This window comes from Coptis chinensis, chromosome 4 (genome assembly GCF_015680905.1).
Source record: "Coptis chinensis isolate HL-2020 chromosome 4, ASM1568090v1, whole genome shotgun sequence".
NCBI classification, from domain to species: Eukaryota; Viridiplantae; Streptophyta; class Magnoliopsida; order Ranunculales; family Ranunculaceae; genus Coptis; species Coptis chinensis.
In genome coordinates, this window is record NC_141459.1 from 90,562,402 (window position 1) to 90,684,297 (window position 121,896).

The 121,896-nt window shown below is 37.0% G+C and overlaps 8 protein-coding genes, 3 long non-coding RNA genes and 1 pseudogene across 17 annotated transcripts; 2 read left to right on the forward strand and 10 right to left on the reverse strand.

The window, feature by feature from the left end:
• Window positions 1-22,987: 22,987 nt before the first annotated feature.
• On the reverse strand, window positions 22,988-23,378 carry LOC147505574 (uncharacterized). The gene is made up of 2 exons (XR_015220630.1): window positions 23,278-23,378; window positions 22,988-23,183 (listed from the first exon to the last, which is right to left on the reverse strand). It is a non-coding gene; the product is annotated as an uncharacterized LOC147505574 (long non-coding RNA).
• Window positions 23,379-23,984: 606 nt separating this feature from the next.
• On the reverse strand, window positions 23,985-25,970 carry LOC147505575 (sister chromatid cohesion protein SCC2-like). Its single transcript, XM_086604159.1, has 4 exons — window positions 25,181-25,970; window positions 24,553-24,763; window positions 24,411-24,461; window positions 23,985-24,180 (listed from the first exon to the last, which is right to left on the reverse strand). The coding sequence occupies exons 1-4, from the start codon at window positions 25,198-25,200 to the stop codon at window positions 24,055-24,057; spliced, it is 408 nt and encodes a 135-aa protein (XP_086460285.1). The 5' UTR covers window positions 25,201-25,970; the 3' UTR covers window positions 23,985-24,054.
• An 893-nt stretch (window positions 25,971-26,863) lies between these two features.
• Window positions 26,864-27,652, reverse strand: LOC147505576 (uncharacterized). The gene is made up of 3 exons (XR_015220631.1): window positions 27,592-27,652; window positions 27,453-27,497; window positions 26,864-26,977 (listed from the first exon to the last, which is right to left on the reverse strand). It is a non-coding gene; the product is annotated as an uncharacterized LOC147505576 (long non-coding RNA).
• A 5,939-nt stretch (window positions 27,653-33,591) lies between these two features.
• On the forward strand, window positions 33,592-37,889 carry LOC147505577 (TPR repeat-containing thioredoxin TTL1-like). Its single transcript, XM_086558065.1, has 7 exons — window positions 33,592-34,864; window positions 35,614-35,809; window positions 35,909-36,093; window positions 36,177-36,510; window positions 36,628-36,832; window positions 36,956-37,062; window positions 37,164-37,889. Exons 1-7 carry the CDS (start codon window positions 33,951-33,953, stop codon window positions 37,314-37,316), a joined length of 2,094 nt encoding a protein of 697 aa, XP_086414191.1. The 5' UTR covers window positions 33,592-33,950; the 3' UTR covers window positions 37,317-37,889.
• A 25,310-nt stretch (window positions 37,890-63,199) lies between these two features.
• On the reverse strand, window positions 63,200-64,096 carry LOC147505578 (uncharacterized). The gene is made up of 2 exons (XR_015220632.1): window positions 63,579-64,096; window positions 63,200-63,490 (listed from the first exon to the last, which is right to left on the reverse strand). It is a non-coding gene; the product is annotated as an uncharacterized LOC147505578 (long non-coding RNA).
• Window positions 64,097-67,603: 3,507 nt separating this feature from the next.
• Window positions 67,604-68,373, reverse strand: LOC147505579 (uncharacterized). Its single transcript, XM_086558066.1, has one exon. It carries the CDS (start codon window positions 68,290-68,292, stop codon window positions 67,882-67,884), a length of 411 nt encoding a protein of 136 aa, XP_086414192.1. The 5' UTR covers window positions 68,293-68,373; the 3' UTR covers window positions 67,604-67,881.
• A 1,889-nt stretch (window positions 68,374-70,262) lies between these two features.
• On the reverse strand, window positions 70,263-74,967 carry LOC147505580 (ubiquitin-conjugating enzyme E2 36-like). Of its 3 annotated transcripts, none has more exons than XM_086558067.1 (8): window positions 74,801-74,967; window positions 74,650-74,677; window positions 74,492-74,578; window positions 73,880-73,938; window positions 71,521-71,562; window positions 71,363-71,436; window positions 70,759-70,856; window positions 70,263-70,540 (listed from the first exon to the last, which is right to left on the reverse strand). In XM_086558067.1, exons 1-8 carry the CDS (start codon window positions 74,834-74,836, stop codon window positions 70,503-70,505), a joined length of 462 nt encoding a protein of 153 aa, XP_086414193.1. In that variant the 5' UTR covers window positions 74,837-74,967; the 3' UTR covers window positions 70,263-70,502. The 3 variants fall into 3 exon arrangements, with proteins under 3 accessions (XP_086414193.1, XP_086414194.1, XP_086414195.1); XM_086558068.1 differs by having other exon boundaries at window positions 70,263-70,535; window positions 74,801-74,933; XM_086558069.1 differs by lacking the exon at window positions 71,521-71,562 and having other exon boundaries at window positions 74,801-74,933.
• Window positions 74,968-81,901: 6,934 nt separating this feature from the next.
• Window positions 81,902-85,256, forward strand: LOC147505581 (uncharacterized). The gene is made up of 6 exons (XM_086604160.1): window positions 81,902-82,614; window positions 83,793-83,940; window positions 84,057-84,341; window positions 84,411-84,579; window positions 84,718-84,796; window positions 84,888-85,256. Exons 1-6 carry the CDS (start codon window positions 82,052-82,054, stop codon window positions 85,087-85,089), a joined length of 1,446 nt encoding a protein of 481 aa, XP_086460286.1. The 5' UTR covers window positions 81,902-82,051; the 3' UTR covers window positions 85,090-85,256.
• A 229-nt stretch (window positions 85,257-85,485) lies between these two features.
• LOC147505582 (Hydrolase-like protein family) lies at window positions 85,486-89,060 on the reverse strand. The gene is made up of 11 exons (XM_086558070.1): window positions 88,921-89,060; window positions 88,708-88,831; window positions 88,241-88,308; window positions 87,935-88,024; window positions 87,548-87,816; window positions 86,770-86,933; window positions 86,613-86,668; window positions 86,453-86,505; window positions 85,961-86,129; window positions 85,770-85,867; window positions 85,486-85,681 (listed from the first exon to the last, which is right to left on the reverse strand). The coding sequence occupies exons 4-11, from the start codon at window positions 87,936-87,938 to the stop codon at window positions 85,577-85,579; spliced, it is 918 nt and encodes a 305-aa protein (XP_086414196.1). The 5' UTR covers window positions 87,939-88,024; window positions 88,241-88,308; window positions 88,708-88,831; window positions 88,921-89,060; the 3' UTR covers window positions 85,486-85,576.
• A 2,098-nt stretch (window positions 89,061-91,158) lies between these two features.
• LOC147505583 (disease resistance protein At4g27190-like) lies at window positions 91,159-96,455 on the reverse strand. 4 transcript variants are annotated; one of them, XM_086558074.1, is made up of 3 exons: window positions 95,833-96,455; window positions 95,234-95,290; window positions 91,159-94,371 (listed from the first exon to the last, which is right to left on the reverse strand). In XM_086558074.1, exon 3 carries the CDS (start codon window positions 94,367-94,369, stop codon window positions 91,331-91,333), a length of 3,039 nt encoding a protein of 1,012 aa, XP_086414200.1. In that variant the 5' UTR covers window positions 94,370-94,371; window positions 95,234-95,290; window positions 95,833-96,455; the 3' UTR covers window positions 91,159-91,330. The 4 variants fall into 4 exon arrangements, with proteins under 4 accessions (XP_086414200.1, XP_086414199.1, XP_086414197.1 ...); XM_086558073.1 differs by lacking the exon at window positions 95,234-95,290; XM_086558071.1 differs by lacking the exon at window positions 95,234-95,290 and having other exon boundaries at window positions 91,159-94,374.
• Window positions 96,456-96,597: 142 nt separating this feature from the next.
• Window positions 96,598-103,004, reverse strand: LOC147505584 (phosphoenolpyruvate carboxylase 2). The gene is made up of 10 exons (XM_086558075.1): window positions 102,508-103,004; window positions 101,813-102,201; window positions 101,537-101,621; window positions 100,488-100,710; window positions 99,888-99,991; window positions 99,663-99,750; window positions 99,289-99,443; window positions 97,648-98,646; window positions 97,173-97,559; window positions 96,598-97,086 (listed from the first exon to the last, which is right to left on the reverse strand). Exons 1-10 carry the CDS (start codon window positions 102,670-102,672, stop codon window positions 96,790-96,792), a joined length of 2,892 nt encoding a protein of 963 aa, XP_086414201.1. The 5' UTR covers window positions 102,673-103,004; the 3' UTR covers window positions 96,598-96,789.
• Window positions 103,005-109,257: 6,253 nt separating this feature from the next.
• LOC147505585 (uncharacterized) lies at window positions 109,258-119,302 on the reverse strand (annotated as a pseudogene). The gene is made up of 7 exons (XR_015193359.1): window positions 116,045-119,302; window positions 115,046-115,623; window positions 113,546-114,324; window positions 113,232-113,462; window positions 112,754-112,819; window positions 111,658-111,741; window positions 109,258-109,561 (listed from the first exon to the last, which is right to left on the reverse strand). The product of XR_015193359.1 is annotated as an uncharacterized LOC147505585 (transcript).
• Between the last annotated feature and the right edge of the window lie 2,594 nt (window positions 119,303-121,896).

Genomic DNA, 121,896 nt, shown 5'->3' on the forward strand with positions numbered 1-121,896 from the left:
CGAGTCAACATTACCTGCCATGTCTGCATCAATGTAGCCTTCAAGTAAGGGCTTACTTCCACCAAAACACAAACACAATTTGGAAGTGCCCTTGAGATATCTCAATATCAACTTAACACCTTCCCAATATTTCTTACCCGGATTTGACAGAAATCGGCTTACAACACCAACGACAAAAGCAATATCTGGTCTTGTACACACCATTGCGTACATCAAGCTGCCTACTGCGGATGCATAAGGAATCTTTTCTATCTGACTTTGCTCACGCTCACCTTTTGGACACATCTCTTTGGTCATGTGGAACTAGCCACCAAACGGACAACTGACTGGCTTCGCTTGATCCATGTTGAATCTCTTCAACACTTTCTTAATGTAGCTTTCTTGAGAAAGCCACAACTTTCCACTCTTTCTGTCATGAGTGATCCGCATCCCAACTATCTGCTTTGCTTGACCCAAATTCTTCATCTCAAAGGACTTACTCAAGTCTTTCTTCAGCTTAGATATCTTGTTGATGTTTGGGCCAACTATCAACATATCATTCACATATAACAATAGCACTATGAAATCCTCGTCTGGAAATTTCTGAACAAACACACAATGATCGGAAGCAGACTTCTTGTATCCTTGCTTCGCCATAAAGGAATCAAACTTTATGTACCACTGTCTCAGTGCTTGCTTCAACCCATACAAGCTCTTTATCATCTTGCATACTAGGTTCTCCTTGCCTTTGACCTCTGGCTGGTCCATATAGACATCTTCTTCAAGGTCTCCATGAAGAAAAATTGTCTTAACATCTAGTTACTCAACCTCTAGGTTCATACTTGCGGTCATACCCAATACCACCCGATAGAAGTCATCTTCACTACAGGAGAAAAAATCTCATCAAAGTTAATCTATTTCCTTTAACCGAATCCCTTCACAACAAGGCAAGCTTTGTGCCTTGGGTGTAGATTGTTCTCCTCATGCTTGACTTTGTAAATCCACTTATTCTTGAGAACTTTTCTTCCTGTTGGTTTTCAACTAACTCATAAGTGTGATCCTTATGCAAAGAATTCATCTCGTCATGCATGGCCTTCAACCACTTCTCTTTATCTGTACCTTTAAGTGCCTCTTGATAGTACATAGGTTCTCCACCATCAGATAGTAAAACATACATATGTGGTGGATACCTGGTTGAAGCTTGTCTCTCTCTGTCAGACCTCTTTGCCCCATCTGCTGGTGCCTCAGAAGGATACATTTCTGCTTGCTCAGGTGGTGGTTCATGCACTTCATCTGCATCTTCTATACCAAATTACCAATAGGTTCTATCCCATCATGATCAATGGGATTCTCATCATGAGCATCAAACTCATGGTTCTCTGCATTCTCAATGTCTTCTGCACGTTCAACAATAGGAACTTAATTATGGTTCTTAATCAACAAGATCATTGGTGAAAGCCTGTAGCTTCTCATCCTCCTCAAAGTCTGCTATGGTTTGGTCTTTCAAGAACACAACATCTCGACTTCAGATTACCTTCTTGTTAATCGGATCATAGAGTTTGTAACCAAACTTTTCATCTCCATAACCCAGAAAAATGCACTGCTTGGCTTTATCATCAAGCTTGGATATCTCATCCTTCGGAATATGCACAAATGCTTTGCACCCAAATACCCTCAAGTATCCATAATCAATATCTCTGCCTGACCATACTCTCTCTGGATAATCACTATTCAGAGGCTTTGACGGCGATAGATTGATCACATGCACGGCTGTACGCATTGCTTCTACCCAGTAGGTTCTAGGTAGCATAGAGTGAGATAGCATGCATCTCATCCTCTCTATAATGGTACGGTTCATTCTCTCTACTATTCCATTCTATTGCGGTGTCTTGGGAACGGTCTGCTCATGACAAATCTCATGACTCTGGCAATACTCTTCAAACGGCCCAATATACACACCCCCATTATCTGAGCGAATACACTTCAACAACTTTCCTGTCTCTCTTTCCACCATGCTATGGAATTTCTCAAACACGCCAAGTACTTCATCTTTGGTCTTCAGACTATATGCCCATACCTTTCTTGACGCATCATCAATGAAGGTCATGAAGCATAAAGCTCCCCCGTGGGACTTCACTTTTATAGGACCACATAAGTCTGTGTGTACTAGTTCAAAGACATTGTCCTTTCTGTGAGATGAGAATCTTTGGAAAGATACCCTGTGTTACTTTCATACCAAACAGTGAGTACATCTATTTAAATGTGTACCTTTGAAGTCTGGCAAGGCCTTTTGCTTAGCAAGAACTTCCATCCCTTTTATGCCCATATGACACAATCTCTTGTGCCACAGTTCAGAGGAAGCTTCTTCTTCTGCCGCATTCACTTCTGTTTTACACAAACTAGCCTGTGTTTTGTAAAGAGAGCAAGTTTTCCCTCTGGCTGCTATAATGGAACCTCTGCTCAGTTTCCATACCCCGTTACCAAACGAGTTTACAAAGCCATCGTCATCTAACTTCCCAGCCGAAATTAGGCTTAGCCGTATGTCAGGGACATGTCTTACATCCTTTAGTGTCAAGGTGTAGCCGACATTGGTTTCTACATGAACATCACCAATGCCTATAATCTTCAAGACTCCACTGTTACCCATCTTCACTTCACTATATTTACCACAATTGTAGGTAATGAAGAATCCCCTATGTGGTGTGACGTGATAGGATGCTCCTGTATCTATCACCCACTCTATATCCTGGCATAAGGTACTAAGACAGCACACACCACAGTCTGATACAATTCCAACTAGATCGTCGACTAGTGCGGTAGTATCTCTACCTGTATTTCCGTTCCTCTGTACCATGTCTTCATGTACACAGTTATTTTTCTCATCCCTCTTCAGTGTTCTGCACTCATATCTGACGTGACCCTTGGTGTCACAATGGTAACATTGCCTCTCTGCCTTAGGAGTTCTAGCTTCACCCCTAGATTTACTTCTGTCATCACCTCTAGAACGAGATGGTTTTCTGCTTCTACCTCTCCCCTGTTTCTCTGTGACAAGGATCTCTGAGTGAGAGGAGCTACTTTTTGAACTCCTTCTAGTCTCCTCATTCAACAAAAATGTGGTAGCCATCTCCATGGAAACAATTCCATCTTTGGCTGCTCCGTGTAGAGAAACTACTAATGTCTCCCAACTTTCGGGTAAAGAGCCTAATAGAAACATAACCTCAACTTCGTCTCCCAAATTAATCTTCATTAAATGCATCTAATTAATGATATTCTGTACTTCGTTAAGATGCTCAGACATTGAATAACCTTCTTGGTACTTCGTATTGGCAAACTTCTTAATGACCAGCACTTTGTTTCCACCCGACTTTCTCTCATAGAGGCCTTCGAGTTTCTTCCACAAGCTAAAAGATGTAGTCTCTTGGGATACATGGTGAAAGACACTATCGTCAATCCACTGTCGAATGTACCCAGTTGCTTTTCTGTCAAGCTTGCTCCATTCAGCCGCAGCAACCAATTTCGGTCTTTCTCCTCTATTCTCAATTGGTTGTGTCAAGTCCTTGTAATAAAGCAAGTCTTCCATCTTGGCTTTTCAAATGGTGTAGTTCTTCCTATTCAAACTCGTCATGCGAGTGTTCACGGAATTTTCCATCTCTACAAGTTATTTAAACTCAAATTTTCTCTCAGGAGTTTTGTCAAACACTTTCCGACCAAGATTTGGATAACTCCCTAGGCTAATCTAACCTGGCTCCGATAACACTTGTTGGGGATTAACACCGATACCAATCGATTCCCCACTACATAAATAACTTGTATTTGAACAATAACCACTCCAATCTATAATCTAAATATTCCCTACAACCAAACTAACATGCCTAACTTACTAAACAACTATTAACAACAGATAATAATGTAAAGCAGTAAAAGCATACCACAACACAAAGATATACTGTGGTTCGGCCAATGGTGCCTACTTCCACAAGAGCTAATCCTTTTATAAAATGGGAAAGAAGATTACAATCACTCCTTTCAGTATTTCACCTTACTAGATCACTCCTCTCTCTTTACACGGTTGTTTATCTGTAAAGGTTATCTCTCAATCTTGATTGCTTTCAAGATTGGGTTTCCTCTCTGTGTGCTGTGTATTTTCGTGTCTCAGCATGTGTTTGGTTTTGCCAAAAACCTAAACCTTATAGTGCAAACTCGCGGTTCACAAAAAATAGAATCTGGTAAAAATAGGCATGGGCGCGGGGTGTGCCTTGGGCAAGGCCAAGTCAAGCACGGGTCACGCTGAAAGTATTGGAGGTCAACCAAGGCATGGGCGCATGGTTCGCTTTGAGTAGGACTGATCAGAGCGCGGGGCGCGCTCAGGCTTCTCCATGCAGGGTGAACTCCTTTTCTCCTCCTGTGAGGGATAACTCCAACACCATATTCCTTCCTTCTTTGTCTCTCTCTTTTAAAGACTTTAAAACATTACTGTTGCAATACAAAATTACCCCAAGGAGCATTTTTTTAATGAAAACTAAGCAATGGGTCGTTTATATATTATGATTTGGTTGTGAATTAGTGGAAATGGATTCTTTGAAGATGCGGATACGGGCAGGCGAAGTATCGGCGCCCAATTAGAAGGAGGTTTTTTAATTGGATATGGGGTTTATTTATATTGTTTTCAATTGCTACTTTACTTCTCTTTGTTGTTCATCATAATCATCAAGAGAAGATTGAACATCCCATTACAGTAAGTTTTTTTTTTAAAAAAATCCATTTTGTTGTTTGTTTTTATCTTAGTTAAAATTTATATTACTTATCACTATATATTGGGATTTGGTCAACTGAATTATTTAATTTGAGCTCATGGAAGTTTGAGTCTATTTTCTATGATGATTCAAAAATTGAGTTTCTATTTAGGTTTGTTAAAGTTCAATAGCGATGACATGAGATGAATCGTGGGGGACTAAAACTCTTATTATATTCAATACGGTCTGCCTAACGAGTAACGAATGACAAATTTACAAATTTATTCTATCGCTAGACATTCTCTGAAAGTCAGAGGGACAAAGGGTGAGGGATAATTAGTTTATAAAGGAATCCAGTTAGATCGTTATGGTGGGCTTCTGGGTTCCATTAGTGCTTAAGCAAGGAGTGTGTTCATTTTGAGTTGTTCTATATGAACAAACAACTTTGAACAAGCTATTGTGAACAAACTGACGTGGCAGTGCAACATTCATATTGCAGTGTCAATTTATCTCTGGAACGTGAATGTTGCACTATCAAATATCACTGCAACATGAATGTTGCACTATCAAATCACACTATTTACCTCTGCAACATGGGTGTTGCACTATCAAATCTCACTGCAACATGTCGAATCCCATTGTTTACCTCTCCAACATGGGTGTTGCACTATCAAATCTAACTCTGCAACATGGATGTTGCACTATCAAATCCCACTATTTACCTCTGCACCATGGGTGTTGCACTATCATGTTGCCCTATTATATCCATATTCACATACATGCATACATACTTAATTGCAGGGCCAATACCATTGTCCAATTCTTTCTATCTTCATCAATTTCTTGGAATTTTTTACAGTCATTGTTTATTGGGCGAATCTTGATTCCAATTTTAGTATTTAATTAAATTTGGTACTTGCAATAGTCTTTCATTTTTTAATTTTAATTTTTATTTTTATTAACGATACAATTATACAATTCCAATTCACGATCACGTTTGGTAAGTTTAATTTTAATTTTCATTTCATATTTTAATTTCGAATTCAGCTATTTCAGTTTGAATGAAACGGTGCAAGCCTTATTTCTGGTTGTGAAATGGTTTTAGATTGCATCGTTTAACTTGGATAACTAATAAACTAATGTAGATTGTTGTGTGTTTTCTGCTTACGTACATTTCGTAAAGACCATTATAGGAATCAAAGGTTTTCGTAGATTTTTTGTTTTCGTGGTGTTCTCAACTATTAGTACTACAATATTATTGAGAACTGATGATGTAGTCTGTGTGGTCAATATTATTTTTATAAACCACGGGTCACCGAAGTGTTAAATATACTAGGTGTGCGAGTATATTGGAAGAAATGACAACTAAGTTTAGCTTTTTTGCTACTTCTAATTCCATGGAGGTTGTACTAACACTAACCGACATGGATAGCTTTTTGAGTTTATATGTGATGTTGGATGCTTCAGTGAAAAACAAGAAAGGTTGGTGTTCTAGACAGCCAACCCACCCCCTATCTCGAGTTGATATGCATTCAATTGATTTTTCTTTATTCTGACATAGTTGCATGTCGTTTTGTATATTTCCAGACTCCAATTGCAAGTGACGCTTACAAAAACAGTTGTGAAGGACTGTGCAGACTTGGTGTGTCAAGACCTCATTAGACTTCCTAATTGACTTTTGAAATTAACAACTAGAAATTAAAAGGTAAGTATGTTGGAAAGTGTTCCCATGTCACTTTCACATGTTATATGTTACTGATGCTTAATTTTTAACTTTTCTTGGGTGAAAATGTTCCATTTATCAAAGAGAGGGTGTAACAGCCAAGACCTGTACTCCAGTTGTATATGAGCCAATGGACATTAGGGGTGGGAATTTGGCCCTAACGACCCTAACCCGGCCCTGACCGACCCGACCCTAAGCCCTATAAAGCCCTTACAACTAAAGCCCTCACAGAGTTTAGGGCAGGACCGACCCGGCCCTAATACCTTCTAAGGCAGGGTCAGGGCTAAGGTTCTGAAACATAGGCCCGACCCTAACTAAGCCCTAGTTATAATTTCACTATAAAATACACAACTAAAACTATCCAACTCCTTGTTACATATTTTCAATTAAAATAACACTGTCCTTTGTAATTTATCACTTACCGTATGAGTACTTCTAATAACTTGTCTTATATCATAAAAACTTGTAAACCTAATTGTTTCTATCTCACAACTCACGTACACCTCACAACTCCCCGTCTAACCTAGTCGCCAAGAACAATAATGAGCACTGGGCACTAGCCTAATGAAAAATAGGTTGACGTCAGTAAAAACTCATTCCATACTCTTATTTGTCTTTGTGTTCTTCAATGTTAAATATAATTTTGGTGAGATTTGAGTACAAGAAATAACGGATTTATGTCAGTGAAAGCTCATTCCAAAATGTGTCTTGTGCATTTTAACTGTAATTTTGAAATATAAATATGAGTTCTATGTACTTCAGTTTATTAGATTGTGGATATGCATTTTAAATTGTTGGACTTATCAAGAATTATTACTAGATTGGTTGTTATTCAAATTTCAAAGTGGTGGGACTTTGAGTTTGCAAATCTTTGAATTTTTTTTGTAATATAAATGAGTTTTAAAACTGATGCAGTAAAAAGAAGAAGATATATAGGCCCGGCCCGACCCGGCTCTAAACTGTTAAAGAGGGCTTAGGGTAGGGTCAGGGCTTGAAATTTAGACTTATGACCCGGTCCGACCTGGCCCTATGGAGACTTTAGGGCTGGGCTGGCCCGGCCCTAATAACTGAAAGGCTTTAAATGTTTAGGGCCGGGCTAGCCAGACCCGGCCCATTGCCCACCCCTAATGGACATCATCCCAGATCTGCAGTGGCGCTGAAGAAATATATCAACTTCACATAATATTTTAGTCATGCTTTTATGTAAAAGAAGAGTTATTTTAGTGGGGATAATTAACCCGTTAATAATGGTGGAATGACTTTGTAATGTTATTAATTTTGGGGTTGAATTTTCAGGGTTTCGGGTCAAAGCTTCAGTAGTCTGTTTTGCATGATAACTGACTTGAGAAGTAAACTCATGTGCTCGATGTCGTAGTCTATTTTTGTTGAAGCACTTAATGTCGCACGCCATTACCACTATCGCCCCAAGTTAAAAAAATAAATAAAAAAGAAAACCCACGTGACATCCCCACTGTTAAAAATAAAAAAAAAATAAAATAAAAAAAAAAAAAAAAAAAAAAAACCGACGCGACATTGGCAATAGCACGCGACATTAGTAATGGCGCGGTGTGTTGATCAAAGTAAAAAAAAAAAAGTTTGGGAGACATTAGGAGTGGCGCACGACATTATCACTGTCGCGCCACATCCGCATCCGAAATCCCAAATTTGCTTCCAACGGAGGCAGCTAGACATGTGATACGACCGGATTTTACTTCCACCTAGAGTTGGTTTTCTGCAATATTCTGAGATTTGGAAGCAAATTTGAAGAAATTTGGAGGTGATACTACCACCTAGAGATGCTCTTAGGAATTTTAACTACTTGAAATTGTAAGTATTGGAATTATATTTTCAAATCCAATTCCATAGGAAACGATAGCCTTGAAAACAACTAAACAAACTTCCTTTTATAGTCCTAATATATAAGGTTTTGCCTTAATCAAGTAGCTAATTCATATCTATCGTTTGGTTATGTGAGTGTGTCATTTTACTTGACAATATGGCTCACAATGTGCTCAGACTACTCAATGTAATTTTATTTTGAAGATTAGAAGATTGTCTTGAAAATCAATATTTATTATGTGCCCTCACTCGAGAAAGCGGTGATTGTTTAACATTTTTCCACGATTGATGTACTAGACAATGGTTTGTATGGTTGTATATTAAGTTATGAACAAATTCATCAAAAAGTGTTGAAGGCATGGTAGAGACATAGTTAGTGATTTTAGTGGAATTCTCGAAATGTACTCGGAAATTCGGAAATCGGAATTCCGGTTCAAGGGGAAAAATATGGAATTTTGGAATATAATGTACTCAAAATATGGTGGAATCATGGGCGGAATTCCGTTTTTGGATTTGTCGGACTTCCGAATATTTTGAAATCGTGAACTATGGGTAGAGGACAAAGTCCATGTCAATTTTTTTTTCCTTAATAGACTTTCAATTGTTTTTGTTCATTTCTTTCCCAAATATTTATGTATAAACTCTATAATAATGATTAGGTACAATTTACATTCCCCAACTATCATTCATGTCAGACTAATCAAATTATTTTGCACATATCAAATGTTCAGTTCATTACAATTTAGCTTTCAGCTTTGTAACCATAAATAAAATATTATATGCATTTAGAAAAAAGTGAAATTGCATAACCGTACCAAATCAACGTTTTATTGAGATAGATGGCGAAGGCTCTAACTATCAAAAGACAATTTTTTTTGGTATGAGACACCACCACATACGGACATCCACATAATAAACAACCACTAGCTTCAAAATAAAATGTCTACAAATTCCCACATAAGCCACACATTTGAAAATACTTGGGTGTACTAAGATTAATGACACAAACAACATAATAAGCATCTCATAACAAATCGTGTCGTAGGCACGGGTGATACCTAGTAATATAAAAAGACCCGACATTCCACAAATAATATTATCCAAGTCTAATTATTTAGTATAAATGTCATAATTCAAATAATGACAGTTCAACGTAACTTAAATTCTCAAAATATCAATATTACTACTCAAATAAACTCCAAATAAATAATGCTTAGTCTTACATCCAACTATGAATGAAATCAATAAAGAAACCTACTACTATTCTTACTAAATCCAACTCTGCATTCCCGCTATCCACGAATCCCACGATCCCACAAACATAACGTGAAAGCGGACTAATCTAAAAAATAAAAAGAAAAAAGAGAAGCGGGGGGAGGGAAGAAAACATGGATTAAAAGGATAACAATACATTGATCAAAATCGCTATTTTTTTTCTTAGAATATATAATATGCAGAAACCATGTACTTAATTATATGAAATCCTTGTTCTAAATATGTGAACACCATGTCGACTTAACCGCTCGACAAACACGTTACTATTGGGTCGACTTTCGCATATGCTCAGCAAAGCATTCCTTGATGTGTGCAGTAACGTCAAATACACATGGATCCAATGTTCCACTTAGGTTTTTCACCCTATGGATAACAACTCCCTTCTTAAGTTTCGAGTCAAACTCGATTATTCCGGGTCACATATTAAGAACTAACAAAACATTTAACCATGAATTTCCAAAGAAAGTTCAAAGCTACATTCACACATTTTGTTAAACAACTTTGCATAAATCACATGTATCCTTGTGAATGTATTAAAATCCAGAAAAATAATCATAATTATAAAAATAGCCCTCTTATGAGTCGAAATCATATTTCCGGAATGACAATGAAACTTTGGTATAAAGTCAACACTACTGCAATTCCAAATAAATCTTTGAACATATATAGAAGTGATAGAAGTAACATTCTTTCTAAGTAATTGAAAGTAGGAAAGGTGTAGAACTCACCTTGGTAATACTAGCAATTGATACTCCAAAACCAGAAAAAAGATTTCCAAAGCACCTATACGTAGTGCTGACACTTAAGTAATAAATTCCTTTAAGTGAATTACTCCACCAACAGTCCTTGTGTGTGTTCTCAACACCCGCGATATTTTATCTACCACGTAGTTCTTTTTGAATCGGTTGAAAAGTTGAAAATCAATCATTTTAATCACCAAAAGCTTTATCTTCTTTATTGATGAGCTTTCCTATATTTTCTCTAACCACTCAACCTGTATGCACGACCACTTCACCATTATCCCATTTTTTTCAGTTAAGTTCTATGAGCAAGTCCAATGGGGTGCTAAAGGGTCAGGCTATATAGCACCCCAACCACAAAAATGTCATTCCAATGGGGCAGCTAAAAGGGTCTTAAATTTGGAAGTAGTGAAAAACCTAGCCAAAGTTAAAACCTTCGCTAGCAGCTGCCATAATAAATTTCGGGAGACGGATGACATAGTTTCTGTCGTCTATTGGTTATTTATGTACAGACGGCAGAAGCTGTCTGTCTCCCATTTTAATTAATTTAACAGACAGACGATAGAGTTTCTGTCGTCCGTTACCCAAACTTAACAGCTGCTAAAAAGTGTAATTGGAATAGTTTTTTTATTTGGCCTGTTAAATATGGTTGTGCATGCTAAAAGGCCTATATGACACCTTTTAGTAGCCCCAATTTAACAGCTCTCCATTAGACTTGCTCTAAGAGTCTTAAGTTACTAAGACTCTAGTCTTAGTTTTGATTAGTTCAACTCTCTTTAACAACACTTCCCGCACGTGCCCATCACTCATATTTCTCCAATAAAAACTAAAATATAGCCTAGACTACCTTACTCAAACCACCTGTGTACTCACTATTCTTATCAAGTCCAAAGATAAACTCCATGCACTCATTCAATATGATATACTAATAACTAGTGTAAGAAAATTCTATAAAAGACTTTATGCAATAATTTAAATAATGAAATGCTAATATTGATGATAATGATGATTTTAAAATTAAGTATATGTATATAGTGTTCAGGGTATTACATTTTTCTTTAAATCCGCAATGAAAATTCAAGGTTGGGGAATTTTTTTTGAAAAATCGGGCTCTCAGTCCAATTACTTGTAAATATAAATAGATTATAAATAGATACTACAAAAGACTTAACATGAAAACTAAATCATTGATTTGTGCTAATCAAATCAATTCTTAATAATATCTTATTGACCTTACTATATACGATTTGAATATTTGATCATGAATCTATTAAGATAAATTAGTTTTAAGTTGGATGTCCATCTTTAATATGATATCAGAACAAACTATTTCTCTGGCCCAAAAGCCCATGTTATTACATGTCACCTGTTTAAAAAATTGTTCACGCACGTGTTAGGTTCAATATTACGCCACACGTGAGGGAGCGTGTTCAGATTATAATTCCAGATTGGGTGTCTAAAGCCTAGCCAATCAATATATAAATCCTGGAGCCACTCCAATTATCACAAATTGGTTTTAAGTTTGATGCCCAACTTCAATAGTATTAGCTCTCGTATTGTTGATTTGTTGTATGAGCTTTCTACTAGCATGTAGCATGTCTTAAATAAAATGGTCATTCATTGGTTCTCAAATACTAGACACGCCTACGTACGTAAGACTGTCTCGAATGTCGAATCTAATGGTATGTAATTTAGGAGTCATGTTATTGACGGACTCCATTTTGTGTTGGGCAAACCCCAGTCCAATTTGGTGTTGTAATTACTTTGGGTGCAACATAGAGTTTTGGGCAGACCCCATCACCAAAGCCCGCACAAAAATAAACCGGACATAACCAGTTACAACTAGCCTTCATCCCAACCTTCGTTCATCCATATATAGTTTTTTTTTTTGGGTTACTCTTCTTGGTGCTTCATCCATATTTTTCTCTTTATCTCAAAATTGTTTGATTTCACGTCAAGAAATTAAAGATTCGGCACGTCAAGAAATTAAAGATTCGGCGAAGAAAAGAAGGGCTTTGATTTGTGAAAGTATCAGATGAGAATTTTAAGTTTTGGCTAGTTTGGATGGATTTGTTATGGTTCTTGTTGTTGCTTTGAATAGAAATGATGAATTGAAGAATGTTGATGTTATGTTGGACTAAATATTGGAAAAACAACAGGAGGCAGATCACTAGTCTGAGTCACCAACAATGTATTCTTCTGTCGTCATACACTCGTGCCTTTCTTAAGATCTACCTCGAGTTTCCCTTGTGATACATGACCAACTTGAGTCTCTTCAATAAAACTAATATAGTCAACAAGAATAGTTTCAGAATCATGATAAATTTCAACATCCAGATTATTTTTCAAACCATTCTTCCCATTAGCTGAAGTTGCAATCCAATTTGAGGGAGTCTCCAAGCCATTAAACACTTTGTCTGCGCCCAAACTAGCACTAATATTCACATGATTTTGGCTGGGTGGAGTTTTATCATTCATTACTTCACCACGCGTAATGGAGCCGTTTGGATTAAGCTTTCGATAATCACTAGCATTATGACCTTGTAAAGAGCAATAAGTACAGTACCTAGGAAGTCTATCATACACCACCTCTTGCCAAAAGTCCATGTAAATTGGATCAGTGATTTTGAGTTCCTTTTGAGTTTCATTGGCAGAGGTTTGGATAGACCAGTTTCTATTAACCGACTTTGTTTTTACCGAACGACCTAATGGTGCCGCTTTATAGCCTCCTCGACGACTTGGTGATGTTGAATGAAGACTAGACTAATGACTTGACAGTGAAATATTTTTATGCAATTAATAGATACAGTGAATTGTTGGGAATGAAGTGCTTCAAGTGATATAGCGAAGTCAGTGGGAATTGCTTCTAGCGATGTGGTGAAGTCGGTGGGAAGTGCTTCCTACGATGTGGTGAAGTCGCCTACATTTGTGCCAAACAACGTAGCTGAGCTGCATCACCTCAACCCAAACTGCTTGGTGGTGTCACCCCAAACCAATTATTCCAGCAAAATTTTCAAGGCCCAAACAATCAAGGGGAAGGGTCACAAACGACTTGTAGATGCCGCACAAAGCTCTCCCAAACGATATTGTAATGTCGAAATTTCAAATATTTTAAGAAATTCAAACTTTATTGATTAAATTTCAAACTTATATTGATTAGATTTTAAAAAATGTTTGAAATTATGTTGTAATTGTAAACAATTTATTAATATGGGATGATCATTACATTGCTCCTCAATTTCATTACTTTAACCAACGAAATTTTATTTTTAAAAAAATATATAAGAAAATTACTTTAAAATATTTTTCATCATTAAGTAGTGGACGAATTTTGATTATTAAGATGTTCTTCATCATTAAGTGGTAGAGGAAATTAGGGGTCTTCCATTTGTTGTGTTATGAAGTTTAGGACTTAGGGTATAGTTTAGGGATTAGGGATTATGAATGTGGGAGAAGAGAAGAGAAAGGCTAAACAGATTGGCTCCAGGTTACCTCAATGTAGTTGGGGGTGCCCAACACAAATTACAATTTTTAGGTCAATAGTAAATTTGTAATAATTTTTTTTTTGGAGTCCGCCCAACACAAAATGGGAGGTGCCCATAGTGAGTACCTTTAGAAGTGATGCAAATGTTTTGGCATAACTTTTTTGGCATAATGTTTTTGGGTCCTGTTATTGACAGACCACATTTTGTGTTGGGCAGACCCCGACCCAATTTGGGGTCTGTATTTATGTTGGGCGCAACCGAGAGTTTTGGGCAGACCCCGTAACCAAACCCGAACAAAAAAAACCCCGAAATAGCCAGTTACCACCTTTCGTCGAATTCACCAAAAACCTACCACCAAAAAGCAAAATTTGCACCAAATTAAATTCATCTCTTACTCTCCTTTAGCCACCATTTCTTCAGTTCGCGCCAATACAATCTATTTCTTCAGTTACCACCCTTCAGTTCACACCAAAAACCAAAAATTGCGCCAACTGTCTTGTGTTCTCCCTCTCGATCTCTCATCCTCCCTTCAACTGTCACCGTCAATCTCATGTAAGTAATTTCTAATTTCTAATTTGTTTTGTGTTGCTTTGATTACAATCCTCTTCCATGTCATTGTTATCAGCTCACTGACCTAGAACGGCAGAATAGTGCATGTAGAATTGATAGCGTTGAGTTTTAGTTTTCTGTATTTCTTGAATGTTGGTTAAACATAATGTCGGATATTTTCTCATCTTTCTCAATACAAATAGTTTCTCCAGTAGTGTTTTAGTGTAGCTCTCCAGTATCGATTGGTTTTAGTGTAGAAAACATATACTATGTCTGTTGAATTAGTTCTATTATGTGATCAAATTCCGTAAATATAGTGTGTAGGAGGTTGTTAAGAAGTATGTTTCTATAAGTGTGTGGGAGGTTGTTAAGAAAACTACACACAGTTACTAAATTAGTGTAGCTCTCCAATAGTATGTTTTCTCTGAGTTCCGACTCCTCTAGTTTAGCATGCTTTTATTTGACTGTGGAACTTGGCAGGGGTGATAAATGCTCTATTCAAACAAGTGAGAGGATTTAGTTTGAGGAACCATCCTATGAGATTCATTATGAAGAATAGAGAATTTAGTGTAAATTTTTTGTGTAGAGAGTAGAATAAAGAAAAGTGAGTTCTTGGTATTGAAACTTGGGGAGGAATTTTTTGAAGTTTTGAAGTCATACCAAAATGATAAATCATTGAAGAATGGGAATCATAGAACATCATATTTGAAATCTTGTTTCTCTTTTATATTGTTGCATTGACAAGTTTTCTAAGGTTATTTGGAGATATACGGTGAGCTATATATCTACATATATACGGTGATGTTAGCTTATAGTATATATATCTACATATTCTTTGTTATATATCTATTGATACGAGAGTTCTTATATGCCTTACTTGGTGCTAAATCATGGGTGGATTGTTGTTGGAAAATGAAGCTATTCAAGTTCTCCATCTATTGATTGAACTTTTGTTATATATACTAATACTTGTTTTTTTTTCCCTATTTATTCTGTAGCAATGTCTTGAACAAAGAATTTAGCAAAAAAAATCTACACGGGTGCTAAGAAGTTGTTAGGTGGGGGGGAGTAGTAATAGTTCAAGTCGCGATGAGGCGCCTGAGAAAAAGAGAGAAAGGGGAAATAACTCCTCGGCATCAGTCCGTAGAGGGGATCAAAAAGCGGATGATCCCAGCAATGTAGTTGTAAGTAGTGTAGAGTTTGAAAATAAAAAGAAAAGAAAGGAAAGTGTTCTGAGTGATGTAAGCGATAGTAATATGGATAGTGATTTTAATGTAGATTTAGATGAAGATGCATATTTAGAAGATGAAAATATGGATCGTGGGAAGAGTGTAGCTGTAGATGATGATGATGATGATGATGATGAGGATGGTAAAGAAGATGATGAAGAAATGGTTGATGATGGAGAAGAGGAGGGTGAGGATGAAGAGGAGGGTGAGGAGGACGAGGACGATGTCGAGGTAGCCCCTGTACCTCCATAGGCTATTATGAGAATGACTTGGAGTTCCAGAGAAGAAATTATGGAGGTGGCCCTTATGGGACAAATCTTTTGTATGACTATGCGGTGCACGTGCCTCGCGATGTTTGGGAGGGGCAGGTAATATCATATAGTGTCTATTAGTATTTAAGTTTTTTATTATGAAACATTGTGCATATATTAATACTGAGTTTTTCTTGTTTTAGGCGGATCGAGGAGCGTTGAAGTGCAATAGGCACTTATCCAAGTTGGTACAATGGGATATCGTCGGAAAGTGTTTAGATTGCTCAAATTTTCATGAGGAGCTTCAAAAGACAGACTTATGTGCTATAGTATTCAGTGTATATAGGCATCAGGATCCTATGTTGGTCTCTACATTTGTAGACAGGTGGCATCCAGAGACCAACACCTTTCATATGTCGTGGGGCGAGATGACAATCACGTTGGACGATGTTTCCCAGCTCTTGGGAGTTCCGATCAGAGGCAAAGCAGTGACTAGGGACACTGATTTGAGTCTAGAACAAACAAAGAAACTCCTCCACAGAGGTCTTGGCATACCCATGGACAAGATAGATGTAGAGATGAAAGCCAATAAGTTCACTTCCAGAGTTAGGATGGATTTCTTGTTGAAGCAGTTTGCTGGGAAGATGATGGATAAAGATTTACGTGATCGAAGTGGGGTTGTTATGAAAAAGGCGTCAACCCAGAAAGAGTTGTAGTTTGCAGTGAGAGCTTATCTCTTCTTTTTCTTTGGATCTACCGCCTTCACCAACACGTCTGAAACTGCAGTTCCTGTTTGTTATCTAAGGCTGCTTTTAAAATTTAACGAGATCAGAGACTATGCGTGGGGTACAGCCTTACTGGCATACTTGTACATGGGTCTTGGGACTGCGACAAGTGTTAAGGTCAAGGGTGTTTCAGGCTATTTAACTCTCCTATATGTATGAGTATTTTCGTTTTTCTTTTCATTATTAATTTTATCTATCTATTAAAATATTAACTGGGTGTCTATATTAATCTAGGCATGGATCTATGAGTATTTCCCGAGGTTCAGGCCATTCCCAAACTTGAATTATAACTTGAGCATGTCGCGTACTCGTAGGCACTCAGTTACTCAGTTGAGTTGTGCTAACACAACAAAAGCATGGAAGTATACTCAAGTGATACTTGATGATTTGACTTATTCCAATGTAAGTATTTGGGTTTGAAAATAATTATATTTATTAATTGATTATTGGAGTACGTAGTTAGTGATTGATTTCCTCAATCATATGTTATTTGATAGGTTGAATGGTATCCTATGATAATGTCCGATCCACACGCCCGGTGGATGAAATAGCTTTTTTCGAGGGATTTATATATTTTCTTGATGTTGTGGAGCATTACAATGTTTCTAGGGTTATGCGTCAATTGAGACATATTCAGTTTGTACCCTTAGATCCCCCAAGACCAAAGACTTCAACGAGAACCCTTTCTGGACGCGACTACAACGTGAAATATAGTATTGTGCATGCCTATTGGGGTAGATGGCAAAATCACATGAAAAATTGAGGACCTACTGCTATTTATCCATGGGAGTGTGAGAATAGGTACATGTATTGGTACGAAAAGCAAACTCATATTCGAATGATTAACCGTGATCTTCATATTCACTTATCCCTACAGAGTTGTCCATATCATAATCTGGTGAGTTAATATTCGAACTTAAATTTTTTTTTTCTTTTGGTCTTTTGGAAATGTATATACTAATGTAGTTTTGCATTTTAATTTTGGCAGCATCCTATCATCGATGAAACTACTCACTTGCTCTAGAGAGGCTTGTAATTGGGTGGGATTGCGATTCTAGAGGAAGCACGGGACGAGTTCATGAATGCATATAATTTGACCAAGTGCAAGTTCTTTGGTGGACGATATCACGCTGATTGATACATACTAGATTGGAAACTGGTTGTGTTGGCATGTATTCAGTGTTTAATGTATTATGAGAATTAATATATATAATTGTAAATCTTGATGTATTTTTAAGTTCAAAACGGACGTCTTCGTATTTGTCTTAATCTTTATTGGTTGTTTTGGATTTGTCTTGATTTTTATAGTAAATTGGTTGTTTTGGATTTGTCTTGATTTTTATAGTAAATTGGGTGTTTTGGATTTGGTTGTTTTGGATTTAACAGGGTGTATATGATTTTGTTTGGATATGAAAGTTTCTAAAACAAAATGAATTTGCCAAATTTTTGTCCCAAACGACTTGGCCACATCGCGGAATGAACTCCCCAACGATCTGATGGGATTGTTCGAGAGCTAAAATTCCAAAAGTAGTATGTTTTTGGTCTCGAACGATCTCACCGCATCGATGCTCTTTAGTTCCAAACGATGTGACCGCATCGATTCTCTTTAGTTCCAAACGATGTGACCACATTGATGGGCCTTAGTTCTAAACGATGTGACCACATCGATGGGCTTTAGGTGAGCTTTAGTTCAAAATTTTGATACTTTTGAACAAATGAATTGATATTTGTGCAAATTTTCAAATAATTTTAGAAAATTCAAATTTATTATGTTTGAAATATTTTTTATTTGAATATAGTTATTTAGAACAATTAATTAAAATGGAATGAAATTTTGCCAAATCGACTTGGGTACGTAATTTAGTCTGAAATTTCTAAACCCTAAACCCTAACAAATGAATTGATATTTGTGCAAATTTTCAAATAATTTTAGAAAATTCAAAATTATTATGATTGAAATATTTTTTATTTGAATATAGTTATTCTATGAAATCTTTTTAAAATTTCGATTTGGATACGAATTTTTCGTACTAAAACACTTCTTTGTAAACCCTAAACCATAAACCCACCCTAAATCCGGTGCATAATTCATCAGTTTTAATCAATTATTGTTCAACTAAGTATTGAATTTATAAAGTTTAATCAATCTCACAATTTGTAATGTTCAATTAGCATAAATTGTGTTGAATACATATGTCAAAACCCTATCCGTACTGAGATATACACTGAGTCGATGTAATTTGGTCAATAATTCATCAGTTTTAATCGATTATTGTTCAATTAAGTATTGTTAATTGAATTTATAAAGTTTAATCAATCTCACAATTTGTAATGTTCAATTAACATAAATTGTGTTGAATACATATGTCAAAACCCTAAACGTACTGAGATATACACTGAGTTGAACTAAATCCCATCGATGTGGTCACATCGTTTCGAACTAAAGCCAAACGATGTGGTCACATCGTTTGTAACTAAATCTCATCGATGTGGTGGGATCGTTCGAGACCAAAAACGATTCTGCTGGATTTTGGCTCTCGAACGATCCCATCAGATTGTTTGGGAGTAGCTTTGGTGATGTGGTGGGATCATTCGAGACCAAAAAAATGATTATGCTGGAATTTTGTCTCTCGAATGATTCCATCAGATTGTTTGGGAGTTGGTTAGGTGATGTGGCCACGACGTTTGGGACATAACCTTAGCAAAATTCATTTGGTTTTTTGGGACTTTCATATCCAAACAAAATCATATAAAATAATATACATCCAAACCATCCAAACCAAGCAAACATACATCCATACATCAAATTCCACCAAAGAATACCATCAAATTTAAGAAAATTGTATCAAAAACCAAATTATAATTCCAACCACATGAACATTAATTAAATAGACTTATTCGATAGCATGTACTATTGGTATTTCGAACCCATTATTAGTGTGCTTGTTTTCCAATACTAAACTGGGAATATTCAATGCCGTAAATTGTGCTTGTCTTGCTTGTAATGTTGTATCCCAACTATCTGAAATTAAGTATCGAGCTCTATGCCATCTTCGCATCGGTTTTGGAACCGGACAATCATCAGCAAGTTCAACATGGACAAAATGACATCCTTGTGGAAAATGATACCCAACACTTTCTTTACTCTCTCAGGATTTGATTGGGTTCTCAGTGGCAAGATAAGATAGCAGTACGTATTTCCTAAATGTACATGGACAACATTAAATCTTGAAGCAAATAGATATCCAGCAAAGGGCATGCTCATCCACTTACCAGGGGGTGCCCAACCGCATTCATGGGAAATTGTAGGTTTCACAAACCTAACCTCACTGTGAGTGTACAATGTACAGTATAGGGGGAGGTTGTCATTAAGTTCTTGTAACAACTTATTTCTCATCCACGGCTACTCTTCCTGACTTCTTCCCAGTGCAATGCACATTGCTCTATACCCACAATTGCTATCACCCATAGGGTTATCCACTTTAACAATATATTTGTGCAGTTATTCTGGAATATCCAAATCGTAATGTTTCGGCCCCCTCAGGATGCCAATGTCTAACTTTTAAGGTGATTTTTTAGAAGAGTTATTCCGTGGTGTGGTTGTTTTAGGTGGTGCTGAGTTAGAATCAGACTCCTCTCAAAAAGTACCTCTAATGTAGGACATCTGAATCTCTAAAATTGGGTGAATCAAGTAGTACATACCTAGAAAATCATGTCTGTTTGTGTTTCCTAGAACACTTTTCACTTGAGCATGAGACCCTTCAACTCTATTGGTCGTTGTACTCCCAAAGTGAATGTGTTGGTTTGTCCAACAACATACAAATCGATCTTTGTAAGGCCACCAAGTCTCTCGCAGATAACTAACAAAATTGGAGTACTCAACCATATAGTGTTTTTCCAAAGCAACAAATCTACGGTTGAAGATATCTTCAGTCCTCAATTTCACTATAGTGTTCCACGAGAACTGGCCTTTCTCTACAAGTTCTGTGGTTGGAAAAAAATCAAGACATTTATGAAGGACCCACGTAGCGATATGCCATCTACAAAGATACTTGTGTGCGTCAGGGAACACAATATCAACGACACGCGTCAAGACCAACTCCATATCAGACACGATCACGGATGGCCTTTCGTCACCCAACAAGCCGTTAAACTGACGCAAAGCCCACTCATAATCTATCGATGTTTCAGATCGAAGCAACACTTGACAGACTGTGAAAGACTTTCAGGTTGAAGTCACCCCTACAAACGGCACAAAAGGCTACCGATAGCTATTGGTTTTGTAGGTGGCGTCTATAATGATAACTTTTGGAAAAGTTCGAGCCAACTTAACACCCTCTGGATGGGCCCATAGCAACCCCGTTATCTCATCCGTATTCGTATCCTCTCTCACCTCCTCGAAATAATGGTTTTTTGCTAACATCTCACACAATCTCTGCATTTGTGTGCGACCGTTCATATCCAACGTCCTCACCTTGTGCCTCGCATTATAGACTTGATATATACTTGATAGGTTTTCAGGATACCTATTTTTGATGGACTTCAAAACTTCTTTAGGCTTAACTGAATTTTGAGTCATCTCTGACAAGTACTCGAATTGTGGAACGGTCAGCCGAGTAGCAAATGCATGTCCTTTAAGGGTCTTTGCCAGTGGATGGTTGTGAATACTATTAACAACAACAATTTTCCAACTATCCACAGTGCCTGCCGCATTGGAAACAACATCCTAACTTAAATGGACATCCACATTTTACTATTCTCGTATTTTTCTTATTAGCCTTATCTTGACCTACATTTTTGTGTGAACGATATATACCCGAGCTCTCACAACTTAAATCCAGCATTGGTACTCAGTTCCCGTTAGCATACTGCAACTTCCCAATTACCACAACCACATTACATTATTTTCCCTGAGCAGTTGCCCAACCAATTACCTCATTACGTGTATGAAATACCTAAAGATATGAAATAAAACAACAATCAATACACTAATATAATTTCATTTAGACAATAAAAACAAATAAAATCAATGCCTAATATGTACCTCATCTGTAGTAAATATTTATGTTGTATCTATTGAAAGCGGTTGAACATCATCCACGTCATTCGAGTTTCCAGGGTTCAATGGATGTATTATACAAATGGGTTTTTATACAATTTTATTAGAATTGTAATTACGTACGTCATCAATTTGGTGAAATTACATTTCATTTTAATAATTTTTTTCTCATTCGATGTGACTAGGTCGTTTGGGACTCACCCAATTCGATGTAGTCATATCATTTAGACTGAAGTTAATCGATGTAGCTGGGTCGTTTGGGACTTATAGTTATCGATATAACCGGGTCGTTCGAGATGCCCAATTTTGATGTGGTGGGGTCGTTGGGGACTTGGGTTACACGAAAAATCTAAAAATCTAGCTAGGTTTACCTTATGTCCTCGAGGATTTCGTCCCATCTTTGTATCATCTTCGGCTTCACTTCCTATTGCAACTTCTTCACTTTGAATATTTTCCCTTATTTGGTCATATTCTATTCCTCTCTTTTATTCATTTTCTCTCATGTGTTCATTAAATGGTTTATTTTCGTGTTCTAAAAAGCTCGGGTATTCCATTTTACTGTTTCGAAGTTCCTCAATTTAGAGTATAGTTTAGGGATTATGGATTAGGAATGAGGGAGAAAAAGAAGAAAAATGCTAAACAGGTTGGCTCCAGGTTACTTATATTTAGTTGGGGGGTGCCCAACACAAATTACGATTTTTTTGGTCAATGACAAATTTGTAAAATAATTTTTTTTTGGGGTCCACCCAACACAAATTACGATTTTTTTTGTCAATGACAAATTTGTAAAATATTTTTTTTTTTGGGTCTGTCCAACACAAAATGGGTTGTCACTACTACAGAATGACACTTATACCACTGTTTTTAAGTGTGGTATAAATATATTTACCACTGTTATACAACCGTGACAATAGGTGGTGTGGTATATAATAATAGCAAAACTGTGGTATATATGTTTAACGGATACCATGGTTTTTCAAAGAACCGTGGTTTGTAATGCCCATTATATACCACGGTTGTCAACATAACCGTGGCATATAAGCTATTGAAACCGTGGTTTATATTAGTGTATGTGTTATAATACTGTAGTATATAGTTATACTAAACACTACAGTTTATACCAAACCGTGGTATATATATATATTTAATAATAATGCTAGCAAAATTCCACTTAAAAACCGAACCTGCATAACAAAATTTACGCAGCCTGCCTACATACAACATTTCCATTTTCCCAACAAATTCCAAAATGTACAATAAACTATCAAACATTGCAAAAAAAGATAATAATAATAAAAAGAAAAACTTCCATTAATTTTTTTAGTGCACTAAGAAAACAAACTTCAAATTCCTTTTCATAAATTAAAAATGTAAGACTCATAAATTAAACTGGAGGGGTCCGAACATAGCTAAAACTCATCCTCATTAAACTTCGAATTTGAAACACTCCATTTTCTGGATGAACTGAATAATATCGAGTCGAACACCGTCAAGTTCATCTTGCGTGTATGTCTCCTTCAGTTCTAAATTTGTTATCTGGATGAGTCAAAGCACAACATGTGGAGTTACTATATAAGAATAAGGTGAAGTCGTTGAGCTAAATAAAGTGTTTGCCAAAACTTTCGAATACCTTATTTTCAAATGATCCAGTTGAACAAGCTTCTACTATTTCCCTCATAAACTTCATTATATAATACCCACACTCTGTGCCACCTGGTTGATATGAGCCCTAACATATAGACTCACAACATATGTAAACATATACTTTTCAAAGAAAAAGACAATAATGTGTAGGATTTGTTTACCTTGATCTTGTCTCACTTCAGCAGAACTCGTTTCCCATCAATCCTTTGTAATGTGAGGACCGCACTTCACAATAAGATAAATGCAAAACATTTAATTCACAAGGTTTAGAGACAACCAATAGAAACTAAGCTACGTTCTATTAAGCGAAACATGATTCACTCCCACATAGTTTGTACATACAGGTTTTCACCTCACATGGCTGCCAAGAGGTTTGAGAATAGATGCATTGAAAGAGAATTGAAGAAACTATAAAGATTAAAGCAAAACACCACCAGGTAATAGGGGTAAACAAGTAGGTTCCTCATCAGACGATTTACTCCATCCATAAATTAACATTTTTTTATGGTAAGGATGATCAATGATAATCATCAACTTGACACATTATGAAACAAAAAGGAGTAAGGTGGTTCGCAGTATCTTCAAAACCAAATTAATATGAATGGAAAACCAGGAAAAAAAATATCAATCATTTACTTCCTAAGTTGCACTGCAATAAAAAAAAGTAATATGAGAGAGGGTGTCATTACCGGAGAGTTGATGTAGCTTGCCCCTTGCCCAAAAGATCCCTGATGAGTGAGCTGTGAAATTCAATTACCCGTATTTACAACAACTCTTTAAACCTCAAAAGACCATTGAAATGTAATAATACTTGGGAACTTTGACCCGATTGAACTCCAGCAGCCTCTTTTCTACCATGACCACCCTTCACAAATCCTTTGCTATCACCCTGTCGAAATTGCAATTCCTCAGATAAATTAAATATCGTGTAGAAAATTAAGCTACAATTGACAAGTCACGAGAATGGATCAAGCTACTTTGTAGTGTCCTCTCCATTTTCAAGTAGAGAGAACGAGAGGGAGAGAGAGAGAGGGCGGAAGGGGAAACGTGACTCCTATAGGCAAAGCAAACTATCCAAACTATAGCAAAATATCTGGAAAGACAAGGACTTGTGCTTACTGCACGTAAAGCTTTGGCCCTTAGTATAGGAGAGTTTTCCCTTAAACTTGCCTGCAAAAAAATAAATAAACAAACAAATAATATAATATAAGCAATTGTTTGATCTCAAAAATAAGAGAGTGTTGCACTGTATCATATTTACCATAAGCACAAAAAGAATTTTATCAAATCCTCTTGAAAATAAATTATCTTGCCCCAATGCTAAAGAAATCTTTTTGGCAGAATTCCTTGTAATCAATGAAGAAACGCTTCCAATGTCCCGGATAAGTGCTTTTGACTTCAGCCTAGCAAGGTAGTAAATAAACTTCTCTTGGGATTTTGGGTCATCTTTGTACCATAGGCAAAGATAAAACCTGCACACAAGTCAGAAGCATCAGTAAAGATGGACACAAAACCTTATCAAAAAGATGTTCCAGTACTTTTACGGACCAGCGAACAAAAAGATGTGCATCATCAGTAGGGATGTTATACATTGCATGAATAATTCATTTTTTATTATCTGGTTGCCTAGGGCCCTGCAAAATTTTGAAATTGAATTAGGGATGTTATACATCAAGTACATAGATAAATAGTAACTGTAATTGTTTAACTTGATGTGGTGCGAACATGGTGTTTGAGAACTTCTATTCATTTGGATCCCTCTTAAAGCTATCAACGCACTTCAAGTTAAAAATTTAAACAATTTATGTCAATATAAGAAATAAAAAAGTCTAAATATATAATAAAAAAAGTATATCAATAAATGCGCATGGAAATATATAGTTACATACGTGTTGATAATGATTTCCATGTCACCGGTGCATTTACCATGTAACGAATCCAACTAATAAACATTCATACTAGACAAGTCGGTGACAATCACAATCCAATGGAACCTAAAACCGAACAAAGTTAACTAGCATTTAATATGTACTTATAACCAAATATGAGTTCAACAAAACCAATATAATATATGTCCATACCATGGGTTGTAAGGAATGAAAACAATTTCATTCATGTTTGCTTCCCTCAATCTATCAAGAACAAGTTTAGTTTTTGCTTTTGAATCCGCAGTACTAAAGATAGCCGGGTTGACAAATATATATCCATCTCTAAAACTTACAAATTTCTCATACAAGCATTTGAAATGTGAAGACAACAACTCGATCATTTTATAAGCGCACTAAACATTCGATAAAATAGTTAGTAACAACGTAAGTTTTATCACCTCATATATGCAACCATACAAGGAGACTCGACAAATTCAAGATTACAAATATTTTTCACGTCATTTGTCTCTATGTATGAAAACTCCACTTTGGTTCCGAATAATTCTGGTCCATATAGAAACTTAAGTCGACCACTTTGAATAATTGTACCAATCATGGCACCAAAGGAAGTGCATAGATCGCTTCCTTTGATGTGGCCAGGTGACTTAGTTTTTTCGCCTTTACTTTTATTCGGTTGCCCTATTTGTTCCTAATTCAGAAACTGAATAAAAGATAAGCATAAAAAATTATAATGTCATGTGCAGCAAGGGTGGCCGCAACATGGCCTATGTGTACGTGGACTGGAAGTAGTCTGTAGGTGGCCTGCAGTGGGCTGTGTTATGGCCTGCAGTGGATTGTGTTATGGTCTATGTGTACGTGGACTGGAAGTGGTCTGTAGGTGGCCTGCAGTGGGCTGTGTTATGGCCTGCACTGGCATTGAGAACTAATGAAGGGCAAGTCTTGGCAGCAGCAAAAGGCATATCTCAATTTAATTTACTTGTTCTTTTTTATTGGCTTTAATTACAAGTTTCTTAGTCAGGATCAAAAGCATTAAGTTTGTATCACTTAAATCTGAATTCAATACTTAGGGGGTCCTCCACTTCAGTAAGTAGTAAACACAAAGAAAACAAAAATGTATTGCATAATCAGTGTGACATCTACGTGTATTTAAGCAAAAAGATGTGGAGTCCAAAATTCAATTTAAACAACCCACTTTATGTAGAGCATAACTCTTGACCCTGATATCCAAATGTAACAAAACAATATTCATTAGAAAATAGACACAGAGAACTAACTATTATGTACAGGTCATTGAAGCTAAATGTGACTCTAACCTTGTCAAAACACAGCTGGAAAGCAGTCCAGTGCTGTAGCCATGGGCAGGCTACACCGCTACAACACAATATTCTCAAATTCCGACTAATAGACAATGGCTATGAATAAATATGGTTGCTACTTACTTCCCCCTTGCACATCCACTATACAGGGTAGCCAAAAATGTATTCAACCAAGCTTTTGTCCCATGTAGCCAAATTGCATGAGTGATAGGTCTTACGTGTAAAGGGTCCTGTACCCATGACTCAAAATTTCCTTGCCAAGCTACATGAAATAGATTTCCGAAAGTCCACGGAAATATATTATGGAAACAAGTGGTAGGAGATTTAAGAATAAGGTTTAACCTGCAACTTATATGTTGTCCAATTGGTCCCAATACTGAAGAACTCGTAGGAAGAGCAAACTTAAACTTAGCAACATTGTGGCTGAGCTGAATGCATTCAACAAGTTTGAACGACTTGAACTTTTCAGGATCTAAGCAACCTGAAAACACCAATCACCACTTAATGCACCTTCGTTCTTAGGAACTGTATAATCTAACGTAAGGAACATGTTGAGACATTCTAAAGTATTTTGCGTATATATGAACTGTTCTTATCAAGGAGAAAAGATTCAAAAGAAGAATGCACCGTGCTACAAGTTGGGTCATCAAAATACAGTATGAGTGTATGATTGCAGCAATGTAATAAAGAGAAAATAGATATTTTTTATCAATCACATCGATGCAAACCTTGCTTCTTAAAATCAATAGTTCATTTGAAACAAGTCTCTTCAACAGTGTTCCATAGGCATAATAGCAATACACGGTTTCATGGGAAAGTGAGTGCAACATCATGACAACTTCTAGAGCATCAAACAATAGAAACATCCAAGGGCATACTAAGTGGAAAAGAAACAGTATAATTAACAGCTTAAGCTGAAGCAAAGAGCATTACAAAAAGAGAAATGGATGTCCTACCATAGAAGCAGTCGTCCCAACTGCAAAAAGCTTGGTACCATTTCGCTGCAGAATGAATTCAACCACAATAAGATCAAATGAAACAATATCTCATTTACTACAAGATATATCGAGGATCGGTCATTTAATGTTAACTTACAGCTATTGCACCTATTCTCTGTAATAGTGAGTAAGAAGTTCCACCCAAAGCAACCTGCAAACATGCACAAAGAAGAAATAATTGTAAGTAATTCATATATCTATATATAGTAAGTAAAACATTTTGGAGAAATATACAATCTTATGTTTAGTTGATAGGTTCAAATAGTAAACACTAACCTGAAAAGCATTATCCTGACAAATGAAGAAGAACTTCAAGAATGGGTCCAAAGACTACCCAAGCAAGTGGTGGTCGAAGAGAAACAGTTGGAGCAGGAAGCCAGACAAGCATAGAATCACCAACTATGGCCATTACCTAGAAAAAAATGGCTATAAATGTTAATGTTCTAAAATAACTGAATAAATTCCTAATAAATAAACAAATGAACAACATTGCCAATATATGGGGAAACACCATGCATCTTATATCATCTTTCCCATTATTTGGGGAATGGTCAATGAAGATAGATTTTATAAGCTTTTAGTAACAATATCTATACTGACCTCCAAACTGATGTGGTACTAACTGGTTAAGGAATGGTCCTCAAGAATGTTATATCTTTCATACAAGATTGACCAACACAAACATGAACAAAAACATTTTCATAGACAAAACTACACAAGAACCACATGATTCAAAAGTGCGTCATGTTTAGTGTGAAGAATCATACCACATCGGCTATAACAAAATCCAGTTCCTTCATAAAAATTTCTTTGCGCTTTTCATACTCTGCAGCAGTCTAGAAAAAGTACCGATAAGGAATAAGATTTCATGCATTTGATAAATGCTTTATTCTAAAGAAAATACACTATACAAGAAGTTACTCTATCAGCATAAAATAAAGACACTCAATAAGATCAGGACTTCATCTGTTCATATACAAGTAATAGTCCAAATACATTAAGGGGCCAAAACCAATTCCCAAAACAAAACACGGAGAAATACACTCGAACGAGAAAAACAAATCTTCATTCTTGTAAGAAAGCAAGAGAGCCTAGTGGATAGAATTGAAGGGGCAGAGTGCATTATGCAAGCAGATTATATATATATATAATTCGTGCTTGCAAACATTAAACACTAAGCAACCTAGCACAGTTAATCACTTGAACAATGAAAGAAGTATATGATCTAACTAACTAAACAAAACATACTAGCAATACAAAAAAAAAAAGAAGAGAAAAATGCAAACAAATTCAGCTTTTTGGGTTTTCTTTAATAAAATTCCCAATTTGTTTTGATGAAAGAGAGAATATCCAATTGGTCAACCTGATATCCAAGCTTTGAAGCTTACCTCTAACTAAATTCTCACCTGTCATGGTAGGCATGCCCCCAATGAAAGAAGAGAGCGAGAGTAGCGTTGAGCGCAATGGAATGAGCTGAGATCCGAATCAAAGAGCTTTAATCGGTCGTCAACTTCAAAATTAAGGAACCAGATTAAAGAGAAACGAGCGAGAGAGTTTCTGGATCGAACATCATTGAGGTGGAACTAAAGCTTTCGGAGAGAGAGAGAGTGAAGAGTTTTGAGAAAGTGTAGATCATGGGGTAAAGTTTACTGTTTAAAATATTATCGAAAAAAAAATGTATTGTTTAAACTTTAAGAACCAACTTACAATTCTCAGTTTCTCCTAGGCCATTGACTGGCTGTCAATATATCGGTTTGGGTCAGATTCTGGAAAATAAATTAAATTAATTAATTTCAGCCACACAATTGTTAAACATATACAAAACTAATCATAAATATTACTAAAATAACATCGTACCGATTCGGGTTCATATCGGTTCGGTAGAGGGCAAACCCAAAACCAAACCAATATCTTATCAGTTCGGTTTGGTTTCGGGTCGGTATAGGGCAAACCAAATTACTAAAACCCAAACTATTTTTTATCGGTTTGGTTCGGATCGGTTATCTGGTTATCGAAACCCATTGATTGCCCTAGCCATGACAAGAAATTAGAACATCAGAGTTTAAAGGAAGCGGGAGACAGAGGGAGATGAGAGTGAACGTGGGCAATAGTGTGTTCGAATTACTTTTTTGTAGTGGAGTTGTGGGCGCACTAGACCAAAAATTAGTTGGGTCAAATAATGGGTTAAACTGTCACTTAAGAGTCGGATAATATGTAACTATTTTAGTGAAATAGTTACAAATAGTTCTCCACACATATACACTTTCTTTAGGAAAAAAAAAACTATTTGTGACCGTTTCGAAAACACACGTCACCAAAAACTTTTTAAAATAGTCACAAAAACCATTTCCTGTCATTTGTGACCGTTCTGAATAAAACAGTCACAAATAACATTTTAAAACAGTCACAAAAATCCTTTTTTCTACTAGTGAGAACTGTAGAAGTTGTGGGGAGAGACCGAGAGAATAGCGGGAATCCAATTTGAATGAGTTTCGTACTGTGTATTTTTTTTTCGCGTATTTGACTATTTGGTATAAAGTCATAAACCACGGTAGAAAATGGAAATTTTATATACCACTGTTTATGTTTAAGGTAGTGGGGATGTGGAGTACTCTCATCTTTGAAAAAAAAAACTAACCATGGTATATGGCCCAACTTATCCCACGGTTTTCATGTAACTGTGGCATATACTAGTAAACCAATGACCAAAGAAATTTCCGCCGTGGTATATAAGTATTTCCCACGGTTTTTGGAAGAACCGTGGTATAAACGTTCTTATTGACCGTGGTATATGTGTCATTCTGTAGTAGTGTGTGTCCATAGCGAGTACCTAAAGGGTCATATATTGGGCACTCATCAAATTGGATTGGGCAACCCCCAAAAAAAAGAAGGTATTTGTTACTGCCGGACCCCAATTTGTGTTGGGCGGACTCCCAAAAAAAAACGATTATTACAAGTGTGCCATTGGTTTCAAAAAATCCAAAAAAAAACAATTATTACAAGTATGCCATTGATTCCCAAAAAATTGAATTCGAAACCCCAAACTTAAACGACCCGGCTAGGTCGTTTGGACTAAGTCCCAAACGACTTGGCCACACCGTTTGGGACTTAGTCCAAACGACCCGGCCACACCGGTCAAGAGCCCAAAAAACATAACTTTGAATTTTTTTTCAAAGTTCAAATCCCAAACGACATGGCCAAACCGTCTAAACTGAGTCCAAAACGATGTGGCCATGTCATTTGGGATTTGGACTTATAAAAAAATGGCCACACCGTTTGGACTTAGAAAAATCCCCAACAATATGGCCACACCGTTTGGACTAAGTCTCCAACGATATGGTCACACCATTTGGACTTAGTTCAAAACGATGTGGCCATGTCGTTTGGGATTTGAACTTTGAAAAAAAATTCAAAGTTCTGTTTTTTGGGCACTTGACCGGTGTGGCCGGGTCGTTTGGACTAAGTCCCAAACAGTGTGGCCAAGTCGTTTGGGACTCCAAACGACTTGGCCGGGTCGATTGGACTAAGTCCCAAACGGTGTGGCCAAGTCGTTTGGGACTTAGTCCAAACGACCTAGCCGGGTCGTTTAAGTTTGGGGTTTCGAATTCAATTTTTTGAGAATCAATGGCATACTTGTAATAATTGTTTTTTTTTTGGATTTTTTGAAACCAATGGCATACTTGTAATAATTGTTTTTTTTGTGGGAGTCCGCCCAACACAAATTGGGGTCCGGCAGTAATGGGACCCAAAAAGAAATATTACAAGTTTGTCATATTACAAGTTTGTCATCAAGTCATTTGAGTGTACACTCAAACGGTCTCGCCATGTCATTTGAGTGTACACTCAAACGACATCACCGTGTAGTTTGAGCGTACACTCAAATGACCTCACCATGTAGTTTGAGTGTACACTCCATGTAGTTTGTAGTTTGTCTCTACGGTCCAGTGTCATTTTTGAGACAAAACTGTTGGTTTTTTGCTATACGACATGGCGAGGTCGTTTGGGGACTCTCTTGGGCGACATGGTGGGGTCGTTTGGGGACTCTCTTGGACGACATGGCTGGTTCGTTTGGACTTAAAAAATTCGGTTTGTTTGTTACGATGTTCATTTTAAAAATCAACTTCCACTTAATCAACCCAAACTCGAACTCAAACTCGAAAACGACTTTATCAAGCTTGGGCAAACTCGAACTCAAGTTTAATCAACCCAATCTTCCACCCAAACTCCAAAAAAATATCAAGTTTGAAATCATCAAGTTTAATCAACCCAATCTTTCACCCCAATCAAGTTTAAGTATATACTCAAACGGGACACGACTTGAATTGGGTGAAATCGCTAGCTTCAATTCCCATTGTTGATTCACAACTCAACGCCCGAAGTATGAACACAATAGAAAACTCGAAGTTTTTTTTTTTTTGGGTTCAGTCTCACAAGAGAGATGATACCGGCTACAAAAGATTTGAAAAAAATAGTAGCCGGTATGCGTTGAGGTGGGAGGTGTATTGGGCTATTGTTGTTAGACTTAGTTGTCGGACTTGGGCCGGAACCTGGCTAATGCAATTTGATGAGTGCCCAATTAAATCACCCTTTTTAAATGTCACCGTATTTTTTTTCCGGTTTCTTTGGTGGGTTTCAAAACAGTTTTACCTGGATATTTGGACAAATTTGGCCTACTCAGTCTTATTTTGCCATGCTGTTGGCTGTTCAAAGCATAGTACAAAATATCCCGATATATCGCGATATTTAGGGATATCTATCCATATTTCAGAAAAAGATATATAAATATCACGATATGTTTAGAGATATATACGACTGTAAATATCAGTGATATTTCGATAATATTTATAATATTTGTGATATTTTGTATATATAATAATTTTATTTAATATTTACCATTATATTTCAAATAAATATAAATAATGTATCATGATATATCAACAAATATCTATAATATTTATGATATTTATCGATATTTTAGATATATCCACGATATTTGCATGTGATATAATGTCAAATATCTCCAAAGAGAGGGATATATTTACGATACAGATCTAGAAATTAAATATCGATAAATATCCATATCCTGATATTTTGTACCATAGTTCAAACTGTTCATCAACGGTCAACATCGCCCTTAATTTTTACTACATTTTCTGTTAACTATGTTAGTCCATTCTAACGGGAATGTCCAAGTAACTTGAAAACAGTTAACGTCGTTAGTATTTCGTTTAATGCTTTGCTGGAAGCTGCTAGGTTCCTGAGTGAAGCAGCTGGCACGGCACCTTGCACATGGCCAACTACGTTTTTTTAAATGACAATACTACCCCCTGTGTTCTTCCTTGAAGTTAAAAATTGACTTTTGTTCCATTAATTTCTTGAGATACCCATAAATTAATCAGTCATTAAAGTCAGCATTAGTGGTATAAACAAGTAAATTTGCTACATCAATATTTTTTTTCCGCTAATCCATAGGTTCAGACTCCAAAGAATTCTGATATTAAGTGACCACTTGCAACTAAATCAAAGTTTTCAAAGAAGTAATCAAAAGTAGTGGAGTTTCATTGATATTGTTTTCTCTACTGGGAAATAGTCAAACATGCTGATCAATAAAATTATATATAAAAAACTAGAAAAAATCAATCCATAAATAAGGAAGATGTCCAACCTAAAAGAGTAATGAAAAAAACTATACACATTCATCTGCTTCTATATATAACTATTAAAGGAAAATTACCATAGTTTACAATGTTAAAGTTCAAAACCAAAATACATAATATAATTAATTCTAGAGACAAATATATCAAATGGTGCATGTAATCTTATTGCAATTACTTCCACAATATTTCTCAAAAGATTTGTTAACTCTTGGAACTAGGCAGTACGGAATCTAAAAAGTGGAAACAAGGAAGACCGAAGACCATCAAGATGACAATCTCGAGGAAACTTAACGATCCACCATCTCCTGAAACAACAAACGTTAAAAAAATAATCGTACGTGTGTGAACAAAACAGTCTATTTTTTTATTCTAACGTCAACCCCGAGGTGAACGTACGCACCATCATCACCACCACCAACATCACTTTCTCTCTCTTCTGCAAAAAAAAAACAGTAAAAAAAAAAAAAAGAAAAATGTAGAAATGAGGAAGAAGAAAAAAGAAAAGTTGTTTCTCTCTCTCTCTGGGGAGACTTTTCTTTTCTAAAACACAAGTAGACTCACATTCATTCCTTGCTTCCTTCTTTTATATCACGAGAACCCCATCTCTTTTCTTTTTCTTCTCTCTTCTTTAATGTCTTGTTCTTCTTCTTCTACTTCTTCTCTCTGTAATAAGTCTTGGTGTATATGTGGTTGAATACATTTTTAAACTTAAAACATAGAAAACTCAAGAAAACAAGACACCTCCCAAGTGAACAAATTGAAGATATTTGGTTAAAGATTGTAACTTTTTTGTTATAAAATGGCAAAACCAATGTCAGATATTGAATTAGATGATACTATAAATGATAGGTTACATGGAGTAGTGTTATGTTGTGAAGATGATGATAATAAGCCCGATTTCAAACAACTTGATCTTGGTTCACCTGTTTCACCATTGAGAACTAGAAATGCAGCTGCAGCTACTACTAGTAGTAGTTCTAGTTCATCTGGTTCAGTTTCTGGCAAGAATGGGAACACACAGCAAGTTGTTAAAAGATCTGATTATCATTCTGGTGAGCTTTCTGGGTCGAGTGAAAGTAGTCCAACTGCTGCTGATAGTGGTAGATCGGCACCTGTGAGTAAGAATTTCAAGCCGGGGCATAGAAGATCGAATTCGACTGGTGCCCCTTTGATTTATTCAGGGACTGGTTCAGTGACTTCACCAAATGTGAATGCACTACCTACTGGGAACATTTGTCCTTCTGGGAAGGTTGTGAAGACGGGTATGGCGCAGCGGAGTTCGGTTAGAAGTGATGTGTTAGGGTCAGGAATGGGGAATTATGGACATGGGAGTATAATGAGAGGTGGTGGTGTTGTTGTAGGGAAATCAGGTGGGAGTAATGCATGTGAAGTTAGTGGGGGAAATTGTTTAGGGAATGTTCATTTTGGTGGAGAAACTGTAACGGTGAAGCGAGGAATGGCGAGTTCGGATCCAGAAGAGGTGAAGAAAGCTGGGAATGAACAGTATAAGAGGGGACATTTTGCGGAGGCGTTGTGTTTGTATGACAGGGCGATTGCTTTGTCGCCAGATAATGCAGCTTATAGGAGTAATAGGGCAGCAGCATTGACTGGCCTTGGGCGGTTTATGGAGGCTGTGAATGAGTGCGAGGAGGCTGTGCGGTTGGATCCGGCTTATGGGAGGGCACATCAGCGATTGTCGTCCCTGCATCTTCGGTTAGTAGAGGGGATCCCTACCTACATTGTTCAATTCCTTCATTTTAGTTGGACTTTTTCATCTTGTTAAAATTGTGTTAGATTGAGTTAATTGTTGTTTTATGATCTGCAACATGTTTATCCTATGATTTTAATTGGTCATGGTGAAAATGTGGTGTTCTTTTGGTGGATTAGATCTATCAGATTGATCAATGCGTTGTTACTTTTTCTTTTGTCTGTTGTGGGTCATGTAACTGCTGACTGTTTTTTCTGCTGCTGTTTTGAGTTGCACAGATTCCTTTCCTTTTGCAGTTACTACTTTAGATTCATTATGCATTTATGCCACTTGGGTTTATCTACGATTGCCTGTTCTTTATTTGCTGGGAGTACTTGATTGATTTGGGTTAGTTGGTATTCACTAGCTTTTGAAAGTTTCAGAGCGATACATTAATGAGTTCACTGATTTTCCCTCCTCAGTGGATGAACATGATATGTTTTATCTATCTTGGTTTCATGGAGTCTTGTGTTTCTGCCTTTGCGGCTTATTAAAAGTTAATGACATCTTTGGCCAACTTGATTGTTTGATACCACTTGATTGATCCATGTTCTTGTTTATTTTGGTCTCTGGAAGTTATCTTTCTGTTTTTAGTAATGTTGTTTGTTTATGTGATTTATTTTGTTGCATGAAATTATTGGGTACATTCTGCAATCAAGTTAGGTTTAGGAGGATTGAGTGTCGTTCTCTGAGTTCTAACCTGGTTTGTCTACAGGTTAGGACAGGTTGATGACGCACGGAGGCACCTTTATTTCCATGGGCAGCATCCAGATCCTGCTGAGGTACACAAATTACAGGTAGTTGAAAAGCACCTGAACAGATGTACTGATTCCCGGAAGGTTGGTGATTGGAAAAGCACATTGAGGGAAGGAGATGCAGCCATTGCTGCTGGAGCAGATTCTTCTCCTCAGGTGAAACCCTAAGACTGTTTATTTAACTGGTCAGATTTTGACTTAAAATTAATGTGAAGAAAAATGAGATGACCTGAATTTCCTGTACTGGATTTCCAGCTCTTTGCTTGTAGAGCAGAAGCCCTTCTGAAGCTCCATCAACTTCAGGAGGCTGATTCTGGCCTAGCAAACATTCCCATACTTGAATCAGTTCCTGCTTCCTGCTCCCAGACTAAATTCTGTGGAATGCTCTCCGAATCATTCATCTTCTTTGTCCGAGCTCAGGTTGAAATGGCATTAGGAAGGTGAGTTTATATATACTAAGCTCCTTGATATATTAAGTTAATGATTTTGGAGTGAGTGAGAATGGATGATGGATGTCTTGCAGGTTTGAGAATGCAGTTGCTGCTGCTGAGAAGGCCGGGCATATAGATCCTCGAAACATTGAAGTTACTATGATGTTGAACAATGTGAGATTGGTTGCAAGAGCCCGCTCCCGTGGTAATGATTTTTTCAAAGCTGGCAAGTACGGTGAAGCTTGCTCAGCATATGGGGATGGCCTGAAGTTTGATCCGTCAAACTCAGTTCTATACTGCAATAGAGCAGCTTGCTGGTCTAAGCTTGAGCAATGGGAGAAATCTGTTGAAGACTGTAACCATGCTTTAAGGATCCAACCAAACTACACTAAGGCTCTTCTACGACGAGCCGCCTCCAATGGAAAGGTAAATTGGGTTCTTCGATCTTTTATTTATCTTAATCTTCTTACTTCCATCTGTTTTTAGTAAGGTGTTCCCTTATGTTGACCAAGGAATCATTTGTGTATGGTGGGTGTATTGTAGCTTGAACGGTGGGCTGAATCTGTAAAAGACTATGAAGTTTTGAGGAAGGAACTTCCTGGGGACAATGAAGTAGCAGAAGCTCTATTCCATGCCCAAGTGGCATTGAAGAAATCTCGTGGTGAGGAAGTTTACAATTTGAAATTTGGTGGTGAAGTGGAGGAAGTCTCAGGTCTTGATCAGTTCAGGGCTGCAATATCTTCACCTGGTCAGTACTCCCTTTCGTTTCTTGTGCACGTGTGGGTGTTTTTATCAATTCTTCATATGGAAGTTACTTCTCTTTACTTCTGTTGTACACTCAATCTTTTCTTTGATCAATGCCAATTCTCAGGTGTGTCAGTTGTTATATTCAGAAAAGCGTCTAATCTCCAATGTGAGCAGATATATCCATTCATGAACACACTTTGTACCCGATATCCGTCTGTGAATTTTGTCAAGGTAAGCATCCCACAATGAAAATATGTATTTCCTTAGTGATGGTGTTGAACTTTAAACTATTACTTCTATATCTTTACATCTTTTGATGGTATTTACTGAAGGTGGATATTGAGGAGAGCACAAGTGTAGCCAATGTTGAGAACGTGAGAATTGTTCCGACATTCAAGATATACAAAAATGGTTCCAGAGTAAAGGAAATGATCTGCCCAAGCCATCAGGTTCTGGAGTACTCGGTGAGGCATTACAGTCTCTAAGATAGTAGTCTGTTTATTACATTCTCCTTTTTATCTCCCCTGAGGCCCAATCCAAATCCATGGTAACAACACCTATGCTATCCGTGCTTAATTAAGGGGTAGGAGTTACCTTCAGCCAAACCAGAATGATTCCATGACCCAAGGTCAGAACCGTCAGATGTACTCAGAGAGATTGCTTATTTCATTTTTCATTTTTAATTTATTCTTTCCATTTTTATTGCACTCTCTGGGTTTAGCTCTGTCACCTTCCTTTTTCATTTATATTTCTTTCCCCTTTTTCTTTTAAACTCTTAGGCCGTCCTCATTCTTGTATTACTCCCCTCGCCTTCCTTTGGAAACCGAGAAAATAAGTACAATTATATCGCCTCATTGGTAAAATTTTAGAAGAGAGTGGCTGGTAGAGATTGTGTACATGCATGTATATGTAATATACTGAATATTGGAAGCCATGAGAGATTGAATGTTTGGTGGGTACAATTGGGTTTGTGAGAGGAGGATGAGATCATGATTTTGTCGTTCTTGTTGTTGCTTCTACTCTGCAATTCGATGAATAAAAGTTTCAAATTTTTTCCACCCCATTTCATCCATATACCTGCCTTTTAATATCGTGCTTGTTACTTTAATATTCCCATTGTATCAGTAAGACAATAATTATCTCAGAGTTTCACCCTTTTTTCAGTAATGTTTGTAAAATTTCATTCTAAAGTAGTATAGTAATTTTCATCTTCAATTGTAATTTGAACTATTAGTCATAGTTCCTAATTAGGTTCTCGATGGGTGCAAGTGCAACGGTGCAACCTCGCTTCCCAGTTCCCTCACAGTCACCATGTGAGTTAAAAATTAAATACATTCACATACGCCAGAAAGGAAAACACCTTTTTTGGATGGTCATTTTAATAAATGGGTATGTAGATAAAATATGGTCTGACAAATCTTTGGGGTGGATAGTAGATAAGACTTAAGAGTACAAGGGTACAAATATTTAAAAAGGAGTTGCTAGTTGGGTATGAGTGGTAGTTGATGACATTCATTATCACCTTTGAGTAGATTTGTCCATACTCCAGTACTCCACACTCCACTGAGGTTTACTGATGGAACCTCAATGTTATTTAGTCTATAGTTTTCATTTGACTTGTTTTGGAGTATAGGGAGCTCATTGATGTTATATACTACAGTTTTGGGTAGTCCTTTTGTTTTTTACTCCTTTAAATGAAGGGGGGCAGAAATGGTCTCCTTTGGCTACCTCTTTGGCTCTTTCTCTACATATTCGCATGCTGTTTAAGAAAACTCATTTTCACTAACAGTCTTTCTTAAGTCTTTAGACTCTAAATAAAGATTTTTCTGTCTGCTAAAATGAGCTCGGTGGTCCAATGACCATTCCCAGAGTGGGGAAGAGAATGGGCCTTTGGTGACTGTCAGAGATGATGAGATGAGAGGGACATGTGTGCCCCTCTCAAGAAGTCTACCTTCTTTGTGAGCCTATTAAATAGTGGGTCAGAGTAGGAAAGAAAACAAATACAACTATACCAGAAACCTATAATGTCTTGCCATTCTCCATTTAAGACACATTTGGCCTCACACTTGTTTCGGAGTGCGTTATCAAACTACCGACCGTATATAGTAGCATGGGCAATCATCTGGATGCAATATGACTTTGTCCACTATTTTTTATTTAGTTTTTTAATATATGACTAGTCTATTTAATTTCTTTGTTCATACATACACGAACTTTGGGTGTTAAAATGTAACTGTCCGATCTCAAGTACCTACAGGTTTATATCTTTTTTGCGTGGTTTTCGTTGGTTAAAAATCATTTTTGCTAAACGAACTATAAGAAACAATTATTTCATGGAGTTGAATTGTTGAACTGCTACAGTGCTACCAAAATAAGAATGCTCGTATAAGTTGAACATAACAAAAGTTTTATTTTATTTTTTTAAGAAAAACCCCACAGCATTTCACTCTACATAACCAATCGTTTCGTATACTTTATTATCTTTGGTTTCATTTTATTAGTTTTTTCGGTTTTCATTTAAATTTGGAATAATCAAATGTCTTGGTGAATGGTCGAAATCAATAAAAAATTGTGGCAGAAGTAGCTAGTCTGGCAGTATTCAATGAAATCATACATTCCTCAGCATACGCCACAAAGCTGGAGAGAATCACATTTTCTCCTTTAGTAAGCCATATATGTACAGATGGAAATAGTTAAAATGACAGATTGGTAACGATGATTTTAAGGAGTAAAGAGAGTGTAAGGTATCCAAAGCCCAAATGAGGGTACTTGATAAGGTACATTAAGGGTACCCTACAGTCCTATGTCTGTTCTGGGTGACTGCCGACTGCAGACGTAAAAATACTGAAACAAGGAAAGACGTTACTGTTGAAATAAAGTTAGCCGTTTGAGACTTTTATGGAAGAACCCAGCAAAACAAGCTAAAACGACAAGTTCAATCGTCATCAATCTCATCTGTACTCTATAATCCATTCATAACAATGTCAGATTTGTTTGTTTGTAGAGTCGATGCCAGTATAGTACTAATATAGCAATATAATAAAGTATTAATCAACCTTTCTACTCTTTGTATTACTAATTCGCCCTTTCACTAAGTAGTGCAAGACTACGAGTATAATAGTTCAATTTTGAATTTTCACTATACTCACGGAGAACTCTCAACCTCTGAAGCAGGAATATGGAATATGGAATATGGAATATGGAATAAGGAGGTGAAGGTGTGAGTGTGTGACCACTTTTGGTGTACATCTCACTCTACAGGCTACAGTGATTGGTTTGGACCTTGACCACACCAAATTTCACTCTACAACTCACTCTAATGTCTATACTATACCTTGAACAAATTTTGTATAACCATCAACGCTATATTGTCCCCAAAACTATGCCTAGTATACGAGTGGACCTACGGAGTAAAACTGTCAAACACGATATTAACTGAGCCTGAAATCCTATAATCTTGTTACATACTTACATCATAAACACGATATACAAGTAAGGTCACTTGTTACTTGTTACCAAAAAAAAAAAAAAAAAAGAAAAAAAGAAGGTAGTTTAATTGGGCACTCATCTCATCAAATTGGATCGGACAACCCTAAAAAAAAGAAATTTAGTAAATTTGTCATATTACAAGTTTGTCATCAAAGCCCAGGCTCAACAACTAGTTCAACTGGTCTCGCCATAACGAAATTCTTGGGTCATTTGAGTGTACACTCAAACGGTCTCGCCATTTCGTTTGAGTATACACTCAAACGATACCACAATGTCGTTCTAGTGTACATGCATGCGGTCTGAGATTATCGTTTGAGAATTGGTTCTCTGGAATCTCCATAGAACGGTTTGAGCGTGCCGTTTGAGTGTACCACCATATCGTTTGAGTGGTTTGAGTATACACTCAAACGGCTTGCTCATATCGTTTGAGACAGAGCTCTCTATTTTTTCTATGGAATGGTCTAACTATGCATGTCGTTTGGTATCACATGCAAGCGGTATGGCTGGGTCATTTGGGGCTTCTATGGGGCGATATAGGGGAGTCATTGGACTAAAATAATTGAAAAGTTCTAAACCAAGAAAATTCCTGATTAACCAATGATTAGCCCGATTAATCAATAAAAATTGATTACATAAATACCAATTATACTTTTCTTATACATAAACACCGAACACTTTTCTTATAATACAAATCATTAATCGATCATAATTGTACAATAATTTATTTAAACAATGATCTGCAAAATTGAATTATTAATGATCAATTATCAACACATCTCAATTGAATTAGCAAAATTGAAATCCGATTTAAAAAATTGGGTTAGGAACAACACAATTACATGCACTATGTACTCTTTATCTGTTATGACATAGTATATATATAACCAAGTTAAAATATGTAATCAAATATGCCAAAATCTAAAATAATGTAATCAAACATGCCAAAATCTAAAATAATAATTTGTTTTGTATCTAAACTTGTTATTTTTCATTTTTTTTTTCAATTGTGAATCATAAACTAGTTTGGGGTTTGGGGTTTAGGGTTTACAAATTTCGTACCAACATATTTCACTCAATTATTCGAAATAATAATTTGTTTTATATCTAAACTTGTTATTTTTTATTTTCTTTTTCAAATTGTGGATCATAAACTAGTTTGCGGGTTTGGGGTTTACAAATTTCGTACTAACATATTTCACTTAATTATTCGAAATAATAATTTGTTTTATCTAAATTTGTTATTTTCCATTTTCTTTTTCAAATTGTGAATCATAAACGCTAGTTTGGGGTTTGGGGTTTAGGATTTACAAATTTCGTACCAACATAAAACAATTTTAATTTCAAACATATTTCACTCAATTATCCAAATCGAAAATAATAATTTGTTTTATATCTAAACTTGTTATTTTCTTTTTTTTTTTTTTTTTTCAATTGTGAATAATAAACTAGTTTGGGGTGAGTTTAGGGTTTACAAATATATTTCACTCAATTATTCAAAATATATCAAAATTTCAAGTATCTCTACATAGAATACTCAAGTGTCTCATTTACTCCTTACTCCTTTTTTCATGCTCTATCAAATACTTAAGTTTCTCATTTACTCCTTACTATTTTCGTACTCAATCAAAACCCAATCAAAATCATGGAACACGAAGATGAAAAAGAAGCATTTGAAGTAATGCTTGAGGTGCAACAACAAATTAGAGAAGGAGAAAATAGAAAAAATATTGAAGGTGAAGAACAATCAATAGAAAGTGAAGAACTGGCAAAAAAAATTGAAAGTGAAAGTGAAGAAGTTGAAGAAATAGAAGATGCGGCTAGTCGAGCAAATGAGATGCCAAGAAATCGTTGATGACAAAGACAACCAAACTGAAATAATGAGGTAACACTTTATTAGAATAAATACAAAACACTTGATTGATTGAAATGAATGAATATATAAGAGAGCATTGATTAGAATGAATGCAAAACACTTGATTGATTGATTGAATGAATGAATGAATGCAAAACACTTGAATAAATGAATCAACAACATTTAGAACCTGAGCCCAAACAACACCTCTGGGTCATTTGGGGACTCTAGCAACCAACATGGCTGGGTCGTTTGGACCTTCTATGGAACTACATGATTGGGCCATTTAGGAATCCTATTGCCCGATGTGGCTGGGTCGTTTGGACTAAATTAAATGAGAAGTTCATTTTTTTGGTGACTTTGAAATTCCTCATTACACAAATTGTTTTAGACTATTGTTTTATTCTATATGTAGGATCTTTTGCCGCGATCTGAGAACTGATCCTTTGCAAACTCAAATGACATGGATTGTTAACCGATTTTAAGTGATACAACAGAAATATTTACTACGGAAGAGGTATATATGATGGAGTAGGCATTGATTTCATTTTTTTATTTTTTTTTCTAAATGTAATTTTATTTGTGTATTAATAATAGTTGTTGTTTTTTATGTGTTTAGATCTTCCATACGTAGCGATTTTGGTTGGGCAACCGCTAGAGGAAAACAAGTTAATGTGGTTGTGGTAATTGAAAAGTCGGAGTATGCTAAGGGAAACAGAGTAGTAAGATTGAATTTGGCTTGCGAGTGCTCGGTGTGTATCGGTCACACAAGAAGGAAGACGAATGGAGGGCTAATAAGAGAAAGTCGGGAACCAAGAAATTGGGATGTCCATTTAAGTTAAAAGGTGTTTTCCAACACAGCATTGTCGATAGTTGGAAAATAGAATAAAAATGGTATTCACAACCATGTATTGGCGAAGCCCTTGAAAGGCATGCATTTGCTACTCGTATGACCGTTCCAGAGCTTGAGTACTTGTCAGAAATGAGTAAGTGTGGAATAAAGCCTAAACAAATTTTGGATTCCATCAAGAATATATATCATGAAAACATATATAGTATATCCCAAGTCTACACTGCAAAGCAGAAGGTGAAGAGATTGGATATGAATGGTCTCACATAATTGCAGAGATTGCGTGAGTTGTTAGCAAAAGAACTTTATTTTGAGGAGTTGAGAGAGGATGAGAATACCGAGGAGATAACGGGGTTGTTATGGGCCCATCCAGAAAGTGTTAAGTTGGCTCAGACTTTTCCAACAATTTTCATATTAGACTCTACCTACAAAACTAACAGGTATGGGTGGCCTTTCGTACAGTTTGTTGGGGTAAGTTCAACGTGGAAGTCTTTCATCGTGTGTCAGGTGCTGCTTCAGTCTGAAACAATAGTCGACTATGAGTGGGTCCTACGTCAGTTTAGTGGCTTGCTTGGTGACCTAAGCCCATCCATGATCTTGTCTGACAGGGACTTGGCCTTGATGAGTGTCGCTAATAAAGTTTTTCCTAATGCACACAAGCATCTATGTAGATGGCATATCACTACGTGCATCCTTTCAAAATGTTACGATATTTTTCCAAGCACAGAACTTGTAGAGAAGGCCCAATTCTCATGAAACACTGTAGTCAAATCGAAGAGAGAGGTTATTTTCCAGAGTAGATGAGATGCTTTGGAAAAATATTACAGGGTTGAGTACTCCAATTTTGTTAGTTATTTGCGAGAGACTTGGTTTCCTCATAGGGATCAATTCGTATGTTGTTGGACTGACCAACACATTCACTTTGGGAGTACAACGACCAATAGAGATGAAGGGTCTCATACTCAAGTGAAGCGTGTACTAGGAAATGCAAATTGTCATGATTTTTTTAGTATGTTTAGCTTAATCCACCCGATTCTAGAGATCCAGATGTCCGAGATTAGAGCTACCTTTGAGAGAAGTATGATTGTAACTCAACACCACCACCAGATTCCTTTGTTTCATGAACTCAGAGGCCTTATCTCATGCAAATGTTTGGACTTGCTATTTGAAGAAATAGATACCCGCATAAAACGTGTTAAAGATGGAGAGATCAAGTGTTAGTGCTATTTGCACACGAGACATGGACTGCCATATATTCATGAATTAATTGAGTTTGAAGAGCAAGAACGGTCCATCCCTTTGACTGCTATTGACCCATTTTGGAAAACATTATCTGCTTCTCCCAATGTGTCAGTGGGTGTTGGTCTCGATGTTAGACCTTCGATCGACTTGTTCATGAAAAGGATTGCAATGGTTTCTGAAGAAGAGCAAAGGGTTATAATTAGGAAGCTTATGGAGATTGCCGTACCAGAAAGTACATGGCTAATACCGCCTCGTGAGGAAGCAAAAACCAAAGGTCGGCCGAAAGGTAGCTACAAGAGAAAGCTTCCAACTGGAGATGAGAACTCTTTAAAGTGAGATCCATATCATTTTGAATATTCTCAACGTGACCATGAGGAGTGGGTCTCGTCACAACAAAACATACTACGCCCACCCAAAACACCCACACCACACAAAAAATAAGCTTTCTCCAAAAACACCAACCCAAAACACCCACACCACACCAAGAAAGAAGCTTTCTCCAAAAACAACCACCTAAAACACCCACACCACACCAAGAAAGAAGCCTTCTCCAAAAACACCAAAACCAACCACACTAAGAAATAAGGCTTCTCCAAAAACAACCACACCACGAAATGTGAAAGATGGGGTAGACTTTGGAAAGACGTGGGGTCCTAAGGATTACGGGTTGGATATTCCTGAAGAAATGCACAAATACATTGTTAGAGTCAATGACCCTGTTGGCGATGGTAACTGCGGTTATAGAGCTTTGTGCATTGCATTAGGAAAAAGTCAAGAAGATTGGTCGCAGATGAGAAAAGACTTGTACCAAGAGCTTATTGACCACCTCCCCCTTTATTGTACTTTGTACACTGAAAATGAGGTTGTTTATGTGAAGAAAACAATCCCACATGAAGAAGGTTACACACCCTTAAATAAGTGGATGAGCATGCCTTTTGTTGGATACCTATTTGCTTCAAGATTTAATGTTGTCTTCCTGCATTTATGAAGTCATCAGTGCTTCCTTATCATGCCTCTAAGAACCCAATTCAAGCAAATCCTGAGAGAGTGAAAAAAGTGTTGGGTAGCGCACATGTTAGTGGAAATTATTTTGTCAATGTTGAACTTGTTGAAGATTGTCCGGTTCCTCCAGTAATAAGACAATGGCTTAGAGCTCGATATGATATTGCTGAAAGTTGGAATTTGGCATTCACAGCAAGGTAATTGCAATTTATGGCATTGAACATTCTCAATCTAATATGGGAAGACGAGCCCGTTGAAGACCCAACAGTACATGTTATCGACTAAGTTGTTTGTATATTGTCGATATGATATTTTGATATCGTTTCAGCAAGATTTGCCAAAACACACCAGTTGAGGGTTGGAAGTAATGTTTTTTTTGGAGATGGTGAAGGAGATGGTGATTGGGGAAAGATGAGACTGGACTTCGGTTTTGAAGTTGCCTACATACCCAAAGATATTGCTTGGGATCAAGTCTCGATTGCATAGTTCTGGAAAATTGACGAAGGTTGGATTTTATAGGTAGCATTGGTGATAGTTACTTCCTCGTTCTCAATATTCCAATCGTGGGATGAAGTTGGAACTGGCCCGGAGAACCTTGCCCAATCATGGGATGAAGTTGGAGAGTTAAGCGGGACAATTGTCACTCGTGGGATGAAGTTGAGAACCTGGCGGGACAACCGTCGGATCGTGGGATGAAGTTGAGAACCGGCGGGAGAACTGTCGGCGTGGGATGAAGTTGGAGAATCTGGCGACATCTGTCACCTCGTGGAATGAAGTTGGAGAATCTGGCGGGACAACTGTCGGCTCGTGGGATGAAGTTGAGAAAGCCGGCGGGAGAACTGTCGGCTCGTGGGATGAAGTTGAGAATCGCGGGACATCTGCCACTCGTGGAATGAAGTTGAGAACCGGGCGGAGAACTGTGAGCTCGTGGGATGAAGTTGAGAACCCAGCGGGAGAATCTGTCGGCTTGTGGGATGAAATTGGAGAACTGGCGGGACATCTGTCAGCTCGTGGAATGAAGTTGAGAACTGGCGGGAGAAGCTGGAGCTCGTGGGATGAAGTTGGAGAATCAAGGGGAGAACTGTCGGCTCGTGGGATGAAGTTGGAGAACTGGCGGGACATCTGTCAGCTCGTGGAATGAAGTTGGAGAACTGGCGGGACATCTATCAGCTCGTGAGATGAAGTTGGAGAACTGGCGGGACATCTGTTAGCTCGTGGAATGAAGTTGGAGAACTAAGCGGAGAACTGCCGGCTCGTAGGATGAAGTTGAGAACCGGGCGGGAGAACTGTCGGCTTCGTGGGATGAAGTTGAGAACTGGGCGGGACATCTGTCGGCTCGTGGAATGAAGTTGAGAACTGGCGGAGAACTGTCGGCTCGTGGGATGAAGTTGAGAACCTGGCGGGACATCATCGTCGGCTCGTGGAATGAAGTTGGAGAATCCGGGACATCTCGTCATTTCGTGGGATGAAGTTGGAGAAATGGCGGGGGAACTGTCAGATCGTGGGATGAAGTTGGAGAACTGGCGGGAGAACTGTCGTGGGATGTAGGCTTTGAGCGTGGGCTTTTTCATAGACAAGCTCTGAGCGTGGACTTTTTTGTAGATAAGCTTCGAGCATGGGCTCTGAGCATGGACTTTTTTGTAGATAAGCTTTGAGCATGGGCTCTGAGCGTGGGATTTTTTTATAGATGGGCTCTGAGCATGGGCTTGTATTGAATTGGGCTTTTATTGGGTCACATTTGTGGGGGCCGGAACATCGCCCTCTCTTTGTTATATGGGCAAAGCCAATGTGGCAAAGAAGGTAATTGGATTTTTGGCAAGTAGTAGGTTTTTTTTTTTTTTTTTTTTCAGTTTCAATAATATTGGCTATTGATGGTAGTTTAGTAAATATAAAAGGATCAAAGAGAGGAAAGTGGTCTGCATTGGTATTGGGCTTTTGTTAGTGGGCTAATCAGATATAAAGATTGCTTTAGGATCGGCAAAAAAGGTGTGGATATCACAACATCCAAACATGTGCAAGTTCAACGTGTACTAACCAAACATGATCCAACCGAAAAATAATAACCAAAAAATTCACACATGTGTAATGTGATCGGCATTTATGGGATCCGAGCGGCAATTCAAGCAGTGGAAAATTTGAATTGCTCTGAAAACACACATCCAGCGCATTTCAATGCAGCGGCATTTCAATTCGAAAACAAACATCAGCGGCAACCTATCCAACGGCATTTCAATCAAGCGGCAACATATCCAGCCATCTGACCATATCTTGGTCCCATTAGCAGTATCTTTGGCGCACAAGCTTTGAAACCAGCGTCAGCTTATAAGCTGAGCTCCAAATGCTAATTCTTGGGTGTGTTTCCGCAATTATCAATCGGCTATTCAAAGTTCTTCAGCGGCTATTCAAAGGATCAGCGCACCAGTGGCTACTCAAAGTTCTTCAGCGCTGATGACCAATCCTTGGCATCAGTTTAGATACACGGAGCATGGCCACAACTTCTCCACGATCTACCAATATAGTAAATGGTCTGAATTCGATGAACCCCACAGCAAATATTCTTGAAAAGTTTGATGTTGAGTTAACTAGTCAAGAAAGCACAAAATTTCTGAACTTGATATCCAGGAACCAAAGAAGCAAAAATACCGGTCTTGCCCTTTGTAGGTAGTTTTTCAACTGTTTTAGGGAGCAGCTACATTGTCTTCCAAGATACTCTGGAGAAACTCCTTTGCCTCAAAATGTGCAATCTTTCCCAATCTTCCGGGCCTTTACGTTCCCGAGTTGATTTCCCGTTACACCATGTCAACAAAAATAATTCTTCCCCGAATGCCCAATCTTCTATTCCTTATGTGCAACAACAACAAATAAGCCAATCTCACATTCCATGGCAGCATATGGAAGAAGAGCAATACTTCAGGATGCAACAATAATACTTGTACACGCGGCAATTCAGCGATCGGCACACGCTTCGCCATCATGAAAATGTGAATATGACAAACCGGGCCAATAACCGGAACCCAAGGAAAACATATTTCAAAGTCCCCACTCCTCATCAGGTCGGACAAACCAATGAAGATCCCTATTGGAATAATGCTTCAATTCAAGTTTTTGGGCCAGAGTAGGGAGACATAATTTTCTGAAAAAATCGACAAAGTCGCATGGTTTTAACTTGTTGAAAGTTCTCAATGGCGGGTCTATTGGTGGAGACGAGTCACTTCATCCAGGTGCAATTCAATTACCCATCCAGCGGCAATTCATGTTTACTATAGCCAGCGGCAAATTCAATCAAGCAACAATTCATTTAGCTCAAACCGTATGATAGGAGGTCGGGATGAAGACCGGCAACTTGATAGATCGGCAAATTGGATTTCGAATTGGATAATTGATGATCGGGACTTTTTGTAGAGAAACTAGTTTTTGACAGACTAAACTTTAGGAGATCTTTCAAGTTTGAAAAGGTGCTTTCGGTTAAGGATTGCTAATTGGGCCGGGAATTACGGTGAGAAGTTGGATACAATTGATTGGTAATATAAGTGTTTTATCTTTTGTAAAACACTTTGAAGCGATATTGGAGTTGTATTTTTGCAAAACACTTTACTGTTTAAACTATTTAAACCAAAACAAAAAGATTTGATTCCTATAAGTTTTAATTCTCTCTAATAAAAGGTCAATACATCGGAGATTCTAGTGCTTGACAAAGTGATTACATGTTTATGGATTTGATCAATTGAATTGAGGTTTGTGAAAAGGTTAGATTTTTATTTTGTTTAGTTTTTGACAATATTGAAAATATTTGTTTAATGGAGAGGAATTATAACTTGAAGAGGAGATGGGGGGTGATAAGGGGATTTTAATATGAATAGGGTGGCTAAGGGAATTGATCTTGATAGTTTGAGAAAGTAGTATGATATTGGAGATGATGTTTCTATTGAGTATGTTGGTAGCGATATCGACCAAAAATGTGAAAAGGATGAGATAATTTTATTGTTTTCATATTTTTGGCTTGGTTGTAGTGTTCCATTTCGGAAATCAATTTCCGAATTATTAGCTCGATGGAGAGTACATCCCTTACAATTATCTCCTGGCTATTGGGCTATATTTTCCCGTGTAGCGAGAATTTGTAAGGTTTATCAAAATAGTATGTCGTCAGACCTTTTGTTTGAGTTATTGAAGCCTCTGCGGCAAAACAAGGCATCTTCTAAAAGTTATGCATTGGGATATCATAACCATCACAACCAGAATTATCGGTTTTATGGGATGCCTTCGAACTACAAGAATGTGAAATTATATGGTTTTAAGATTAAAGGCAATTGGAGGTTCGAAGATATTGATTATCCTAACAATATATCAGGTAAGATATTAACTTAATATTCTTATAATTATAATTTTAAATAGTTAGCATCACATTTTGATTATCTTGTGTGTGTGTGTGTGTGTGTTTTTTTTTTTTAATTTTTTTATAGGGGATTTTCTGAAGTTTCCAAATAAATCAGTGTTTAGCAGCGAGATGATAAAAAAGAAATTTGTTAGTTTGTTTAGCCATAATGAAAATGTCTATGATCTTTCGTTTCCAGACGATATAGTAGATTATTATCATGATATAGAAACTAGACTGCTGAATGAGCCTAGGGAATTAGCACCTTACTGTGGCTCAAAGAAGAGAAAGAATATTATTGTGGATGATAGCAGTGAAGATGACGAAAAAGTAGAAGGAGATGACTCTGAGGATAGTGGACAAGAAAATATTAGAAAGAAGAAAAGAAGTGTACGTCCAAAAAGAAGGAAAAGAAAAAAAGGGATAACTCAAGCAAAATTGAGGAAGGGATTGATAGTCGAGAACTGCATTATATAATATTTCTTTTAAAATATCATATATGTAATACCTATAATATGTTTTGGAATGATGTTTCATTGTGACAGGTTTTTTGTCTTCCTGTACATAAAACTATTGATGTGCTTGATATTGATGATGATGATGATATCGGTGGGGAAGCGATGACTAACAATATATCTGGACTTAATGTTAGTGTTGATCTTGTTTCTGTGATTTAGAATAATATTCGTTATTGATTGTTTAATGGTTCTTTTGGTAATGTAGATGGAAAAAGTTGACGATGGTGGAGATACAATGGGTTCAGCTTCTGTTGTCAAGATCAATTTTGGAGTGCCAACTCCTTTTGGTGGAAGTAGTATTGGAGTTCCAACACCTGTTGTTGGCACCAATGCTGGTGTAGCAACTTCTGCCGATGGCACCATTGCTGGTGTGTCGAGTTTAGTATCAACTGTTGTTTGCACTAGTGCTGGATTGCCAACTTCTGTTGTTAATACCGATGCAGGTATGTTAACAGAAGTGTCAACGATTGTTGGTACAAATGCTGGATTGCCGACTTCTGCTGACACCGATGCAGGTGTGTCAACAGAAGTGTCTACTGTTGTTAGTACCGACATCATTGTTGGCTCAACTGTACCTTCTTCGTTGCAGCCAAGGATGAGCGGTAGTTCTACAACACCTATGCTCATTACTCCAGACGTGCAAGCCTTGGCAATTGAAGGTTAGATGTTTAATAGCTATTTAAATAGTATTTACTGATTATTATATATTATTATTTTAAATCCTTTTGTCTAATATATAAGATCCAGAGTTATTGTGTTTGGATTATCAACGAAGCGTAGATTTTGGAAAAACCGTTAATATGTTGAATTCAAAGCTTGCGAGGGTAATTTTTTTAGTGTGTGTGTGTGATTTTTTTTTTTTTTTTTTTTTTTTTTTTTTTTTTTTTTTTTTTGAGTAACACATTATTTTTTCTATTAGGCGTCGAAGCTTGGGGATTGTGCTAAAGAAATCTTAGAAGTAAAAGAAAATTATAAGATTAAAACCAAAGAATATCTTGAGATTGAGAAATATTTGGAAGGAGAGAGCTCATCTTTCGGAGAATGAACGTTATGAGAAGAGTACTTATGAGAAATGAAGTAGTTTTGCACGACTATGAGATGAAAATGAATATCATGAAAGCTGAATTGTCGAAATAGAATCAAGAAATTGTTGTTCTCAAGGAGCAGAAGGTTTTGAGTGATGAAGTTGAGATTTTAAAATGTGAGAAATTGGAATTGGCAAAACGAGTTTGCGAGACTGAGGGGATTAGAGGAGACTACAAGGTACTATTGGAAGAGAATGCATTTTTGAAGAAGGAGTTAGATGAATATCATGAGAGGGTGAAAATTTTTAGGGTAGGGTGTGAAGAGAAGGATGATATAATTGAGAAGAATGTAGTTGAAACTAAGAAATCTGGGGAGTTGTTGCGTGAAGCATAGGCAAGTGTTGGACTTTGGAAATCGAGAGATTCTGAGAAACATGAAAAATTGCAGCAGCCGTCAGATTATTATACTATGTGTTATAGGACGTTGGAAGATGTATCACCGTCGGATCTAAAAAGTGTTCCAGTTCTAGTGGAGGATAGCATTATGCCGCAACTTCTTGAGTGAAGTTTTTGTTTTTTATTGTTAGGATGATGTGAGGTTAGGTTACGGTTATTTCTTTCTCGATTATGTTTTTTTTTTATTTGTCACTGTATTCATGATATTTGAATTTTATATATTTTTTATTAGATTGGTAATCATAATAGGTTGGTCAAAATATATAATAGTTGGGTAATATGGCCTTGAGGTAGGTCGGCAAAATAGGTATAAGTATTAAGGATAACGTAATTGGGGTGTCGCCGCCCCCATAATATAATAATAACGTAATAAAATTTGGGGTGTCGCCGCCCCCATAACGTAATGAAATTTGGGGTGTCGCCGCCCCAATAGTGTAATGATAACGTAATGAAATTTGGGGTGTCGCCGCCCCATTGTGTAATGATAACGTAATGAAATTTGGGGTGTCGCCGCCCCCATAATTTAATGATAACATAATGAAATTTGGGGAATCGCCGCCCCCGTAGTTTAATGATAACATAATGAAATTTGGGGAATCGCCGCCCCCGAAGTGTAATGGTAACATAATGAAATTTGGGGGGTCGCCGCCCCCATAGTGTAATGCAATTTGGGGTGTCGCCGCCCCCATAGTGTAATGATAACGTAATGAAATTTGGGGTGTCGCCGCCCCCATAGTGTAATGATAACAAAATTTGGGATATTTAATGGCTAGTTAAAACGAAATATGGATCGAATTTTATTGAATTATAAAATGATTACAATGAATGAAAAACAAACATTCAACGATAAAACTTTTTCAAATGAAAAGCATTCCATGGCTTGGCAAATTTTTCTCCGGTGATTCGACGAAGGAAATAAGACCCTTTGAATGCTGGTCTATCAATAATGAACGGTCCTTCTCAATTCTCTGACAGCTTCCCAGATTCAATGAGCTTCTGTTTGCGGCTAAGTACCCAATCTTCTGGTTCAAAACTCTTGAGGCAAAGCTTTCTATCATATTTGCGTTTCATGGCTGATTGATATTTTATTATACATTGTAAAGCTTCTTCTCGAGTTTTATCAATTGAGTCTGCCACCAAAGTTAGAGCAGCATCATTGTTACCAGTTTGTACTACTTCTGTCCTTGTAGTTGGTGCAATTAATTCTGTCAGGAGGACAGCATCCATGCCATAAGCTAGATTGAAAGGGGAAAGATTGGTAGAATGCTTTGGAGTGGTGTGATAAGCCCAAAGCACTGCTGGCAACTCTTTAACCCAATTTCCTTTTGCTTCATTAAGCTTCTTCTTTAAAGTCGAGAGAATCGCCTTATTGGTTTATTCGCTTGTCCATTTGCTTGTGGATAATATGGAGCGGAGAAATTATGCTTAATTTTTAGTGAGTAAAAAATTTGTGAATTTCTTCCACATCAAATTGTTTACCGTTGTCGAGAGGCGATGTTAGATGGAATTCCAAAGCGACAAACGATGTCTTTCCATAAGAAACGCCGTACATCTGTTGCTGAGATGTTGACAAGCGGTTGAGCTTCTACCCATTTAGTGAAATAATCCGTCGCAACCAATAAAAATCGTACACTTCCAGGAGCCTTTGGTAGGGGTCCCACAATATCCAAGCCCCATTTCGCAAAAGGCTAAGGGCTTAGAATTGGGTGGAGTTCCGTTGCTGGAAGTTTGCCCATATTTGCATGTTTTTGACATGGTATGCATTTTTGGGCAAATTCTGTTGAGTGTCTTTGCATGCTAGGCCACCAGTATCCTTGAGTCATGGCTTTATGTGCAAGACTATGTCCCCCAAAATGGTTTCCACAAAGTCCGGAGTGTATCTCTTCGAGAACTAGATGACCTTGATCTTTGGAAAGACATCTGAGAAGAGGACTGAAATTATTTGCTTTCCTATAAAGTAGGAGATTTCCTTTGGAATTTGGAATTATGACAAATTTCCAGGCATCTCTCTTAATTTTGTAGGAAAGCGACGTATCCTCAGGTAGAGTTCCATGTTGCAGAAATTCTAAATAAATAGGTCTCCAATCATCTGGTGAAGTGTCACCGTCGATAGATTGGAGATCCAAATGTGGTACTTCTAGAGAATTATCTGCTTCGTGGGACTCATCTTCCATATCAACATTGATTTGGTCGGCATCATGTGTGGGTGGAGAATCACTCTCAACACGATGATCGGCCAAACCTTGATGGTCGGCTAAATCTTCTTGAGAAATTCCCTCGAGTGAGATTCTCAACTTGTGCCGGCCGATTGAGCTAGCTCTTCTCTCTTTCTTTTCCTTGTTGTTACGGCATTCACTTGCTCGAATTCGAATTTCCGAGATGTCGTCTGGAAATAGCATAGATGAGCAATATATAAGTTTTGAACATGTTCTTCTATGACAGTTATGCTTGGAAAAGGTTGGAAATCAATATCGATTTTTCTTTCATTGTTAATATCAATGCGGCGGAGATAGGCTAAAGCATCGGCATGACGATTATCATTATGCGAGGCTGGTGAACAAAGAAATGGATTTGAAATGAATGGATAGCTCATGCATTTTTGGACATATGCAGCCCATCCTATCATTTCGAAAGCAACAAAAGATCCGCCAAATTGATTCGCAACAAGCTTTGAGTCGTTGAATAACTTCGATTTTTGTCGCCCCGTGTCAAGTGCCGTTCGCATTGCATAAAGAACCGCTTCATATTCAGCTTCATTGTTTGATGCGCCAAAATCCGAAGGCGAACAGATTTTTCAATTTTCTTTTCGCCATCGTCGGATCAAAACACAACCAAGGCCCTGAACCTGATTGTTCTTGGAACCGTCCCGTGTATATAGTCCATAAAGTAGTAATTCGGCACTTGTGGATGGATCGGCCGATCCTTGTTGTGGATTAGGAGGAGGTTCATCAAACTGCTCTTCCATGGTCGGTATGTCATCGACAGGAAAATCGCCCATAAGTGATGCCATTGCGTGGCCTTTCTCAGATGATCGGGCTTTGTAGATAATTTCGTAGGCACTCAAATATGTTTCCCATTCTGCTAATCAGCTCGAATCAGCATTTCGAAGAATTTTTCTCAAGGGGTATTCAGTGTAGACATTGATGATACGTCCTTGAAAATAAGGCTTCAATCTCCGTGCACTATGGACAAGTGAGAGAGCTATTTTCTCGATCTGTGAATACCTTGTTTTTGGAGCTGTAAGGGTCTTACTTATGAAGAAAATTGGTTGTTCATTTTCATCATCAATGAATAAGACGGCACTCACAGCTATTTCTGATGTTGCCAAATAGATGCCAATTGTTTGTCCAGTGGTCGGACTAGCAAGAATTGGCGGCTGTACTAGGTATTCTTTCAATTTCTGAAAAGCTACGTCACACTCATTTGTCCATTTTGGGGATCCCTTAATGGCTTGGAAAAAGGGGTGGAGCCGATCTGAATATTTTGAGATAAATCTACCCAAAGCGGCTATCCTACCCGTAAGTTGCTGGATTTGCTTCTTGGTTTTTGGCGAGGGCATTTCAGTAATTGCACGGATTGATCAGGGTTAGCTTCAATGCCTCGTTTGGTCATAAGATATCCAAGAAATTTTCCCGATGCTAATCCAAATGCGCATTTTGATGGATTTAGACTCATTCGAATATGCATCAGCCGATCAAAATATTTTTGCAAGTGATGAAGGTGTGATGACTCTTCATGCGACTTGATGACCATATCGTCAATATAAGCTTCCATAAACTTGCCTAAGAAGTCTGAAAATGATGTATTAATGAATTTCTGATATGTTGCCGGTGCATTTTTTAGACCGAAAGGCATTACCTTATAACAAAATAAGTCTTGGTCTGTTATGAAAGTTATAAGTTCTTGTTCATCTTCGGCTAATGCAATTTGATAAAATCCCATTGAGACATCCATAAAAGAAATTCATTTAAACCCTGAAGTGGCATCAACCATTTCAGAAATACGAGGCAAGGGATACGGGTGAACAGGACATTTTTTATTGACATCAGTAAAATCAACACAGATTCTAAGTTTCCCATTTTTCTTAGGGACTGCTACTACATTTGATATCCATTTCGGATATAGTACAGTCCTAATAAAATTAACACTTAGAAGTTTGTCAATTTCTTCTTTCACTTTGAGCTTTCGATGATCGAGCCATTCGGACGAGGCTTCCGACGACCGGCTTTTGTGTTTTATCGATATCCAGGCTGTGACATGCAAGTGAAGGATCAATCCTAGGCATTTGTTCGACCGTCCACGCAAACACTGTGCAATTTTTCTTCAAAAGCTCAATGAGATTATCCTGTTCCTTCTTGGAAATTTCCGCAGAAATAAAAGTGGTTTCTTCTTCCTTGTTGCCAATCTATACTTCGAGGAGTCCAATGTCCGATGGTCGGGGGCCACTTAAACGCTGCTCCATAAAGTTTACCCGCCAATGGAATTCTGTAATTGCTTTTTTTCCCATCGACATTTAGGATGGTGTTACCCTTGACTTCGAATCTTTATAATCTTCGAAAGTACGCACTCATGGCACTTCAAAGTCGCTATCCGATCACCGAACTTTGCATACCCTACCATCACACCAGAACTTGATAGCCTGATGGAAAGTAGAAACGACATCTCCCATTGAGTGAATCCAATCTCTTCCCAGAATGACATTGTAGGAGGAGTTACAATCCAAGAGAAGAAAATCAATTGTAACTTCCTTGTTCATTAATGTCACCGGAAGAGAGCATCTACCAACTGATAGATGTTGCTGCTGTCCCATTGAAGCCAATGATAGGATTTGGATCGGGAACTATCATTTTCTCGGGGAGGTTGAGTCCTTTGTAACAACGCTTGTAGATCACACTTGCCGAACTAGGGGTGATAAAAGGGCCGGGCCGGGCTAGCCCGGCCCTCAAACCATAAAAGCCCTCATGATTGAGGGTCGGGTCGAGTAGGGTCAAGCATGAAAACTCAAGCCCTTAACCCCCCTCGGCCTTCATTTTGAGAGAGCCAAATGAGGGCCGGGTCGGGCCCGGTCTAATTATACTTCACTAGTTTACTATTTTTTTTGTAATTTTTTTTTTTTTTTTTTTTTTTTTTTGTAATTGATTTAATGATATGTATATAAGTATACAAAACTAATTCTTATATCTTTAGAAAAAAATAGATAGAGATGGTGGAAGAGATGATATTCTTAAAATATCTACATTTTTAATACTTAACTATGTTGTTAGGTTGGATTTGCTTTATGTATGACTTATATACATATCATTAAATCAATTACAAAAGTGCATATATTATATTATGTTATAATTTATCCCCTATTGAAAACTAATTTAATAATTTTTTTTATACAATTTAGATAATTATAGTATAATACATAAATATAATGTAAAATAACAAGAAAATATGGTTTTCTTTTAGGGTTTACACAAATATATAGTATAATACATAAATTATCACCTCTATTTTGGGTTTACACAAAAATAATCATAATTCACTTTTCTTTTTATATTTGAACTCTTTTACTCAAATTACAAAATACCTCATATGATATGTGGTAAACTACTATTATTAAACATTATTTGTAGTGAAAATATTTAGTTCAAATAGGGATAATTGTGGTACCTTACATATATAATGTAAAAAATAAAATATATCTTATCGAAAAAAAAAATCGGCGAGGGCCAAGTGAGGGGCTTGGAAGGGGCCAAATGCGGGCCGGGCCTATGCCTATGCTCGAACCCTAGACCCTAGCCTTTTAACAAGCATGAGGGGCGGGCCAACCCCCTCAATCTGTGAGGGCCAACTTTTGAGGGTTTTTGGCCAAGATTTTTGAGGGCGGGTTGAGGGCCCGAGGGCCAAATTATCACCCCTATGCCGAACTACCAGATCGATCTTGATTTTCTACACACAATGAATTCCAACAAAAGCTTGTATTATAACGGCATCATAATGAGGATGGTGCACTCCTATCGTCATTGTCGGGCCAATGAGAGGTCCTTCCTCATAAGTTTGAAGCACCCATTCCGTGGAAAATCATATCCACTATAAACATAGTGGTGGCTGAGATCGATGATCTTGGAGTGATTGAAATTCTTACTTTTGGGTGGTGTTAGACATTGAATCAACTCGCATGACCGACTTTGATTACATTATGTGCGGTAACGACTAAAGCTTGTTTCGTTTTACCCAAAGACGTAATCCCGAGCATACCCTTCTCGATCAAACCTTGGATTCTACCCCTTAGAGATCGGCATTGTTCAGTTTCATGACCAAAATCATCGTGAAATTTGCACCACAGGGATTTGTCACGTGTAGCCTTGGTATCTTCAGAGAGAGGAAAAGGTGGAGATAAGATATTCTTTCCCTTAATCTTCTTATAGATAACAGCGTACTTCTCGTTGAGGGCGGTAAGCTTTAACTTTGGAAGTTTCTTTTGTTCTTTGCCGTTCCATTGTTGTGGCCTACCATCACTCTTGGACTTTTGATCGGTTGTTTGTTGAAACTTCTGTTTTTGACTCTGTTCCTGCGGCTTGCTTATTCGATCCCTATCTCTGTGAACTCGTGCCGATGCATCATTGATAAACGATAAAATTGATTAGTCTACCTACGAAATGAATGATGAACTCAAAACGTAAGTAAACTAAAACTAATTAACGTGTCTATATTTATCAAAGATATTTGTTTTCTACTCTCGAATCTATTGAAATAGAGTGAAGTATGAAGTTCGTTCCACTCCTAGTGCCTTAGCATGGATGTTCTCTAATCTAATTAGTCGGTCTTAAGTCAATGAGAGCTTTACGAAGGTGATATACTAACGATACTTACTGAATTTTAACCCTTGAATTTAACTACGAATACTATGGAAATACGAGTGTTTGAATCTAGATAAAGAAATTAGAGGGGAATTGAATCCACCTCGAATCCAACTTAACAACCTAGCGTAGAATGTTGTATCTCAATTCTCACGCCTTCTTCTGGGCGAGAATTTCGAGTTCTAATCCCTAGTGTTCGTGGCATTTCTACCGAATACTAACTAGCATGTGAGGTCGTCCACCCATTCTCATGGCGAAACACGACCTTCTAGAGTGGAATAGAATCTACAAACAATTCTATACTAACCACTAAGTTTCATCAAGGCTTCATCAACCCCTCTAATGGAGGTTTTAGCCTTGAGTCATCAAACTAACATTTCCCATTGAACCTAAACTAAACATAATGTAAGAAATTGAGATTTACTTAATTAAACAATAATGAATCTAATTTAATGGTTTTGGAATGGAATAAAAACAAGAATTTAAATTAGATCTAGAATGGAAATGACAAAATTCAAATTGACAACTAACTATTTTATTTATCTAATCAATCAAGAACAATGATTCAAAGATTTAAACTAAAACAAGAATTGAAATGGAACTAAAACTTAATTAATTAATTAAACAGATCTAGAATTATCTATATTATTTTAGGTCTAACTAGCTACCATTAACTAACTACTAAGCTTTTGTTTTTATACATTCAGATCCAAAAATCGTGCATGGGCTTGGAGCCATGTTTTTGGGCCGTAAAAATCAGGGCCCAAAACCCAATTCTTTCAGTCCAAAAAGGCCTCTTCAGCTGCAGTTGGCTTCCACAGACTTTTCGTCTACTTCTGCTCCTCTGATGGGGTCAAGGCTTGGACCATTGGAAAGCTCTTTCCGAGCCGGTCGTTTTGACATAAGATAGGCCCCATTCGAGGTCCGAGTCCAAAGATACGGCTTCTAAGTTCTGTTGACTTTGACCGTTGTTTTACCCACGTTGACTTTGACTTTTCAGCTTTAACCGGGCTTTAGCAAGGCTTTGTCTTCTTGAATCTTGGCCTTTAATCATAGAACTCCTTAGCAACCAACCATTGCTCCTTTATCTCGCTAAAGTGGCACATTTCATAATGGGACTTTGCAACCGAAATGCATAAAACACGAATCGAACACTAACTCTTAATTATTACTCACATAATTGGTCTAAAAGTATGTCTGTTACAGGGTTAAAACTACAGTTTTGGACTCTTATCAATCATCTTCAACTCGAATAAATTGTTGAGTTCGAAAAAAAAGTTCATAACGAGTTGTTGGGACGTCTTTTACAATAGAGTTGTAAATGTCGTCCCTATCATAATTAATGCCTTCCTTGAAGGCATAAATGACAAGAATATCAGATGCATCTGGGATTTCAACAGCCGCTTTCCGAAATCTCGCAACAAACTTACTAAGCATTTCTTCTTTTGTTGTTTAATCTTGAATAGAGAATCAATATGTTTGGTTCTTTCCAGTTGTGACCGAAAATGCTCTCGGCAAACTTGTAAAGCCGGTCGATAAAATTGTGGATGGATCTTTACGGAAGCATGTTAAACCATCTCATCGACTCAATTCCAATGAGTGTGGACGGAATAACTTGCAAAGAAGAGCATCGTCGAAAGTCCATAAGATCATCTTGTTTACGTAATTAACAAGATGCATCAAAGGATCTCCATCAATCTCATCATACTTTTCAATTCGTCAGCTTGAAGTCCTTGTGATGAAACGAGTTGTTTGGATTCGAGAGAGAAGGGAGAATCGATACCACTCTCGATAGCAAGATTTCATATTTTATTTTCTCGTGACTCCTTATCATTAACAGCCTTCAGTATCATTTCATGTAGACGTCGTTCAGAAAATAGAACATTCTCTTGACGATGGTCACGACCGAACTGTGGACGTTTTGTCAAAGATTTCTTCGGAGGAGGTGGAGTGAGTTCTCGTCGACCCGTCCATGTAGGTGAAGGTGACCGAGCCAGTAGAGGAGTTCGGTTCCTTCGTCTCCTATGGTGAACATCGGGAGAATACGGACGGCCAGTCTTTGGACCATCACAACCATTTTCTTGACCTGATGCAAGTGAGTCTCCATCTCCATGGCTACCATTGTCAACATACTTTGGCCGACAATGAGCTCTTGGATTGGGACTACAACTTGAGCGACTTGGTTGTGAACTGGAACTGCTTGGTGAATAGTCTTTAACTTTGATGAGATCGGGCGATACCGCGTTCGCGAGGACTTTCTGTATGGCTTGCCTACCCCTTCTATAGCTTGGGGTAGGAACTTCATTGGTTTTTCATTGGTTGGGTAGTCTATCTTGCCGACCTATATGAATATTTTGCCGATCTCCCTTAGTACGGTTCGAATCGGTAAAACCGGTTTTCGTCATGAGATCTTTTGTGAGTTGGTGATCCCTGACATGGTGGTCGGCATCAAGGTCGGCAGAGGAGTTTGTGGATTCGCTTACGATTATACTGGAAAGTGTAGGCTTTTGGCGTTGCACATTTTGTTTCTTGCGAAGTCTTTAAGTAGCGACTTCGCCGCGGTTTCTCTTAGTCGCGGGAGTTTGTACTTTCGGTCTTTTGTGAGAGATGCTTCAGTGTTCAAACGATCCCAAACACTTTTTGCCGTGGACCCTGAATCATCTTCGAGAAGTTGACGCAGCTGTTTCTTCAGATTGTTATTCTTGCTCTCCAATTGTCGGAGATGATGGTCTACCTGAGTTGATGGATCGGATACATGAATACCCACTCTCTCAGTCGCAGATGGTCGAGGACCATCGGACTTGGAAAGTGAATTCCCAGCATAAGGTGAATGTTGAACTTGTGCGGTAAAAGGGATACTTTCACCGTTGTTTGTTTTCCGAGAAGCCATTGACGTAACTTTGTTTTGTGGTTGAGGGTAGGAGCACAGACGGCGCCAAATATGTTTCAGCAAGATTTGCCAAAACACACCAGTTGAGGGTTGGAAGTAATGTTTTTTTTGGAGATGGTGATTGGGGAAAGATGAGACTGGACTTCGGTTTTGAAGTTGCCTACGTACCCAAAGATATTGCTTGGGATCAAGTCTCGATTGCATAGTTCTGGAAAAATGATGAAGGTTGGATTTTATAGGTAGCATTGGTGATAGTTACTTCCTCGTTCTCAATATTCCAATCGTGGGATGAAGTTGGAATCTGGCGGAGAACCTGCCCAATCATGGGATGAAGTTGGAGAGTGGCGGGACAACCGTCGGCTCGTGGGATGAAGTTGAGAAATTGGCGACACAAGCTGTCGGATCGTGGGATGAAGTTGGAGAACTGGCGGAGAACTATCACCGGGATGAAGTTGGAGAACTGGCGGGACATCTGTCAGCTCGTGGAATGAAGTTAGAACCGGCGGGACAATGTCGGCTACGTGGGATGAAGTTGGAGAATTGGCGGGAGAACCTGTCCATTTCGTGGGATGAAGTTGGAGAACTGGCGGGACATCTGTCAGCTCGTGGAATGAAGTTGGAGAACTGGCGGGAGAACTGTGAGCTCGTGGGATTAAGTTGGAGAACTGGCGGGAGAACTATCAGCTCGTGGGATGAAGTTGGAGAACTGGCGGGACATCTGTCAGCTCGTGGAATGAAGTTGGAGAACTGGCGGGAGAACTGTCAGCTCGTGGGATGAAGTTGGAGAACTGGCGGGAGAACTGTCAGCTCGTGGAATGAAGTTGGAGAACTGGCGGGACATCTGTCAGCTCGTGGAATGAAGTTGGAGAACTGGCGGGACATCTGTCAGCTCGTGGGATGAAGTTGGAGAACTGGCGAGGGAACTGCCAGATCGTGGGATGAAGTTGGTGAACTGGCGGGAGAACGTCGTGGGATGTTGGCTTTGAGCGTGGGCTTTTTCATAGATAAGCTCTGAGCGTGGACTTTTTGGTAGATAAGCTTCGAGCATGGGCTCGAGCATGGGCTTTTATAGATGAGCTCTGAGCATGGACTTTTTTGTAGATAAGCTTTGAGCATGGGCTCTGAGTGTGGGCTTTTTTATAGATGGGCTATGAGCATGGGCTTGTATTGAATTGGGCTTTTATTGGGTCACATTTGTGGGGGCCGAAACAGATATACTTTGTAAATTCATTTTGATGTAATTTGGAACAAGTGTAATTTTATTTTATTTTTATGTTATTTGGAAATAATATTTGGGCTTTTATTTGATTTGATTTGATTTGGAAATCGAGTGATCAACTAAGTTGATTCGGACGGCAATCGAGTGATCGACTAAATTGTACAATGTTGTCAATATGATATTTTGATGTAATTTGGAATAAGTGTAATTTGATTTGATTTGATTTTACTTGATTTTACCCCAAACGACATGGGGAAGTCGTTTAACCTTTGAACCAAACGATCTGAACTGGTCGTTTAACCTTTGAACCAAACGGTTTAAGCTGGTCGTTTGAGAAGAGTTCTCTGTTTTTTCATGAAACGATCTGAGCTGGTCGTTTGAGAAGATCGGAGTTCTCTGTTTTTTCATGAAACGATTTGAGCTGGTCGTTTATAAATTCAAAGGAACGATGTGGCTGGGTCGTTTGAGCATTCAAGGGGACGACATGGCTGGGTCGTTTGGACAAAAAAAAAATTAGAATTTCATTTTGTCTTTACAACAATTTCATATCCATACAACCACACAAACATCTATTCATTCCAAGATTCATTCATGGTAAACTCAAATAACAACAAATTCTACTTAACATCCTTTCATTCCAAAATCAAAATTCATTCATTCCAATCAAAATTCATTCATTTAATCCATCAATTCCTTCCAAAGTTACAAATTGCAAAGTTAACAAAGTTACAAGCCCTAAACTGAAACAAATCATGAATTATAATGTCTACCACTGTACTTGCACCTAATCAAGTTGTACGCCTGTTCGAAGGAGGACCTTTCTTCCTCTGGAATATTATTCCCAGCCAATTGCAGACCTCTCTCTAGCATACGACTAGTTCATCGATGACGTCGTTCTGTCGAAAAAGGGAAATCAAGATAAGTTACCAATCGAATGCAAAAAATCACAATTAGATAAACTCAATTAAAAGTCATAATACTCACAATCAGTGTACAGTTGGGAAGTGTCTCTAGGGAGAAATGAATAGGAGGACGCTTAGGGTTTACCAATCGAATGTGAGAATTCCTCGCATACCAAATCATGTAGTTTAGATGACACTCCCATGGATAAGACGAGATAAGTCCTCGATTGCAGGGTTGGAACATGTGATTCTGCCATGACTCCCAGTAAGTTGGTCTAATATTAGTCCATCTCAGCTCATACACGCGTCTTGCTACAGTTCTTGTCGTCCAATTTGGTGTTGGAGGAGCTGTGAGTATAAGCTGCACGTGGCCCAACTAACGCACAACCCTTGCGACAGCGTAAAGCTCAACAATGTTGAAAAAACATATCAATCTCTCAAAAAATGCAATATCATAGATCAGGCTTGTAACTCTGACATTATTATAGGGATGCTAATCAACCTGAAACAAAATCAAATTTGTCATTAACAACTCCAATGATCAATTACTAAAAAATAATAATATAAACAAACTTAAATACTTACATTGAAACAATTCATATCATCAAGTATCACTCGATAATACTGCAATGCATGCTTTGTATCATCATAGTGAAGAGCGACTATTATGTGTCTATGAGCACGCGCCTCAGACAAGCTATAGTCCATGTTTGGGATTGGTCTGAATATTAAGAAGTACTCATAGATCCATGCCTATATATATATATATATATATATATATATATATATATATATATATATATATATATATATATATATATATATATATACACAAATAGTTAACATATTGATAGAATAATAAAATTAACATTAAAAATAATCTATAAAATACTAAAGTTTTACCTGTAGAAGAGTCATATAGCATATAACCTCTTTCACCTTCGCACATGTGGCAGCCCCAAGACTTCTATACAAAAACGCCAAAATTGCTACACCCCATGCATACTCTCCTATCTCACTAAATTTTATCAACGGCCTCAGATAACATAGAGGCACTCCAGTCCCAGACTTGTCAGTAAAAATGGCACATCCAAAGAAAAACAGGATAAAAGCTCTGACAGCTCGTTGGATTTCCTGCAAACTCGAGGCCTTCTCCACCACCTTCCCAGTAGTGTTACATATGGGCTTATCATGAACCTTGTTAGCAAAATGCTTCCGGAGGAATTCTAGCCTTACTTTAGAAATGAACTTGCTAGCTTCCATCTCTGCTTTAATCAAAGAAATGGGGAGACCCAGAGCACGGTGTAGGAGATTTACCAATTATTGTAAGTTCAACTCACTGTCCCCTTGCACCGCTCTTCCTCTAACTATGACTCCACAGATTTGCACAACATCATCCAAAGTCACAGTCATCTCCCTAAATGGCATATGGAAGGTGTTGGTCTCCGGATGCCACCTCTCCACAAACACAGAGACCAATGGTGGATCCATATGCTCGTGATAACTTAATAGGAGATCATACAACCTATTCCTTCTCAGCTCGTGCTCAAATCTCGGAGACTTTCTAAATTCATTCATGAAATCCCATTGGCACAACTTCGCTAAGTGCGAAACACACTTCAACACTCCGCGATCCTCCTGAAATAACCAAGCACGCATTAGACTCAGTGAGCATAAACAAAAGATTTTGTAAAAGAAAATCAAAGTACTAAAGAAAATCAAAATATTACCTTTTTCTCCCAAACATCGCGATCGACATGCACCGTATAGTCATACAACAGCTGTGACTCATATAGGCCACCCCCATTCTCACCTCTTTTGAACTCCAATTCATTATTGGATTTTCTCACAAAATCCAATACTATAGGTGTTTCTTCCACTGATGGTATGACTTCTACCACATTTTCTTCCACATCATCATCCTACTGCTCCTCCTCCTCCTCCTCCTCATCCTCATCCCTATTGTCATCCTCTTCATCGCCCTCCTCATCATTCTCCTCATCACTCCCCTCCTCTTCCACTATACTTTTCACACGATCCATATTTACTTCTAAACCTATATTGCTATCGCTATCTACACTATCTTCACTCGGAACTTCAAAAATTTCAGGAACCTCTTTTTCTTTGTGGTCCCCTCTACGCACTGATGTCGTGGTGCCCTCTCCCTTTCTTCTCTTTCTTTCAGGCGCATCACCACTAGACGAACTGCCGCCAAACAACTTCTGCACACCCTTGAATGTAGTTTTCGCTACATTCTTCACATTCTTTGATCGATGACCCATTTCTACAAAGAAAAATAAAACAAGTATTAGTAACTATAATAAGTTTAATCAAATCTAAATTATATTCTGATTTTTAACACTACTATTACAGTTCCAAAACTTTCAAACTTTCAAACTTCCAAAAATTCCAACAAGAATTACTTCGCAACAAAACAAATGTCATAATTAGTATACCACTAAGATTATTAAAATAAAAATCAAATACCATTAAATTCAAACAATTTCCAATAGATAATGCAATCGAACCAGATAAATTGCTATGTTCAATACAAATGAACCTAGTCTTAAAACAATGCTTCAACAATGCACCAGGTATATATAATTCCATAAAACTCATTTCTCGACAAATCAAGTAACCGAAGATTCTAAAACTAACCAACAAACTCTGGTATTAAACCAGACATTGCATTACTATTCAAATTAAGTTTCCATATATTCACCATTTCAGCGCATTTAACGAGGTACATTGCCCGTAAATCGGAAAAAGTATACAAGATACAATTCTTTCTACATTTCGAGCTATATTACAATTCTTTTGACATTACAAGCGCCACAAAATATAAACACTCTAAAACGGATAATTGAAATACACAAACACTCAAACACTACAAACACTCAACTCTATTTCTAACTCTAAATCTTGTATTAACTCATACAACTCATACAAAGAATATTTAAGAATATTAAACAAAAAAAAAAACATTCAAACGACCTCACTGAGTCGTTTGGGCCATTTCCAAAATGACCTCCCTGAATCGTTTGGGGCATCTTCAAAACAACTTCATTGGGTCGTTTCAATATTTTTTAAACAATACTTCGTTTTGGAGTCTAAACAACTTGCATTGTATAATAATCAATAATATAAACTACAAATTATTCAACAATAGGAACCACAAATTGATAAATTAGAGTTGAATTAAAAAAAAAATTAAACAAAATGCACTCACAAAAATTTGAAACTAAAGAAATCTTTGTTTACACAAACGAAACTATCCTTGTCTGCACTCCACAACAACCCAATTGAATCAACAAAGTCAAAATTTCTAAACTCTAACTCCAACTCTAACTCTCAAACTCAACTCCACAATCTCACTCAATCTCAATGTCTACAATGAGTATTAATAATGGCAGTTAGAATGCACAAAATCAAGTTTTGTTTTTGGTTTGTTTTTTTGGTGAGTAGCTGAGTGCTTGAGAGTGATGATTCAAAGATTGTTCCCAATTATGCGCGATTTAGGTGGAGGTGTATTGGGCTTGCTTTTGATTTCGCTGTTTGGGCTTGAGATTTGCGCGATTTAGGTAAGGTCACTTGTCAAATCAACTTGAGATTTGCGTCACGGAGGAATCCAAGCTCTAAGATTCCACTGGTTCACCATGCAGATAAGTAACCTTATTGGTCAAACTGTCAAAGCAGACGGAGTGTAAGGCGCAGGAGTCAAGAATCCAATGTGCTTGGAATGGTCCCTTGGCATCTACGGATTTCTTTAAGAATTGACAAGCAAACTAATACACAGATAATAATAATATGGGAAAGGGCGAAAGGCATAATATGGGAAAGGGCGAAAGACAAAAGACCCACCCCCAGGACTCCAATTTACTAAAGAGGTAGACCCAACCCATCACGGCCATGGGTTTTGCCATGCCCTACAGAGGATCCTTAAAGAAAGTAACAACCACAAAGTTTGGCTTTTGCAAGATCTGCTTACATAACCATGGGAGACCTTAATTGTGCTGGAATTGATTTAAGATGTTTTAACTCAATCAGTCTTATTCATTACGTCTAGGCCTCCTTTTGATTGCGTAAGAAGAATTAAAGACATAGAAATAACACAAATCATTGGCTACCATTTATTGAATGACTTCATAACAATTTTTCTTTTCATCATTATGCTCACCAAGACCCACTACCAATAATTAAAATATTAAAATTCATCCAATACATACTTTTATTTTATTCTTCCATTGATGCTAAAACAAGCTAGAGAAAGATCTTAAATTAGTAAAAACAAAATTATTACTAGATAATTGAATCATGCAACTGATAAGTAGCGCCCACACATTCATATAGCACCACAGGTAGCGATGATTAGGAGGTCCACACCACTACTTCCCGGCTGCGAATGCCTCTGCTGGGAAGGTCTTGGTAACACCAGCAAGGCTCTTGAAATGAATCTTTCCAGATGCGCCTTCATCGACTATAATTTCATTAACTGGGGGCCATAACATGAGCTCCTTTGCCTTAACTCCCTTGAGCTTTTTGATACGGTTCTTCTCGACGTAACCATGAATATCAGTGTCATAGCTGACCAACTTGCTGATCATTGTGAATTTATGTTCAACCTTCTTTGTTTGCAAGATCCACATGTAGCCAGTGCTCCGAACAAAGCCCACTTCAATAACATTTTCGAGTGGGAGAAGGCCCAATGGGAGCCCAAATTCTTCAAGTAGTGCAACAGACAATTTCATGCCCTCCTCATGACCTTTCATGACAATGCCACCTTCCTTTTCAGCCATGCTAACTTGATATGAAAGATACTTTTACTTTTTTTTTTTCGATGATACGATACTTTTACTTTTGAGTAGTTCTTGTTGAAGTTAGTTAGGGAAGATGAGTATAATTTATAGTAGGAATTGCAAGAGTAATGGACAAATTTGATGGAGTAAAACTAGTAATGTTCATTGGGCTCACCGTCCCAGTTGTATATATCCAACAAAGTCTGCACACATATTCAGAATCCTCCAAGGTTTTATTTAAGCCATATCAATGTGCATTAATTATTATGAGTGTTTTTCTTTATTAGCATCAAAATTTTGCACTAATAAGATGGTTTGACTGTTTCGCCGGATCACGTAATTTTATCATAATTTGATTAGAGATCCAATTTAAACAAGTTACGGTATGGCATACTCATCGGTCAGAGCTCCGGTTGTCCTAGAAAGGGGTGGAAAATACACGAACCTGAAGTTTGCGCTATTTTGTTACCCTTTTTCATTTCCAAACCATCAGCTTATGAGAAACAAAAACAACAAATATATATATATATAGTCCAGCTCCTAAAAGGACCAAGTACAAAATTTAAAACAACTGCAACTTCACTTACAAAATGATTTAAAATCTAATCTTTTGTATATATGATCTACTAACCATAAAGAACATCTCTACAAAAATTCAACTCGTTTGATATTCTCTAATTTAGATAAAAATTATTGTCCACTTTTGAAAAAATTATCTAACGGTCCAAAATGTCTAGTTTTTGCAATCATCTTTTGCCAATGTTAAAAATTGTCAAGCAAATTAAATTTTTGTAGAGATGTTATTTATGGTTATGAGATCATATGTAGAAAAGATTAGGTTTTAAATCATTTTGTAGGTGAAGTCATAGTACAAAATATCGCGATATTTGGGAATATCTATCCAGATTTTAGAGAAAGATATATAAATATCACGATATGTTTAGAGATATATACCACTGCAAATATTGGCGATATTTCAATAATATTTGCGATATTTGTGATATTTGGGGGTATTTTGTGATATTTGGAGATATTTTATGTATATAACAATTTTATTTAATATTTACCATTATATTTCAAATAAATATAAATATTGTATCATGATATATCAAGAAATATCCACAATATCCACGATATTTGTATGTAAAACAATGTCAAATATCTCCAAAGAGAGGGATATATCCACGATACATATCCAGAAATTGAATATCGATAAATACCCATATCCTGATATTTTGTACTATGGGTGAAATTGTGGTTGTTTTAGATTTAGTACTTATTTAAGATCTTTTTAGGAGCCGAGCTATATATCAGCCGGCTCCTAAAAAGATCTTAAATAAGTATCAAATCTAAAACAACCACAACTTCACCTACAAAATGATTTAAAACCCGAGTCCTAAAAAGATCTTAAATAACTACTAAATCTAAAACAACCACAACTTCACCTACAAAATTATTTAAAACCTAATTTTTTGTGTATATATATATATATATATATATGGCTACCTTGACAACTTATTTTTTGATATCTTATCTTAACATCTAAAACCTAAAAATGAATTTGTGAATTTGTACATTAAACTAAGGGCTGATTTTTAGTAGAGAAAATCTTCTTATTTTTTATAAAATTTCTATCAAAACTCGTCTCAATTGGATATGTCTACCTTTATTAAAAAAAGTGCTAAAAAATCAGCTCTTAGTTCATTCACTTCATTGTTTAGGTTGGGGATGTCAAGATAAGCTGTTTCCCTCATATATTTTATTGGCCTGGCCCTGCCAAAAGCTGGACAAACTCGTCGTTTGTCGCGGACTTACCCATTGATTAACTGGAATCGCTAGGGGAGCACAGTTGATGATTTAGGTTGTAAGCGGAGCTTCAAACCATCGGCCCGCGTCAATTGCTAAACGAGTTGCTGAATTCCCACCACCCAACTTGTGAAAATTAAGAGAATATAGCTTGCAAATCCTGATGAGAAATAACCACCATTTTTCCTCATCTCAAAGATCAAGAGAATGAGATAATAAATGTGCGTATTCATACAAACTGAAAAGCGTTCATAGAGAAGAAAGGTATTAACAGTTGGTAACATAGAACTGATCAAAGTAGTTCTGGCATCATGTATTTCATTCCCGTCAAATCATGTGGCCAACATTTATATATGACATACATCCCATAACTAGTATTTGTGAAAGAAGCTTCCATATGTCGGTCATTCACCACTTGCATATAGATGAGTCCACTCCTTCGCTACGAAGCACCAAGAAACAGATATCAGCTAAGTAGAATATAAGACATGCGGCTAGATTTCAAGGTAAACAAGGAACTCTACAACAGAAGGATCAAGTCAGTAAAGAAGGCCTCTAATAGCTCTAACTGTTCACACCTAGAGCACTTCCTGGGATCTATACTGGTAATCTGGTATGAATCTTGCAGTATAAAAGTCATGACAGAATAACTCAAACTACCTGTTTCAACAGCTTCAGTTTCGTTAGCCTTCCAATGCTTAGCAATGTTTTCTGAGAGCGGGTCATCTGGGTTAGGAGCACTCAGAAGTGCCTGGATGCTAATTCGGAGCACAGAAAAAAAGTTGAAAAGAATATCAGATCAATTAACTAAATGACAAACGCCTATTGAATTCAAATGGCCAACTTGCATTCACTCATTGAGGATATGGTCATGAGTTGTGACATTATAACTTAAAAAAACCACAGTCCTCACTCATCACATTGAATTCAAATGGTCAACTTGCATTAGCTCATTGAGGATATGGTCATAAGTTGTGACATTATTAACTTATAAAAACCAGAGTCCTTACTCATCACATTGAGTTTGTCCTGACAATCAAGTGCCAAACCGCGTCATCCAGATTTGAAATTTGTCAATTTATTCTACCTAGGGCCTATAATACCAGTGCACTGAAGAAGAATCAGGATCACAATAGGTAAGATCCTCGGAAATAGCACATTTAGCATACAAACGATCAGGATCAGTCTTTTAATTGCATTATAGACCCAAGGCATGCCATACAATCTACCTTAAATATTGTTTAATAAGCACAAAGTCAACTACCTTAGAAGTACCGTCCGAATCTGGAGAGCAGGACTCCACTTATCTTTAAGAATGTCCAGACATATCCTTCCAAGCTGCATCGACAAACAATTTTATTAAGAAACAGGAGTCATCAAAATGGCAGGAAAATGTATAGAGAAGGGAGATGAGTAACTTGCCTTGTCAATATTGGGATGGTAAATTTTAGTTAAGAAACGAACCTGTTACGAGAAGAGCCAACAAAAAAAATGTGTCAAAAATAACTGCAAAATAGAAAAACATTGCAAAAGATCAAGGAAGTAGCGAAAATGTTATATAGGGAGAGAATCAGTTCACATAAATCCCAAAAATTACAGTCAGTTCTAGAAATGTTGACTCATCTAATGAAATGACGTCAGTTCTAGAAATGTTGACAAATTACAGTCAAGTATAGACAGAGCAGACTTGCACATTTTAAAGGCTAATATTCAGTGAACCACTATGAGAATGTGTGTGGACTCTTGATGCAGTCACCAGAATGAGACATCGATGAGTCAATTATTGTATCTTATAATATGACCAACTGTTACGGCAAGTTCCTTGATCAATGTTTGTCTGGGTCTGTAATCTTGAGGGAACCCCTTTGGGTGGCTTCCCATTGCTTATAAAAAATTAATTGTATCTTACAATATGACCAACTATTTCTAGCTATCGTCAGATAAGGAATTCAGGACTGCGCTTATAAAGTTCAAGATCGTGCAACCTTAGAATACATCATTGAACTTAAAGTGCATAAGTGATAATCAACGTGATTTCAATAGACAAAAGTTAAGCCATTCAGAAAAGTGAAAATTACTGGTTTTAAACTATTAAAAAGTGTGCAATATGTGTAAGAATCCCTAAAACATGATGCGGTTCATCAAAACTGTGACTACATATTAACATGTAGGAAATGGTGAAACTTGATGATGCCATTTCTTCAATCATCACAAGAAGCAAACAACTCTGCCAGAGTTGAATTGTCAAAGTGTCATCAGAAGATCCCAAATTGCACATCAAAAGGACTGAAAAAACTCTGATGCCACCCACTGGCCAAAGGTAAACTAACACAGGCATGTATTTTTAACAATCATATTTTTTATTGTTAACACAGGTATCCACTTTACAAAATAAAAGCCGCCTCCTAATTGTATCTAGTGTTTCATCTGCATTTTATATTTTCCATTTAGGTGGGTGCACAAAATTTTCCATAAATAGGGATAGGTATTTGAACGAGATTATAACTTTGTGATATACACCCAAACTGTGAACAGCTACCCCCCAGTTACAGATCAACTCGCTAGCTCGAGTGGGATTGGAAGGTTAGGAGTCGGCCCAGGCTCAACCAAACGAGCCGAAGGGTCAATCTGCAGCCCGCCCAACCCAAAGTTAAGCCCAATCAAGGGCTCAAGGCAGCCCAAGTTCAAATGTGATTCTAAGCTTTGGTTTCCTGTGTTTCAATTGGGTTGGTCGAGTTACACAGGTTTCATCTCACAATAAAGAAAGCAAGACAAGCAAACCAAGCCCATTTATCCTAATGCCTATAAATAAGTTAGAAAAAGTTAATACTGATCCACACAATGCAACATAACATACATATTGAAAAATAGTTATAAGTTGTGAGTTTGGGTTCCAACTTGCAAGGGACCCAACCTAGCTTAACCGGAATTTTTTCAGTCTTAATAGTGCCCACCAATTAGCTATTTTCTTTCTAAATGTATTAGATCATGGAAGAAATTACAGGCTAGGGTTGGGTTGGCCTGCATAGTAGAGGAGCTTACTTGTCAAGAGATCCATGACAATCTCACGCCTTAAACTACATGCGATCTTCTACAAGAGCCACCATCAAACTTTATAAAACCATGTCTGATGTGCATTAAATTATTCAAATGCCACTTCAAACCTGATATTTTCATAAATCTCAGTCTCAGCCATTTTTATTCCAAAATAAGTTCTTTTACTAGTGTTTCAAAATATGGAAGATGGCATCTCAACCGCATGTGTTTGAAGGTTCTGTCTCATGACTTTGATATTACCTATTACTTCCTTACTTCTTTGCTCCTAAAGTAAGACCAAGATGGGGTCAAAACCACTATGTTTTACATAAAGGTAATATGTCCGAATATTGGAACAGAGTGTTAACTTTTTCAACCACATAAGTATGACATCCTCACATGACAACCATCACATCCTGATTTGCTAAAAATTAGTAGTATAGTTCCAACATTTCAGCTTACATTATTCAAAGAGAAAAACAGTCTGGAATATCAATACTAATGTAATAAAATACATCGGCATATTGTAGAAAAAGAAGATGCAAAATTACATATATTCTACATTCTAGCTCACCCATTTGACACATTAGTTCACAATTTTACTGTCACCGCAAATTTAAGTGCGTAAACAGCATGTATAAGAAGGAACCAGCTATAGAATCCCCCTAATGCTTAAACTCCATTACACAGAAACTAATTTAAGTACCAGTGTACCACTTAAAACTTAAAACTCTTAATCACATACCTTAGGTGCAGCCATTGGATATTCTTCAGGCAAAAATAGCTCCAGTTTGAAAACCCCACCTACATACATACGACAAACAACAAAAATAATTAGTAATAAACAATGTCAATGTGATAAGAAATGAAAAGAAGAAAGAAAGCAGCAAGGAAAAACAAAATGCACTATGTCATCACAGAAAAACCAAATTTAACAGCAGAGCAAAGCCTAATGCCTTCATTTCAGGACCCCAAAGACCAACTCCAACCGTACCTTATACTTGAGAAAAAAAAAACAGTAAAACTCTCTCCAACCATCACACATTCCCATAATCCCATAATCCTTCATTTGATTGAGCTTTCGACAAAAGTTGCTGATATAAATCCAGCACTCTAATACCTAATCCCCCGCTATTGAACACTCTCCGCAAAACATTCAAAATGGCTCTTCTCCGCTACCCCAACTGCTTCGCATAATACTAGTACATAGTAGGTCCAACTCCATTAACGGCTATCTTATAATTTTGACGATAATCGTCTGGTCAAAGCTGGTAAACTAAAAAATGGGAAAATTCCCACAACAAACCATAACATCTGGTCAAACATCTGGGAAAGAAAACTACATCTAATTAACTACCTTCATAAGGAGATTGGGATGGACCAAGTATCATAACATTGAAATATCTCATATTCTCTTCAGACGGAGACGCACTAATTCCCGGTGCTGCATCATCAAAATTCATATTTAATTTCTAGCTGTAATCAAATTCAATTGACCAAACAAACAAACAATACCTGGTTCACTTAAAAGCCGCTGAGTTTCCTGTTACAAAATTGATAATTAGAAAAAAAAAAAAAAAAAAAAAAAAAAAGAAGAAATGATGATGACAATAAATAAAGTGTTTGATTAAATTAGTGAATGAATAAAAACTTAAAATTAAGTAACCTTGATGATTCGTCTTGGTAGATTACTATTCGCCATTGCAGCTGTCTACTGGGTCAAGACTGTGCTGGGTTTGGTTTTTTTTATAGGAATAAAATAATAAAATAATCAAAATAATATTGCCCAAAACTCAGTCTACCTGGCACTAATAATGCACCGTATTCCATTACAAATTACTAACTATTTTAATTCTGATTGTTACACTACATTAACCGGGAGTGACTCTCCACGCGAAAGTAAAAATGGCTAAAATTCAAGTATACCCCTCACGTGGCGCGGCCCGGCCCAACCGAAACGACCATGAGTTATAAACGACCACTGTTCATAAGTTTATACCTAAATATAATGTATGATCAGTAAGAAGTAAAAACATATATTAGAGTATGAACATGAGCTATGAACATCAATATAGTGTATGAAGTAAGTTAATCTATTTGGGTATGAACAATCACTGTTCATACTAAAATGACAGAAATAGTAAAATCGGAAAATATTTGCTTTAAATCCGAGCTATTTGTCTTTACGGGTTATTTTCACTTGAAAATTGGTTTTTCGGGTTATTTTCACCCGAAAATTGTGCTTGAGAGTGATTAAAAAAAAGGGAGTTTTAAGTTTTGCCCACAATTATTTAAGTGATTTTTTTTTTTTTTTTTTTTTTTTTTAGGGTTTGGCCATTTTGGTCAAAAAATGAACCAAAACTGAACCGGAATTGTCTTGAAATTACTTAGTGGCGATATTGCCCTTAGTTTCAGGGGTAAAAAGGAAAATTACATGTTTTTCTCCCCCAATTTGATCTCAACCCACTACTTTTGAAACAAATTAATAATGAGCTCCAACTAATTTAACAAACTCAATATTTACAATAATACCACTATATAATTGGGTGTTTTCTCTTTCTTTGCAAATTATAAATGTCTAAAATTATCCTTTTGGATTATTAGGACATTACACCAAGTTAAAACTTAGCTATTAAGTTAAGATGAAGAAAATGTATGGTTTTGTTTGTTGTCAATGGCTGCTCTTCATGTGGATGAAGATGCCTAGATATCCAGTCTATATATTGGGAATAATAATGAAAATGTGTATCGGTAACTTAGATTGGGATTAATTTACCAAACTTAAATCAAGCCACACGTAGTTCTTGAGGGTGGCTTTGATAGGTGTTGATGGTGTACATCAGGTGCGACACATGTATTGATGAGTACAGATGTGCGGTCGAGATGAATGACATGTTTCTATAAAGGCACGTGGGTAGTAGCTATAGGCGTTTAGGCTTATCTGAGTTAGCATAGGGTGTAATGATGTTGCGTCCTCCGTAATGATGGTGGATGGCTATAATGATTCATGTATTACGGCGGGAAGGAGGCTTAAGGACAATGTTAGTAATGATGACAGTAGTAGGTGATGACGTCACGAGATGGGGTCGAGTGATGAGTCGTTGGGGTTGCTAGAGTATGCGAGTCTTCAAATGTAGCAAGTGTTTGGAGTCGTCTACGAGCAGTGGCGGAGCTAGGGGGGGGTCCCAAGGTACACCCTGGCCTACCCTCAACATTCTATAAAAAAAAATATAAATAGTTATCACTTAAGATTTAAGACTTAATCACTGTACTCCACAAAAAAAAAAGGCCCAAACAAACAATAAGCCCATACATACTTCTCTCCTCCTCTCTTTTAGTTTTCTACCCGATCTCCTTTGCTATATTTTGCTCCCCCCCAAAAAAAATACACACACACACACAATTTGTCATTGATCACTCTAGATTTTCCCACTAATCCACTAGCCTACTCGGGTGTGTTTTTTCAAACAATTAACATCCTTACACGGTTTTATTTTTAGTTTTCTTTCCTCTCAGTCAAGATTTTCCTGGCATGAATTATATTCTTACAGAATGGGTCATTACAACACGTAGTAACTAATATGGCCACAGTCTATTAGCATATATTAATTTTTTGTGAAAACGGTTTCAGGTTTTGAAGTCTGTTTTAATGAGAATCTGTCTTATTTGGATGTGTTGGTCGAGGCGTTTCATATGTAAATGTTTTTAATCCATATTCATGATTGTTATTCTCATGTGATCTCAAGTTTGGTGTATATAACCTCAGTTTGTATTAATCCAAACTTACTTATCGAAGTAAGTTAAAAATTTATTCTTTCCAAGTACATTGGATACTTAGATTCCTCTAAAAGTACTTACTATATAATCCATGGGGTTTCTCATTTAAACAATTAACCGAAGTTGTTTTCATTTAAAAGGAAACATAACCTGAATTTCATTACTGTTGCTTGTGTAGGTAGGTGAAACATGTTAGATACTACATGCAATGAGCTTTATCAAAAACTTAACTTTTGAAATTAGGTATTATTTTGTAACTTTTTTTTTTCTCATGCTTTTTAATCTCCGGTTCTTGTAAAGAGTTATGGGTGTGAGCTTAAAAGAATATGGATCTCTTTTGAATCAGATTGAAACAATCTTTGAAGTGTGGGAGTTCTTCCTTCAAAGTCTTTTTCTAACTTTCAAATTAGGATTTTGTGCATACCTTGTTTAGCAAATTAAGCTTTGGTTTTGAGAAGTAATAATATCATTTTTTTTAAAGGGCTGGTAATATTGATCATATTAGAATTCCCATTTTTTTTTCTTAGGTGTGATTGTGTTGGACAAGGGATGTAAATGGGGCGGGTCAGGGTTGGCTCACCCTCACTCAATTTCTTGGCTCCGCCATTGTCTACAAGCGTGACGGGTATCCGTATGTCTGGGGTCACGTTATATTGAAAGAGTCGTTGCATGTGAGTCTTGTGCACATCACGTATCTGGTGGGATGTCCCTTACACAAATCACTTTAATTTCTTAATGATCTATTTGCAAAAACTCCAAAACACCATATTTCTTCAAATGGGTTCTTCAAATTCTTATCAAATATTCAAATTTTAATATATTTTGAATCTATTAACATTGTTAAATTGATAATAATATAGTAGAAGGCGACGAAAAAGATCAATACTTCAAGAAAATGAAAGAACTCATGGCATGTCTTTCTTCCTTGATCATATGGTTACAAATTACCACCCTATTTATGTCTTGAAAGATGTTTATTTGTTAGTATGATGATTGGAAAAATGTTGATTTGTTAATATGTTAGTTTGAAATTTACACAATTAAATAATTCTACTTAACAATTTATTCCTCATTAGGCTTCATAATCACTCCCTCTAATTGGGGGGGGGGGGGATTAGCATAATATCATTGGATTAATTAAACTAAGACAATAATGTAAAGAAATTGAATATTAAAGAACTAAGCTTTTTATTGATAAGTTATAATGGAGGTTACACTACAAACTAATTACTTAACTAAACCTAACTAAACTAAATAGAGGAGTAGCCAAGTTTTGTTTAGCCTTAACCCTCTTTATATAAGAGAGGGTTAGGGTTACATTTTCTTGCATGGGCCAAAAGGGGGACTTTGGACCTCTAATGTGAGCCCAAAGTCTATTAGGTTAAGTCTAAAGAGGCCACAGCTGCTGGAAATTACTTCAGTGCCCTTTTTGTCCACTTTTACAACTCTGATTGGGGCAAGGCTGGGTCAATTGGAAATTTTATTCCGAGCTAGTCGTTTTGAAATAAACTAGGCCCAATTCCGATGCCCGAGTCCAAAGATACACCTATTTGAAGTTCTGTTAACTTTTCTATTCCATTTCTACCCGAATTGACTTTGGCTTCCCAGTTTTGACTAGGCTTGAAAAAGGTTTTTTTTCCTGATTCTTGGGCTTTAAACATTAGAGCTCTTCTAGCAATCATCTTGACTTGTTTTCCATGCAAAATGACATTTTTAAGCACATAAACAGCTTCAAAACCTAAAATACACAAAAACACGCAAACAGTACTAACTCTTATTTATTATAAATATAATTGGCCTAAATATAATACTATTAAAGGGTTTAAACTATACTTTTGGGTGCTTATCAACTGCCTGGGGACTTATCATTGCCAACATTTGCTAACGTCTCTGTGATTTCATTTCTTGCTTGTGACTTTAGATTGCAAGTGGTCTGACAGTTCTTGAGAGATCCTTTGCTTTGGGGGTAAGTTGTCAAGAAAATTCCAGTGTAGTTGTTATAGGTGTGTAAGGCTATAAAGGTCTTTATATTACTCAACGCATTCAACCCCAATGTCCTCTATCTCTTGCAAAACCTTTCTATTCTCGTCAGTTAAACACATAATTTTGTTTGTGATTCTTCTGGCCTGCACTGACTTATGGAAGTACTCAGTGTTACCATCTCCATATTCCACAGTTTGATCTCTTGATTTTTGTCTTGTCATTTCCTCTTCATCTGCTGATGCCTTCACATACTCGCGAATAGTTGTCCTCTCCTTTTGAATCTGTTATGTATTTAGGGGATTGGATTGTAGCTAAGTTTGAATGCTATCCATATCCATCTTTTTCTCTGTGACTCTATCATTCACATTGTCCACTTTGTCTCGATTCCACCTGATGAGAGCTGCTTTTGTTATCTTGAGCTTCTTCATAAACACATACATTGGGTTTCCCACCACTGAACTATTCCACGCTTCCTCCACTGTTTCACTGAATTGATCCTCTCTCACCCAAAAATTGTAGAACCTAAAAGCTTTCTTACTTTTGTTCCTCTGCACTACAGAACATACTACCATAGGTATATGGTAAAAAATAGCTTTAGGATTTAGGAATTCTGCTTCATGATCTCCAAAAGTGCTTTATATCTAAATGTATAAATACATTGAGTTTCCCACTACTGAACTATTCCAGGATTTATTTATTAGTGTAATATGTAGTTTTCATAGTATTTATTGTTATAAATAATATAAAAATATAGCTTGTAACATTAAATATATGGTTTTATTTAACTTATTATTGAATGACATAATTATTTATATCAATATTTAAAAAACGACTCGTTCGTGCGGTATTTTTGTATTTTTAGTACATATTTTTTAATAAGACCAATAAAAAATGTGTGTAAATAGTGAATCTCTTAGGACATCTCCAATGGGGGGAGGGGGTGTAATTTTACACTTCAACATAGGTGCCCCTAGGATTTCACACCCCAACTATATTCTCTTGTATTCATCCAAAATATACACACTGGATAGTCTCCAATGGGAGAAAGCATAATGTGTATTCTAAAAACACGGATGTTACTCTTAGTGATGTCCCACTTTTAAGAGAAGAGTCACGTTTCATTGAAAAATAAAAAAACGAACAGAGACGCCCTCTTTCTTCTTCTTCAACTCCATTCCATACCATTTCTTCTCTTCCACTACTGTATTACTGTTTCACTGAATATATGTGGTGATGGTTAGAAGGAATTTGATTTGGAGTGATCAAAATCAGTTTCTTCCATGCCGCCTCCATCTACTGCAATTGTTACAGGAATTACTGATTTGTTAAGGTCATCTGATGTTGATTAATAGAGTAGCATGTTAAGAAATCGAATTATACGATTTGTACTTTTGGTGTGAGATCATCTGATTATGTGGGTTTGGAGTATTGGTTTTTGGGTACAATTGGTTTCGATATGATCTACAAGTATTTATCTCTTGGCTTTGGGCATCGATTTTGCGCGCCTCTGCTTTTCAGGCATCATCGTTATCGTGTAAATCTGTAATAAACATTTCCTCATTCAATCTGTGTTGTATGTTTAGATAAAACGTTCTCTTTTAGGGACGGTGAGGAAACACTTTGATGCTGGTTAATAATTTTCAATCATGCAATTCTTAATTTTGAGACAAAGACTATGTCAATCACCAAGACCCATTTCGAACCCAATCCCATTCCCCAACCCAATAAAATTCAACAACCCCATAACAAATTTCCACTCATTCACCTCAAATCCAAAATCCCATTTCATAAACAGTCAAAGTTTGAGCAAATTTAGTGGAGAATCAGACCCTTGCCGTCCTAGAAAGTTATTATATGCCGATGGTTTCAATAATATAGAAGAAGATATGTTGAAAGAATTAGTATTGAAGTTGAAATAGGTGGCTTCGAGAGAGACAAAGAAATGTTGCCATTCTTTGCACATCTATCTGTTTTTGAGTTTGGATCGTGTGTGGTTGAAACATCACGTTTGAAATATATTTTATTTGGACGTGTGCTTGAGTGTCACCCGAGCTATTTATCAACTAATAGCGAGATGGGGAATTCTCCACCCGCTATATCAACTAATAATAGTCTATTATTTACGGTATACCATTCCTGGAAAGGGTTTTTTGACACATGGGGTGTAAACTTGACACTTTATACAACCCCCCCCCATTGGAGATGCTCTTAAGAATCGAAATGAAGAACTGGAACCGAGAATACCCGCTAGGAACTGATGGTTATGGGTATGGTTCTACAATTTTAAGAACCGTAAAACACCGGAACCAGAATTGGAACAGTAAAATTCAATAGTTCTTGGTTCTTATAACACTAAGAACCGGACCGTTGACCCCCTACGCGACAAAGAGATAGACTATTCATAATTTCAAGAATTTAAAAGATGATTCCAGAGGTATTATTGAGTTCTGAGTTAATGGATATAGAACAGGATATCTTCCTATATTATAAAAACTAGAATGGTGCACGTGCTATGCACGTTTTTCTATCTCTTCTCATCCTACCATTTCTCTCCCTTCCACGTGTCCATCAAAAGCCCCAACAACTTTTCTCTCTTTTAGATAGGGGTAAATTAGGTAAATAAATAAAAAATAGAGGGGCAAATAACAAATGACGAAATAACCAAGAGTTACATAAAAAATTAATAAACTACTGTTGCGGGACTGTAGCTAACAGTCGCGTTCTTTAAAGTATTTTAGATATGGAGTATGATGAACAGTGTTGTGGTGTACGTCTCAGGGTTGGTTTTTTTTTTTGTTATTTTTTTTTTTTTTTTTTTTTTGTCTTTTTGTAAGGGTAGAATTGTATTTTCAGTGTTTGTTAAATTATTTTAAAAAATAACGGGTTCTGCGTGTTTGGAAAAAGTAGATGGCATAACAGTAATCATTTGATTTTCAAAGTCTTAAAAAACCAAAAATGATGGTATAATGGTAATTATTTGATTGTTGATGTCTGAAACAGAAAAACGGTGGGGCCCTGTTGATTTTGACGTTCGTTCGCAGAACGTGTTTTTTGCTAGTGTTTCCAAAAAAGGGAAAATCCAAAATATCCATATTCCTATCCTAGCTTGCCTCCAAGAAATATACGTACACTTGATTTCTTTCGGCAATTATTTATCATGGCTTTGATCTTCAAACCTTCAAACAATCTCTATCACTCACTTCCTCGAAACTCAACTTCTCATTTACTGAGAACACCATCTTTCTACACTCCAATATCCTGCTTCCGGCTTCCCCAGTCCCCAAATCAAACCCAAAGCTCAGATGACAAGTTCATTATCGTTGGTGGTTCCAAGCTATCTGGTCATGTTCACATTAGCGGGTCGAAGAACTCAGCATTGGCAGTTCTTGCCGGAACTCTTTGTTGTTCTGGAAATTCAAAACTTCATAACATTCCTAATGTTTCTGACATTAGAACTATGATATTAGTTCTCGAATCATTAGGGGTTGAAGTCGATGTATATAATGGAGAGGTAACGGTTGATACCCATGGGATTCGCTCGCTTGAGCCATGTGCGGACGCTGTTGGGAAGATTCGAGCTGGGTTTTTTGTTGGTGGCCCGTTGCTTGCTCGATTTGGTGAGGCAATGGTTGCACTCCCTGGTGGTTGTGACATTGGGGCTCGACCTATCGACATATACGTCCGAGGATTCCGTGCGCTTGGAGCTACTGTTGAAATGAGGTGATATTCTTCAATTCCTTCTACTGCTAAATACCCTTTAGTAACAGAGTAACAGCTTAATTATCTCTACAGCTGGTGCAAAATCTAAACTCAATCCTAGAAGAACCAAAAATAAAAATAGAAAAAGAAAGCCAAAGTAGTCCCAAACCCCATTGTCTTGTTTCTCTTACATTCTTACCTTCCCTCATTACAACTTCTTAACCAATATTTCTTGTCAATGAATTGACATCCAGGGTTTTGGCAGCTTATCTTAAAACACTAAGTAATTTAACTTTAGCTTGGACCCAATTCTACAACACTCACATAGCGGACTCAACACCACCTCCATATCTTCTGTATACCACCATCACCTCCTTTGTTTCGTCTAAATACAACTAGATAGTATCATAGTAATTACAAAATAGAAATTTATCAGACCATTGCCAATCAGGAGAAACAATGGAGTTGAATTTAATTTTTTAATTTTCTATAATCTAGTTGAATTTAATTAAAAGTGCAGTTGAAGAAGAAAATTAACTTATCCCTTCTCAAGATCAAAGGGTTGAGATTGAAAAATTCAGGGAGAAAGAGCTGAGCTGAAATAAATAATAAAAACTCGAATAAGTAAAACTAAAAATAATCTCTCGATAAATCAGTTGTTTGTCAGGCCTGTGCTTCAGTGCTTGGAGTTTGAAAGTGGAATATGGAAGATGAAAGTAGTGAGGGAACAGAGTATTCTTTCCAACCGCAAAATACCCCACGGTTGATGCATAGACATCTAGATGGGCGTCAGAGTATGAATGTGGTAGAAAATGCTCAGTTTGGAAGAACGATATAAGTAAGATTTGTGGCCTAACTAATTTATTTTATTTTAAGAAATGTATCATATGATGAAGCGGTGATATACTATTGTAAGCAGGGTAAGAGACTAAGAGCATACATATATTACCTACTACAAAGAAACAGGGAAACAGCATAATATAAACACAAATTAGCTTTGGTAGTCTGACAAGGATCGCACAAGGGTTGGTGAAGCTGTGAAGCATCGGTAATCTGACATGTATCAGAAAAACATATTAGGCTGCACTGATCTCCAGAATTTGAATAGAAATCTGATTTGCATCTTACAAAAGTTAACTGACACAATTAGTAACTGGTTTACAGAAAGACTCGACTGAACCTGTTGGTAACTTTTACAGGCAACGTCAATTGTATGCCTGTGCTAAAAATGGCAGACTCATTGGAGGAAAGTTTCGTCTAGATTTCCCTAGTGTTGGCGCAACTGAAACTCTAATGATGGCTGCTTCCATGGCTGATGGAGTGACAGTTCTCTCAAATGTAGCCCAGGTATGTTTAAGTGTTCTTTCTCTGGCTTTTATAGTTCAAAAAAGCTACTCGCATGAGTAGCCATATGAATGGAACAGAAATTGGAATGGTGGAGGATCTGACTTTTTTTACTGCAGGAACCAGAGGTAGTTGATCTTGCGCAGTTTTTAACCCATTGTGGGGCTAGTGTGGAAGGAGCAGGGAGCCCCACTCTTGTTATAAATGGTAGAAAAAAGTTACAAGGTCCTGAATATAGCATAATACCTGATCGTATTGAAGCTGGTACATTTATGCTTGCTGCGGCTATCACTCGTTCATGCTTCTCAATGTCACCCATCATCCCTTGCCATTTGTCTGCCGTAATGGACAAGCTTTCAGTTTCAGGCTGTCAAATCATACAAAAAACACCCAACACCTTGGAGGTACTATAGCATCTGTTGCTATTCTGTTCATCTTTTTGATCAACTTCCTAAATTAGTTATGATTTCCAGATAGCAGCGACGTCAAAGACTAGAGGTAGTCTTCAAGGTTTCAGTATTAGAACGGGTCCATATCCACATTTTCCTACAGATCTTCAACCTCAAACGACGGTGCTTCTTACAATCTGTAACGGCTCCAATATTGTTGAGGAATTGGTTTTTGAAGAGCGTATGGGTCATGGTACAAGTTTGTGCAGTTTGCTAAAGTTTTGCATCAAAGGAAAATTAATTTGTCAGTTGTGGCATGGTCTTTCCACGATTTCCTTTCAATATCCCTTTTGCTCTGCATTCTAAACAAATTTCACTCTATGTCTGGCAGTACGAGAGCTAGAGAAACTTGGAGCGAGAATCCGAGTTTCTGGAAGCACTGCATTGGTTTACGGGAAGGATCAAGGAAGGTAAGCTTTTCAATTACACCAAGTAAAATGTTGTGCTCGACATATCTGGATGGCAAAACACGCTCATTCCTATAAAACTGTTTTCTTCCAGCTGGTTCTTGAGGTTCCAATGTTGTTGCAAAGGATCTAAGAAGTGGAGCTGCACTTGTTTTGGCGGAATGGCTGCTGAAGGGATCACTGAAATTGAGGGTGTAACTCATATAGATCGGGGTTATGAGAATCTAGAGATGAAGCTTCATTCTCTAGGAGCAGATACTGTCAGAAGACCAAGCTCCCTTGAAACTCAGCTATAACAACTGAAAACCACGCAAACATATGATGATAGACGTAAGGATCATCTAGTCTGTAAATGTTCTTTCTTCCTTTTTCTTTTTAACATTATCGGGTGGCATAGTTCATATTCACATGACTCTCAATACCACCCCAGTATATAATGGTAGAGGTAGCTTTCTCTGCAAAAGTCTTCTCCTCATATCTACTCTCATTCTCTCAACCTCCCAAATGGTAGTGTTTTGAATTTGTTCGAACTTGGAACGCACATTTTCATCTCCAAGGGTGTTCTTTGGTTTAACCGTCTAAATCATAACATTTTTCTTACTTCAACCTATAATGTTAAATAAAATGGTCTCTATCTGAACCATAATTAATATTTAAAATAAACTAGAAGCGTGAACAGTAATACTCCAGGAGACGAAGAAAAAATAAGCTCATATCATATTATATATTGAGTATACAGTACAACCCAGTTACAGCTTGAAATGAATTACCATACAGTGAGTACTACAGACTAGCTGCAATGAATGTGGAAGACTCTTGTTGCTTTATGCTGTCCACAACATGAGCAATCACTCCAGTACCAGCATTATGAAACCATTCATTTTTAACCTGGACCAAAAATAATGACTGAGTTACTGAAATGAAAGAACATACAAAAACAATTTCATTTGCAGTGATAACTTGAGTTGAATCTTACATGAATATTGTTGTGAGCAAAGAAGGGCCAGAATGCTGAATGAAAGCTGACATCAATTTTCTTCCATCCTACCCTTTGAAGTCCACGTATCATTTCCTCTAATGACAGTTAAAATAAATGTTTGTAAACAAGATCAAAATTTCATCAAACAGGTACCCAACACGGTAATTATATGACTAATGACCTCCTACCTTCCATGATCTCATGGTACTCTGTTGTGTTTTGAGTGTTTGGCGAATTTTGTGCGTCCTTCTTTGCTTTGGCTGCTTCTTTAGGAAAATGAGGGCCGTCAGATGCCAATGGGGGACAATAGTCCACATCTACAACATGCTTGTAACCATCCAATGAGCGTTGAGGAGGCTGTCAATTAGTAGAAGAAGAATTCAGAATGGGAAGAGCAATATAAGGAGTTTGTTAAGCTCACTAAACTTCTGTTTTCAGTTCCCATTACATGTGCAATGTTGGCATTTATGCGACTGTCACATGCCCAATCCAATATTATTTACATCTCGTCCCTAATGGTTTTCAACAAATATGAGCTACTCATTAGTAAGTTTTTTTTTATTATTATTATTATGACTCCTTCTGAATTGATTGATTGCTTACTCAATTATCAGATTGGTCAAGTATTAAAAGTTAAAGCTGGTAAATGTTTAGTTTAAAAACATTAGTCACCAACTCACCTGCACAAGTTCTGTCTCTCTTCTTATAGATGAAGTCCGCCAGCCAACCATATCTATATGATGTTCAAGAAAGCTGATATAAAAAGTGAAAATTCTTCTATTAACAGTTGAAATCCAATACTAAGAATACTGTTAACTAAATTTAGTATGGAGAGGATACGGTCATATGACACGTTCGCATAAAGAAGACGACATCTAAAAGCACCAAGGGCAGACCTGCGAGACAAGAGAAGCTTATAAAAAAGGTGGTCTTCAAAATATTGACTCCAGTCAGAAGTAATGAAACATTAATTAAGATATAATTTATCTTGACTTACAAAAAATTGCCATCTTCACAATCTGATGCCATTCTAAGAAGAAGAGGTGGTTTGCTGGGTTGACCATCTGTAAGGAACAACTGGCTGCCAGTTCTTCCAACCAAAACGGAAGCTATTGATGGAACAAGTTTTTCCAAGATGGGGACTCCCAAGAGAAGCGGAAGCTGATAAACCAGTTACAAATTTTAGAGTATTCAGTCACTTAAAATACAGGAGAACTACAACGAAACTGGAAAAAAAAATGAAAAAAGGAGGTGGGGGAGCGAAGCAATTCCACACACATCAAACAGTCGATGGACACCTCCTTAAAACCCTTCAGTTCGTATAAATATAATCATTCTTGTTTCTTCTGTTGCTCCAGTTCTACAATTCTAAACTATATCAAATACAGAAAAGTGGCACTTGGAACATTTGTGCCAATATTGCTAACATTTTCTCACTAGAACTTTTTCATGGTAATCTTGTTGCATATCTGTCGCAGAAATCCCTGCTGTTACTGGTAATTTCTACCTCCTTAACCTCAAGTCTTAACTCATACTCAAACTGACTACGAGAGGTCAAGAGTGAGGGTACAAGAAGAAGCCAAGTAAAGCAACGTAATTGACCACTACATATTTGTTTTATACTTGACAGAAAAGATGTGTGAGAAATTATTTGGAATTGAAAAACTATTCAAAACAAGATTTGCAACAATGGAGAAAGTGGCATGAATGCTGGAAAAGTCATATTTTACGGCATTGAGAATTAGTAATTTACTTTTTCTCCATCAGGGACGAACCTGTTTTCTCCCTCTAACTCCTAGATGCGGAGTAGCCAGGGTGATAAAATTTATAGGCTCCAACCCAGCAATTGTGCCCTGAATTGAGGTGCAAGTTGACTTTTCTAGATTTCTATCTCTTGAACCAGGGTCCTCTTCAGGCTGAGAATTGAGCGAAACATTTGAAGAATAAAGAACACCAATTGCGTATCTTGCAAATAATCCTCCAAGAGAATGGGCCAAGAAAGAGATTCTTTTTAAGCTTTCTGTGTTTTTACAACTTGCTTCACCTGTTCCAAACAGATGGGGCAGTTTATATCTAAAAGGCAACAAGTAATGTCACTAAAACAAAAACATCCATTATTGAGTAAACAATCAAACCGAATACATTGAGAAGTTGGCACCAACGCATTTGTGAAGACTCACTTCATCTGCTAAAAGCGTCTCCCAGCTCCATCAATTCCACCAAAGGTTTTGTGTAGGTATTAGATGAACTTGCTGCATAGAGTGCCATGTTGAAGCTTTAACAACTAGAATGAACCATATAGTATAGCGTATTACAAGTAAATAAACAATTAATTAGCAATGCTCTAGTGCAACCTGACAGGTTACAATCACCAGAACGAAGTTCACAAAAAATAAATCTTAATAATACGAATTGAGAAGAGTTGCTTTAGAATTATAGACACACTTCTACTATCAATAAAGTCATACCGTAAATCAGAAAATTGCTTCCCAGTCTCTTTTTCAACTCTGCTTCTACATATATCCAGTCATTAGGGCTGTAACTCAAGCAAAAGATTGGTATCAAAGCAGGATTCACTATAAATAGGTACATGTGCTATAAACACCAGGATAATTAGCAAATTATGGAGAAAACTTCACCCTATCTTGAAAATTTTATTTTATGATGACATCTCTAACTAGACAAAGCCCCAACACTCGGAAACTACCCGGTTAAAAACGAACAAAATTAGGATTAAGTTTATTGTACTCTATGTTAGTAATTGTTTATGAATATAGAAGGGTCATCCACAATGATAATTAGATCAAATACTAGTAATTTGCGCATTTCCTCTTTCTAATTCAATTGCTGAGTGAGTTGATAAAAGCTACAAAGAGTTTTTTTCATTTTTAATTCTCATAAAAACTGTTGGACACTAAAAAAAATTTAAATCTACCTTGCAAATATGCCATGAACAAGGACAAGAAGATGATCTGGCTCATCTCTCAACTTTTTAACAGTCTTGGGCCTTGCAACATTCCCCTGAGTACTGCTGCTACTCATTCCTTGTATTTTAAGGTCTGTATTCTTGTAAAAACTAGTCAAACCTGCCACAAATCCTCTTCCTCAATACTTTGTAAATTAAATAAACCTTAGAAGAATGAATTACCTGAGAAATTGAAAAAATTGAAGAGAGAGGCGGGTCGAAAATCAATTGTTGAATAAGACTGGCACGAAAAAGAAGAAGAGAAGCTACCACTCCCATTTCCATTTCTAAGCTTAAAGTTAGGAGTGTTATTATATCTGGCTTGAATTAAAGGCGCAGAACACGATGCCATTATGTTTTTCTTGAATTCAGTTATGTGTCAGAAGATAATGATCTTATCATTACCGCCGTCAGATAGATATATCCCATACTTTCTTCTTCTGCCTTCTGCTTTAACGATAAGTAAGGCTCTATTTTTAGCTTGCAGTTTCTGGTTGGTTATTGTTGAAATATTTGACTTGACCCTTTTTATTCACAGTTTCTCAGTTTGACACGTATACAAACAGCATGAAAGTACAATTACCAAGTACAGACTGTTAAAAATGTCAAAGTTATTCTTCTCTGGAGTCTCTACTAATAATCAGACTCTTGTTTCTCTCCAACTTCTTCTTCCAACACTGGTGCTTTGAACACTGACATTGTGTTTTCTTGTTCAAACCTGAAAATTCTACTTCCTCTTCTCCATCATTACTCCTTGTTGCTACAGATGCTGATCTAACACTGTTATCTTTCTTGAGTGCAACATTAATATTATCTGCTGCTTCTGGTGATGAAGTAGTAGTAGTGGTTTTCATTTGCTTTTCTTTAATCCGAAACCACAACTCTCTCATCTTCTCTTTAACATCACACATTGCTTCCTTATGTGGTCCATTACAAAATTCACATTTCAGTGAACTACTACTCTTCGAATTTCCTATCATGTCGTTATTATTCTTCCTGTTCCTTGCAGCCCTGATGCACTTCGCTTGTTCCAACACTGATGCCAGTCGAAACGCCTCGTCTAGAGACTTGGGTTTTTGCGGATGAATCCAATCGTGAAAATCTTCTCTTAATCCATCAATAAATATCCCTTTCTGTACGTCGTCTGAAATTCCGTGGTCCGGCCATGTCCTTAGTATCCACTGCATTCTTAAAAAGAAGTTATGAACGGTTTCATTCTCCCCTTGCTTAATCATCATAAGTTCTGTCCTTCCATATACATTTAAGAAAGAAGACTTAATTTCATCCCAAGTGAGGGAAGGATATGGTTCGATCTCAATATCATACCATAATGCAGCCTCATTCTCAAGTGTAACAGGGAAAATCCTCATCATCATGTCAGTAGAATGCGCATTATTTGCGCGACAAACCTTCGCAAACCGACTCAAATGAGTAACTGGGCACTCTTCAGGACTACCTCGAAAAATTGGAAGGGGCGCAACATTCACATAGGTACTAAGGGTAGGAGTGCTACGCTGCAAACGATCTCGAGAACCCGTTACCGAGGGGATTGATGCTACTTGATCAGCAGCAACACTTTCGGGAACATATTCAGACTCATCAGGGGAGTAATACTGATTTCTCTGAGTATTAGTACCGATTTCTGAGTCGGAGTACCCCACACTGCTGTCCTTATATCTTCTACCTCCCTCCTCCCTTTCTTCCTCGTATACATTCTCTTGTTGTGATTCGGATTCAGAACTTTCAGAATCCTCATAGACTTTTCGATTAGTTGTAGTTAAACGACGGGGAACTCGACGGCGATGCTTAAATTTTGGGGGCGCCATCGTTGAAAAATGCCCAGACAAGCATCTAAGTTTTAGTAGTTTTTGTGAGAGTACAAGTCAGAATTTTCTACAAGAAGTTTTTCGTTGTTTCTTGCTTGGGAAATGCAGGGTAACTAGACAGCAAAACTACCATAACTGAAAGTTATATGTAAGCCGAAATTGCAACCGTTTCTTATGGATTCCCATTATTTCCCCAAAGGCCCAAACCAGTGGTATGTGGTATCGGTATCAATGGTCCAACTCCAGCATTGGGTTCTCGTGAACTGGTCGATTTTTGTTTAGCAATGACGGTTTACTTTTGGCTAAAAATCGTAATAACTCGTAAGAACAAAAAAGAAAATGTTAAACTCACTCATGTTCTGAGTAATTCAGTGGTTGGAACATGGAACTTACAAATTTTTACTAATTGTAATCTGTCATTCTGTTGCAGTAAGTCAATAGTAAAACAATTAATCGTCACCTTTTCAAATGATTATTGAAATCACTGAGAGGTCTTTGAATATTAAAGTGATTGTCAAACGATTCATTGTCATTTGAAAGTTGGAGTCGAATACAGTACAGAATTCAACTCTGCAGCTTATATAGTTATCTAGCAAAGTCGGTAAAACTTTTGGGTGATGATACTCGAGACAACAAAAATATACCTACAGTATTACAATGTATATTCAAAGAGAAAAAAAAAAATGAAAATATAAAATGAAATTTATTGACGAGTTTTAAGTACAATTGTCAAATAGGTATAGGTTCTATCAACATGTCCGCCTTTACTATCTTGCGGTTTCAAATGTATCATCGTCACTGTCGTCTTCTTCTTCAACATCATCACTGTCATCTTCTTCTTCAGCATCCTGATCTCCTTGTCCATCTCCATCTACTGGTGTTGATTCATCAGCCTCTTCCTTATCTTCTTTGAAGAAGGGTTCAAGCAGCATCTTGGCCTTGTTATCATCCCACTCCAACGCTTCCCACCACTTTTTACTACCTTTAATATGCTTAAGATTGATTGGTAAATTGCCTCCACACAGAGGAAGCTTCTTTAGCTTCCGACAATCCCATACATCAATGGTGGTAAGAGAATCACAAATCAATACCCCGCTACATATACTTCTCAGCTCTGGAAGACTAAAGAAGTACAGGCGCCGTAGCCTTGGGAGTGTAATGGTAGTTGTACTACTGTTACCACATTCAGTAACTTCCCCTTCCTTCACAATCTCCTCCATCAGAGTGGAGTTCCAAACCTCAATCTCTTCAAGGTTCTGGATGTGCTGCAACACGCCATGTGACAAAAGATTCTTCAAACCATTACAGCTATGAACATGCAATGTTTTCAGTTTTGCGAAGCTTCTAATTGAGCCAATACCATCGCAGAGAGCAATCAGATTTGGCAACTTCCGAAGGACTAACATCTCTAAACATGGTAAAGTATTCTCTTCTATTGTAGTGATGTACTCCAGTCCATTACAGCTCGAGATGTAACATTCCTTTAACTCACTGAGGTTTGATATGCATGAAAGTTTCGATAACCTAGATAAATCATGACAACCTTGTAGTGCCAACTGCAGAGTGTTTTGTGGGAGCACAATGGAACTCCTGTCACCAACAAGATTACAACCCTGTATCTCAACACTATAGTTCCCCTTGGAAATGGGTATAAACCTTGATAACAATCCAATACCAAGATGGTAGCTCCTCAACACTTGCCAATGCTTAGACCTCACATAGCTAATGAAGCTACTGAGATCCTCAAATGAGATACTCAGGTTCGCCAATCTTTTAAAATTGACGATTTCTTCTAAACCTGCTCCTCTTCCCTTTCCTACACCATCTGCTGACCATCTGCACCTACTCTTTATCATTGATAGGTTTTCAAGATGGCTCAATTTTGATATAACCTTGGCAGGGAACTTCTTCAATTTCTCGGTATAAGAGAGGTCAAGACGTCTGAGGTTTACCAAATTTCCAATGTCCTTGGGGAGCACTCTAATGTAAGTATAAGAGAGGTCCAGCACCCTTAGTTCCTTTAGCTTTGATAAGGAAGGCAGCTTCTTTAATTTACAGAAGCGCAATGAGAGAAAACGAAGATTCTGCAAGTTGGAGACTGAATCTGGTAGTAGCTTTAAGTCAGTATCAGATAGATCAAGAACTCTTAGGTTGTTCATGTGCTCGAAGAACGAATATGGGATGCTTTTCAATGCAGGATTTCGCTGCAGGAGTAAAGTGGAAAGTTTGGTGCACTGCAGATTACCTAACTGCACATGCTTTATGCTATTTTCCATCAATGATATCCTTTCAACACCTTCTATATTTTCAAGATGTGAAAATTCTTTCAATTCAGTACCAGCTTGGATAATGAACTGTGGTGGTTCTCTTGTTATGCTAATGGCCATGTCTCTGACCAAGTCATGCATCTTTACCCACCTTGCTCCAATGCTTTCTAGCATGCAAGCGTCCTTCAGTTCATTCAATATGGTATGTCCTTTGTCAATCTCCTTTTCCCTATCTCCAACTTCATCAATCAATCCTTCAGCCATCCAGTACTCTACTAGATCTTCAATATCAATCTTATAATCTTCTGGATACAATGCACAATACAATAGACAAGATTGAATCCTGTCATTTTTTAAATGATTATAACTGAATTTCAGGCGTGCAAAGACATCTTCTTCCATGCCTTCAATCTCTGCTCTAGAGTTTTTCAATTCTTCTAATGCATTTCTCCAGACTCTAATGTTGTTAACTTTCCTCATCGCCCATCCTACTGTTATGATTGCAAGGGGCAAACCACCACATTCTTCAGTAATTTTCTTTGCAGTTCTTTCTATTTCAGGAGACGACATTACATCAGAACCAACTTTGTGAACGAACAAGTCCCACGCTTCCTCTTTCGAGAGAACCTCCACTGTGATTTCCTTCTGGGTTTCCATGCCTCGGCAGACTTCCATCAATCGTGTAGTAAATACTAGCTTGCAACCATTCTCCATATTTGGTTGAGGGATGCCGATTTTTTCTAAAGGAAACTTACGCCACAAGTCGTCTAATATGAGTACAAACTTTTTCTTTCTCAACAAATTTTCAAAGAGTCTGGTTGACCTGCTAGTTTCATCATCATCTTCTGAGAGATCCAAGTCTATTGCCCTTGCAATATCAGATTGCAATTTTGCCAAGTTCAAAGGTTTAGATACTGTCACCCAGATGACACTATCAAAAATTTGATATTTATTTAGTTGGTTATTGACGTAAGTCATTATGGTTGTTTTACCAACACCTCCCATACCATATATACCAATTGTGTGAACTTCAACACTCATAAGGCAATCCCGTATCGTTTCCGAAACTTTTGTCGCAGTTCTTCCCATCAGCACCGTTGTTGGTATGGTTTTTCCCCTTGCTGGCAGTGGTTCAACAAAAATACCATTTGGAAATCCTCCCTTTCCTTGAAGCTCAGCCACGTCTTCCTTCGTCTGTTTGAGGAGCTTGCCCAACTTCAAACGGGAATGGAAGTTTGGAAAACATCCTTTCATGCATCTGGCTTTCTCTTTAAGATCTTTCTCTATTATAGTTGCTTCATGTCTAACCTCTTCAACCTTTTTGAGCCATATCTGTACCTCACTGTTAGATTTCTTCCCGAGGTGGTTCACAGCTCTGTCTATTTCCAATTTGATATCAATCTCTCGACCATTTAGCTCTTCAATGCTGCGCTGTAGAGTCTCTGCCTCTCTCCCAACGTTCTTCATATAACTGACTCGTCTACCAAGGGGTGCCCAAAATAAATGCACAAATCCAACTAATACTTCAGCAATATCCATTTCTGCTGCATGACGAAAACAGTGGCGATATAATGAAGAACTAAAGCAGAAACTACTCAAGAAATGTTTCCAATACCATGTATCAAATCTATACAAAAGTAAGACAGCGTGAACCAATAGTTAGTTTACAAACATCCAAAATAGCACATGCAACCAAAATGTCTTGAAAATATTAGAGGTTCATCAAAGTTTGGAGCGACATCTAATGCTCAAGGTCACTACTGTTTTTACTCACATTTTTGTTGTTATTGACTTTTCATTTATAAAGGCTGTTATATTCAGTACCCTGTATAAGCTAAAGTATCTAGACAAGTATAACGACCTTTACCTCCTTGAACGCTCAAGTTATAAAGTGATCTCTATAAATATTTTCAACTTCGACCTGCATCTAGTTTGGTATCAGAAAAAAGTTGATGAATTTGTCTCCATCATGTTATGACTTCGCAACACCTTCCAGGCTACAACACACTTAATGTTTTGTGTCGTTAAGACCAATTGAGGTGGACTTCTGGACCATGTTGGGTACGTGGCCGGTGTTATAGAAGTAACTTATAAAATCACTTTAGAAGAAGAAATTCCAGCAAACAACTCCGTTCTTTGTTTTTTACTTTTCTTCTTAATAAAAAAACAGATACATCAATGGCTTTATATAGCCTTTAAAGAAGATTCTAGATATTAGAAACCTTATTAACTATATCACACATTTTACTTAAACTTTTCATTTTATCATATACACAATTGAACTTTCACCAAGACTCTGACTTCTAGAAATTTGGCTTAGTTTTCCAACAGCCGGTCTGTGGGAATTAAATCAATTGAACGGGATCACAGCTTTAGAATGTTAAAGATGAAATGCAAACATACAACTCTAGTCGAAATCCAGCTTATTTCCTTCTTGTTCGTCATGTATTCCAAGTCACCCTGGTAGTTTTTTTACGTATAGATCTCAAATCAGTTCAAGTAACTAATCAAAACAATTTGTGAATTATTCAACTTATTTATTAACTAATCAAACTCCAGACATTTGAAGTCAACAACAGAGTCTGCATTTTTATGTGTAATTACAATATTAACAAATGACTCATAAAATCAATTATAGTTTACAGCCTCTCTTAGCTGAACAGGTCTCTACGTACGAAATCTAATCAGCAATTAAGAATTTAAGAATTAGTTTTTTTCAGTCACTGACACTAGTTCAATCAATTATTCAAAAGCGTAAAACCGTTCAGAGTTTATGTGACATTGAATTATAGCATTTATAAAGCTATGCAAACTTAGAAGGATGATCGTGCTTACTTATCCAGAATTTCAGACCTATTCATATAGTTCAAAGTAGAAATGTTGACTTCTAAGCATGAAGCAGATGAGATACTTATACAGAAATGAAGTCATACTATAAAACATTAACTTTGCATGGACTGAGTAGAGACGATATATCAGTTGAGTTATTAAGGGGTGCTAACCTGGATCTTCGAAGGAAACCTTGAGGCTGCGAAGATGAAATAACTGGACGAGGAGTCCAATAGTCTATGCACAATAGTCTTCCATGTCACTGACGGCCTGCTGGCCTACCGTTCGACTGGTCCTCTTTTAAACATAACTTTTGATGTCGTATGACATCATCGTGGCACGTGATTATTGTTCTAAACAGTACTAGTCCTACCTCCGCCAACCGATTCTCCATGCATCCTATCCTAACAAGAGGGATCTATTTTCAAGCAAAGACACTCATGTTTCTCTCCAGGAAATTGTCTTGCAAACAAATTGTTATACTTCTCTGTGCAGACTTATCACGGAGAACTTACTCTATCCACATCAAAAGGTATAAGCATACGTAGCAAAGGCAACGGTGTCAAAAGGACATGAACCATCCAGGATGCGCTTCAAGAACAGCATGGACGTAGGAAATATTCATTTTATAGGGGGAATCCTCACTGCGTTCAAGAGCTTGGTTGACTTCCCTAATTATCTAATTCTTGCATGCTCCTACCACTAAAAAGCTGGTTTCCTAGGGAAATTTGCCTTGTCAATCAAACACACTCTAAATTAGGCTTTAATGGAGGCATACAGGAATTCTAACGTACATGTATCAACGTACTAAAAGCTGCGGGAATAGGCTACCAAGGGTTATAGCACAAACCAACCATCGAGATTGCCTTGGATCGTCAAGAACTCCATGCGAGTGCAAGTGTGCAACTAACATAATGTTGAAAACTAAAACAAGTCTCTAAAGTAAAACCAGATACTTGAAAACCATTGAAACTGGGACGTATCTCTATCAAAGCAACTCAGATAATACAAAATAGACATCATCGCTGTGTTCCCCTTGAGGCATATAATTAACAGACATCATTGCATTCTCCTACAGTAGTTCAGTACTATTTTCGGAGTGGAAGAAACAAGGAAAGGAAATTGAAACTTCAACCAGTATTCTGCATGCCAGCAGCGATACCCTTCATAGTCAAGATTAATGTGTCCTCCAAACCAGGAGCATACTCGCTTGTTGGATTCAACTTCACCAGTTCTGCAGCTGGTTTGCTTGATTCCATAATCTCCTTTGACAGGTGAGGCCTGACCGTCACATTATAGCTAGGGTCCCGGATTCGCTTCAGTGTGTAGGCTTGTAACACGTTAAGAGTTGTGATGTAAGAGTCACGAAGGCGAAGTCTCTGCCTCAAGTATGGGTCTCCTTCAAGAAGATCCCTGTGGGCAGCAATCTACAAAAAATGATATATGAATAAGTTAAACAAGCCAAAAGCGAGATTCAGTAGAATGAAAGAAAAGTGAATTGATCATATATTACCTTGAGAAGAAGGCTCTTTGTTTCTTCATAATCAGCTCTCAGTTTTTCTCCAAATGACCATAGTTCTTCTGAAACTAGGAGCTTGTCATACAAAGATGCGATGCCAGGATCACCTTTGGCGAATACCATTTCAACTAAGTCAATCGTGACCCTGAAGAACGGCCACTCATTGTACATCGCCTGTAGCATATGGAGATTCTTGATGTCTTTCTCAATTACATACTTGAATGCGGCGCCAAAGCCAAGCCAAACTGGGAGATGGAACCTTGTTTGGGTCCAAGCGAAGATCCATGGGATTGCACGAAGGGACTCAATGCCACCACTTGGCTTCCTTTTCGATGGACGACTCCCAATATTCATTCGGCCATACTCCAATTCAGGTGTTGCCTGGAACCACAAAAGAAAAATCAAATGAGTTTTATGATCACAATCTTTGGACAGAAATGAATCAACACCATATTCAAAGAATGCTTACCCCGCGGAAGTATTCAACAAATCGAGGTTCTTTGAAGACGACAGAACGGTATTTTTCAGTAGCAATAACAGCCATCTCATCCATGAGTGCACGCCATTCTGGTTTTGGAGACACCGGGGGACGCATCCCATGTTCCAATGTAGCAGCGGTAAAACGCTGAAGAGTTCTGAAACACAAGTGTTCTTCTCCAAATGACTGTTCGATTACTTCACCTTGAACGGTCACACGAAGTGACCCATGGATAGTTTCTGGGGGCTGTGACAAAATAGCAAGATGAGTGGGACCACCACCTCTTCCGACTGTTCCACCACGGCCATGAAACATAGTCAACTTGACTCCAAATTGCTTGGCAACCTTTATAAGCTCCTCTTGAGCTTTATATAATTCCCAAGCCGCAGAGAAACGGCCAGCGTCCTTCCCAGAGTCTGAATAACCGATCATAACTTCCTGCTTCCCGTCAATCCTGTTTTTGTACCAGTCTATTGAGAAGAGACGAGCTACAGCAGCAGGAGCAGACTCTAGATCTGCAAGCTTCTCAAACAAAGGGACAACCCTCAATGGATTCTTCACACGGCATTCACGCTGTAGCAGTTCCACAGCAAGCACATCTGATGGTGATGTTGCCATTGAGATGATGTACGCACCGAAGCTATCAGAAGGGAGTTCAGCTATAACATGAAATGTGTCCAAGACATCAGCAATTTCTTCAGTTTTTGGAAGATCAGGGCCAAATAGTGGGCGCTTTCCACTGAGTTCAGACAAGAGCCACTCCTGGCGGCGTTCCTCAGACCATTCTCGGTAGGATCCAATCCCTAGGTGCTTTGTTATGGCATCTATAACATCTGTGTGCCTATCTGACTCTTGCCTTATATCAAGTCTCACAAGACACAGACCGAAGGTAGAAACTTGTCGCAAGAAATCAAGAAGACTACCATCAGCAATTGACATATCACCACAGGCACACAGAGATCTGTAGCAAATCTCAAGAGGCTCCAGAAACTACAACATACGAGATGAAAAAAGGAGGTCAACACCCAATTAGAAATTTAAGGACAAGAATCAAACAAAATTAAAAGGAAAATGATAATAATATTACTACATGACGGAGGATTAAAGTTTGGCCTTTTTATGGTTCACACAAATCTTATGGTTCAGAAAATGTACAGAGTACTTTAGGATGCAATGACAAGTATGTACAAAGGGCTATAATTCAGTAAAGAAACCGAGGGATAAGAGAATTTTCAACCTAAAGTATGAGCATGGATGACTATGTTCACATTTTTTCCTTTAACCTAATCTACAAAATAACATGTAAGAAAACAAAAAATAATTTCGACTACTTTTTGGTTTTTGTCTACTTATATTCACCTCTTTTTGTTAAATTAGTTAATAAATTAATTAATTGGGATTAATAACGCGAAAGAAAAACAAAATTAATTAACGATATATATTCCTAGCAAATTTACAATTGATAGAAATTTTGAAAATATGTCCTGTTTCTGAAAATGATTAGGCCTAAATCATATGCTAATACAGCTTTGCCAAGCATGTCCGGATTAATCCAAGATAAAAGTGTTTCTTCTAAGCAAAGATAGATATGTGCTTTTTTTTCCTTCCAATTAATCAAGATGATGGGGATACCTGCTCAATGTTGGTATATGTTGCCTCCTCAGGGATGTCAGAGATTCCATTAGCTAGTAAGTGGCGTGATCTCTCACGTGTCTGATACAGTTTATCCCTAACATCACTCAGAATAACACGATAAGGTTCGCTAGGAGGAACTTGCTTCCAAAACTCTGCAACCAGAATTGAATCAATTAGGTTAAGCAATAACCTCCTCCAATGAACTAAGTTTACATAATTAGTCGAGCAAACTATGGCTGTAAAGCCTTTCAACCCCAGAATGTAGGATAAAATTACTATTAAGATAGGCTTTGATCTTTCTTCAACCTTTCCAGGTCCTTTCGTTCTCTAAAGACATACATACAAGAGGAATAAAATGAACTTCAAAATACCTATGTAATGTTTGGCATCTTTTTTCGACGACCTGTGGAGTTCATCCGCACGGACACGGAGCTCATCACTGCAACGCCACATAGACAGCTGAAATATAGATATGGAATCAGTACAAAGAAACAAAAGGATATAGATGTTTATGTTCAATTAGGTTTTAAAATCTTAACAGCCAACAGTCATTCAAAGGAGAAAAGATACGATTCAAAATACTAATTTTTCTATACCTCAAACATAAGATCCTCGATCTGCGAATAATACAAGTTGGCTGCCATCATTCTTGCTAGCAAGCATACATCCCTTGTGACTTCTGGAGTGACCCTGGGATTTCCTGTATGCAATCCAGATGAAAACAAATAATGAGATCACAATCACTTGGGATTATATGTAACTACAGTGTATCAAGCACTTGTACAGCTGTACCTAACGTGGAAATGTGGGGGGAGAAAGAAATAAAATACGTAAGGTAAAATACTAATAGAGGGGGGAGGGGAAGAAGAAAGGACAAGATAGAAGCACAATACTGGGCAAAGAATAAATAAACGCGTGTCCTTCAAATTGCATGCATTAAAGCCATAGGACAGGACAACATCTCTATACCCAACAAAGAGAGCTAAACACCAACTTCATAATAAAGCATTCAAGGCTCCAGTTCATTTTTAAATTGTGATTCCTTTCCAGCCAAAGAGGGTTTAGTCCATAAATCCTATTAAAATGCCATCTCCTTACCCATGAAAACAGAATTACATTCTTGAATAAAGAAATTCCAAGATGAAAATTTATGATGCAATAGACTTTTTACTATAGGGAAAGCAAAAGGATTATACCATCACGGTCACCACCCATCCAAGAAGAGAACTGGATAAGAGGAGCATTGTAAGGAACACGCTCATTAATTCCAATGTTCTTCAAAGCCGTGTCAACTCGCCGTAAAAATTTTGGTACACCCTTCCAGATTGTCTCATGAAAGTAGCTCATCCCTGCTCTCATCTCATCTTGTGGAGTTGGAGGCGTTCTACGTATTTCATCAGTACGAAAAGCAGCTTGAATCTGAAGAGGAAAAAAGGGAGATAAACAAGATAAGGGTTCAGAAATTCAAGTGAGCAATAAAAAAATTTATTCTCTTCATCTTCTTGATTCTGCCGGGAAGTGAAAAGGAAAAAAAACTCTGTTAACAAAAATGGGGGATAAGGAGAGGAGGTCGAGAGGGCAAATTATCAACAACTAGATAAACCAACTCAATCAACTACACTTTCACTATTGCCTACATGAACTACCATTAATAATTTTCACTATGTTCATCCAACATAGCAAAGGTATTAAAAGCACGCGGTGTAGTACTTCTTGTCAACATATGGTCCTCTCTTTGGCTAAAACGACATCCGAAGAAGTTACTGGATCATGACTAAATTATACTGGACTCCTGGTTATATCAATGTCCCTCGTCAGATTCTCCATACCCTATAGCTAAACTACATTGCATGATTCTCCTACACGAGTAATACAGTCACTAGTGTGGACATGCTTCCACAGACGTTCTTAACGTAGTCAATTCTATTACAGTATATACTCACATATACCCAATAAATTCTACAAAAAAATTATAATAAATAAAAAAAATAGATAAAAAAAATATATCTAAACCAATGGAAAGTTAGAAACCCAGCTCCCTACTTACTTAATGCCATAAATTACATTTGTTTTATCCAAATTGTTCCCAGTCCCCAGCTTATGTCTGTAAGTAAAATTATATTTATGTTGTCATCCAAGGAATCTAAATTTCATAATTTAATCGAAGCTCCGAAATCCCAGTTTAACAAGGGTTATCGGTGTCACATTTAAAAATAACATCCTGAAATTGTGAACTAGTAGCTACCTCTCTCTGAAGAGCTTCATCAAGCTCTTGCTTGTCATCAGGAGTAATGTCCTTGGCATACAACTGAGCCAAACAATTCCGTATCCTACATAATCACAAGGAATAGAGTCAATAGACAGTCAAATACAGTCAACAGATCACATCTTTAGTTAACGTAACCCATAAAATATACTACTTATCCAACTAACAATTGCGTTGCAGCGCAGGAAATTATTTCGAATGCCAAGAACATCATGGAAGGTCAACTACAACTATTACGAGAGTTCGAAAGCAAACCTTCCATGCTTCTGAAGCAATGATCTTCGGACTGATTGTGTTGGATGAGCAGTAAACACAAGATCTACTGTCTGATTCTTCAGAGCATCAAATACTTCTTGAGGAGAGTTCTTCAACTGCACAAGTCTCTTGAGAGTCTCTTCAATATCTGACTCTGTTGTCGCACTGCTTTCGTCAGTGAAAACTCCCTTTTTAAGTTTAATCCGTCTCCTATAAGCAATCTGAACCTCCTCAGCTAAGTTGGCCAAGTTAAGCATGTGAGAGAATGCTTTAGCAACTACAATCGAATCCCCAGGATCCAAACTCGTTAACTTGCTCCCAAGCTCCTCCAGCTTTTGAGGTTCAAGATTTCCCTCGTACTCAGCGGATAGCTCGTAGCACTCTTGAACCTAAGACAGACAATATAATAAGTTAACTCGGTCAGCTTTTCTTCCCACAGAAACATGAAATTGCTCAATAATACCAAGTACACAAGTCCATTAAATTCATAAATCTGTAACAAACCTATTTATTCCAATAGTATTCCTATAAATTTACTTCAAAACAGAACCATATGGACAAAAGGGGTGATAAAAAATCAACCAAAACACCAATTTTAACAACATAGACCCTCAATAAGGCAATATAATCACAAAAACACCATCAAACAGTGACATAAACTAAATTCATAAATAAAAGGATTAAAAAAAACATACAGTTTCCTTGATATCATCTCCATGCAAATCCTGAAGAATGTCGAGAAAGCGATCTAAAAGCAAAGCATCATACTCAACAAGCTTATCGTCTTCAGAAACTTTCCCAGGTACCAAAAGCCTCAACTGTGCATCAATTGAAGCCAATTTCTCCAAATTCCTCGCCATCTCTTTCTTTCTTTCACACTTTGTTCTTTTAAAGCAACAGAATATAAAGAGAAGAAAAACGTGAAGACACGAGATACTTGTTGTCACAGTTCAACTTGTAAACCAACAACAACAACAACAACCCTTCACGAAAAACTTGGAAAAAAAGTAAACTTTTAGACTGATCTGGAGATTTCAGTAGAAAAGTGAAGGGGTTTATGAGTTGTACTGTGATTCATAAACCTTGTTTTTATAGAAAAAGAAGGAAACAGAGAAAAAAAAACACAAAGAGTTCAAAGACAAACTGAACTAGTGATCTCTTTCTTTATAATATTATATTATATATATTTTCATAGTCAACACTCAACACTAAACTCTAACTCTGTTAATGTACTTGGCCTCGAATATGTTTTTTTTTTTAAAAAGAAATATATGTTAATATGTACGATAATTTTAAAAGAAATACGAATGAGTGTGTGTTAAAGATAGTGTGTTGTTAGTTGGAGTTTAATATTGTTTGGTTTACTTCCAAAATATGAATTAGAAAAGAATTAGATAAGATTTAGATATTGGAATATTTTTCAATAGAGATCAATAAAAATTTGTTGCTATTGGAATTTGGAAACTTTTTCTCTAATCCCTTGGTAATTCTTTTTCTATAGAATGTACAATATTAATTTCTTCTTATAACTATACACATACGACCATGTCCACATATTTTTCTACTAAAAACGATTAAAAAGAGTACGGAATTTTACAAGTTTTGACAATATGGAGACAAAATTTATTTTTTGGTCAAATTGGAGACCAAATTTTTTAATTTTTGTAATATGGGGACTAGTTACACATGTAGTCTAAATTTTTTACACGGTGTTTCATAATTCACGAGTTACATACATTGTTATACACTTTCTTAAAGTATATCTATGCTACAACTTCATGACCATAGAAATTAATTCGAATTGTGAAACACCACCGTGAGAAATTCTCTACATTGTAAAAAGTTTGGTTCCCAATTTGACCGAAAAAAAAAATTTAGTCCCAATATTGTTAAAGTTCGATACCCTTTTTAATCATTTTTTTTTTTTTCTAAATAAACTGAAGCAGAATTGCTTTGAAAAGTAAGGGAACGGTGGACATTACTCTTGAAATAAACAGGGTATAATAAGTCTACAAATGGTGAGGAAACAAAGTCATACATTCATTCAGAGCTTTCATCCTCATAGCCTGGTCGGCCTGCCTCATATATATGATATGAAGTAATGAATCAAGCCTATAAGACAAAACGTCCCCACATATAATGGGTGACTCTTCAACACAAAATGTCCGTAGTGAATTGGCCAAAGTTGTAGTGTTGTACCCTGTTTTTCTTTTGGTCTAATTAATAGGTCTTTATCCGTGTACGTACTGAAAATATATCACTCCGTGTGTACCACGTCCCTTTTCTTTTCTTGTATAGTTAGTTGTATATCGGTATATGTGAATGATTTTGCTTGATGTGTCCTATATGGGGTGGTTCCATAAAGAACCCTGCTGAGCCTAGTTGCCAACTTAATCCATGGTGAGTCAATGAGATTTTATTGAGGTGTGCTAAGTTAAGAGTTCAGGAATATTTGACGGTACATACCATCCTCAGGAAAAGGAACCAATTTCGATACACTTTGTTGGAATCGGATTATGTTGTTCATGAACAAGAATATCCTTCTCCTCATACGTTAAACAAACTGAAAGAAAAATGTAACAGGAATCTTCTTTCTTAAAGATTCTCCACTCATTATGAAAGAAAAAAAATAGAGACGCACCATGAGAAATGGTGTATTAAATAGGAAATTAGGAATATAGGATGTTGACATTAAAAGCTGTATTAATCAAGTAGTAGTGCTGGCTTGGTGATTCTACTTGAAACAGTGGTGTTGACGGATCAGGAAGACAATTGCATATGGAGCTTGACAAAGAATGGTATATTCTATGTTGCTTCATTCCACGAGATGCTAGCTACCGAGGAACGCAATTGTAGGCCTCCTCCTATACCATTTCCTACCAACTTGGTGTGGAAAATACCTATCCTCTTAAAGTCAGAATTTTCTTTTTGGGAAACTATACTTGGATCAATTTCAACAACAGATAATCTCATCCACCGAGGTACTATGGCAAATTCCACGTGTTCACTTTGTAACACAATCGATGACCGGGGACATGCCTCATTTGTTTTTACATTGCTCTTTTGCATTACAAATGTGGACCTTGATGATGCAACCTGTTGAATTGGCTTTCCCCGTTCTTGCTCGTGTGGATTCGTTAGAAGATATGCCTAGGTACTGGCCAATAAGGGGTGGGAACTGTTTCGGTCGCAAACTTTGGAGCTTGCTTCCTTATTCTATGATTTGGGTATTGTGGAAGACCGAAGACGTCAACCCAAAACGATCGAGTTTTTAGGGCGAAAGTATTGTCTGTACACAAGTGACAAGTCGATCATGGAAATAAAGAGGTTGTTGTGGTTCTGGATGTCTTCCTCTACTCACCGTAATGAATATCATCTCAGGGAATTTCGACTATGCCAAGAGCTTATGCCAAGAACTTCGACTAACTTCAGTCACACTATGGAAAAACTGTACTAACCCAAAGCTAGTCTAGTACGGAATAAGGATGTATCTTGTGGAGTTGTGATGGAAGCATCTGAAGACTCCAAATCATCGACACAGTTAGACTCTGGACTTCCATTGGCGTCTGCCATTAAGTCTTTGGTAGTCAATGTGTTGATATTAGTGCTCGTCCCGTATGTAGCCAGCATGTGCCATCTTGAAGCAATGGAAACAATTCCCTGGGCCCTATGGGTAATTCTTGTAGCTCCCATTACACATATATGAAGAATCCACTCAACTGAACAGCTGAACATACCTATAAGCATATAACTAAAGTTCAATGAAACAAGGTAAACATACCTATAAGCATATAACTAAAGTTCAATGAAACAAGGTATGTAAAAGGAAAGTTGATTAAAACAAGTTCAACAAGCTTCAATTTACTTACCATAAAATCACCAGCGTTGAAGAAACTCTTCTCTGTTTTTGATGCAAAGACCAAGAACAAGAATCCAAACTGACTAAATGTAATAGTAACTAAGCACATAACAATAAAAAACCTATACATATGACTTGTAATTGATAACTATTTTCTTAAATATATAGCATTTGGAGTTAAATAATTTGGTACATAAGCGCGCAATATAATAACTTCACTTAAAGTTTTATTTCATGATTAGCGTGAAAATTGATCAAATATTATTCTAGCAAGCATTTAGAAAACTCCAAACTCCAAATTTTTACCCCATTGAAAGCTGCTTCATATACGATGACGTGGGATTGTACCCCATTGAAAACTCAATCATCAAAATTTTTACCCCATTAAAAGCGTCCTAGTAGCTGATTTTCAATTTGGGTATTGTTCAAAAAATCTCCAAACTCATTCAAATTTTCACCTTTGCATCGTCAAATTATAGCAGCTTTAGTCCATACACTGATATACGGTATTGTTCAACTACAATCCACTCTCTAAAGATCAAATGTCGTGAACATTGATGCAATAGCCATTACTATATCAAAACTCGAAAAGTACCAAAACAAGGGAAGTAACTAACCTGTCCTCTTCAAGCTTGCGATGACGGGAGATGTCGGAGTGGGATGCCGGAGTGGGGTGATCAATTTGGAGTTTGGAGTTTGGTCGAGTTTTGAATTTGGAGTTTGGAGTTTGAACTATTTGACGAAGGTTTGTAAACAAAATTATGTTTTTTGTTTTGTTGGTTCGTGGGCTGGGTTTTAAGGGCGTGAATAGTAGAATGTCACTCTAAGTATGTCATCCTAGCCAAACCGTATATATATATATCAGGAAATTAGGTATAGGTACACAGCCATAAAAATTTTAAGTTCAGAGAAAATAGCAATTTTTTTTTTTGTTTTTCCTCCATAAAAACTGAAATTTGACATCTGTCTCAAATTTCAGACTAATTTTTACAATTTTGACCTCTGTATAATCTTTTTGCTATCTGTTAATGCAATGTTTGTTTCAAAAAACAAAAATGAATCAAGCCTATAAGACAATTGCAAATGGAGCTTGACAAAGAATGGTATATTCTCTGTTGCTTCATTCCACGAGAGGCTAGCTACCGAGGAACGCAGTTGTAGGCCTCCTCCGATCCTATACCATTTCCTACCAACTTGGTGTGGAAATACCTATCCCTCTTCAAGTCAGAATTTTCTTTTGGGAAACTATGCTTGGATCAATTTTGACAACAGATAATCTCATACACCGAGGTACTATGGCAAATTCCACGTGTTCTCTTTGTAACACAATTTATGAGGACATACCTCATTTGTTTTTACATTGCTCTTACGCATTACAAAAGTGGACCTTGATGATGCAACCTGTTGAATTGGCTTTCCCCGTTCTTATATGCTTAGGTACTGGCCAAAAAGGGGTGGGAACTGTTTCGGTCGCAAACTTTGTAGCTTATTACTTCCTTATTCTATGATTTGGGTATTGTGCAAGACCCGAAACGATCGAGTTTTAAGGGCGAAAGTACCGTCTGTACACAAGTCGATCATGGAAATAAAGAGGTTGTTGTGGTTCTGGAGGTCTTCTTTTACTCACCGTAACCATCTCAGGGAATTTGTACTAAACTGACCGCGTGTCATTCTGGGTTCATCTTTCGGTGTTACTAGAGCATGAATTTGGGAGCTTATGTTTTATGCTTTGATCATGTAAGTTTGTGGCCTTGTGAAGATCACTCTCACTATGTCTGTAACTTTGTGCTTCTGCACATTCCAATCAATAAAGATTATTTATCAATAAAAACATAAATATAGACTTATAAAAACCAAACAGTTCTTTTGAAAATACCATTCAAAATATGTTATTGCATTTCCGTGATCATCAAGCATGCCAAAGAATCTAAGATCAAGCATGCTTGATTATTTATATATTATAGTAAAATAAATTGATACTATTATAAAAAAATTATTACTATAAAATATTATATGCACTCAAAGGACCAATATTATTAGTGTTCAATAAAATAACTATATTGAGCTTGAGGCATGAACTAGTCGAGATTAATTATGTTTCCTAAGACAATAAGACAAACAATGTTTTTTTTTTTTTATTGGCAAGTCTGTTTTTGGTGCTGACGGGATTAAAGGCATTAGACCCTTGGTTTCATCATCCAAAAGTTTATACCAACTTTGCTAGTTGACATTTGGCACTAGCAATCACCCAATTCAAGCATTGTTGATAAGTCATGTATATTATTGCAATGATAATTATGCAGGTCGGACATGCTTTATCATATAAACCGATCATTTTATTGAATAAGCAACTGGTATTAGTTATGCTTTCTTGTACTCTTTGAATAAGTTAGGCTTTGTTTCACATACGAATCTGTGAAAAGGACTAGCACATCAACCAAATCCATCAATAATGTTGATTAGCATTCATTTGTTTGTGAGTCATTAGATGGTGGGCTAATGAGCTATAAACACAAAAAATAAAGGGTTTTTTAGACATACCCCCTCCCCCCTATTTTAATGTTTGATGCCGGTCAACTAGATTTGACTCTAATTCTTATTGACTATTAATCCAAGTTTTCTATTTTCTTCCAATAATTTTTTTTTTGAAAACTCCCATAATGAAATACCGAATATGCCCTCAATGATTTCTATTTTGTATGTAATTTGCTATTTAAAATCAAATATTTCTATTCTACTATATTAACAAGCATGAACCGATGAACACACTCAATGGGTGTTTAAAATTTTAATTCATGTATTTAATAGCCATTGAGAACTATTCGGCATTTCAACATGGGAATTTTGGATTATTAATTATTATTTTATAAGACGAAAATAGAAAACCGACATTTAAAAGGAAGGGGGGGGCATGTCTTAAAAAAACATTAGAGTGATTCCCAATTATAAATTGGGGGTTATGTCTAAATTCCTTTTTATTTCCGACAATTTCAGCTTGTCATAAATATAAACGTGTACAATTTACTGACAATTGAAGTTAAGGGTGGAATTTGAGTCGAGGGCTCAGAGCTCGGCTTGGGCTTGGCTCGTTTAAGCTCAGCTCGAGCTCGTTTACTATATGAGCCGAGTTCGAACTCAAATAAAAGCTCGTGTAACAAATGAGCTTAATGAAGCTCGGCTCGTTTAGTTCAAATAGCATATTTATAGTGTAAAATAACCGAGGGCTCGGAACTCGGCTTGGGCTTGGCTCATTTAAGCTTGGCTCGAGCTCACTCGTTTAACTATATGAGCCGAGCTCGAGCTCAATTTAAAGCTCGTGTAATTAACGAGCCGAGCTCGAGCTCAATTTAAAGCTCGTGTAATTAACGAGCCGAGCTCGAGCTCAATTTAAAACTCGTGTAATTAACGAGCCGAGCTCGAGCTCAATTTAAAGCATGGTAAAGCTCGGCTTGTTTAGCTCGAATTCCACCCTTAATTGAAATTCCTTGCACATGGCATGTGATATTTTACCAAGCGACAAATATGTATGAATAAACCAAGCTACGCGACTTAATGAAATAGAATATCATAGTAAACCCATTGCAACAGTACGCAAAGAAGATGATGTATTTGGAGTTTTGGACAGGCAAAATAGCTTTTCAAACATTCAAGTTACAAATGTTAGGAGATCTTATTCCCAGACCAGACCAGACCAGACCAGACCAGAAATGTAAAACCTTATTTAAATACAAAAACACTGCCAAAAGCCCAAAAGTACAAACAACATTCTTCATGCGCTTAATTTATTCAAAAAACACATTAGAAGACCCCAATCTTAAATCCCAAAGTAAGCGTCATCGTTTGCAGCCCCACGTCTCGATCAAACATACTTCAAAGATGTATTTGATTGCCTGTTTTCATGTGATATAAGAGAGTGAGAACAAAAGGTAATAACTGAGAATAACAGCATTAAACATATGAAAGAAATAAAGCAAAAAGGTATTTTTTAATCTTATTTATATTTTCTAGAGTTTTTTTTAGAGAGAGTTAAGGCAGGCCCACACTGGTTACACTGAAGGACCATAACATAAAGGCTTACATTGCCCGAAGGCTCATCAACCTCAAAGGGAACCTAGCGAAGACTCTCGCTGATGCACCACTTTTGAGTAGACCCAACTGCCTCCACCTTGTCCATGAAGACTTGCTTTCGCTCCTTGGTCTACCTATCGTAGCAACACTTGTATCTAGCCTGAAGGCTCCCCTGGACCAAAAGTCCATCACATAATTACACAATAAAGAAATCCCAACCAACACTTGATGGGATTCGAACTTGCAACCTCTCCCATGAGTAGAGGGGTACACAACCAATTGAACTAAAAACTCGTGTTAGTAACTGGATATAGCAAAAATTGGGATTAAAAAACAATCTGATGCAATTAGAAAACAAATTTCTGAAAATGCATCACAGTAAGGTCCTGAGGTCGAAGGCAGATGAAATCTAAGTTGTCGTTCAAGGCCAAGTATACTCAATGACCATGATCCTGTTTTGACCTATGATACTGGATATACGATTGCGATCAATGGCTTATGGTATGAAATAAAGTATGTGATGATTCAGGCCATACAAGTACAAATAACTTGTTGGCATCGAATCCACAGTCGTGTTGGCTTCAGATCTATAGGTACGACTTCCTTGCGGACTGTCAAAAGACTGGTCTAAGTTTGTTGTCATAGTCTTTGTTGAATTGCTGGCAATGCATGTTCCATGGCACATTCTCAAGATGATACCCTTCAATAAAATGCATTATGAGCCCTTTTTACCACCTCTGCCTAAGTAGAATCGCAATGGTTGCAACCAGGTCTTTTGTATACTGTAACTTATTAATAGTTAATCTTCAATGATAATATATGGGGAGGGATAGAGGCACATTCTTATGTGCATATTATAGCCACATTTTTCACATACAAATGAATTAAGGTCTGCTTTCTGGTGGAGATGATCTCCCTACCATAAAGATCATTCTCACAAAAAATTATAATATTTGGATATATCTAACCATGTAAAAATTCGTGTTTATTTTTGAGTTTTTTATCTAACGGTCCAAAATTTTTGTGAGCATGTTCTAAGGTTAGATTTCTTTGGATGAGCTGAATTTTTGTGAGCATGTTTTGCATGGTGGGGAGATTATATCTACAAAAATTCAGCATTTAATTCAACTTTTAAGTCCACGATTTTGTTTGGATTAATTTACAATGTGGCTAGAATGTGGCTACAGTGAATGTGCCTCTATCCTTCCCCTATATATATATATATATATAATCAAAAGCTAAGTAACATTGACACGGACACGTGTGTCCATATCTGACACGGATACGGAGTGTCTGATACGGCGAAATATCAAAAACTAAGGTATATCACACACAATATGTGTCCGTGTCCATATCTGACACGGATACGGAGTGTCTGACACGGCGAAATATCAAAAACTAAGGTATATCACACACAATATGTGTCCGTGTGTGTCCGATACGGACACGTGGATACGTATCCGACACAGATTATTTTTGAAATATGGTGTGTCCATGTAACATAGAGCAAAAGCAAAACCAATAAACCATCAATCAAAGTTCAGATGATTCTCAATGAACAACTCCAAGACTAGAAACGTTGTTAACAAAAAGGAAGATTAGATCTGATTGCTTAGCTAATGCAAATGATTAAAAGGATAAATAGTTTATTTGTTGATACTAATTAACAATGCTTAGGCACAGATTTAAATTGCCACATATATGTTTGGAAACAGATCCATTTTGAATATTTGAAATAACGCTATTTTAGCAAAATAAATAAAAGAAATAACGTTATCTCCCAAAACTGTAATCTACTTTCAACCTAATATTGTATACTCAATATTGTAAGAAGAGATATTGCCTACTACATGTGATTAAAGGGAGTGAATACAGTGAGGGTAATAATTGGAAATAGAAAAATGAAGATAGAAATCACCTTTGTCCTATCCTCTTTATAATCTTCGTCTCGTCGGTCCAAATGTGACGTAACAACACTTTCCAATAGAGACTTAAGCAAGACCTAGAAGAAGTGAAGATAAGCCTTATTAAAAAAACACCCATTAGCATATCATATTTCGTTTAAGGCATTGGTTGAAGTACAAGAAGTATGAAGATGTACAAAAGAATAGATACAAAATAACCTAGCTCCAAGACCAAAAAAGTTCAATGTGACTGCAGGAATCATATCCGATTGATGAAAATATGTGAGAAATTGAGTTAAGACCTTACAACAATTCCGTTACAAAGTTTTAAAAGCAGGACTACAATGAACGTGAAACGTGATTAAGAGACGCACCAAAGCCGAGGACTCTGTACTGATGTTAAGAAAGTTGGTGTCGAGCAGTCTAGAAAATATAAGATGGCCAAGTGTTTTAAGAGACTTTGGTTTCAGCATATCACAGAAAATTGTAAGTGTAGCCTTATTATTCTGCTATTTCATACCAATTTAGGGATTCAACAGTGCATAACTCAAACCAACACCAACTTGTTATAGCTAGAAGCACCAGCACATATGATAGGCACAAGAAGATAAGAATATGAAGGATAGGTAATTGGCCATTTCTCTTGTATAGTCTGTCCAAGTTCTGACTTATCTCACAAAGTCACAAAGCTTCCATGCATACATATAATGAAAGAAAGAAATGGAAGAATATACAGATGCATTTAATTAAATGTTGTACTGTGAACAATGACATCTATGCATTTCAGTGTTTAAGAAAGGTCATATAAGACACCACTGTCCACCAGTCACTCATGTTTCAGCAACTATTAAGGGACATACAAAAGCCAAGCACATGTACTCAGGCTAAGAAAGCTGGAGTTCTGCACTGTAGACATTGTCAGACAATTTTGATTTTTTAACATTGATCTTTTTACATTGTCTAATATACTAAGATCAAAATTACGAAAGGATACAACATCAATATAGTAATACAGATATCACCATTAAGGAGGATAGGACATTATAATTCTACAAAACAATAAATTCCACTGCTGTAAGATCTAAAACAAATTAGAAAAAAACCACTAACCAAGGTGTATAAACAGTTCTTCACTGCAATACTGACAAAATGGAAATACACTCCAACTAGCAAAACCTACACAGATTTAAGGAAGCAAATTAACCAACTAAGAACTATTGACCACAAAATTAACGAAGCCCAAACAAAAGTAGAACTTCAAACGTGAAACTATGGTAAGAAAATCACCACATGGTTGAATACAAAATCAGAAACCAAACGCATCAAATCGGGAACCCTAAACTATTATAAGATTAAACATTTTTCCCCCTAAACTACTTGAAACCTAATGTCAAGCCCAAGAATATGATATGCATTAATAAAGTTCAGAGGAAAGTTCCACTAATCATTAGGTCACACACACACACCCCATCGAACTTGAAACATTTGATAGTGAGGTTAAGTGACAGATTGAAACATGTTTGTTCAAGTAGAATCAAGCATTTCTATTAATAAAACAAGAAAATGGGTAAATGCAGTAACCACTTACAAAATGAAAAGAATGAGTGGAGAATAGTTTTTAGACTTCTTGAGAGCCTCTTTCTTATGAGAGGATTTGCAGAACTTCTTTCTTGTCCATGAAAGAGAGGATGTGATGAATAAGTGATTCTGTCTTCATTGTTTATATTCATTAATTTCTTGTTGGCAGCAGTGGAACTTGGTGAAGAAGAATTCCCTTCAGCTTCATCTCAACATTTTCAAACCAAATCCTCGATAGATTCTGAAACAAAACAAATTACCAATTACAAATTATCAACATCGAGAATCTATGGTCCCGAACCGACTTTCGCTTCCTCCTTTTACCTTGTTCAGCCATTTGGAAGTTGGAGCTCTTCAACGGCCATGTTGTCTTAGGTCCAAATGTCCAATAAGATAATGGGTTGGATACGGGGTCCGTAATTTTGACCCGACTTGGATAGTCGATTGCATGGCAGTGAAGGCAATGAGAACCTGACGATTGGAGTAACTTGTTCGAGTTCCATTACACGTGACAGGATGGGAACCAAAGATTTTAAGGGTTCATGTCACTGGACAGCAACCACTGGTCTGAGGGGGTTTTCGAGCAGCTCAGATCAGATATCGTTGAACGTATTTTGAAATACAATATAGACAGTTGAAACAGTTCATCAAATATCGACTGGGAAAAGACACGCATAATAATAAAATAATAATAATAACAATAATCCAAAAACTTAATTACTTAGTGAACTCTCTCTCTCTCTCATTACTTAGTGACACAGAGAAAATATAATAGGTGGAACTCTTAGCAATCGAAAAGTTCATCAACACAAAAAAAAACACTTTGCTTTTGCAGTGAACCTTAGAAAGCTTATAATCTAACACAAGTTTACGCTGTAACTGTCCGAGTACAAGATAAGAGTTGAAAACTTGAAACAGGTATAATACTAGGTTAATACCTTCCTTGTCTCCAAAACAAGAGTTTCTAAATGTGGGAAGATCTCTAATTATTTCGCCAAAGAAAAGATGTGGGATTTATCACACCATTCTACAACCTTCAAATACTTCAATTGTCGGAACAAAATGGGCACTCCTTCCAACATATTGGGTAGGTCTTCAAAAGCCTGACAATTAAAAAGAGAACAAATTAGAAACAACTACTTGCAGACAGGGTGTGGTTAAGTACAGTCTACAGACCAAAAGGTTGGTTTCCATAAATCAAATACAACAAAAATATTCGAGGAGAGTATCTACAAATCCACCATTTGCAGCCTATTGAAAATACAAACAGGATCTTAGCACCATAACACTCTTGTTTACTGGATGGGTATTCTTCTAATTTTTATGACATAGACACACACGTAAAACTCAGTTGCATTAACATCACGAGATTCAACAACTATCTCCTGTTCTTGAAATTGGCCAAGGATGCAGGGGTGGATCTATGAGTTGGTTGTCTGGGGCTAGCCCCCAACTTTGCCCCAAAAAAGATAGTGGTCACTATTCATGAATTATACCCCCAAAAAGTCAAAACCAAATAGTAGTGGCAATTAAGGCTAGTAGCCCGTGGAGAATCTTGCATCCGCCCCTGCAAGGATGCATCATAAAAGTAACTAAACTAAGTAGACAGAGAATAGAATATACATCGAGAAAAACTAAGTGCCATAACATTTACCAAGAATGTAAAGTAAGTCAATTGCAACTTGCAAGAGAACCTTTTCCCAGTTCCCCCACCCCCACAAAATCCGCCTTCCCATAATATAATGTTAAATCTAGACACTATGATAACTTAATCATGTGCACAAAAAACAATGACTTACAAAAATAAAATACCAGTAAGCGTACCTTTGTCCCCATATATTTAAGATTATGTGTTGTACCACGTAACCGTGTTCCTGAGTCCTTCTCCAGGTATCATAGTCTGGGACCTATCACCACATTGATTTGTCTGCTATTAGCTTAAGCTTCCAAACGATACTAGCTGTTGTCCTTATTCCATACGCATTTGGTAGATCTGATCGTTCAGTTACTCAACCGCTCTGCGAATTTGCTATGGGGAGCCAAGGATAAAAGAAAAAGAAACTCTAACATGGAAAGTGAATTAGAAAAATGACTTTTGGACATGTCACTTTCATGAAATATACAGCTTGTACCAAGTAATTGGAAAAGCTTTTTTCTTTCCAGAGTTTTGGGAACTAATGGAGAATTACCATTCTGAGAAACTTATCCACTACCAGTAAGTTTAAGAGGCTCATTGGCATAAAAAAATAAAATTTCAAATGTGGTGAGCTGCTTCCGCAACGAACCATCTACACCGCCGTATCCATGTCCTAGGTTTTATCATGTAAGACATAACTTTACCTATTGGTGAACTTTCTAAGTTCATAGTACTATCCAATGGTATCTCACACGCGTAGACTCTCCTGAAAACAGATGGAAAATGTTCTTAACAAACTATGCATACCAATAAGATATTGCATACATAGTACTTTTAAGTTTTGACCAAAATGGTATTCCAATAGGACATCGAAAACGTCAATGCTCTTCAACAATCTCTCAAGAAATACAAAGAATGCATAATAATATACAGCAAACCATAGATATCGAACGCATCAGTGCTCTTAAAGATTAGCTTAAGAAATACAAAGAATATACATAATCATATACAGCAAACAATAGTTTAGATAGACCTCACTTTGTGTAAGAGTTAATAGTATGGATACTAATATACTATTAAGTATTAACTGAGATATAATCCGTTAAATTGAAGGTAATATATAATGGATGATAAAAATAAAATAAAAGAACATATTAAGTTATCGATTAGAAAATTTTTAAACTTACGAAATTCAAGAAAATGGTTGGAGGACGTACTCGTTACAAGATTAATTACGAGCTGATGTACCAGGATAACAAAAGCTTGCTCGTCACAACAGGTCATACAGAACATGATTGATAACAACAGTCCCAACCGAAGAATATCATCCGCAGCTCACCTTACAACAAGAAATTACGAAGTATGTCCAAACTCTCATGATTTGGTTCATCTTTAGCCAGTCATCGAAGTAGTAACCACTTACAAAATGAAAAGAATGAGTGGAGAATCTTTTTTAGACTTCTTGATAGCCTCTAAACAAAATTTCAGATATCCGTCAAATGATGAAGAGAATGGGACACAATGAGGGAGACACATTAAGAGTGTTGTGAAGCCCCAATATATGCTCAATTTGGCAACGAAGTATGAAAACAATCCTTTCCTTTTCCTACTAATTTAATAGCTTGTTTAGACAGTAAACACCGAGTGAAATAATGGGGCGTCAAAATATTTTAGACAGTAAACTGCTATTTACATCATATCGTATGTGATATACCTTAATTTTTTGATATTTTGTGGTGTCCGATACGGACACACGTATCCGTGTCAATGTAACTTAGGAAAATTAGGCAACCTAAGCTAGATCCGAGTCAATTACTTTAAGAATTACAAGTACACCAGGGAACCATAAGGATTAACTTAGTAATAATCCATTAAATTGAAGGTAAGATATACTGGATGATAAATAAATAAAAGAACATATTAAGTTATCGATTAGAAGAATTCAATACTTACGAAATTAAAAAACATGGCTGGACGTACTCGTTACAAGAATAATTGCTAGCTGATGTACCATGATAACTAAAGCTCATTCGTCACAACACATCATACAGAGCATTATTGACAACAACAGTCCCAACCGGAAAATATCATCCGCAACTCACCCTTACAACAAGAAATTACGAAGTATGTCCAAACTCCCATGATTTGGTTCATCTTTAGCCAGCAAATTTATAACCATAGACATAGTATTTGCATCCGCCGAGAACCTCCTCTCATCCATTGCCTTAAGAAATTGCACTGCCTTCTCAAAATTTCTGCTTTTGATAAATCCTTGAACCATGATATTGAAAGTACGGTCATCTGGAGCTACACTATTCTCTTCCATCTCTGTGAACAAACTTTGAGCATCAATTAACATGCCCTCCTTACAAAAGCCATTGATCATTGTGGTATATGTTATGGTGTCGGGCAACACCTCTTTTGAAGAAAGGCTGTAAAATAGTTCTTTTGCTTCCAACAAATTTCCTTCTCTGCACATGTGGTGAATTATACTGCTATAAATCACAACATTAGTTTTTAACCCATTGCTTTCCGTCAAATGAATCAATTATATTGCTTCAGAAAGACCACCGTTAGCACACAAACCTTCTATTAAAGTACCATATGTGAGAATATCTGGACTTTGTCCATGAGTTTGCATGTCTTCAAAAAATTTCTTTGCGTCCACAACTCTCCCGACCTTACATAGCCCACCAATAAGGGTGTTATATGTAACAACATCAAGATTCAAACACTTGCACTTCAAATTCTCATAAAGTTGCATAGCCTCATCTAATCTCTTAGCCTTGCAATAACCATTAATCATTGTGTTATAGCTAACAATATCAGGGTCCAGACCAGCATCCACCATTAAATCAAAAACATTTGCAGCCTCTTCCATTCGACCCTGCAAACAACACCCATCCATCAAAGAGTTGTATGTGATAGTGTTAGGCGCCACATTTTTTTGAATCATCTCGTCTAATAGTTGATGTGCCTCACTAAGCTTCCCTTCTTTGCAATACATATCGACCAAAATACTGTATGTTGTCACATCTAGCCAGATTCCTCGACTGATCATATCGTGTAACAATTCAGCTACCTTGTTCCAATTACTGGAGATGCATAGGCCATGAATCAAAGAATTATATGTGACGACATTAGGTGTTATACCTCTTTGAAGCATCAATTCTAACACCTGAAGTGCTTCACTGGTCCTACCCTCATTGCCAAGGGCATCGACAAGAATGTTGAAGGTTACTACATTCGGTGAGATGCTCCTTTTGGACATATCTTCAAACAAGCTCAAGGCTCCTTTCAGTTGACGAATGTTGCATAGTCCATGAATTAAAGAGCTGTAACTTACAACATTTGGGACAACTCCCTTGTCAACCATTTCCTTAAAGAGATTGACAGCGTCATTCACCCGGTTTTCCTTGCAAAGACAGTCAATGATCATACTATATATGTGGATGCCTGGCTTCAGCTTTTCCTTTTCCATTGAGCTCATCAATTGAAGGGTAGTATCTGAATTTAATGATTTGCAAAACCAATTGATGACAACCCCATAAGTGACTTCATCTCGGGCTATTTTGTTGAACAATTCCAAAGCCGGTGCTGATTTTCCCTCCGTAAACAAACCCTTGAGAAGAGTATTGAAAGTAAAAGCATTCGGTTCAAAGCCACGTTTCAGAATATTCCCCAGTAGAGAAAACCCGAAATCCACCCGACCCATAGAACAGTAGCAATTGATCATGATAGTAAGTGTCACGATATTTGGTTGGACTCTAGCAGAAGCCATTGTTTTGTACATGGACAAAACAGTAGAATAGTGTTTGGTCTTGACAAGGGCTCCTAGCAATTGAGTAAAAGGGTGAATGGAAGGCAAGGGTTGATACCGAATCAACTCATTAAAGAAACCCAATGCCTCGTCAAGCTCAAGGGTTCCAGATTTACAACGATCTCTAACCAATTTGTCTAATAAATCAAAATGAAGGTGGTCTTTATCGGCAAAAGTGGTTGATGATTGACGTGGGTGATACGTAGTAGTAGGAGTAGTAGTAGTTTTGAAACGAAAGAAGGAAAGAGAATTCAAGATAGGAGAGAGAGTACCAGAAGAAACCCTCCTTAACATCGCCATTTTGAGCTAACGGCTGCAACAGTTGAGTGTCGACCAGAAGAAATGAAACCCAAACTGAGTCTCAGTTGCATTTTCACTCTCTTTTTCTCATTAAAAGTGGAAGCCCAAAACCCCAACAAAACTCTCCGAGAGAGGAAATATTCCAGTATATAGTAACCAGCTAAAGGGCACGTGCGTTGCACTACAATTGAAGAATTGGTATTCATTTATATCCATCCATAAGGTGGATAAAGAGAAAAAAGGAAATAGAAATTTTGCAAAGGAACATGTAGTTCCTTAATTAAGCAGGAGTATACAAGGCCTGCAAATGATTTTTTTGCAGATAATTGTTGTTGTAAGAGAATTTAATTAGGTAGCCTAAGTGCACACCTGGTGAGTGACTGAGCATGAGTTGCATACGCCTCACTTGAGTATTATTTAGTACAATTTATAGTTTAGTGAATAATATTTCAAAAGAATCCCACTCAATTTGAAGACCAATCTTAATTAACGTACGCCATATATTTGTTTCCTGCCTGAAAGATTTAAACATATTTTAGTTCTCTAAGAGTCTCATGGTGGATGTGGATGTATTCTCTTAGACTCCTTCATTTCGCCTATGTAAATATGTCAAAGTAAATGTCAAAACAAAATAGTTGGTGTTGCCATGAAAAAAAATAATTGAAGTTGATATGATGTACAATGTACATAGCATACTTAGCTCCCTTTCAATATCTACATGGAATAAAAACTAAGATTAGTAATTTTTTTTTACTATCTTCATTAATTTATACATTTAAAATTACTACTATATCCTTAGGGGTAAACATTTCTCCCAACACAGGGACCCACCGAAGCCCACACATTTATTAAAAAAAACTATTTTTAAAATAGCAAAATAACCATTTTACCCCTCCAAAAAAAAAAAATTTTAAAAACTGTGAAATGACAAAAATATCCCTATGACGTATGTGAATCTACTATTCATCGACCCTCATATTTTTCTTTTTTAGCGCTTCTAAAGTATGCATGTCGCACTATAGATGTGGTGCGCAGCCTTCTGAGCCACATGTAGTGTGAGGGTAAAACCGGAACAATTAGTGAACAAGTTGCCAAACAGGTTAGCGAAAAATTCAAAAAATAAAATAGAAAGAAAAAAACACAAAATGTCCACTTTAGCACTAGTTTTGTTTAGTGTTCTTACATTCTCAAATCCCTAATTGCAATCATCGAGTATTATTGCCACATCAACCCACCGTCTGCTCGCAAAAGGTACTCTCTCTCTCCCTCTATATCTTTTTAACCCAAATTCTTCATGAATCAGTTGGTTTTTTTTTTGTTTTGTGGCAATTAGTTAAACTTACTGTTTCAGTCGATTTTTTTTAGAAACTATGAGTTTGATTGGGGATTGTTTGGTTTAAGATTTCATTTTGGTTTAAGCATTAGTTGGTTGTTGGGATTGGGGGTTTGTTTATGTTATGTGTGCATAATCTAGAATCATAGGTCTAATGTCTATAGTCATGTTTAGTCAGTTGGTTAGTTTCCTTCATTTTAGGCATTATCTCGTAAGTAGGTTAGTGGTTAGTTATTAAGTAGATAGTGCTATAAATTGTAGTGTATCTCATCTATTGGGAGGAGAGAAGAATATTATTGTAGTTTGCACTTGTGTGTGGATTAGGAGGTCAAAGGCTCCTCAATAAGCCTTAATGTTATGTGTTTTTGATACAATCACTTCTAGATTGTATCAGTTTTAAGTGGATATTTTGTGGTAGATGTTGGTTTGAACGTTGATATAGAAGCCCTATATATTTGATTGATTGTTGGCCTTTGGTTTTAATAATAGCGATTCTAGAGTGCGCTGGATGCACCGGTGCGTTGGATTTAGGACTCTTGATTCAAGACTTTGTGGGGGCAGTACACACGCACCTTTTGCTGATAGGAGGGCCCAGATTCGAGAGTACATGTATAGCATGCGTACTCTAGATTTTGCATTTTAATAATTGTTGTTTATTTATTTTTGGTTAATATTACTCATCATAGTTTATTGTTTTTCCAAAATCTAGAAGCTCTATTGATCTATATTGTTTTCATCGAGAAAAGTAGAAAGGATTAAAAGTTACGTGTATCTTTTTTTTTTTTCCTTCCGTTCTATCATCAATTCATCACCAAATCACTGTTGAGTATTAGTAAATATAACTCGAACATTACTTCTTCCAGTTCCTCAAATGAGTATGTCAAGTTGTGTATTTACTTTGAAGCAGTCATGATCTAGACCAATTCATAGTTTTATCTAGTTATCTCCTTGTTTTGGTCTTCAGTAGGACAGAACAACGATTTAAACAAGTAGTGATAGCTTAGCATTATCTACTATAAAAACTGGAAGAATGAGTGAACAAGTTGTCAAACAAGTTAACAAAAAAAACATTAAAAAAAAAGGTTTTCCACTTTAGCACTACTTTCATTCTCCCTCCGGTCAAACAGAAAATCCAACCGTTCACTTTAATTTCGACGACATTCTCTGATAAATTTCACCCTGCGCATAGTAGAAGCTCTATAAAAATGTCATCATCTCTTTCTTTATTTCTTTTCTTTACACTCTTTTGTCTCAAATCCCTAATTCCAATCATCGAGTTTTAAGAGGGGTTCAGCACGACAAGTATTATATTTTTCTTCTTTCTTATTGGTTTCAAGTTAGTTTGTTTTAAATCGATAGGCCTACTTTTTTATTTTTCTTTTTTATTTCATTTGTTTTCAGTATTTCAATATAATCTATAATATTTATCTAGGTTTCTTCTGGAGATCCGTGTATTTGATGTTTATATGCAAATTAATGCCATAATCTCGGTATAAACACAAGTTATAGTATAAATGGATCTAGACACACATTGAGAAGAAAACAATATCAATCAAGGTACATGGGTTATTGGACTGCTTGTATGC

What these genes read in the sequence shown, in the direction of transcription:
- LOC147505575 (XM_086604159.1), bottom strand. Translation starts at nt 25,200, where the DNA reads ATGGAAATCATTATCAACAC. An exon ending in AAATTCTTTTTGTGCTTATG is followed by an intron (nt 24,462 to 24,552) that starts GTAAATATGATA and finishes ATTTTTTTGCAG; the next exon opens with GCAAGTTTAAGGGAAAACTC. An exon ending in GGGCCAAAGCTTTACGTGCA is followed by an intron (nt 24,181 to 24,410) that starts GTAAGCACAAGT and finishes CAATTTCGACAG; the next exon opens with GGTGATAGCAAAGGATTTGT.
- LOC147505577 (XM_086558065.1), top strand. Translation starts at nt 33,951, where the DNA reads ATGGCAAAACCAATGTCAGATATTGAATTAGATGATACTATAAATGAT. An exon ending in TTGTCGTCCCTGCATCTTCG is followed by an intron (nt 34,865 to 35,613) that starts GTTAGTAGAGGG and finishes GTTTGTCTACAG; the next exon opens with GTTAGGACAGGTTGATGACG. An exon ending in GTTGAAATGGCATTAGGAAG is followed by an intron (nt 36,094 to 36,176) that starts GTGAGTTTATAT and finishes GATGTCTTGCAG; the next exon opens with GTTTGAGAATGCAGTTGCTG.
- LOC147505579 (XM_086558066.1), bottom strand. Translation starts at nt 68,292, where the DNA reads ATGGCTGAAAAGGAAGGTGGCATTGTCATGAAAGGTCATGAGGAGGGC.
- LOC147505580 (XM_086558067.1), bottom strand. Translation starts at nt 74,836, where the DNA reads ATGGCGAATAGTAATCTACCAAGACGAATCATCAAG. An exon ending in ATCCCAATCTCCTTATGAAG is followed by an intron (nt 73,939 to 74,491) that starts GTAGTTAATTAG and finishes GTATGTATGTAG; the next exon opens with GTGGGGTTTTCAAACTGGAG. An exon ending in AACTGAAGCTGTTGAAACAG is followed by an intron (nt 70,541 to 70,758) that starts GTAGTTTGAGTT and finishes GGTGCTTCGTAG; the next exon opens with CGAAGGAGTGGACTCATCTA.
- LOC147505581 (XM_086604160.1), top strand. Translation starts at nt 82,052, where the DNA reads ATGGCTTTGATCTTCAAACCTTCAAACAATCTCTATCACTCACTTCCT. An exon ending in GGAGCTACTGTTGAAATGAG is followed by an intron (nt 82,615 to 83,792) that starts GTGATATTCTTC and finishes TAACTTTTACAG; the next exon opens with GCAACGTCAATTGTATGCCT. An exon ending in AAACACCCAACACCTTGGAG is followed by an intron (nt 84,342 to 84,410) that starts GTACTATAGCAT and finishes TATGATTTCCAG; the next exon opens with ATAGCAGCGACGTCAAAGAC.
- LOC147505582 (XM_086558070.1), bottom strand. An exon ending in TGTGAAGATGGCAATTTTTT is followed by an intron (nt 86,669 to 86,769) that starts GTAAGTCAAGAT and finishes CTTGTCTCGCAG; the next exon opens with GTCTGCCCTTGGTGCTTTTA. An exon ending in TTGCTCACAACAATATTCAT is followed by an intron (nt 85,682 to 85,769) that starts GTAAGATTCAAC and finishes TTTTTGGTCCAG; the next exon opens with GTTAAAAATGAATGGTTTCA.
- LOC147505583 (XM_086558073.1), bottom strand. Translation starts at nt 94,369, where the DNA reads ATGGATATTGCTGAAGTATTAGTTGGATTTGTGCATTTATTTTGGGCA.
- LOC147505584 (XM_086558075.1), bottom strand. Translation starts at nt 102,672, where the DNA reads ATGGCGAGGAATTTGGAGAAATTGGCTTCAATTGATGCACAGTTGAGG. An exon ending in TTGCTTCAGAAGCATGGAAG is followed by an intron (nt 101,622 to 101,812) that starts GTTTGCTTTCGA and finishes GTGATTATGTAG; the next exon opens with GATACGGAATTGTTTGGCTC. An exon ending in TCGAGGATCTTATGTTTGAG is followed by an intron (nt 99,751 to 99,887) that starts GTATAGAAAAAT and finishes TCTATATTTCAG; the next exon opens with CTGTCTATGTGGCGTTGCAG.